The 144,179-nt window shown below is 37.6% G+C and overlaps 1 protein-coding gene across 4 annotated transcripts; it reads left to right on the forward strand.

Annotated features, from left to right (window-relative positions):
• Positions 1-46,406: 46,406 nt before the first annotated feature.
• wnt4.L (Wnt family member 4 L homeolog) lies at positions 46,407-89,937 on the forward strand. 4 transcript variants are annotated; one of them, XM_041568386.1, is made up of 5 exons: positions 46,407-46,924; positions 68,333-68,568; positions 80,856-80,987; positions 84,944-85,086; positions 88,446-89,937. In XM_041568386.1, the coding sequence occupies exons 1-5, from the start codon at positions 46,902-46,904 to the stop codon at positions 88,911-88,913; spliced, it is 1,002 nt and encodes a 333-aa protein (XP_041424320.1). In that variant the 5' UTR covers positions 46,407-46,901; the 3' UTR covers positions 88,914-89,937.
• Positions 89,938-144,179: the final 54,242 nt, after the last annotated feature.

Genomic DNA, 144,179 nt, shown 5'->3' on the forward strand with positions numbered 1-144,179 from the left:
TCCAAATAATCAAAAATTTTTAAAATGATTTCCTTTTTCTCTGTTATTAAACAGAACCTTGTACTTGAGACAAACTAAGATATAATGGGGTAAATTTATCAAAGAGTGAAGTTCCGCCACTAGAATGAAATTTCGCAGCTCTCCATTAATTTCTATGGGATTTTTAAAGGCGTATTTATCAATGGGTGAAAGTGAAATTTCACCCTTTGATAAATACGCCTTTAAAACCCCTTAGAAATGAATGGGAAGTGGCGGAATTTCACTCTAGTGGCGGAACTTCACTATTAACTTCACTCTTTGATAAATATACCCCAATGAATCCTTATTGGAAGCAAAACCAGCCTATTGGGTTTATTTCATGTTTACATGATTTTCTATTAGATGTAAGGTATGAAGATCCATATCACTGAAAGCTCCGTTATCCAGAAGCAAGCATTCTGGATAACAGGTCCCATACATGTACTAAATTCTTATTTTGGTACAGTTGTCAGCTAACACCCTGATCACAAGCACAAATAGCAGAGATGGACACAAACCTGAGCGTGCATTGATATCATTCTTAAAGGGTAATTGCAACCATATATGCTCCTTGTATTTGAGGGGAGAACCACAGCACCTGTCCTGCCTGCTCTGATAAACAGTGGGCAAGCATTCTCACTGATGAAGGGAGTCTTGGAATTACTGCTAGACATGAAGCTAGTTTCAGGGTTATACTAGCAGGTGGTGTCAATAGACACTACTGATTTGCACCAAGGAAATAATACATTAATTACATTAACATTGTGTGCCAGAAATAACCCCCATCTCCACTCTGTGTAGCCTTGAAAAAAACACGTGGGTCTATTTAGTGCATGTTTTGCAGATAATGCACAGTGATGATTGGTGGAGTGTAGCATGTTCCTGCAAATTTGCTGCAGGTAATTTGCACAAATTTGCTCAAATATTGCACTTTACACTATGTGCTATGTTCATAAATGAGCCTGTCTGTTTACATTCTACCATTGCCTTCCACATCAACCAATGGCATGGAAGCCGTCCCCTGTCTATCTAAGAAGTTGTCCAGGCACCATGTTTGGAAGAAATTGCCAAAATGGGAGCCTCTTTTCTATGAAGAACACTTGTAGCATAGTGTAAAGGAGCTTTTCTAACAAGGTAGGGCAATATACAGTATATGTTGTTGCAGAGCAAATATAACTTAACCAGAAGTTATATTTGCAGCTTTACAGAATTTTTAAAGGTTTTGAACTTTTACATGAATTGTAAAAGCCACATGCTTGCACATTACTATTAAGAAATTAAAAGGCAACTTTATTTAACATTGAAGCTGTGCCAGTATAGAACACGCTCCTTAGCTACAAGAGCTGGATATTCAACATATAAATGTTTTGTTAAGCTCACCACGGATCTGACTGTGAGTGTGATTTCTGATCTGTGGTGTTCCAAGGGTAGGGAATGATCCTGTTACACAGAATATGATTTGTTCAAAGCTTTGGCTAGTAGGCACATTCACCTCAACATGTAAAACACAGATATTCCAGTCTCTCACATACTAAAGAGCAGAAAGCCCACTCTATAGGGCTCACTTACCATTGGGCAAAGTTGTGACCCTTAGGGTCCATGCATGAACAGTTGCACCCACCCATGTGTGGAGCAAAGTGCAGCACTGTGCCATTTTTCTGCATTTTGCTCCATGCTTAATAAATAAGCCCTGATGTTAGATCTGTAAAGATGAGCTTAATTTTTTTAAGTCTTATGTCAGGGACATAAGAGCTGGATTACTACTTTTGGTTTTGGGTTAAAGGGATACTGTCATTGGAAAAAATGACAGAATTCTGCACTGAAATCCATTTCCCAAAAGAGCAAACAGATTTTTTTATATTCAATTTTGAAATCTGACATGGGGCTAGACATATTGTCAATTTCCCAGCTGCCCCAAGTCATGTGACCTGTGCTCTGATAAACTTCAATCACTCTTTACTGCTGTACTGCAAGTTGGCGTGATATCACCCCCCTTCCTTTCCCCCCCCAGCAGCCAAACAAAAGAACAATGGGAAGGTAACCAGATAGCAGCTCCCTAACACAAGATAACAGCTGCCTGGCAGATCTAAGAACAACACTCAATAGTAAAAACCCATGTCTCACTGAGACACATTCAGTTACATTGAGAAGGAAAAACAGCAGCCTGCCAGAAAGCATTTCTCTCCTAAAGTGCAGGCACAAGTCACATGACCAGGGGCAGCTGGGAAATTGACAAAATGTCTAGCCCCATGTCAGATTTCAAAATTGAATATAAAGAAAATCTGTTTGCTCTTTTGAGAAATGGATTTCAGTGCAGAATTCTGCTGGAGTAGCACTATTAACTCATGCGTTTTGAAAAAAACATGTTTTCCGATGACAGGATCCCTTTAATATTCCCATCTTCATCAGGACAAAAGCAATTCAAGCACCTGGGTGAGCCAATAAGAGGAGATTTACAATAAAGATTTTGTTGTACAACTGATTCAGGCTCATGTAGCAGCTACAGCACGTACAGCAGCTACTGCAGCCCAGTCCTACTATAACACAGTGTAAGTAAAAACACTTTTAATCAGCTGGCTTCTGCTGCGCTGTATTTAGGAGAGAACCAGCAATACAGAAAAAAGAAAGAGACCGAGGGGTATATTTATCAAAAAGTGAAGTAAGAGATCGCCACAGTCCTCTAGAGTGAAATTCCTCCACTCTCCATTAATTTCTATGGGATTTTTAAAAGAATATTTAGCAAAGGGTAAAAGTGAAAGTTCATTCTTTGATAAATACGCCTTTAAAAATCCCATAGAAATGAATGAGAGTGGCAGAATTTCACTCTAGAGGACTGTGGCCATCTCTAACTTCACTCTTTGATAAATATACCCCAGAGAAAGAACCCAAAATGGATAATCAAACACTGCTTTTTAGCTGCTATTACATTTACAAATAACTTTAAAAAACACTGAGAATATTGCTTCGAATCAGGGTTGGACTGGGCTGGCGGGACACCAGGAAAAAAACAGGTCCTCGTGTTTGCATGAATTTTCTACCTCCTGTATGCTGCACAATCAGATAATCATCAGATAATAATCATTTATATATTTTCTCAAAGTACTAAAACGAAATCAGAGTTATGCAAAAACAAGACAGTTTGATCTACACCTATAACCGACAGGAACGAATGAACTACACCAGTAAAATTAAATCGCTGAGCTTTTAGTTATAGTGTCTCTGAAAGGGAACTGTTAGGATTTGTGCTGAGTGCATGTTATATTTTGAAACCACAGGGATTGTTCAGTGCAAACATAACAGATCGTCCATAACTGATTTTGTTGACAAAAATCACTTAGCAGAGTCATTGTATGCCAGGCATATTTGCTACTGCTTTTGTTTTTATGAGTTAATGCTCTATAGGTTAAGAATCTACAGCTAAGTGATAAATGCTTAGGTAAATGGTGCATATGCAATAAACCAGTCGAAAAACATATGAAATGTGGCATTTTATTCCAGTTAGTCTTGGCAAATTTTAAGCTTAGTTTGGTCACTTTGATTTGTAGTATTTCCTCTCATAAAGCATGATGAATGCGGCCTACAAACCTCATTACTTTGCAGATAACATGATTTTCTATGCATATATTGGGCTCTGGTGAATTCATCTTGCAACACAGTATGGTTTTATTTAATATGGAAACATTCAGGATCCTTAAAATTCAAATTACTGAGAGTCCCTTTAGGAGAGCGTGCTTGACTGTCAAGATATGTCCCCATAACTCAAATGTCCTACTACATAGGGGGTTATTTATCAAAATCCAAATTTTTCAGATTTTTTAAATAAAAAAAAAAGTCCGACCAAACTAGAATTTACCCTTATTGATCAATAAAAACCCTAAAAAATTGGATTGACAAAAACTGTGACTTTTTTGGATTGTCGTGCGAAATTTAATTTGACCCCAAAAAGTCAGAATTTTTCGTGAAATTGATGGAAAAGCCAGAATGTTCGTATTATTGTATGAAAGCCAGTGCAGACAATAATATCTTCAATTGCAAATAGGACCTCTGCCATTGACTTCTCCGGGACCTCGACAGGTTGAAGATCAAGTATTTTTAGATTCTGACTTTTTGCAGCCTCGGGTATATTAATCTTTTTTAAACTAAAAATTCGGATTTTATAGTAATAAAACTCAAATTTTTTGAGTCTAGCATTTGGACTTTAATAAATAGCCCCCTTAAAGGGCCTTATACAATAGTTTTAAACTTCTCTTTAAAGGAGTGGTTCACCTTCAAGTAAACTTTCAGCATGTTATAGAATGGCAAATTCTAAGCAACTTTTCAGTTGGTCTTCATTATTTTTTCATAGTTTTTGTAATAATTTGCCTTCTTCCTCTGACTTTCCAGATTTCAGATGGGGGTGACAAATGCTCTGTAGTCTCCTATTGTTATTGCTACATTTTATTACTCATGTTTCTGTTCAGACCCTCTCATATTCATATTCCAGTCTCTTCTTCAAATCAATGCATGGTTTCAAGGTAATTTGGACCCTAGCAACCAGACTGCTGGTATTGCAAACTGGAGAGCTCTGGGATATAAAGCTAAATAACTCAAAAACCACAAATAATAAAAAATGAATATCACTCTCTATATCATACTAAAAGTTAACTCAAATGTGAACAACCCCTTTAAAATTTTATGCAAGGATTTCCTCACAATCTTTCTTTCCCCATCACTGGGATATGGATGTGTGGGTATTGATTTTAAATACAATTAGGACCTTTATTTTACCCCTATATATTTAGAGAATAGAGTTGCTTGTGCATCTCCTACCACCTATGCCACTGCTGATAGTGTGTGTAAGTTGGGAGAAAAAAGAATAATGAAGCTTTCTAATTACAACCAATTGCAAGAGTTGTTATAAAACAACCTAGCACACTGGACTAATTTATGAAGTGAAGCAATCTATTGGTTATTGGAAATGCATAGCAACATCTTATGAACACCATTCGACTATAAAATATCAATACAACTTCCAATTGTGTGTGTCATTCCATTTGTGGAGAAAGGAGTCTACTCAAGCTTCGCTTGTTTAAGATTACAGGGTGATAAAGCCAACTTAATCTGAGTAATGAGAGAGTAATGCAGGTTTTTTGCACACAGATATCTGCACAACAGGACACTTTATTAATGAGGAGATGAATTATTCTGATCATGAATTGGACAGTGTGCTCTTTTAGACCCTCTGATAGAGGAAGATAGAGAAGATAGAGGCTAGTAGAAGAGTGAACACAAATGAATTATGAATGACAATTTATTGTAAATATGTTACTTGTCCAACCATAACAATCAATTTTGAAATAAACCATTCTCACTGCCCCACTGTCAAAACACAGTATATGCCATAGTCCAGTAGAATCTCACTAAACCCCAGCTTAGAAAGAAGCAATTAATGGTAAAATTTCCAACTTGCTTAAATAGGTTTCCAAATCAGAGAATATGTGTTGTAGAGAGCATTCAAGTCCACACAAAATACATCATGATTGCAGGACGTAAACTAAGTGGTAGACTGAGATTCTGTGTAGATAAATGCATAAAGGTTTTGCTAATTTGCAAACCTCAACTTGTCTATGGGGTCTACTAAACTTTCTGATAGCTAATCTTCAGCTCACATGAAAGTCTAAATAGCAAACATAAATGTGTGTTCTCAAAACACAACTTCTGTGATCTCTTTGAAAAATTATAAATTGTAGCCTCTACAGTATAGTTTATAAAATGTCTTGATTTTTCTTAATTGCTTTTGGGCAGCAACTTTTACTCTATGTCTGTTTATATATTGTATATTATCAGGAGCCTAAATAAGTGGACAGGACTGTAGCACAGCTCACAGGAGCCAAGCCAAGGACCATATTACGGTTAATCACAAAACAAATGAATGCATTTCTGAAGCTTGCACAAATTACTCTGCATTAAATATTGCAAAAATCAATGTTATTCAATCCCCTTTCAAGAAGAAAGTGCAGCTAAAATGCCTGTTTTCTTTTACATTTCTGCCTCATTTACTTTTATATACATGTGGCAAAAAAGGCATGAAAATGACAGGAATAGAGTTTTTGTAACATGACAAAATCTGCTGGTTCTCAGCCATTCTTTCACAAGTTTCTCAGCAGTTCTTAAAGGATGAAGGCATCATCAAACATCATGTATTTGTTTGAGATTGCTGCATTCATTTATCTGTCTCTGTGGACAGATCTGTTTTTATTAAGTTGAGGTTAAGGGGATACAATGATCATATTGCTTAAGAACATATAATCACCCCTTTGCATTTTTCAAATATTTCAGAATATTTGCCGTGAACAATAGGAATGTGAAAACTTTTGAAAATCTCAATAATGTGGTTTGATTACAGAATTATGTTTCTCATAGACTTTTTGCTTTTTAAAGTACATAGAGATAATGTAATAGCAAAGTTTCCCCCAGGTTTAGTAATCCACAGAAACCAGGAAGGATTAACTAGGCCCCCTGTTTCAAAGCAAACATCTTATTCTTTATTATGGGTTACTTTATCTAGGGCCAATATAATTGACTCCTTTATGGTATAAAATACAGGAAAGGGACCTGATCCAAAATTGTTCGGAATCGGAGGTTTTCCGGATGACGGATCTTTTTGTAATTTGTATCTTCCGGAAGTCTACTAGAAAATCATGTAAACATGAAATAAACCCAATAGACTGGTTTTGCTTCCAATAAGGAATAATTATACCTTAGTTTGGATCAAGTACAAGGTACTGTTATATTATTACAGAGAAAAAGGAAATACATTTTTTAAAATTGGATTATTTGGATAAAATTGACTCTATGGGAGGCGGCCTTTCTGTAATTGTGAGCTTTCTGGATAACGGGTTTCTGAATAACAGCTCCCATACCTGTACTGAAACGAACAACAATTTTTTTTTTCACTAAAGTTGTTCTATCAGTCAGGGGCGATCCTGGCCCCTCTGCCGCCTGAGGCAGCAGCAGTTGCTGCTGCCCCCCCCCCTCCCCCGGAAATTCACTCTTAAAGTACCAGGAGCAGCATTTCTGCTGCCCCTGGTACCTAGTGGGGTGCTGCCGCCTGAGGCGACAGCCTCAACTCGCCTCATTGGCGAAGCACCCCTGCTATCAGTACTATAAAGAAAGTGATGGAAAACAAATTCAGTTATTTTCTACAGTTCCAGGGCCCGTTTGTTTATTGGGCAAGTTCACAGTTTTGGGGGTATTTGCAGTTTTACATTTGCGGGCCAATGACTAGCTGTGAGACTGGAAATTTGTTAAGGAACATGTCAGCTTATTATTACTATCTTTTCTTTCAGATAATATTTACTTTGACTTTACTTTAATCATTGATTGAAAATATAGTTAAATGAGTTTCATTCGCTCTTATGTCAAGCCAGGTATTAGGTGAAAGCTAGTGATGGGCGAATTTATTAGCTAGGCGCGAATGTCCAAAAAACAGACGCCAGCGCTGTTTCGCGTATTTTTCGCCGTTTCGCAAATTTTGCGGGAAATTCGCGAATTTTTCAGCAATGAGAAACGGCCTAAATTACTAGTGAAAGCACCCTTGAGCAGATTGGTTTTCCTACGGGCTAGGAAGTTTTATGGTATGTTACCAGTTATATATATAATAAAATATAGTATATATAATAACAATTTTAGCCATTGTTATTTCTTCTAAAAGGGGATTATACATTCTACTTCCTTGTACTAGAAGGAGGCATGTCTATCAGTATGAACCTCAATGCCCCACGTCAACAGAGGCTTATGGTTACTTCTTATCATTGTACCAAATGTCTGACAGCCAAACAGCAAAGAGTTTAGACTGCTATACTAACAAATATTTTAGCATTGCTAAATCTCATAAGAAGAAGACTGATTTGTGTTTCCTGAAAGAACAATGAAAGCCAAGTTCAATTGTGGAATGCCAATATGTTAGGCATCAAACCCCCCTTAGTGAATCCAATAACTATGTTTTTTCATCTTGGGCTGGTGCTCCTTCTAGGAATAGAATGCACTAGCCTGGGGAAAACAGAGCGCCAAACCACCATTTCCCGTAACTTTTACAGTACTCAATTATACTTGTACATTCACTGTAGAGTAATGTACAAGTAATGCTCATGCACAAGCCCTAGAACAGTGATCCCCAACCAGTAGCTCGTGAGCAACATGTTGCTCTCCAACCCCTTGGATGTTGCTCCCAGTGGCCTCAAAGCAGGTGATTATTTTTGAATTCCAGACTTGGAGGCAAATTTTGGTTGTATAAAAAACAGGCGTACTGCCAAACAAAGCCTCAATGTAGGTGTAGGGGCTACCAAATGGCCAATCACAGCCCTTATTTGGCACCCCAAGAACATTTATCATGCTTGTGTTGCTCCCCAACTCATTTTACTTCTGAATGTTGCTCACGGCTTTCAAAGGTTGGGGATCCCTGCCCTAGAACCTGTAAAAAAGCATGTGAGATAAGAAAAATGGTGGTATGGTGCTCCCTGATTCCCTTGACAGGTGCTCCTTTTCAAAAGAAGCTTGCCACCCAGGGAAAAACTGAACAAGCTGAAGGAGAAGGAAAGGTACAATTACTGGGGGTCCCAAATGTTTGCAACCCCCCACCGTGATTATAATTGTACCATGTCGTGATTTCCTTCTGTTCTTCTTCTCTTCGGCTCCAGGCAAGAGTGCAAGTGCATGTTTTTTTGCTCTACTGCACACCTGACTGGGACCGATGAGAAGAAAAGAATTGGAGAAGATGGTGATGTGGTCCTCTTATACAAGTACCCTGAGCAGGTGCAGTTTTCAGCAAACAGAAGCACTGGCCCCATGTATCAGGTAAGTGATTAAAAACACTAGGGGGTAGGGCCCTAACATTTTGGCACAACCCTTTTGATTATTTAATTTACTAAGGTGCCTAGCATTTTGCCACACATTTTGAAATACACTTCAAACCACCAGATACACTAATGTATCCTTTAACATTATACAGCCTACAGGCAGTACTGAAATGTGTCCATTGCAATGCAAAGCCAGTTATTTTAAAAGAAAAGTTTAACTCTGTTGTATTTGTGAGTAATAAGAGCGTGGCTGAAAAGTGTTTATGTCTTAATACAAAAAATAATTTTTTCTCTCATGGAAAATCAGAATAAGTAACAAAAAAATATCACAGCTAGGAAGAAAAAGTGTAAAAATGCAAATACAAGAGGCCTCATTGCATGACATCGATGGAAGTAATCAAATTTTCCGCTACATACAGGCCAAACTTTTAAAAAGACAATAAAAATGAAAAATTCCAGATAAAGAAAGGAATAGTTTTTATTAACAGCAAATAAAACTGATGTCCTGCTCAATTTTACAGAGTAGATATTTTGCCATAAAGTTATAGAAATTGACAGCACATTAAAGGGCATGGATAGGAAGGTGTTCAAACTATTTTTACACCAGAAAAACAGTGTAGAAGTTGGTGTGAAATAAATGTTGACCTTATAACGTAATTCAGCACAAGCAGGGTAAGTATTGATGTGAAATGAATGGCATATTCTAAAGCTCTGTTATTACCCTTACCCATGAATGAATGCCATGAATTTCCATCACAGAAATAATGCATGTAATAGTATTTGGAAGGGTTTGTGGTAACGTGAAATGCTGTGTAGAAAATGGCAGCACTAAACTTCTTTTTATGCCTGAATCCTAAACTCTTATGCACATTCACATACAATCATATGCAACTTAATAAACATACACTGCTTTTTGGTACTGCTTACCATGACTTTAATTGCGGTGCTTCATGTATTTTAATTCTGTTTTCTACACACCTATAAATTTGCCCCATAGTCTTTATGGCCTTGCCAAAAAGAGATGTAGATCATGTAGTCTCATACTCTGTATACATAAACCATTATGAATCATAGCTCTCTGTCTGAAAAGAAGGCATGGAAATATCAATATATTAAGGCAAATTTTGCATACAGCTACTGAAAAATATGGCTAATTTATTCATATAATTAAATATATTCAAGCTGCACAACTACTTGAAAGTAATTCCTGGGCTGGCCTTTGAAATAGTAAGCCAGGGTATGGCATAGTTCATGGCTTTAGGCACATCTATATCTTAGGGTGTTTTTTATCAAAGTGCGACCGATTCTCCCGCATGATGGGCACTAACCCGGAGGACGATCCAAGGACACAGTCGTTATGCAATTAAACGGCTTTATTTTAACACACACAGTGGGAATTATCTTCCCACTGTGTGTGTTAAAATAAAGCCATTTAATTTAACGACTGCGTCCTTGTATCGTCCTCCGGGTTAGCACCCATCATGCGCGAGAATCAGTCACACAAGGAATATACAGGCAAGGTGTAGCCGGCGTCTCGCAAGGGCAGCAACAGAGAAGGCACAGCTTATTGGGTGAGCTCTGATGCGACCCGCATCATTTTCGTTTACTTTTTTATCAAAGGTTGAGCTGTTTTTTTCCAGAAAAATTCAAGTTTTCGGGTTAAGAAAAAACTCAAATGTTTCAAGATTTATTATGACCAAAGCTGGAAATAGGTTGAATCCAAAAATACTCCAGCCAAAACCTGTCGGGGTCATGTAGAAGTCAGTGGCAGAAGTCCCTTGAACCATCTGTGTATGGGGCTGCCTGATGGGGTTCAAAGGGATACTGTGAAACTCACAGACATTTGAGGGTGCCAGCAATAGACAAAGACAGAGACGGTAGACATTCCTTTATATTTTGCAAAGCTATCTGTTTTTTACAACACACACTTTCACTGCTGCCACTGGCTATTTTTTGATACCTAAAATTTCATCCCTTCGTTGCTGGCTAAAAATATCTGTCCATGTATCTGTTTGGTTCAGTGGTTTTTACTGCTGCCTTGCATTGCTCATTACTGGGTTTAATTCAGACCTATAAGAAAGGAGTTTACAGGCCTCGTTAGTGAAGCAAAATGCAGTGTGCAAAGTGCAAAAAAGGCTACTCCATTCAGCTGTCTACAAATAGCTGCACTTTTACCCCTCTTAATGCTCTTGCACTTATGCCCCCTAAGGTCAAGAATGAACCCTTTAATTTGCTTCTGTTAAAAATGAACACTTGGGGGCAGATTTACTAAGCTCGAGTGAATAATAAGAATGGAAAAATATTCGAATTTCTAAGTATTTTTTTGGGTACTTCGACCATCGAATTGTTCGACTATTCGACCATTCGATAATCAAAGTACTGTCTCTTTAAAAAATACTTTGACTTCATACTTCGCCACTTTAAACCTACCAAGGTGCAATGTTAGCCTATGGGGACCTTCCCCAGTACTTTTTTTTTTTGATTGAATAAAAATCGCTCGATCGATTGATTAAAATCGTTCGATAGTTTGATTCAAACGATGAAATCGTTCAATCGAATGATTTTTATTCGATCGTTCGATCTAAACTTTTGCAAAAATTTTTACTTCCAGGGTCGAATTCTAGGGTTTTTTAACCCTCGAAATTCGACCCTTGATAAATCTGCCCCTAGGTGATAGGGACTATAAGGACAAGTACTGATGTTAATGATAAACAATCCCTGCAAAGTGCTGGGCAAATGTGTGAACTCTATATAGAGAATAATAATAATGTTCAAACTCAGAGCACTAACACTTCTGGACATTTTTGTTCAAAAATTAACTTACGTTACCCATCATTTAATCAAGGTTATGTCATAAGCTTATCATATGTAAAGTAAAAATGCACTTTAAAAAAAACAGCCATCAACCAACGATAGTCTTTAATAAAGAAACACAAAACTAGTGTGACCTTGGCTGTCCTGTATGAGTTTTATTGCACATACAAATCCATTTCTCAGAAATGCACCTAAGTGGTTTCTAACCAATTGCTTTATAGCCCTAGAAAGAAGCTAAAGAAGCTAAGAAATTACATGAAAAACAACAGATTCCATTGCCATAAACACATTGTTGTAATGTAATGTAGAGGCAATGAATCAAATAAAACCATTTAAAGACATAGTACCATTTAGAAAATTAATTCATGCACTAAACCTTTTATAAAGCTACAGTTTGGTGAATATTTGAAATTACTGAAGTAGTATGGAAGACAAAGTCACGAAGAAGAGGTTAAATGTGATACAGTAACGTTATATGGATCAGTAATCCATACTGGCTTTATCTTTGCAAACTTTATCTTTGCATAGCTTATGGTTAACTGCCACATTGTTGCTATGTATGTGTATCTCCACTGATGTCTATAACCACAAAATTTCAAATATAACTGGAGTATAAAGGGAATGAAAATTATTTTTTTTTGACAGAATAGCTCAAAAACTTTTCAGATAGTTCTGGGCTGATTTATCAGCATTCAAATTAAAGTGTTTACTGTGAATCGAGTTTTTTTTATTGAAAACACACAAATTTGAATTATAGTTTAAAAAAAAAAAGTCAATTTTAAAAAATCTGGCATTTAAAAGCTGGCAACTTCATGTAGAAGTCAATGGGAGTTGTCCTGGAATTTTTTTCACTTCAAAGTTTTTGAAATTATTTGAGAGATGGTAGACCCATTGAAAATTATGAGCTAAATACTAATTCTCTGCATTCAATGTTTTTTTTTACAGATTTTTATTTAATCTCGTTTTTTGTATTCAAGTTTTTCCACAACGAAGCACACATTCGAGTTCGGCAAGTTTTTAACTTTATTCGAATTATAGAAAACTCTAATATTCACAAATTCCAAAATAGTTCTAGCACTGCACCAAAATGCTATTCATGCCATTTCAATAATAACATAATGGCCATATTCCATATGAAAAACTCATGCTTATCTTTCATGTAAACTGTTTTTGCAGTAAAAAAAATGCAAAGGAATGTTTTCTGCAAACAATATACTATTCCTACTTTATTTAGGATTATGATGAAATATAATACTTTAGATAACTTTCTCTAATACCTTTAGAGTATATTTATTTCTGTTGACTGTTTTTTGCCACCAACATGATACGAAATATGTTCAGATTAATCTTAGACATTTTTCAATTTTCCTCAAGTTCTAAATGATGGTTTAAAATAAGCTGGAATTAGCATCTTAATTCTTTTTTAACTTTCTTACTATTGAAACATCTGTCTAATTACAACCATCAATTCATACAGGAGGTTTTCAGATATTATTAGATGCACTTTCTGGCCTTGACCTCTAAATACAAATCACATTATAGTACTGTGGTTTATATTTTACTGCCTTGCATTTACAGTTTTCTTTTGGTAAAGAAAAATGCATCCTTCTATGGAACATCAAACTAATTACATTTTTAAAGTAAACTAAGATATCTTTTTCCTTCTGAGTAGTCAGTGACTCATCCTGAATTAAATGCCTCTGGCTCATATGCTTGATGGCTGACCTACCAGCCAAGCAGTCATAAAAATCCAACAACTGGATGTGAAAAACATGAATAACATAATAGTTTTCTATTCTCAAAGACTCCTCATCTGCTCACATGTCCCACAGGATATACTACGCTGATGTGTCCCTCTTCAAACTTGAAGAGCAAAAATTATTTATGTAACACATTAGACACTTTATTCTTGGAAAGCGTTTACACCAAATTTCAATTGCACCGAATTGCAGGTAAAGTTGCTGTACCGTGTTAGCCAGTAAAAATGTTATAGGGAAACCCTTTTTAAATAAAAAACAACAAAAGTGGTATAAAGGTGATACCTTTATTGGCTAACTAATATATTCATAGCAAGCTTTTTGAAGATGATTACCAGCTGATTCAGCTTGAAAAAGGAACTAAAATGTTCTGAAAGCTTGCTATGATTACATTAGTGAACAACCACGCATTTGATTTGAATGAGAGACTGGAATATGAATAGGAGAGGTCCTGATAGAAAGAGAGCAATAAAAAGAAGCAATAACAATATATTAGTAGCCTTACAGAGTATTTGTTTTTAAGATGGGGTCTGTCATCCCCTTTGAAATCTGGAAAGATTCAGAAGAAAAAGACAAATAATTCAAAAAAATGAAAGCAAGTTAAAAAGTTTCTTAGAATTAGCCATTCAATGAAATATTAGAAATTAATTTAAAGGTGAACCACCCCTTTAAGATGGATGTTTGATGGATGCTAATAAGCTATGGGCTATATATATAAATATATATATATATATATAAATATATAAAATACACAAAAGCAATCCATATCTTGTAAATTATATCCTTATAAACGGTGAGTTCTGATGTCATCAGTTATAAACAGTGATGTCATTTCTGTCACATGACTCACTGAAACTTGTGTATTATAATAAATAAAGTACCCGCAGTTGCAAAATATGAGGATATTAGAAGTAACCTTGGAGTTCCATGACCTGTATAAAAACATGGTCATGAAACTCCTTGGTAATTTATAATATCCTTATATTTTACAAGAGGGGGTACTTTATTCACTATATATTTCATAGATAACATATGGTAATAAAGTTGTAGAATTTAAAAAAAAAATCTGAATCAGTATTGGGATGATATGATTTATTGTGTCTTACCATACTGGCAAGTACTTCTTCTCATGAACATCCTGACAGCCCACACAGCTCATCACAGCCCACACCTCATCAAGCATCACTATGCTCCTAATTGTTGCTACAACACCAATGCAGAGTTTTCTTCACTATATTTACATGGCTAAAAATGAGGCATAGTTAACATTCTTTCCAGTCATATTCACGTGTCAGCTTTAATTTTTTTTTTACATTTCTGGAAATAATGTCATGGGCTTCAGCAGTGATGAATATGAGCTTCATGATAGTATTTTTCTACAAGGGCTCTCCATACATTTGATTAAGAAACAATAGTGGCGGCTTATAATGTCAACTAATTTTACCAGATAGATATTTTTGCATTCCTTTCAGTGTACAGACATGCAAAGTTACACCCATGTTATCTTTATCATCCACAGATTTTAATGCCTTAAGAATGGAGTGCAAATAAGAATTTTGGAAAAGCAGCTCAGAAATCTCCAGGTCTGAAGATGAAAAACTGCACAGCAAACAGGATTAATGTTAAGATCCTGTCTGAGAACAATATGTCAGTGTTATGCATATATGGGCACTCTTTAGGTTAGACCAAAATATTTAGAGGATCTCATGGCAATTTGTCCAGAATTACATCTTTCATGTTCTGCACAGATTGCCCATGAAATTATTGTAATTTAATGGGGGAATGCAATATGTTTCGCTAGTGTAAAAAAACCTGTGTAAAGATGCCTGTGAACGTCAGCAATCATGTTTGCCTCTTTTTTGACTGGTTACAGACCTCAATGACTTCATCACAAAGTTTGGCACCAAATGGCCAATGGCGAACATTCGCAACGTATGTAATAACATTTCACAATCGTAAAGCGTTTTTTGTGACATTATGGGGCAAATGCATCAAGGGTGGAATATCGAGGGTTAATTAACCCTCGATATTCGACTGGGGAATGAAAATCCTTCGACTTTGAATATTGAAAGGATTTCAATCCAACGATCGAAGGATTATCCTTCGACCAAAAAAGTTAGGCAAGCCTATGGGGACCTTCCCCATAGGCTAACATTGAGTTCGGTAGCTTTTAGGTGGCGAACTATGGGGTCGAAGTTTTTTCTTAAAGAGACAGTACTTCGACTATCGAATGGTCAAATGATTTTTAGTTTGAATCGTTCGATTCGAAGTCGAAGTAGCCAAAAACACACTTCAAAGTTTTTTTTCTTCTATTCCTTCACTCGAACTTAATGAATGGGCCCCTAAATGTCGCAAAATACAGTAGAACCCCCATTTTACATCCCCTGGTTTTAAGTTTTCCCTTATTTAACATTGTTGTTTTGTGGCCCCACCTATATATTATGCATAATACATTTCCCTGATTTTTACATTTTCCTGGATTTGACACCATTTTTTTCTCGACCCCTGAAAAACTTAAAATGGGGATTCTACTGTATGCAGAAACTCCAGAGCAGGTGTTAACTCTAAGGGGGTCATTTATTAAAATCTGAATGTTAAAATCTCGTTTTTCACTAGAAAACTCAAATTTTTAGAGGAAAGAAAAACTCAAATTTTTCAAGATTTATTATACCCCGATGCTGCAAGAAGCCAGAATCCAAAAATCCAACATCTAAGACCTGTTTATTTTGCCTTGTGAGCCTTTGTCACTTTTTGCATGTGGAAATGTTGACCCTGTTCTCTAGTTACCTGTGCATGACATGGCTGCCAAATTACTAAATGATCAATAGTAATATTGTTCAGATGGCCAATAAAGGGCCTGTAACTCCTGCTTTGCATGTGGCAAGTGGTATTTCTTGCCTTTATTCTGCAACAAGCAGGTGGCAGAGGTTCTGGTTTAACTCCTTTTGCTCAGTAAACTAAAGTAAATTTGAACTTATTGGTATTTGGGAAAACAGGGCATGTTGCCAAATGATTTTGGTGCAGCAATGCCCCTGGTGCCAAAAACAGCATTGGTATGCGATTTCAACCATGAATACATGCTTTCCCCAGCTATTTGCAAGTTCCCAATATGCAGGGTCAGACAGGGGTGGCAGGACACCGGGAAAAAACCCAGTGGGCCCCTATCGGCCCAAGCCTGCTCCCCCAATCTGCCATACCCAGTTAAGAAGAACTTGAGATTGATGTAATGCAATGTGATGCAGTGCGCGCATGTGCGGTGTGGGGGGGAATTGGACGTTTAGTGGGTCACTGGTGGCTGCCCGGAGAGGCCTTTATGTCGCAACTCTGGCAGGCCCCCAATGTGCCAGTCCGACACTGCCAATCTGAAGTACAAACTTTCACTTCTACCATTGGACTGTGGGCAACCATTTTGTTCTTACTCACTGCTGTTTAAATTCTGTTCTCTATATAAGACATTTAATAACAACTGTACATTGGTTATCATTTACAAAAAATGTATATTATTAATATGCTGCACTACAAAAAAAACTGTATAATGTTCTCATTTCAGTGATTCACAGATATGAAGGCCAAGATCATTATGTTTCAAGTTCCAGAAAGGCAAATTTTCTGACTACATTTGCTTAGCCCATGGCAGTCATGTCAACCTTTAAAACAAGAAGAATAAATTATATGTTGCTTGCATACTTTTAAGAAATGTGGTATTCTTTGCATTCACTTTGTGACTTGGGGGGAAAAAGACTAAAGCGTTACCAGATATATAATGAAGCATAGTTTGCTAAAATCTCTATGCCACACAATTCTTTGCTGTCAGTAAAAATCTTCATTTTCAATTAGATATAATTCAACAGACTAGAGATGTTCAGTGTGATCTGATATCTTCCCAGGAAATGTTATATCTGGCTCTTAAACAGATGATCATTTTGACAGAAAATAATACCATACATATTTTTTTCCTACCAAGGAGGGTAATGGCTTCTCATAGAATGGGCTAACATTGTTTTGTGTTTCATACTTGAAATAATGGGAGACACAAGCTTATATCAAGAAAAACACAGGAATGGTAGCAAAAGAGATCAAATCCAGGTTCCAACTACTGATTTTGAGCTTGAGCTATTATAAATATGACTTGCCTGTAGGAATATGACTGAGTTCAACCTAGCTGCCACTTGTGCTGCTTTAGTGCTACAAATAATAGCCTGAAAAAATGAGATGCAATGAAGACTGGGTATCCATTAAAGTCTATATACTGTAAGGGACAATTAGTACAGAAAAAGAGAAAAGTTGACTCTTTAAAAACAGCTACAGGCCAAATATGTAAAAGTAATAAAGGGAGCAGTAGTACCAATGTAGAGTAAGTAAAATGCAAACAACACACACATTATCTCTAACACTGAGATGAACAATCTTAATAATAAACAGTATACGATTCTAGCTAGAAAAGTGCATCCACCACTATATGTAGGATATGAATAATAAAATTGGGTCAGCTTACCATAATAAAATATATGAAACATTATACCAATATACCAGAGGTGTTTATCCATGCTGAATAGCTATTTGCCATAAAGCATAAAAGATCAGGACAGGCATCTTATGAAGGGAACCTCAATGAAAGAGACAGGAAATTGTTTAAAAATTTAAGTCTGGAAACTCTAGGTCCCTTCGACCCTACTTCCTATTTCATGAAATGAATAAGTCATCCCAAAACCAGTATGGACACTCTACGCCAGTGATTTTCAGACCTTTTCAGTTGAAACCCCACTTGCAGGTCCAACCTTTGGCCAGGGCTCCCCTTCCAATACTGGGATACACAAGAGAGCTGCTCAGATCCAAGTTGTCAACTTGCGCAGTACTGGGCAAATGCACCCACCAAGGGTGGCACAGGGGCTACCTGATGGCAGGCAAGAACTTGGTGCAGATGCAGTTAGGAGTTGATGGTAACAGGTCAGGGATTATAGTCACTTGCAGGTGTGTAACAAATTGTGGTAATTTTATAGTTTACCTTCTTTTAAGTAAAAAAAAAGTGCAGGGCTAGTATGGAATATGTGTGCGTTCAGCAGTCATCACTAATAATCACTGAAATTGTCCACATTCCATACAGAAAAATTCATGCCATACAATGCCGCCTTCAGGAATGTTTAGGTTTGGAGACTCTGGGGTTTTTTTTTCTATGGGATTTCATTTCTGAAAAATGAGCATGTTGTTACAGCTACTCTGTCATTTCAATTAATTGTGCCTACATCTCAGTGGGATCAGCAAGTTATTTGCTTAGTAACAAGAAGCCACAGGATAGAGTAAAATGTATTCTATCACTAATTTGTATGATAGGTTACATCTTTTCCAAAAAGAGTCACTGGACTCTGCACTACAGTTATTCACTTATAGCAAAAGGGATTAATACAATTTCAGAGTAAGACATTAGGCAAATTAAACAAAAATAAAGGGGTTTAGCAAAAAAGTGATTTGTTTCTCAAATTTCAATATAAGCCAGTGTCATCATGAAAGTGTAAATGACAGTGACAGGCTTAAAAAAGCCACTCAAGTTAATTTTTTTCTGACCTGCCTCTAGAGTTTGCTGTTAAATTGCCACTTTAAAAATCAGGGTCCTCTTAAATTCTTGAACTATAGTTAACAAATGGGAAATAAGCCTACAAATACATTGTTATGTAACAACCTATGAACCTTGAATAACTCTTTTAAGAGTAACATTTGGGTCACAAGACTAAAGAAGGGCTAATAAGAAGTCGACGAATTTTAAAATCTCAGTCCAAAAAAAAATAGTCCCTTTGTACAAATCTATAAAACCAGGCCTGGTCCCCACTGCTGTTGTACTTAGCATGAATATTAGTAATCTGAGGGTTTGACCAAGAATAAGGCTTGTAGGTTGCGTAGGTTTGGGTTAAAAACTGGTTTAGAGTGGATAGCAATGCAGATTGCCGGCAGAGTAAAGTGGACTCATAATGCAAATCCTGATCCTTTGAAATTAATGCGTTGGACTCACCTCATTTGGATCTGACTCTGGTCATAAAAACCGACAAAGTACTTTGGGTGCCAAAATGAGAACTGGGAAAGGTTGATGACCCTTCACAACCTGTTCATCATTAAATAACACGTTTTTTTCACTGGCTGCAAGACTCCAGTGTTTTAGGAGACAATGTAGACAAAATAAAAATACAATGTTGGGAACATATTCTCCTATGCATGCAACACAGAAAGATGCAGGAAAATGCAGCACCATATTCCAGGAATTCATGCACACAGGTTATATAACTTTCCTGGGCCTGCACGTGATATCTGTTTACAGTGCAAGCAAGCAGAGTAGAATGCAGCACAGGTCACTTTCATGTAAACAAAGTTCTTTGCACATAGCCTAATTCAGATGTCACCATCTTCCTTTTTTATGTTTATACAGAAAAAGTTTAAAATATAAATGAAGTTTAAAAAAAAAGTATACAAACTTGGTAAACGCAGTCAAAACTCTGAGAACAACAAGTTGCAGCTGCTGCAGAAAATCCTTAAAATATAGCATGCAGTCACTTTTCTGTTTCTTGGTATCACCTTTTCCCAGGAGAATCTCCGTCCCTGCAGGGCTTCAGTTTCTGGCTTTTCAAATAAGTCAGAGTCAATGAAAGCTCAAGCCTGGAGGGCATTTTAAATAAAGGAACATTCTTCCTTGATTCTGGCATATTCTGTTACTTCTGATGTCTGAAGGGGCTACAAGGTACAGAAATATTTTTTTCATTCCTAATAGAAAATGAAAAGGTTAAAAAAACTGAACCCATTTTCACATGTAGAAGTTGACTTTATGAGTTGCTTCTCAGGTGAAGGAGCATAATACATGGCCCCTAAATGGACACTTGGTGCAACCTTTACCGTAATTTCTTGTCCCATGACAGTTATTGCTTGAGTACATATGAGCACGGTCACATTAATACTTTCCTAAAAATAACAGGCAGTTAAGAACGTGTGCAATCAGTCAGGACTGTGAAATGAAATGGACAATAAGTCTGGCTTTTTTACAGCAGGCTTACAAACACGTTTTGTTTTGTTTATTTAAAATTAGAACTTGCAAAATACCTATTTAAAATGTGCTTTTTATGACTATATCATTGAGTATAACTGTGGTTGGGATGGGGAGTCCCCTAAACCCTATGTTATTACAATCTTGAAAGTAGCTGCTTTAGCCAGTCACAGCTATGACCATAAAATGTCAAATTCTTGTTTAACTGCAAGATAATGATTCAATTGTTTTCATGCTCAAATGGCATTCAACCATAACACAGCTAGACAGGTATCCCCGCATTATCTGTTTGCTGTCACTTGTGCTCAACAGTTAAAGTGAATGATTGTTAATCAACCAGAGTAGGGGATCTCCTTGTTTTTGCAAATGGAAAGTAGGACAGCCTTGCAGACTGTAAAGGTGAAAAACATTGTTAGCTCTAAGTGGAGTTGGACCTTCCATATTTCCACCTGAACTAGCTGGCGGGTTCTGAAGGAGTCACTAGCAGTGCGCGCAATAAATTTCAGCATATCATAGTACAGTGTAGTGACTTCCACTAATTCACTAAGATAGAGGACTGCATGGGCCCCGCAGGGTTGCTCACAATGCTTATACCATTGCATGAAAACCAAGTGCATTCAAATACAGAACAAACTGAAGGCATGAGAAGATGAGCAGAAGTGCACAAAAGGACCACTGAACATCATGTGCATTAGAAAAATCCAATTGTTCAGAGAATTAAGAATTTTGTCCAGAAAGAGGCAGGAACAGTTGCCTCAAGACCTGACAGAGGGCCTAATGCAGAATCTAAACTTCCCCAGCTGCCTATGAAGAAAAATGACTGACAAGTGTGGTATTGCTAACAGCATATATTAAATATACAGCTATCATACTACAAACTCTGTGGAATTCCACTAAAGCATACGTTTCAAGGGTATCCCTTGAGCTTGCTAGAAAACAGCATTAATCTGCAGCATGTAGAGGGTGTAGTTAGAATCATGAAGATATTCATTAAATTCCTCCCATTATACAGCTCATACATGTGGAGGCCTATTTATCAAAGGTACGATTTTAGTGGTTATAGAGGTTTTTGAAACCACAACTAAACTCACAAACTAAAACTAAGAATGGCATGACATTTATTACAAAATAGGAATAAAAAAAGTATGAACAGAAAATTATGATGAACGATGCACTAAAAAACATGAATACCTCTACAACCTCTAAAGGTTTGAGTTTTTCGAACAATCCCTAGCTTAAAAAAAATCCAAAAACTTCTAATTGATTTAAAGCAGTTAAATTGTGCCATTTCCATAAATTCTAAAACATATTGAACCTTGCGTAAAATGTACATACTGTAAAGTAAAAGTAACAAAGAAACAGATAATAAATAAATATAATTAAAAAATTGCCTTTGAAATGCATACTAGCACCAATTTACCGGTTCAGCCTGCCCTGATAAATTGCACACACAGGGCAAAGTGCAGAGTGGAGGGATGCAATGGAGCCCTTGAACTGACACCTCTCAAGGGCTCCTTTAGTGTGTCGCATTTACGCAATCAACTGCCTTGAAACTACTGAATTGTGAAGTAACACAAGTTCCGGAGTAATACCCATTGATGTGCTAGGCATTATTCCACACTGACTAAGAAAAATGGCACAACAATTGGCTCAACTGTGCACAAATTGTCACACACTCCTTAGAAGGCATCCACAATGACACTGCAATTCTAAGGAATATTCTGCAATGTGGGTGAAAAGCTTTGCATATATTTTTTGCACCTTACACCAGGCAGTTGTGTTTACACATGAGCCCTAAGGTGTATTACATTAACTCCTGTATAGATACTTGTCACAGCACTCGAGAAAATGTTTTCTCTTATAGTTGATGTTTACGTACAGTGAAATAATCTGTTATTTGTATGCCATTTCTGTTTTCATTTAGAGGCTTTGTGAGCTCTTGTATTGTTTTTGCCAGTGTGTATATTTCTTCTATCATTTTTTACACTTGTTTTGCTTTCTCTAGAATGTTTTCTCTGGTGTGTATAGCTCAGCCTTCTGTGTGTGTTTTTGTTTCAAATGAAACTAATGTTCAGAGCTGTTGAGAACTAAGCAGTTTCAAATTTGTGAGAACTGCCAAATAGCCTCTACTTCATGCAGGCAGATAAAGTATAGACAAATGTTAGCCAAACTCCTGCCCTTGTGTATTCCATTTTTTCATCAGAATCTTTTCAGAACTCAGGTGACTCCTGAAATGTTAGTGATCTGTTTGACTGATGATCTTGTTGATGAGCATACAGTGCACTATAGTGCACTACACGCAAGGCTCCGTACTTGGTCCGCTGTTGTTCTCCCTGTTCACTCTGTCTTTGGGAGATCTCATCCATTCATTTGGCTTTAATTATCATCTGTATGCTGATGATACCCAAATATATTTATCCACCCCTTCATTAACAGCTGAAACAGAGGCTCAGATCTCTCCTGGCTATCTCAAATTGGATGAACCAGCGCCACCTAACAAAAACTGAACTTATCATCTTTCCACCTAAGCCTGGTCCTACTCCCCTATTTACTGTCTCTATTGATGGCATGCTCATTAATCCTGTCAACTCAGCACGCTGTCTGGGGGTAATCTTTGACTCCTCTCTCTCCTTCTCTGATCATATTAACACCACTGTCAAAACCTGTCACTTCTTCTTACGCAATATTGCCAAAATCCGTCCCTTCCTTTCACCTGATACATCCAAGACGCTCATGCATGCTCTCATCCTATCCAGACTAGATTACTGTAACCTTCTACTAACTGGCCTCCCTAACTCCCATCTCTCCCCTCTACAGTCTGTATTAAACACTGCTGCAAGAATTATCCTCCTCTCATCCAAAAGGGTACAGGCCCCTCCGCTGCTGAAGTCCTTCCCATAAAACAAAGAATAACTTATAAACTCCTCCTCATAACCTTCAAAGCCCTTCATTCCTCTGCACCTAACTACATCTCATCTCTTGTCTCTCTATACAGTATGTTCCTGCCCGAAACCTCCGCTCCTCTCAGAGCAACCGCTTGGTTGTACCCCCCACTACTACTGCTGTTTCCTGTATCAAACCCTTCTCTCTTGCGACTCCTTATATTTGGAATGCCATTCCTGAATCTCTCAGGAGAGAATCCTCCCTCAATGTTTTCAAAACAAAACTCAAAGACTACCTCTGGGAGCACCTGGATAACACCTGAACTGGCACTTATATAACAGTGTAACAAACTGTAACCTACAGCACCTTAATACCCCTCTGAATTGTGTCTGTATGTTACCCTCCCATTTAGACTGTAAGCCCTACGGGGTAGGGTCCTCTAACCTTTTGTTTCCTTGACACTGAGCACTTAATCTGCATTGTAATTATATTTTATATTTTTGTGAATTGTATTCTAATAATGTACTTATTGTTACTTTTTATTCCAATGACCCCTTGTTTGTTACTACTAATTTATTGTTTTGTTGTACAGTGCTTTGCCCTCAAGGAGCGCTTTACAAATAAAAATATACATACATACATACATAAAGTGTATGTAGTGCAGTGTGCAATTTTTACCTAAATGCAACACTGAAATGCAGATTTAGTCCAGAATACTCAAAAGGGACATTACTGAAATACAGAAAGTCCAGACTCGAGAGACTTAGGTAATGAAAGATATAATTTATTAGTAGCATTATTATCATTAACATGTATTTATTAATCGCCAACATATTCCACACCATTGTAAAATAACACTGAACATACAGATTACATACCAAAACCAACAACTAACACAAATAAAGAGGACCCAACCCAAAAGAGCTTATGATCAGTTATGAAAAAGCCTGGCCAAGTTGGACTTTTTTATACAGTCATGGGACCTGTTTTCCAGAATGCTCAGGAACTGAGATTTTGGGATAAGGAGTCTTTCCATAATGTGGATCTTCATACCATAAGTCCATACATACTATAGTGTATAACTATATAACAATAAAATCATTTAAACACTAATTAAAAGCAATAGAATTGCTTTGCCTCCAGTAAGGACTTTTTATATCTTAGTCTGGATCAAGTACAAGGTACTGTTTTATTTAAAGCAAATAATTTTTAAAGAATGTCATTATTTGAATATAATGGAGTCTATGGGAAATAGCCTTGTGGAATTCTCTCCCAGAAGCAGTTTTACTCATAAATACAGTAGATCTTAGTGAACAAACAGCAGCAGAGAGCTTACAACCAAATGCTTTCTAGCAATATACTGTATTGATTTAATATATTCACTTGGCATTCATTATTATGTTTCATTCCTTTGAATATTCTTACCATAGATAGAAGGGAACACTTTAAACTTTAAATGGTTTTACTATATTTAACAATCACATTACACAAACACATGCTCCATGGTGCACTGCACATGTATTATGTGTGGAGAAAATTGCAAATGCTAAAATAAGATAAGCTGCTCAAGGTAATTGATAAAAACCATATATTTTGAGAACCATTCACTAATGCTTTAAAACAGGCTATGAAAAGAGAGACTTAAGAGTGCACATATATAAGCCTCAGCAATTACTTCTTTAGAGTTAAGATAGAGACGGTGGCTCACAAGCACCATGCAAAGTTCCCTGCACTTCACTGTCTGTAAATTTGTAAGCCATGCTTGTAGAAAAGGGACCACTGCAAATATTGTTGATCTAGCATTTCTGGTTGAATGGCTATGACTAGACTTCTCTAGAGGCTGTTTACCTAGAGTTGTAATTTATTTTACCTGTGAATGTTCATGCCAGTTCCATCCAAGAGGTTTACACGTAATTTGAAAATGTTTCACTCCAGGTTCTGTACTCAAAGCTTAGTCCAATATTTATATTGCATGTTATTACAATTTACACTGCATGAACAGGCAACAGATGTGACAAGAATATATGTCACAATTTACATCACTACATATTTCTGTTTTACTTTGAAATTATGACGCAGTTACTTTCATAACTCCTAGTCATTGGCCCATAACAGAAATATGTCAGAAGTATCTCTCGTGATAGGTTAGAAAAACTGTGCGTTAAAAACATACCTGTGACATAGCTGATTTCAGACTACTTTAAAGAGATCTGCTTTACCTATTTTATATGTGACCAAGCAAGTGTAATTTGCATCAATTGCAGGGTCAAATGTAGAATAGATAAGAGGTTTCTGACTCTCTTTTGTGAAGCTGATCAGCGTTTTTAGAACCCGAGAAGAATCTCAGGACTATGCCAGCAAATAATATGTATTACTTATGTGCACATAGTTGCAAAAAATGAGTAAATAATTGTATTCTTTTTGAAATAATAAAATTGAAAGTAATAACTGTCACTTTCTTTGAGTAATGCAAACACCCAGTGACCTTTGTTTACATTAAAAAAAATATGCATAGACAAATTAAAGCATGTAATTTGGGTTGATCAGGCCAACAACTGGATCACATGGGGGAAGTCTCATACAGAGTAGTCAACTGAATCAATGGCTCTCATTCACATTTCCCACATTATTACTATAAACTTTTGTCCAGACTGAACAATCTTGTACGGTCATGCGAATAACTCTTAAGCTCATGTGCTCTGAGTTGAATCTGATTGTTATTCACTTTAATATATGGTTGTTGGACACTTTGCATTAAAGAGGATATTTACTTTAAATTGGCATATCACTTTGAAACTAAATTGTGCTCTAGACATTTTGTTCTGCAGCTCACCAGTTTGAAATTTGGAGGATAGTTTGGTTGAATGTGGTCTGAATGACAGACTGGAAGAAGAAGATAAACAGAATAAAAAAAAAAAGAAACATGCTACTGTGCATTTTAAGGGGTTATATCTGCTGTAATTCACTCTAAAAGGACTCATCTACTTACAGGTCAGATCTGATATGCAATTTGTCATACCACAAAGCAGTTTTTTTTGCGACTTCCAGCACAACTGAAAGTTATTGCAAGATTTTCTGACAGATATTGCTTTGACTATAAAGTTCAGCCCTAGCACCATATATGTCCTACCTCTTTATACTATGATATATAGCCTAAACTCCTCAGTTTATTTCCTCGGTTTTGTCTTCATTCCTTAAATTAACGTCAGAGCTTACATACCCAACATTGCCAGAATTCGACCTTGCATCACCCAAGATACCACCAAGATAGTTATTTACTTCCTTCTTCTGGCATTTGTTGATGGTTTCAGCCCAATAATTGCCCTTCCCCTCCAGACAATGTCTGCATTCCAATCTATAAATGCTGTCAAGCAGATCTACCTCACAAGCCTCACCAGCCCTTCTGGTTTCAACTTCAGAATTAAAATGAAATTTAAAATATCACTAACCTGCAAAGTCATCTGCATCACACTTAAATGCACCTTAACCATTATACTGCTCCAAATTTTCTCAAAATCACCCCTTGGATATTGCCAATCATCTACATTCTTCTTTATTTCTAATTTGTGTTACTTGAATGAGCAATTTTTAAAAGAATATATTAACAAAACAGAAACTCAAGGTGCATACAATATTTAAACTCGATAACTTGTTTGCGCCACTTTATACACCCCTGTGGGACATAATAACAATTTGGGCTATAAAATAGGAGAGAATTCTTGAGTTTTCCCCAAATTGTGCAATATCCCCACTCAAACAGTACCATAGCCTGATGACCTATTTGACTGACATAACTGTGATTTGAGTGTCCAAGATGCTACCTAACCTATGTCAGGATTAGTGATATATTAAATCTGCAGTATGCAAAAGGCTGTGTTGTTTCCAGTATATTTAGACATACATGGAATATAAAACAGTGATTACCATGACCATTCTGCCTTTAGTTGCTGTAGCATATTTGGTGATTCTGAGTGACAACAATTTTTGGACCTCAAGTTGGTTGTAAACAGAAACAGAGAGCAGTATCACTCCAGAAATATTACAAAATATATAACTGATAAACATATTTTTGGAATGTATGGATACACTCCTCGCTGAAAGTAGCTTGTTGTTTGTTAATGGTTTTCTTGTCATAACAAGCTTAGCAGTCTACATGAACCTCTTAATTAAATGCAATTAAGCATAGCTGACATGCCTACCTAATACTTTAATAATGTGGAAATTTGAAGAGAATTAATTATATGTGTTAAATAATGTAATTACCTTGGGGAGTTTCCTCTTCACTTCAAACTTTATACTTTGGCATGTGTAATCCAATAATGAATCAGTCGTGGATTCTGGCTACAGTTTTTCAAACCTTCCCATGCCTTGATCTAGTTTAAAAAAAATATTGTGTCAAAAGTGATTTTTTCCAATATAATGCTGTGTTTATTTTGTAAAATAATTGCTTATCAAAATTTCCTTATGTAAAGAATAGATAGACTCACAGACAAGCAGACAGATAGAGATGATAGATCCGTAGACAGGCAGACAAGGTACAGAGATAAATAGAATAGAAAGACATAGTAGTAGACATATACGGGTTCTACATTATAACTGAAACACATAATGTTTAGTGGATAGTGGTTTGTTTTTTTAAAAGAAAAGCTTCTAAACTTTTGAGAGAAGTGGATAATTTTCAATTATTTTGTCTGCTTCTTGTGGATAGATAGACAGACAAAATGATGGATAGATGATAGATAGACTGAGAAAAAGAAACAGGAAAATAGATAGATAAATAGATCGATAGATAATATGTTTGTATTGAATATTTATGCCTAATCATTGATGCCTGTACACACCTTGGGATGAGGCCCCTGGCTTTTCCCCTACTGTGAAATGTTCAAAAAAAAAACAATTGTGTGATGTTATCTAACTGAGAAGGCAATCGTGCATGCATACATGTTTATTCCCTGAACACCCCCCATATTTAAAACCAACAAACAATATAATATAAACATAATGATTGGATTACCTTAACTTGTCTTGAGATCCACCCAACTAATAAGGGTCTTGAGAAACTTCCAAAGCAAACATTAACTTCACACTTGACATTTCAGTCAACACTTGCAAAATTTGTCACGTAACTTGGGGTCTGGACTATCTTGACAAAGGTTAAGAGTATCAGGTGAAATGACAATTGGAGAATAGAGATTGACGTTTTTCCCCAAGCTGTGACTTTTGCTGCATCTTTATTATTTAGAATATTATTCCAGTAGCAAACATTACAGTTTTAATCACATTACCCCCAGTACCATCTTTATACTATGTAAAAATAAAAAAATCTCCCTCTTAAAACTCCAGAACAAATAAACGGAGACACCTCTGGGATAATTTGAACACAAGCCATATACTCATATCTTGTATTTACCACAATAAGAGCATGGTTTAAGCCATTGCCTCTAGTTTCTAGGTACTGTATTGAGTTTATTGTTATCCTAAACAGATGTCTTCATGAATGGATGCTTGCCTGCGTATTAACTTGTAATGCAGTAATAATGAATAATATGAAGTAGTTTAAAAGAACATAGGTCATATTTATGGACAGTTTGCAATATTCCCTTACACAAAGAAAACACCTCAAGAGTTTGAATATTTGTAAGTACGGCTTTGGAATAATCATGAAATAAGCTTAAAACTCCTTGTGTTTCGACCAAGTGAAATCTTGAACTTCAGTGCAAGTATGCTGGGAGGAGAGCTTTGCCGTTCTCAAGTCTACCTCAAAATTCAGAGGCAACGTCCTGATCTCCACAATATGACAAGCTTACAGCTCTAAAAATACTTCCCAGCTGAGCCATAAACACTTTCATGACACACTTAGCCATAAAATTACTCCCAAACCACATCAGAAACTCTAATGATAGTGTCATATTCCTTCTTTCTTTAATTGAGCTTTGCAGAGTTTGCCATTTATTCTAGACGTGAAGATTTTGCTGATCTCAGGAAAATCACAACATTTCAGCCAACTGCTTGGCTTTAAAAAGTGAAAAGCATCTCTGCTTGTCTATAAAACCTATAAAAAATAAGTTTAGCTATAAGCTTGGCCAAATATTTCTCTGTAGTACTATAAAATAAGCCTTATGTTTCCTGTATGGTTATTATTATACAGGACAATATCTGACCACAGACTAGTGGCAGAATTTGCCATTTCGCTTTCTTATTAAATCTTCATGAGAAACATCATTAACGCTGCTATAAAAATCCTTCCACAAATGTTCTGTCTGACATTAACTTTTGGTTAAAAGAAGCAACTGAGTGAAAAGTCCTTTTGAATGCATACATTATTTGAATACATTTTTATAGTGAGTGTAGTTAGCACCTATCTGCAAATCTAGGCTACACAGTGCCCTAAAGAATGGTGATATAAATTGGTTTCCTTTCACAAAAAGCATATTTATAGCCAAAAATACTCTAGGGGGTAATCAGAAGCCAAAATCTATTGCAGCAATAGTAGGCCTATTTATCAAAAACAACTCAATTTCTAAAAAACATTTTACTGCAAAGGGCAGGTCCCATTGACTTCTACATGACCCCACCAGCTTATAGAAGTTTTGAAGAAGTTTTGTATTACAATTTTTGCATGATTATGACACTTAATAAAAAATCATTTTTTGTCGTTTAGAGCAATTAGCTACATTCAAGGTTTCTTTGTGCCATGGACTACTTGCTTAGCAAACAAATTAGCTATACCAGCTGGCAAGCTGCCTGTTTGTAAATGACCACAGGAACATTAATAGATGTAGCTGCTACAGTATGTGAGATTTGTGCACAATGGGTATCCATCTTCACACAGAGACCAATAACTGCTAAAGGGTCTATGGGCTTTATTACAGAAACAATTAGGATACAAGGATAAAAAGTGCTTATCCTTCATGCTCCCCAATTGTCTTAAATAAATCCTTGCATGTATGTCCTCTTTTCAGACAAATCAGTTTTCGAACATATGTACCGTTTCTGCCCACACATTCTTATTAGGGAACAATAAGAACTATTTAAGCTTTAAGTAGAACTGATGGAAATGTGCTTCTGTACAGTAATTTTGATGTCACTTGATTTATTGCAGAGAAGTAAAGAATCTGTAAATGGAGCATGTATTAAAAACATAAGTAAATCTATTTTATATATGTTTTATATACAATGCACAATAAAATGCACAATTCATTTTGGTCGAGTTAAAGTTATTCGGTAACTGAAGCAATGACAAATAAATACATGGTTTGAACCTGTATGTTATGTTTTTTTTAATAAAAGCATCTGTTAGAATGGCTATCAATCAAAATGCACAAAAGGTAAGGTCAAATATTTTCTATGTACATAAGGGCTACATGCAGTAGTGTATCTTGAATATTTGCTGAGGTGGATCATATATTGGAGCTCCAGGTTATTTTTTTAACATCGTTTTATATTAAATATAAATTTAATTAATTTATGTTGGCAGTTGCAAATATCAAGACTCCTACCTTAATTTACAAATATTGTTCTTATCTTCTATTGGCTCAGAAGTTCTTCTATCAGTATCTACCAACTCTGCTGACTTGTGTTTCAGAAGCAATGAAACAATGGTAAAAAGTTATCCTCTAACTTAAATCTTAGGTGGTATTCATGTGCCTCACATGTGGATTTGTAACTGCTTCCTGCAGCTGACTACTAAATGCTTCCTGTGTGGCAAACATTGACTGGCATTTACTACTGGAAATAAGTAGCATATATATAGCATGTATAACCCATATCCATTGTCATTACAGTTTATCACTTTCCAAAGTAATTACAATAATTTTAAAGAGCGAGAGACTATCTAGCAATCCACTATGTTCTTTGTCAACTAGGAGTTCCACCAGCCATATTAATCAGTGCTATAGGGACAAGAAAGGGACAATTATCTTGTGTGTGGACAGCTTTAAACAGTGAAAATGAAAAAGATGACATTTTACATGGCACTGCTCACAATGTAAAATTATTTTCCTGGCAAAAATGACATGAACATTATCGCTAAGCAAAGGTTTAGCGTTAACACCTGCTCTGGAGTTTCATTAAAGGGGACCCGTCGCCCAAAAAAGTTAGTCAAGCAAAATGAACTTTAAATTACACTGTATCAATTATTTGAATCTTGTTTCCATCATTCATCAAAACTCATAATTATATCAAGCAGGCGGGAGCCATTTTGTGGACACTGTTATTAAGGCAAGCCTTCCATCATTTCAGAATGGGGAACCTGATGTCCATCCCCATGCACTGGCTACACAATGAAATGGTGTGGGGGAATGTGGGGAGTGCAGTGACATATAGGAAGTGCTGAATGGAAAGTGAAAGTAATTGCTTGCCCTGCCTCTATGCCTTAGGGGCAGGCAATATTTGATTGACAGCTGAGAGTTTACAAAAGCTATGAATGCTTTAATAAAAAAAAAGAATTTGGATTTTATTTGAAAATGAATTTTTTTATACCGCTTTTTATGTCTGGGTGACAGGTCCACTTTTGTTGCAAAATATGCTTTTTATTACACTGCGAATGTTCGCAAAAGCCATTTGAGCCATTTGAGATGACGTCAGTGAGGTCTGCAATCAGTCAAAGATGACGTAAACATAATCGCTTATATTTGCAAGCGTCTTTGCGCAGTTTTTTTGCCCTAGTGAAACATTACATTTACATAATATGTAAATATGTAAATGATTACATTATATTGATTTGCTGACAGCTGTAGCTCCTCACTTCACTACTAGACTGATTAGATTCTCTCTGAAGAGAAGTGCAGGATCTTGAGTTTGTCTTTTTTATGGTTTTATAAAATGAGAAAACATTTTCTTTTGTTAGAAAAGGGAAGATTGCTTCAGTATCCTGAAGCCACAGCAGTAAATTTTTTATCTTTCAGGGTCATTTGCTGTTGTGCTATCTGTGAATCCCATTTGCCTTCCCTCTTTTAGACAATTCAACTGTGGGATAAAATGCAAGGAAATGCAGTGACATGGCAAACCACTTTTTAATGTGTAATCCAAATAGTATAACCACAAATCATTGTTAGTGATTGCTTTTATTTAACTTGGTGGTGTCAACAATCCTTACTCATTAACTCTGGGGTAGGCTTGGAGCCAGCTGACTGGAAAGCAAATACATTTCAGACCTGGGAACTGTAGAGTTTTTTGTTAAGAAAATGGCTCTAACAAAAAGAAATTTGTTTTATAGACAATGAGCAGATAGTCTCATAAGAATTAAAAGGCAAAAGGACAGTAGGAAATATTGTGAGCATAATTGATCTCACCTACCTGGTGACATTAAAAAAATATGAGTAGATACCGGCCTAAATGAATGGAGTAAAAAAAAAAATGTGGGCATTGAGGGAATGCTCCACCTTGTGTTATTTATATCTAAATATATATATATATATATATATATATATATATATATATATATATATATATATATATATTTCAAAAACGGACAGCACTCACAACTTGATGCAAAAGAGTTATATTGTGAAAAATGTATACATCACCATACAGGCACACATTCAGTAGCGACATTTCGAGCCAAATGTGACTCTTTTTCAAGCCATGTGGGCAGTGATGGCTTGATGAGACATCATTGCCCACATGGCTTGAAAAAGAGCCACATTTGGCTCGAAACGTCGCTACTGAATGTGTGCCTGTATGGTGATGTATACATTTTTCACAATATAACTCTTTTGCATCAAGTTGTGAGTGCTGGCAGTTTTTGAATTCTAAACTATTTAGTTGTTTTGCACACACTTTACCTACACACTGGCATGCTTTAGTTTTGCTTTGTGTTCCACTGGGCTGATGAAAATAATGCAAAATGTCTTTACAGCAAGCTGAAATATGTAGGTTCTATAAAAAGAACAATAACTATATAATACACGAGCCATGAATTTACCTGTAAATGATATCCTTTTAAACAGTGCATAGTGATGTGATATAGTGATATATTGGTTATAATCGGAGCTCAGCGTTGTCATTTATGTCACATGACTCACTGAAACTTGTCTATTATAATAAATAAAGTACCCCCTGTTGGAAATATGAGGAAATTAGAAGTCACCTTGGGGTCCCATGATGTTTGTTTGATTAGTGGTTTTAGAGGTTTTTGGAAATTTTGGATTTTGTGCGACAATACAGAACAATCCCGTTCGTGCTTTTTCAGTTCAGATTTTTTAATAAATTTCATGGCATTTCTGGTTTGAAGAAAGTGAGTTTAGTCGTGATTTCAGTTTCAAAAACCTTAAATAAATAGGCCTCCATGTGGGTAAATTATTCTTATCTATCCATATTTTATATATAATATAACTTTTGATTGGAGCCCAGAAACACTATTTCTCCATTGCATTGCATACACTTATACATACACAAATATCTATTCTATTATATAGAAATCATTTACCCAAAATGTGGGAATATAATTTGCCATAGAGTCCATTTTAATCATTTTATTTTTTTCTGTAAAGGCCATAAAATATTGTATCCAATGTACAGAAAGACCTCTTTTCCATGTTGCAAACATTCCAGATAACAGATCCTATAACTGTATTAACATAAATGCTTTAACAACAATACATTTAACTCACTTCTAATTCTTTTTGAAAAAGTCAGAGCAAACAAAATCGTATTATCGGATGAAAACTCAGACTTTATCGGATTATCCAGCTCAGATCAAAATGTCAAGAAACAACTTCAGGGACATCTGCCATTGACCTCTACGTGTATTTTTTTTGATTGTTAGTAGCTTTGGGGTATAATAAATTTCTAAAAAAATAACGTTTTTTTTTCATATAAAAATTTTAGTTTTTCCCTTCAAAAACTCGACCAGAACAATTTGAGGTTTAATAAATGTGCCCATAAGTATAATGTAATTTGGCTGTTCAAACCCCTTGAAGAATACAAGGGTGTGAACAGCCAAAATGTTTTGCACAACATTCCAATAAGCAGAATAAAATCTGCATGTTGAGGTAAATTGGATGATGAAATCCAACAGTCTGCACGCTCAAACACACATAGGTAAAATTCAGTAGAAAGTGGAAAATCTCGTTTTTGCAAGAGGAATGTGTTGCAATGAAAATAATTGTATGGGGGTTTTCCAGCATCAGACTGGAAAACGAGGGCAAGACACAACATGAAAGAGCATACCAAGGATCATGCTTGACACATGAGGAGACAAGAGCTGTTGTAAGACCCTTTAGGGAACTTGGATATGTTAATATTGTTTCTGCTAAAAAACAGAGCATGATAAGGAAAAGTAGTAAAAAATAAGGTTAGTGAACTAAACAACTTGTAGATTGCAGTTGTCTACATTACAATGAAGTCACTGGCTTTTCCTGATAAGTAACATTTTTCTATATGCTGTAATGTTGCTGTAAGGTTGATAAGTGCTAAGTTTCAAAAACCTATGTTAATGCAGTCAGATAGCTATCTTTTTTACTGCTTTTCCTGATTTCAGTATGAGTGGGGCAAGAACCTTTATCTCTCTAAATACACTGTACATTAAAAATATTGTTAAACAGTGGTATCAAGATATTCCATAATGAACCCATGCAATGACAGTACAATAAGCTCTCAATAACTGAGCCTCCATCTTACAGTGCATTATGTTAACACACAATTTGCAAGAAAACCAGGCATATTCATTTAATTCTTTAATGATTTGTTTTGGTGTATCTGCTACTACAAAAGAACACAATACTGGCATGTGTTTTACAACAAGCATATTACAGTAGACATAGTGACATAGCAGAGCACTGTTGCAGAAGTTTCTACTTGGTCCAGTTTCCTTGTCTTCTACATGGTGTGCCACAAGTAGGTTGGCACGACTGAGAAACAATTTAGACTGCTTGGTTGGTGGGATTCTATTAGATTGTTTGGAAAACAATGAATAAGCTTAGATCTAAGTCATCCATAAATCCTTTGCCTGAAACAGAGAATATCCATGTATTGTATCCTTTTGTAGCAATATCCTTCTTTTTAGGAGATTGTTATCAATTAAAGCAATTAATAAACAAACACTATGAATTCATAAATGAAGCAGCGCTAAAGTTCTACAAAACACAGAGCAATATGTTTTGTTTATTGTTTGAAATTTTAAATAATCTTTGTGTGTGGATACCTTGGAGTTCAATTTGTACAGACTATTCTAGGATCCCATTGGGTTGGTCAACCCACAAATTACCTGGGTCATAGCTACTGCACCTGTCTCCTCCTTATGCACAAATGTGTACCTTCTAATAGTCCAATGCTATTTTGATTTGCAACTATCTTATTTCAGTTCAGTGCTGGTTTGTCAGGCAGGAGGCACTTTTGTGTTTAAACAGCAGTAGATTTTCTTTAACATTTAGGCCAGATTTTATGTTTGTAGGAAACACCTAAGAGAAAATATAGTTACCTTGTATATTAGTGCATATATGCATATTTTTTTCTAAGCAACTTTCCAATGTATGTTAATAAGGAAGTGCAGTGATTTAAATGTTATTTCTATTAAAAGCAGCATCTACCTCTTCTTTTCTATTCATGTACAACTACATGCTACATGTACAAATAAAGTTATGTAGCACAAGAAAGACGCTGTGGGAATTGGTGGGATGGGAGATGTCTCATGCCACTTTTTTATTTTCAAAGATACATGTAGTCAGACCCAGGAGGGCAAGGGACACTAGGTACTAAGGTGGGTGAAAAAGGCATGTCATATTTTAAGACATACAGTACACACAACTCTTACGGATAGACACTTTTAACAGTGACCAGTCTTCAAGCAAGTGCACCACTAAAATTTTGGCTAGGTCATGCCTACTCATTCTACCACCTCTCCTACTTCTGACTCCACATCAAATAAAACTTCATTCATGCTCACTCCTGTCTGCAAATAGTAACTCTCAGCAAACTCCAGCATTAGCCGCAGCATTTCATGACACTGTGGGCCCAGCAACATATGTCACAGTTGCCCAAACAGTGGCTTCAGAATTTCTAAACACAGCATTTCCGTTAAAAAAAAGGAGAGAGTGATATAGCTGCATCTCGCCTCACTTCAGCCTCTGGCTATCGTTACTGCTTTTAACAGCAATTACATTTGCAAATAACTTTAAAAGCATTTAAAATTGTAGTTGGTTTATATTGAAAGGTTGCTTAGAATTCAATTTGCTTTCATTAAGCAAATTTTTAATTTACTACCCCTTTAAGGGTAATGGCACACGGGCCACAGTCTATGACCTTGTCTATAAATCAATGCACAGGTAATGAGGGAGGTATTTTGGGGGTTTGGTGTCAGTGTGCCATTAGCCTACGGTTTTGTCTTCAGTTTAAGTGTGGTTGTAGACGTGGCTACTGGAGGAGATTAGTCGCCCACTGACAAAATGGCTCTTCTTCGGGTGACTAATCTACCCTACATTCCTTCCCACCAACTAGAATGTAAATCGCCGGCGGGATGGCAATCGGATCCCTTCGGCTTTCCGAAGTCGGCTGAAGTTTCCTCGTGAGGCAACTTCGGGCGACTTCGGAAAACAAAGAGTTCCAAGTGCCATCCTGCAGGCAATTTACATTCTAGATGGTGGGAAGGCATTTAGGGGAAATTAGTCGCCTGAAGAACAGGCGATTTGTCGCTGGGCGACTAATCTCCCCCAGTAGCCTCGTCTGCCACCACCCTTATAAGCACTGAGGAATCATATCATGAAGAGCACTTTACATTAAAAGGAAAGCCTTACCTACTACCTCAGGGTGGTGCTCCTCTTCTTATAAAAACACACCAGCCGAGGGTACCTTTGCCAGGTACAACCATCTTTTTATGGCCTTCCAGACATCCACTCTCAATTCTTTGGGGAGTACAGAATTTTGGGGAGTACAGAACTCAAAACAGAACTTTTTCTAAGATTCCTGTATTGTGCATGTGTCGCCACAGAATTTGTGCAAGGGAGACCTGGGCAGATGAACAGAGATTTTTCAGTGGAAAAAAACATAAAAATTACCTAAAAGTAATTTAAGTGGTTGTGCGCACTGAGGAATTTTTCAGATGGAGAAGCACCTTCAAGTTATTCAGAGGAGCTTCATTGCTTCCAAACACCAGGCATGCAGTAAAAGTTGTTTCTATTTTTCAGGTAAATAGTAGACATGAATACTTACAGTCCCCCCCCCCCAACCTAGGGGAAGCATATCAAATAAAATCCAAATATAGTCCAAACACAGTACAATATGATTCCTCATATAAAAGCAATTAAGACAGCAGGAGCAGCACCTATAGTGTAGTTATTTTGTTACTATCATTTAAATTATAATACAATATTTCACTTACATACACAGATGTCTGAGCACATTGAAAAGTCACTCCTAGAGATGAGGTTTAGTAGGGGGTGCAGGGAAAAGTCCTGTGCTGCAAAGTAATGAAATTGCCGGCAATGCACTCAGACATCTGTGTTTGAACTGTTGGGAATCATTTAGGATTCTCCAGTTCAAATGAAAGAAAATCTCCTTCACATAATGCATGCACCATATAAGCATTTTTCTCTGCCCTGGAATGGCCTGTCGAGTGAAGCAAATGAAACTCCTAAAGAATACCATCTATTGGCTTAACGTGGCATTACAAGGAACATACAATATACAGTCTCTGTGACTTTCTGACCGAGTGAAAGGTTTCAGACACCTGCAACACTACCCCTCCCCAAAACTCTAGCCTGTTCTGATAGTGTTAGGAGTTTTAGTTTGCAGCAGCTGTAGGGATAATTTTAGATATGTAATTTTGTGTGCAGCTTTTTCTAGCAGACTGGTGGAGCGAGCCTCTCTTCCTGATCATGGGACAGCAATCTACTATGAAAGGGTAGGTTAAATGGTGCTCCCTGGTAACATATGTAATACCAATCATCCCAAACTACTACAGTATCATAATATTTGTATATAAAGAGTACATGCTATAAAAAGTGTATGTAATAGTTCAGTAGATAGATTAAGTGCTTGGACAACAGTTTCATGTTTACTGTATAGGAGATGTTCCTCAGAAGATGAATTCAGTATAAAAGCTGCGATGGTGGATGTTCACTTTTAAGTTAACTTTTAGTATATTAAAGAATGGCAAATGCTAATCAACATTTTAATTGGTATTCATTATTTATTTTTAGTTTTTTTTAATTATTTCTTCATCTTTCCAGCTTTCAACTGAAAGTCACTGACCCCATCTAAAAAAAACATGTTCTGTAAGCCTTCAAATGCATTGTTATTGCTACTTTTTATTACTCATCTTTCTATTCAGGCCCTCTCCTATTCATATTCCAGTCTTTTATTGTAAATCAGTGCAAGATTGCAGGAGAGTTGCTGAATAAAAAGCTAAATAAGTCAAAAACCACAAATAATAATACACAAATTGCATATTGTCTAAGTATGTCACTCTTTGCATCATTCTAAAAGGTAACTAAAATATGAACAACCCCAGTGATGAATCTATTACTGGGCCCCACAGTAAATTCTTTTTCAGGCCTACAAAATGTTTAGAAGTGGACTGGTTTTATTTTTTGAAACTGTAAATTAATTAGGGCCTCATTGAGCCCCTTTAACTCCTGGGCCCCCCTGCAGTCGCAGGGTCTGCTTCCTCTATAGTTACACCCCTGCCTTTATTAATATTAATAATAATAATAATATTGACAATGAAGTAAAAATAAGTTAATAATAGCTAAAGTAAACAAACAAATTAGGGACTATCCTGCCCTCTGCTCCACAACCCTTCATTTTATCCCAGTAGCAACATTGCGTTTCTGTCAAGCCAAAGCCAGCATAGTTTAAAAGAGCACATGAAGCACGGTTTGTGTATTTTAGAAATCAAACATTGGGAATCTTTTCCATCATGCCCCATTTAAATTAGACAATGAACTAAACTGTTAAAAGTTACAGGATCAGACTTTGGATGAAATGCACAAAGGCCCTATAATACTGCTTTAATTGAGGGGGTTTCACATATATCCACACAGTTACAGTCCAGAGCTGCCTCTATGCAACACTGTAACTTTTTATTCTATCAAACTAGAATGTACAATGCAACTGCTACTGAACTATATATATCCCCCTCGGTGTGTAGAGAGCCCTTTCTCCAAACTAAAAGAGAGCATGGCCAGTATGTCTCCATTATGCTTTATATGAAACTTATCAATAGTCAGGGAGGTGTAACTGCCTAAAAGGAAAACCAGCTGCCATACATTCATATATTATTATAAATTATCAAACGGAAAGCCATCTGTTTGTAGCCATTTAATGTCATACTGGACCTCATATGGCCAACCAGGGATCCTTACCCCCAGGGCCTGTGGTCACAAGAATAGCCTGTAGGTAGCACTAAATATTATACGTATACGCTAATAGTGGAAACAAGAAAGAACTAATAGGGTTTGTTCATGTCTGAGGTCCACCAGGAGATCTTTCAGTACTTGAGAATAGGTGTTTGATTTGGCATGGGGATCACAATGGAATGCAATCATTTGTTGTGTATCTTAACGCACTTTCAAATCCAGTTTAATAAACATTTTTGGCCAATGAAAATTCTAGAAATTTTATGCATGTTGTTTCATAGTCAATGTGGTTAGGGCACTACTCTCAAGTATGAAAAAAAGTGAAAGAAGTTTCCAAAGCTGCTATTGTGTCACTTGAGACTGAATTCCAAGTTGAGAGACACCATGAAGGATACATTGATTTTGTGTCTAATTAGATGTTCATTGGTAAACATATGGGTGACACTATAAGGGGCAATAGGCCTATAACCAAAATGTATTCTAACTTACTTTAACACCTCCGATATGTGCTTTTTTTGGAAAGGTAAATCTTTAAGAGACTTCTTGGTTACTACACAAGCAGGTGACAAGATTAGTCACCAGCGATAAATCTCCTCTTCTGTGGGCCAGTAATCTCCTTCAAATACTTTTGTAAACCACCAGTGGGAAAACAAAGGCGGCAATTCGTTTTTTTGCAGTCACCTGAAATTGCCTCGGTAAGGAACTCACTGATTCTTCAGACAGCTGTTTTCTATCTGTGATGTAAGGATGTTTTAAAGGTACGGGATGCATACCTTTTTCACATTCTCATTATGGTAATAGGATTAACATTGGACATTCACTGACTTGTTTGTCAGACTATGTTAAATACTTTATTGTCTGCCCATGGACATTGTACTACCACATTCAGATTGAAGATGAGCAATCACAGGTCCATTAAATGGTTTGTTCCAGCAGGTGGAAAATTGTATACACCATTTGCAAGGCAACGTGTAGAAAAGGGATACAGTCTTACCTCTTTATGTTGTATGTTGATAGTTCCCCACTTTGAGAAGAGGAAGGAATAAGGGGAATACAGGAGAGCTTTTGCTGCAATGAGAAGCAAGATAGATATAGAATTAGCATAGCATGGCTCCTCACAGTCTTAATGGATTGTAATCTTTGACTTATTTAATTTAGTGGTTTCTTTAATGTATTACATTTGAATTAATGCTACACCATTTTAAATAAATGTTATCTTTATATTTATCACAGTTAAAGTCTTGTATGCTGCAAGTGCTCTTTCTAACCTTTGCGAATCTGCTTCTTTCTGTCTTGTCGAATGTCTTTGCATTCCCTTTGTATTTGGATTGTGCAAAGACCTGTGTTGGTTGTGTATAGACGTAATTTAAAATTTACGATTACATGATATGATATGGAGAACTAGAATGCTCAGATAAATATTAATCATTTTTGCTTTAATGTACGGACATCGGCATGGTACGGGTATGGGACCTGTTATCCAGAATGCTCGGGACCTGGGGTTTTCCGGATATTTTTTTTCTGAAATTTGGATCTTCATACCTTAAGTCTACTAGAAAATAATTTAAACCTTAAAGGGAATTTAAAGGGAAACAAAATAAAATCCCATTTTTACTTTAATGAAAAAGAAACCTATCTTCAATATACTTTAATTAAAAAATGTGTACCTTTTTTTTAAGAAACCTGACTGTATGCAGTGAAATTCTCCCTTTATTTACTGCTGTGGATAGGAATAGTTAGACAACCCCTAACTGCTCAGCAGGGAAACAATCATACTTATGAACAGCAGGGGGAGCCCCCACCTTACTTCCCAGCCATGCAGAACTCAAGCAGCTTTGTTTTTTCCCTGTAGAGCAGACGGCGACTGTGTAGAGCTTTGTATTGGATTTTATTTTTGCCTTTACATCCTTTACTGTTTCCAACTCCAGCTGCAGGGACAAAGAACATGGAGCCAGATTTAAACAGATAAATTGGGATTCTATTTGCAGGATTATTTTGCTGCAGCAAAAAAGATTGTGAACCTAACTCTTATAAGATGATAAAGAGATTGATTCATTATTGCTTGTTACAGCCTTGCTGAACACAAGAATGATTCAGTATAACTAGATTTGAGTGATTTTAAAAACTTCATATGAACTATACATGATACAAGCCACCTTGAGCAATTTATGTGTGAATTGGTTAAAAGAAGAATCAACTAACCAAAAGTTTTTAAGCAATTCATGTGTGAATCACTCATCTTTAATCCATTATGCAATGACCATCCATAAGCTTTGGCATAGCCATCTGTCATTATTTGTTGTTGTGTGTGTTTGTTTGTTTTTCCTTATGTCATCAACTGTTAACCCTAGGTTTGTTTTGGATTCCTTACAAGAAATATAGATGCATTAGCATTGATTAAGCATATTTTTTTTAAGAAAGAAATTCTAAATCACTGGGGGTGCCAGTCTACTGCACATGCGCACCTCTTTTCACTGTAAACTCCACCTAGTGGCAAAATCCAAAATATTACAATTTTTGCAATTTCCTTAATCATGTGACCCAAAGTCATGTATTTATACGAGTTCTGATATGTTTTGGCCAGGTGCATGGGTTCGACTATATCCGAATCCTTTTGCCCAGATTTGGCCAATCCTAAATCTAATACAAGATTTGGTGCATCTCTAATTACTAGTAAAACTTAGCATCTAATAACCACTTAGATTTGCTAGAACCCCTTTTTGGCTGTATAGTGTATAACCTTAAAGTATAGGTATGGGATCCATTATCCAGAAAAACCCACAGACTCTAGTTTATCCACATAATCCAAATTTTGAAAAATGATTTCCTTTTTCACTGTAATAATTAAACATTACCTTGTACTTGATCCCAACTAAGATATAGTTAATCGTTATTGGAAGCAAAACCAGCATATTGGGTTTATTTAATGTTTACATGATTTTCTAGTGGATTTAAAGTGTGACTATTAAAATTATGGAAAGATCCATTATCCGGAAAACCTCAGGTCCCATACCTTTACCCCCAAACACTGATTTGTATAGCCCACAAAAGATTTTATCTGCAATGAATGTAGTTTACGTTATTTTGGAAATAGTAGTACCATAAAGTCACTTCTGACACCTGATGTTATCTAAAATTCTAAGATTAGATTCAGTGACAGCCATACCCTTACTTTCTGCTAATAATATGATTTCCAACATCCCCTAAGCTCAGATTCTCAATAGCAGCACCGAGTCCTCTAAGCACAATAGATGGTCTAATGCTGTGACAAAGTTTGATGGCATGGAACTGTACTGTTGTAGGGCTGCTGAAAGTCTGGACATGGTACAGTAGGTTGAGCATATAAAATATGACATTTCTAGCCATATTTTTTCAATTATTTTTATCAAGTGAAGGCTGCAATGCTGTGACATTCCAGTAAGGGTTACTAGAGGACTTAAAAATTCAGGCCTAATAAATAGATGTTGCAGAGCTGCACTGACTGCAGGCCCGGACTGGCAATCTGTGGGTTCTGGCAAATGAAATAGGGGCTGCCATAAGATGCCATAGAAAGTCACTATTTAGTGGGCTGGTGGGGAGCTGATTCTGTATTGGGAATGCCAGAGCCTGATCTGACTGTATTTAAATGAAATTACAATCAGTACAGCTTTCCTAGCTGGATTGAATTTTCATGTTATCTGGTAGCCCTAATTGTAGTGTACAGTGGTGGGATTTGAAACCTTTGACTCCCCTGCTGTTATAGATCTACAGCTTTCAGCATCATAAGGAAGTATCTGGTGAAAAGGGACAATAGAAGTACAATGAATCACTTGTGATCAGTGGGTTGTTCTGTAACTAACTAACTAACTAACATCACAAGAAGAAAGGCATGGGGGCAACAGTTTAGTTTCCAAATACTACATCCAGGGAGCCACTAGTTTGCTATGCTTACAGCAGAAAGAGGCAAGTACCTAGATTGACTTGGTCTTTCTATTTATACATTGGCAATGCCCACTGCCAAAGTACAAGGCCCAAGGTCCTTCTGTAATATAGACCATTTGATACCAGTCAGTAACTAATGTATAAGCCATCATACCAGACATCTGCAAGTGTGTTTTTGCAATAGATTATATGTTTTGAGAGATACACAAAACAACCAAGAGCAAAATATTATTGAGGAGTGCAAGCAACTGCTCCTCTCAACAACACAAGTTCATCTAAAGAATTCTTTCTGGTTTTGCCAGGGAATTCCTGTGAGCATGAAGTGGGGCATTGTTGGCAGATGGGTCTGTAAGAAATTTAGGAGAATAAAATTAAGCTACCCCTTCTGGTACCAAATAACAGGACAATATAATGAGGGCAGTTCAGCCTGCATTGTGCAATGGATGAAATGGGACAGGCCTGAACCAATTATTACAACAATGCTACACAGAGAGGGTAGCCCTGAAACCCCAATGATCTGAGTGTGTGTGTTTAATGGAGCAGGGCCAAGGGCTGGGTAGCTGGACTTAAATAAAAGGTGTTCCCTCGACAATTCTTCTACCAGGGATGCTGGTAACGGGCCCTGAGCAGGAGCAGCTACTACATGTGTAGAGCAGTGATCCCCAACCAGTAGCTAGTGAGCAACATTTTTCTCCCTTGGATGTTGTTCTCAGTGGCTTCAATGCAGGTGATTATTTTTGGATTCCAGGCTTGGAGGCACGTTTTGGTGGCATAAAAACCATGTGCATTGCCCAACAGACCCACATGTAGGGTTGCCACCTTTGGCGGCCGCTAAACACGAACAAAGGGGGCAGGGTAGATAGCATTTTGGGTGAGGCAGTGATGATCAGGTGGGCATGATGACATCAGAGGAGGCACAATGATGTCAGTTGAGTTGTGACACAGGAGTGGGGTAATTGCACCCCTCAAGGCCCCCATACACGGGCCGATATGGCAACAGACCGAGACGGCAGCTTATTGGCCCGTGTATGGGGCTTCCCCGGTCGATATCTGGCCGAAAGTCAGCCAGATGTCGATCGGGGAGGGTAAAAAATCCCGTCGGATCGCGGCTGCATCTGTTCGTTGATGTGATCCGACCGATCCATTTTTCATTCATTGGCCACATTACTGTTCGGGTTTCACAAGGCTGAAGACCAAACAGAAAGTCGAGACCTGAACAGGCCTTAGAAAAACTGTACGGCACAAAATGGAACAGGTGGCAACCCTACCCACATGTAATCTACCAGTCAGCATAGGGGCTACCAGGGCCGCCATCAGGGGGGGACAAGTGTCCCAGGCCCGGGCATGAAGGGGGGCCCAGCAGTGCTGCAGTTTAGAAAGAGCCGGCCCCCCTTGCCAGAGCCCAAGATTTGCGGCCATCCCGAACAGCCTAAAATGCGGAAGTGCGGAAAAGCTGAACAGCCGAACTCCCGAAGTGGTGAAAAGACCCGAAGCCACAGAAATAGCCAAAGTGGCGAAAAGATCCAAAGACACAAAAGGAGGCAAAGTTGAAGTCCTGAGTTCAATTCTACTGAACACCAATTTGTGTTTTTTGTTAATCTCCTGGCCACCAATGTATTATTTTATTATTCTATAGGCCCCTGCCACCAATGTTTTTTTTTAAAAATATTTTTTTAACTTGTAAGGGGGGGGGCCCTGGCGCCAATGTTTTTTTTTTTTAAATATTTTTTTGGGGCCCTATTTTTTTTTACTTGTAAGGGGGGGCCCTGGCACCAATGCTTTTTTAAAAAAAAACTTTTATGGGCGACCCTGATGCCAACGTTTGTTTTTTTTAAACTTATAAGGGGGCCCTGACCATCAATAGCTGTTTATAACTTGTGTGTGGGGTTACTTTTTTAGCGCTGATGTCTGTGTAGTTTTTTAACTGTGGAGTGGGTGGAGTCTGGGGCGGGGCTTGGGCGCCAGGGTGGGTGATGCCTGGGGCCCCGAAAATGTTGTTGTACGGCGCAGGCCCAGACTGGCAATCTGTGGGTTCTGGCAAATGCCAGAGGGGCTGCTGTATGGTTCCATAGAAAGTTACCATATAGTGGGCTGGTAGGGGGCTGTTTGGGCCTCTGTGTGGCAGGGCCTATTGTAACTCCCAGTTCAAGCCTGTGTACGGGGCACAGTGATTTCTAATGGCGGCCCTGGGGGCTACTAATAGTCAATCACAACCCTTATTTGGCACCACCCAGGAACATTCTTCGTGCTTGTGTTGCTCCCCAACTCTTTTTACCTCAGAATGTTGCTCACAGATGAAAAAGTTTGGGGACACCTGGTATAGAGGGTTTCCATGGCGTCACTGAATCTCCACACACAGACACACACACACACACACACACACACACACACACAGACACACACACACACAGACACACACACACAGACACACACACACACACACAGACACACACACACACACACACAGACACACACACACAGGTGCACTGGCAGCGGCCTCGCAACAAGTGACTCACGCTACACGCGAGCAACCGAAGAGCGGGTTTTACTGCGTTTGGCGCAAACAGTTTTTAAACTCTGCATGGTCCCCCTGGAAATGAAACTGTACCGCGGGCGTGTGCCTTCCCTGCTATTCCTACGCTACTGTTCCCAGTAACCTTGACTGCATTGGAGAATTTAAAACCCGTAGTACTCGGCGACAACACTCGTAGCTTCTTCCAGCTAAAGCAATGAATGAAAACAGCGCGCGGCTTATAAATGGGACGAGCTCATCTCCCGCCCCGGGGGTGTCCGTGCTGTATAACTCCGCCTGGGTAACAGCATCCAGGACATGCCCTTTCCTCCGCCCCCTCCCCTTTCCCCTTGTTGCTCCATCTCGGGATTCCTTCAGCCCTAGCTGACATTCTCGGTGTGAGGCAGGCAGGAGGCGCACTCAGCGGCCACTGTGTAACGCTCTCATAGCCAACGTGCGACCAGACTCTCTGCGCTGCGCTTGTTCCCTGCTGAGGTCGCTGTGCAGACTTGAAGCACCTGCGAGGCATCCCCACAAATAGCACCAAATGGGACTCCTTCTCCTGTGCAGCTTCGGGCTGAGAGAGTGAACACCTGAGCCCACTGGACTTGCCCCCAACTAATTCATTGGCATTGCCTCCCTGTGCTCCTTGTGCGCTGCCAGTCTGGATTGTGAGAGGACAATAATCGCAAGAAACTAGGCTGATCTGAAGAGCTTGCAATTCATGGGATGTGTTACAGTGTCACAGAGTAACGGGACCTTGGGAGACACCAGACGTAATCAGTGAGCTACTCGTTTACATTGGCTCATATTGGGACCCCTAGCGACCCCAGCAGCAGGATGACCCCAGAGTACTTCTTGAGGTCTCTGTTGATGATGATTTTAGCTGTGTTCTCCGCTAATGCTAGCAACTGGCTGTAAGTGGGATCTGTGTGTGTTACCCTGTGTCTCTATGTGCTCATCATACCACTACATGGCACACGCCGCAGCTGCCGCAGAACCCCTTGGCAAGCAGACTCCTTCTGTCCTATGGAATGTCAGGCGGCTGCGCTCCCAAAGAGAGGTTCTGCAGCAGCCGCGGTCTGTGCCTTTCGCCTTAAGGTGCGAGTCTCAGTCAGTCGCCGTAATGTCATATCCAAATGTCATATCCAAATGGCGTGTGTCCGGCGGGAGGGCTGTGTGTTCAGAACACGGCGGGACAGAGAGTGGGTTGGAAAAGCAGCTCGGGGAAGTCGGGCTATTTCTGAGCAGTCTCGGGACCCGGGCACAGGAATAGTGATCCACTGGGGGGGGGTTCAGCTGTGCTTGCGCTAGTGCCAGTTCCCCGCTGGTGTCACGCTGCAGCACATTCACGTTCAGTGCCCGCTGTGGGTGCAGGGGTGGATCGTGCTGCCTGTCCCCGGCACAACAGGTGCTCCGTTCCCTGCCCATAACCAGCGGAGCCTCCCTCTCTTTCCTCTCATTATGTGTGGGCCGCGCCGGGAGCTACTGTAGCACTCATGTGCGCTCTCAGGCGCAGTCCACTCACCCAAACCCTCCCACCCAGCAAGTGCCATAGATAGAGGGGCCCCAGCAGCTCTGTAACCGGCTCATTGAGACCTTCTCAGTATATTCATGTATTCACATTCTCATACCAGCCTAACATTAGAGACTTATATTTACAGTTTGCCACTGCTTGGTTTCTTTAATATTCTTGGGGTTCATTAAAAAATCTATCGTCTCAACTATCTATATGTCTGTTCTATCAACTATATATGTACCTGTCATCTATCTATCTCTCTCTCTGTCATCTATCTATCTATCTATCTATCTATCTATCTATCTATCTATCATCTATCTATATCTATTTATCATCTCTCTCTCTCTCTCCTCTCTCTCTCTCTCTCTCTCTGTCTCTCTCTCTCTGTCTCTCTCTCTCTCTCTCTCTCTCTCTCTATCTATCATCTATCTATCTATCTATCTATCTATCTATCTATCTATCTATCTATCTATCTATCTATCATCTCTCTCTCTCTCTCTCTCTCTCTCTCTCTCTCTCTCTCTCTCTCTCTCTCTCTCTCTCTCTCTCTCTTTCTGTCATCAATCTCTCTATCACTTATCTATCTATATCTATTTATCATCTATCTATCTATCTATCCATCCATCTATCACGTATCTTTCACTTATCTATCTATATCTATTTACCATCTATCTATCATCTAACTATTTATCACTTCTATCTATCTATCTATCTATCTATCTATCTATCTATCTCTTATCTATCTATCAATCTTTCTATCTATCTTTATCACTCTTTCTCTGGATTCCTGTCTTAAGTTTGGGGATCAGCCTGGCCACCCACAAACTAGTCAGTTTGTGCTAGTCAGTTACTTACTTTATATCATTACTATTGTCTTTTATAGGAAGTACTTTCACTTTTTAAAGAGGTTCCATCATATCCACAGTAAGCAGCATGGGACCCATTTTTGGGTGCCAAGCCACAAGTTAAGGTTCCTTAATCATTCTTCAACCATATATCTCATGAATCTGTCTGCCTATCTGTGTATCATGTCTATCTGTATACCACAGTACACTCTGCCTGTTTTCTCTAAAAAAAAAAAAACCCAAGCACCTCATATAAATTTTAGTGCATGGTTTTGCAGTGTTTCCATGCCGTCTGTGTACAAGCCAATGATCAGCATGAGTTTGTCAAGGATACAATTGCAGCCTTTATTTCAAATTTCACTCATAACAGGTCTGTTTTGAAAGCAAATTACTGGTAATGATTGAGAGACCCAATACCAGTTTAATCCAGGAGAGGAAAAAAGTCTTGAGCGATAATCTTTGGTTATTAGATAGAATTACGAGGAGTGACATACTTTCAGCATGGAGTAAAATACAGCATAGGATGATTATGTGAATTTGGCTCTATGCAAAGTGTTCTTTTAACAGTTTCTTTATATTATCTTGGTGTAAAATAATTGCATTGAGAAATGTCTGGGGAAATGACCCCTAGTGGCAACAAAGGGGACACTTCATGGAATTATCTAACTTGATGTGAGTTTTTCAGTTATAGACTCCAATGCAACTCATATTTTCTATTTAAAAAAACCTTAGATAAGGGGTAATGTTATATTTGAAAAATGTTTGAAAAATACATGGCTTCTCATTTTTACCCCCTCATCTTTAAATATTAATTAGCACTTTATTATCTTATCGCAAATTCTTCTGGTGGTTGTTTTTTTTTTTTTTAATGGAGAAGTCCACTAAATCCAGAAATGTCATGTACATATTATAGAAAAACTCAATAAGAAACTGGATATATTTCTATCTCTGGTGGTAAGGTCATTGCTCCGTCCTGTGGGTGGGAGATTAACTGTAGTGCAAGAGAAGCCTGTTACATGAGAGCTAGAATAGGGAACTTGCTGGAAATTTAGCTGTCAGTAATCTGATCTTTAATATAAATTTCATGGAGCTAAAATAAGAGTCACTGATAATTCCAGCTTATTAGTGGCTTTTCCATATAATTGCCTAAAATTCCAAGAGATTTCCAATGTGTTCAAATTTTACATGCAGGATCTGTTAGAAATAAGCCGAAAAGGGTAGACATTGTATAAGTGCAAATATTTGCAATCATGTAATATTAATGTTACAAAGTTACCAAACTTGCATTGTTGCTGCCTGACTGTTGCTATCTATCTATCTGTCTGTCTATACTATCGGCCTGTTACCTATTATCAGTTTACCTGTCTATAGGTGTCTATCTATTTATCTATCTGTCTGGCTGTCCCGATTTTTCCTCAGATATTCACTTTATTCGTCCCTAGACAAGACTACTAAGTAGATGTGTTTGTAATTGTTAGTTAGTAAATAAGTAGGGCAGAGGTGATGTTTGGTGTGTAGGCAGATATAAAGTACTACCTATTGAGACTACTTGAATATCTTTTTCTGACAAATTATAAAGTGGTTGAAGAATGGATCAAGCAATATAAGGCTGAGAGCCATTGCTGCATTACATAGATATGTTAGATTGCTGGGAATCAGCAGTGCTTGTTATTTGTTTTAGGCATTTCCCACCTTTTATCTTGATTCATTGTAGGGGGGGGGGTTTGTTTGCATTACAGTCTGAAACCAACAAACTAAATATCCAGGTAGAGCTAAATCATTTTTATTTTTTTGCAGAAATATTAAATGACAATTTGTACTCAAGAAATCAGCAAAATAAAAATAGGGCTTTATGATTTGCAATGCAACAACATGCTGCATTCATTCAGTGGTAATGTCTGTGAGGTATTGCAATTTTGATGCGGAGAACTTGTATTAGGATGCAAACATGCCACCCAAGAAAGAATTGCATCCCCACCTTCCTTACATATTATCCCCTTGTTATAAGGGCCCTTTCAGAGATCCAAGTATTATATGCTTTTATCATGTTACCAAATATTAGAATGAAGAATATTTATCCTTTTGCAAATTTTTTGTCACACTTCTGGTTCTGCAGTGGTTATATTTTGACAGAGTTGCAGTTGCAGCAGAACTAATCGTCTGTGCTATTCACAGCATAGTGCCTCAGCAGCCTGTTCCTTATGTTACGAATGTCTAACGGTACTGAGCAACAATTCCTATTGTCCCCTGCCAACCATGGCAGCTAAGAGCCACAGGTATCCTATTAATTCTTCAATATAACTCAGCAATACAATGCATTACTATAATTAATAACACAGGCATACCCCGACTTTATGGACCATATTCTGGGCTTTCTGAATGTATAAAAACATATTAAAAATAAGCTATTTAACATGTTGGTTTTATCTGTCTGAAGGACACTATTATTATAAAAACAGTGTTTTTCCAAATCTATATACATTTTGAAGTAGTTTATACCTGCTTTTCAGTTTACATATTTCATATGTAAAACATATTTCATATGTAAAGAGCTCAAGCAAGTAATTGTCACTTGGAGCATTTAACAGAAGTAGTGGGGGTGCAGTTTCAGGCCATGTGGAGCCACCTCCTGAATTATTCCTGTGTGCCGTTGCCGTAAAATTTATGGTCTATGATGATCTAAAACCCCTTTGTTTTAGATCATAACCCTAGAGCCCAATGATTTGTTAACACACAAGAAAGTGATAAAGAAAGACAATTATATGACTGGAGTATCCCTTTATCTTTTATTTACATTTATAGCAATTATTAGTGATTTAGTTAATGACCATTGTATGTATGCATGCTTATCTTAAAAGCGTCACATGTATACACAGCACTATACATTTATACAAAACAGTAAAAGTAGAAACATGGAAGATAAGCATTGCTATAAATATGCAGAGTTACAAAGATAAAGTACCATGTGCTAATAGACAAAGGAGGGAGGAAGTCGTAGCCCACAGAGCTTACAATCTAATTTCTATATGCTTACTTGTTATACTGCCAGTTAGAATTCCATTCCAGTTTTATAACCCCTTACCGTGTCATCCGCAGTGATAGCCAAATCAGCCACTCCCTGTGATTTGCACCCAAACATAATTTAAACCATTGCCATTAAAAGCAGTAGAAAACCACTTGAAAACGCTCACTACAGGAAGCTTTAATCAAAGCAGGGAGCACAATTGTGACTACTATCTATACATGTGTTGATTCTCATATTTGACAGCATTCAACTGGTTTCATCATTATATTTTGGGCCACACTATTAGATATCAGAGTAGGCACCTAGCTTACAGTATCTAATACCAGGCAGGCAGGGTGATGACATCACGTGGCAGAGACTGTGAGATAGACATGTGGATGGACGTGGGGGCATAAATCGGTATATCAGGGTCATTGATGTGTAGCGAGGACATGGAATTTCAAATTTACCAGCAATTAGGTTTGCTGGCTGGGCTGGAGAGATGGCAGTCCTTCCCAATATACAAGTATATCTATATACTAGGGATGCAATTAATCCACTTTTCTGATTGAGCTAATTATGGAATCTGCCACGAGGATTTGGCCATATCCCCAACTGAATTTAAATCCTAATTTGCATATGCAGATTAGAGAAACATGGGGAAAAAATCCACATGTAAAGGTCATGTGATTGACAGCCTGAGCCAAATCTGTGATTTGGTGCATCTCTACCATATACATTATCCAGAACTAATGCAATTAAATAGTAGACATTGCTTGCATAATCATATTTAAGGTGTGAAGTTTTAATTTTGTAATTATTACTCTGATGACTTAACTTTGGTACATTTGCTAAGCTATAATACTAGCCATAGTCCTTTTTTGTCCTTAAGGGTTTATGTGAGTTGTAGTTGAAGCAACTGCTATGGTGACAAAGATTAACCATCCATGAACTAGTCACATTCTGAACCTAACTCACTTTTAGTGAATAACTCCTTCCCCCAAAACTCTGGGAATTATTAACATATTCCATGCAGCTCAAAGTCTGTCCTTATTGCCAGTCCTATGGTGGTCTTGTCACTGTTAAACTGCACAAAGCACTTTACTTATCATTTGCATGCTCATATTGTATATTGGGGGTGGGTTGCTCTTTTTAATAGGATCATGTGTTTTTTCTAGCTGGAACCTAAACTGTGCTGTCAGCTAAATAAATCCTTATTAAATCACTGAGAGAGTTTAAAATATCTATTATTATAAACAGAGATTGTTGCAATATCAATGAAGCAGATCGCCTTGGAGTTACATAGCCAAAACTGGCAAACAGTTTTATGTTAGAACAAAGGTCAGCACTCAGCTGTTTTTGTTAATAATTTTTTTAAAAAAAAAAAACCTTAGAGCAGCATAAATAAAAATCAAATGGGGCCAGTGCCACATATAGTAGTTAAAAAATTCATCTTGGTGTATGTTCACATAGATTACATGTTATTTCCCTGCCATCAAGAATAGGGACCTTTCCCAAAGCTGGTAAGGGATTGTGGGAGTTGTAGTTCCAGCTGTAGAACCTAAGGTTACATATTCACAAGGCTGGCATTAGAGATTCCAGTGCATATTAGAAACCTAATGGCTCTTAGATTGAAATAAAAATTATACTTAAATTGGTTTGCTGATCTGTGTTGCTCTAGCAGCATACATTCAAGCTTCTAGTATCTTCCCAGACATTTTTTATCTAATTACGAAAATTCTAATCACATTTTATTCAGGATATTAACCTATCAAGATCTGATTCACTTAAACAGACCATGTACTAAAACCAATACATTAATAGATAACCTGTGCTAACCTCACAATTAGATTTTTCCTTCCCTACATTCTCCCTTACTGTAGTACAGGGTATCACTCACTGACTCAGTGCCTCTCCTCTATGTACCCAGATTTCATATCAGGCATGGAGGTTGAGGTAGACCGTTTCAGTAACTATCTAGTTTACCCTATCAACTAGGCAATGACAAACTGGCAGATGAATAGGTGTGGGCCCGATTATAAAGATATGATATTAAAAGTAACATTGCCAATCAAATTGTAGCATCACCGCAATAGTTTTCTGGCTGCTGGGGTCAGTGACCCCCCATTTGAAAGCTGGAAAGAGGTTGTAGAGGAAGGCAAATCACTTAAAACTATAGGAAATCAAGACAAATGAGTAACAAATTTGTACTAAGTTAATTAAAGATGGGCTATCTTTAGAATACACTTTAAACACTTTAGTAAACAGATACCATAGATGCCAACTTGCACCGGTGCAGTTGCTCATTAACAATTCATTTTAGTTAGTCCAATTTACGTTAGAAAATGTACACAAAGATCTGACCTGCACTAGTTAATTAGCCTCCCAGAGCCCCATAAAGAGTCACAGGTTTACACAATATCTCCTTATTCTCTGCTTATTTGTATTAATTTTTTACAAATTTTCACCATTCTCCCCACCTCCCTCACTATTGTTAATACTTAACTACCGGTAAGTATGTTTTAGGGGTAAATGGAATGTGCTTAATAGCCTTTTATTGTGCATTTGAATTGATTAGGGAAAATACAAGTTTTGTAAAATGAGCAAAAATGTTACATTTTTTGTAAGGTTATTGCTCTTGCCAGTGATCTAATGTTTTGTGCAGAATTATGTATAAAACTTAAAAGAACTGCTGGGTTTTTATATTTTTGCACTTTATGTAATCTCTTTTGTGAGTTTGCCAACATAGAATCTGGTCTGTGGCCATTTTTTAAACTACAAGCCCCAGTTTAAAACTGTACAAAAGGCTCATAGGAGAAGCTGGGAATTGTAGTTTAACAACATTTGGACGGTAGGAATTTGCTCATCTGTGCCTAAAACAGAGCAAAAATATTGTTAGTTGAACTGAATCTGAACTGAATAAAAAGATAGTCACTAATTGCAGGGGTACAGATGTCAGGCTTTTGGCCTTCCAACATTTACCTGCTTAGGAAACTGGGAGTATTTGATATAAACATAATCTCTTGCAGTCTATACATTACTAAAGCTAAACATGATATTGAATTAATTCATTTTTAGCAAATGCCTGATTATTAGGTATGTATTTCACAGAGCCTAAACAATTCCTCAATTTAGGAGATGGGTGTTTAGTTCATAGCAATGTGGTGTAATGCAGTAATAAGCACATCTGCCCACAAGGTGCAAAACTTCTTTGCTTACCTGGTGACACTTAAGACCTTGTTTAAAAGTGCCATGTGCAAAGTGCTATTTTTACCCACAATTCCAACATAATTGCGGCTGCAAGGTTTGCAGTTGCATGTGCTCCAATGAGAAATAGACGCCACTGCAGGGACATTTTGTTGTTGTCAGGATGTCATCATTTCTAGCATTTAGAATAAAATGACACCTGGGCATGATTCTTTAGGAATAAGTTCATTGCATATATTGATGCAGGCTGGTGTGGGAACCCTGAAGCTAACCTCAACTATAGAAGGGTTCCCCAAACTTTTTGTTTCACTGTGAGCCACATTCAAATGTAAAAGGGTTGAGTAGCAACACAAGCATGAAAAAGTACCAAAAGTTCCTGAGGTGCCAAATATGCCCTGTAATTGGCTATTCAGTATTCCCTTTGTGACTGCACCCTACGAGAGGCTCTATTTGGCAGTACATCTGGTTTTATGCAACCAAATCTTGTCTCCAAGCCAGAAATTCAAAAATAAGCATCTGCTTTGAGGCCACTGGGAGCAACATCCAAGGGGTTTGTGAGCAACATGTTGCTTGTGAGCCATTGGTTGGGGATCACTGTTTTAGAGGCATCTCCAGGATTTTGGAGCAACTGAACAAGTGCTCAGTGCAACTATGTGGCAGTGAAGGGGGCACCTTTAGAATCAAATAGGGGTGATTTATGACAGCTTAAACTAGTTGCTGCCATGCAACGTGTCTGCAGTCTTGTGTGGAAAAATTGGTATTCATTATTGGTACTTCTGTCTAAAGCCACTCCTTGCATTATCACATAGTTGCGTTGAGTCTGTTAAGTTGTTCCAAAAATCATGTATGAGTGCCCCTATTGACCTAGCATAACACTGGAGCTACCTCAGAATTTGGTGGTAGCTCCAGGGTTGCAATAGTGAACTTTGTCAATGAATGCAACAAACCTGCAGTCCTTGGGTGAGAATCAACCACTGTGCAGAATCCTATGCTTTCCAAAAAAAAACCCTTGTCAGAACACAACAAACTTACACCTAAAGAATCATGTGCAAATGTAATTTTGATGGCTAACGCTGGAAATTTTCTCTGTCAATCAGTGGCTTTCAGAACAAGTTACCTTTGTGGTTCAATATTTACCATGGCTCCATAACAAGGATAGAGGAAGCATTGACATATCAATTACTGCTTTGGTTCCACAAATATGTACTATAGCAAATAAGCACTCACCTTAAATATTTCCCTGATTGGCTTTAAGCTGTGAGCCCTTAGCTCAGAAAATGGTTATGGTCTTCACCATGGGAATGTTCATACAAGTCATGAACTGCAGAGTGTTTCTGTTGGTTTGTGATTTTGAGCAAGAGAGTATTAACTGAATAATAAACTATTGTGTTATAATTGACAGGTCTGTCAATCATCTGTAGCCTGCACTGTAGCCTTCTATCAGCAAGTGTTGCTGGGAAATGATAGAGAGCAAGGTGAAGGAGTGAGAGTTTCAGGTGACACTCACCCATTAATCCTACCCAGTTTAGCAGCAGTTGATTGTGGTGTCTGTGGAATTTTAACAGCAACCCTATACAGCTTAACATCTGGGTTGTCATAATATATCCCACACCCAGACTGAATATAGGACTGTATTTTGATTGAGGAAAGCTCCCCACCGTTTTGTTTGCAAACATTTAGCTGGAATATTTTTGTTTCTAAGCATCTGCTTGGCAATGAATGATGCTGTGAATGGAAAACAACATCTATGCAGACTGACTGTTAAGATTTCTGTGCTGGTATGGGCACTTTAGCATATGCTGGAGGACCAGGCTTCCTGTAATGAACAGGGGAAAGAATCAACATGAAATATTACAATGCCATACTCACTCAGAAACATTCTAGCCTGCTTGTGGTCATTCAACACAGAATAGCTGCAAGAATTTGTAGCTATGTATTTGATGTTATTGGGCCCTGGATCATATTCAGAGCAAGGCTTCTTCGCATTTATAATTGGAACCTAGACCCAGTGAGTGTCTTGCAGGTAAATGTGAAGTCACACAAAAGATTTTTAGGTGTTAAAAACTCCCAGAAATCATGTATACATCAATAACAATGTCAAGCATTAGAAAATTCTCAAGAACCCTGTGGTGCTGATTCTTGAATGATAAACTTGGCATAGGCAAGTGATTACTGCGATTTTGCTGCCAGTTTTGGCCCTCAAGGGCACTTTTTTTGGTTCAGCAATTCATGACCACATATTGTAACTGCTTGGCCGTAAGGAAGTCAATGATTAACTTACATGTGCTTATGAGGGATATATCTTTACATACTAGTATGTGGGTTTCCATTTACCTTGAGTGTTTGAGCCTGGCACTCATATAATTATGCACTAAGAAGCAGCACATTCCCCCACCCCACCATATAATATTCTTCTCCCTGTACTGTAAACTGAACATAGCAGTTAATTCACATATCTGATAACCATGAACATTAGGATAGTTTTCAAGGACAGATGTCAATTAGCAACTAAAATTCACCTCCCTAATGTACCATTTGCACCTGTTCCTATCCATCTGTTTTATATTTTTCTGACCCTGAGCCTCTTTTTCAGTATTTAATAAACAAATACCACTACTATTAATATTGAATCTAAATCTGTTCGCATAGCCTTTTCTTCAAATATCTTCTTCTTTCCCCAAAAGTAGAGCAGGATAGGATCTTTAGATTACAATGTACAGTACAGTTGTATAGTCATTTATGGTTCTGGTGACTGTAATAAGTACTTAACCTTTGATCTAGTGGTTTTTACGTCACCAAAACCACTCAAATGGAGAGTTGTTATGCATAGCTGGGGAAACTATATCATACATGCAAACCACTGTGGTTTACAAGGCCATTATACTTCAGAAACATAAATTTCAGAGTTCCGATTACAGAGGTAGATATAGAGCACAGATGTGTAGTGAGTGTCAGATTCAGCTTAGTTTACGTATTGCGACAAAAGTCTATAAAAACGTTGTGTTTGGTTTCCAGACATAAATAAATTCAGTTATTAAGTGCATGGACACCAGTAAGATTTCCTAAGAATTAATAATAATAGAAACAATGAAAAAGAAAATTAATTTCTTAAAAATAATATCCCATACACATTGATTACCTCCAGTCTAAGAACAGAATATTTGAAAACAGCCGGGCTTTCAACAGTGTGACAATAAAAATGATGTACCATTTCATGATGTTCTAAAAGTAGACCAAGCATGTCACCTGCGCTTAAATGCTCAGTTGTCTAAATACCATTGCATGACATTGCTTTGTTACGACTTTCCCTTTTCCAGCAGGCAACTGGATTAGTGATTCAACTCAGGATTTTAATAAGGCATCAAATTTTCCATAGCTTATTTTAAAACATGTTGAAACTCGTGTAGTAAGAGCCTATATTGAATCGCTGTGGCATTTTTGTCCTGCCTAAGTAGTCTTAATCATATGAAAAAATGCTTGTTATAGAGTTAAGTGGGTACATAATACCATAAATAAAAAATGTACACAATAAGCAAGCATCTTAAGAAAATGACTCATTTAACATGCCTTTATTTATAATTCTTTATAAAAATGTATGATGCATGTTAATTGGAATGTCAAAGTTGACTTAATATATAAGTAATGACAAAATCCTGTTAAAATCCAGAAAGCTCAGAATTACAGATAAAAACAGTACCTTGTACTTGATCCAAATTAAGATATAATTAACATTTATTGGAAGTAAAACCAGCCTGTTGGGTTTATTTAATTTTCTTATTCATGCCATATGGAACTAACAACCTTTATTAGAAGTGATTGAGGATTTCTATGACCATATAATGGAATGACGACCACATGATAATTTTTACATAAAGGTTCTTGACGTACAGTCCAGGTACTGTTCTATATTACTACAAATTGAAAGGTAGGTTTGCCACCTTTTCTAGAAAAAAATACCGGTATTCATATATTTTTGTCTTTCTTCCCTATTAAAAACATTGGCATTAAGCATAATTTTTACAGGCCAGTAAAATACCAGTGAGGTGGCAACCCTATCTGCAGGTAGGAGCACCCTTATTGTTTAGCACCTACCCTTCATGGAACACCAAGGTGTATATTTATCAATGAGTGAAGTTAGAGGTCGACACAGTCCGCTAGCGTAAAATACCACCACTCTCCTTTAATTTCTATGGGATTTTTAAAGGCATATTCACCTTTCACCCTTTGATAAATACACCTTTAAAAAACCCATAGAAATGAAAGGAGAGTGGTGGTAGTTTACGGCTAGCGGACTGTGACGACCTCTAACTTCACTCATTGATAAATATACACCTTGGCGTGGAGAAGGGCTGCATTTCACTCAGATTGTGGTGGTCTCTCACTTTACTCTTTGATAAATATACCCCCATTTCTGCTTATAAGCTAAATATTTAGTGAAATAAGACAACCACAGGGAGATCCTAGTGTTGCAGTTCAACTACAGTTACAAGGCCACAGGAAGGATGTCCATCCACCATAGAATTCCAATGACATTTATGAAAGCATGAGATCACAGGCGGTCAGGTTGCCAAAAATGACTTGTAAAAAAGGTCCACGTGTTATGACTAAGACAGCCAGCATAGATTTCAAAGGACCATGTGCACAGCATATTACTCATAAATGGTTTATGTCCAGTGTCTAAAACTGCCATTTATATATTAGTAGAGATCATGTACTCTTTACTGAAAATTCTACGCAATTTGGCAGTTCTGTCTTTATTGTGCCGCACAAAAGTTCCACTCCTATGTCAGCTCTTTTGGCCAATTGCATAACTCTACTGCAACTTAATGCTCCAGTTTAAAAGTCACCTACAGGAACAAAAAATATATTGCTCAGAAAATAAGCCTTAACAAAAAGTTACATTCAGTAATCTTGAAATTCTGCCTCTTTCTATTCACTTAGCTACTAACGTCCTTACTAGGCCATTGGCAGAACCCTTTTCTAGTGACTGGATAATCTGAACTCCTCAATACCCTTATTCAGGGTTGAACTCGAGCCTTGGGGGCCCACCAAAGCTGCAAAGAAGGGTGCTCTTTGCAGTCCCCGAGGGCTCCCTCCCAACCTCCAATTTCTAGGCCCAGCACTCACATCCGTAAACACGCTGAGTGCGAGCAGCGCAGCCGCAAGTTCAGCTCTTTAAGGGGCAGCGGAGGTATGAGGGCCAGGGCCCACCAGGTTTTTTACCGGTGTTTTTTACCCAGTCCAGCCCTGCCCTTATTTATGAAGAAGCTTCAAAATACACTAAACAACTCTAGTACACCATATCAAATCACACATACCGTATATACTCGAGTATAAGCCGAGTTTTTCAGCCCCCAAAATATGCTGAAAAACTCTACCTCGGCTTATATTCGGGTCAAGCGCAAAAACGGTCGCCGGCGCCTAAGAATAGTCGCCCGCGCCTAAGAATAGTCGCCCGCGCCTAAGAATAGTCTCCAAGAATATTCGCCGGCGTCCAAGAATGGTCGCCGGCATCTCCAATGGGAGCAGAAAACCTCAATTTTTTGATTGAAACGTACCAGAAGCTGCTGCATTTCTCACCCTAGGCTTATAGTCGAGTTAATAAGCTTTCCCAGTTTTTGGAGGTAAAATTAGGTACCTCGGCTTATACTCGGGACGGCTTATACTCGAGTATATACGGTAAGCTGTGTAATGATTTTGTTCTAAAACTGTTAGTTCTAAGCTCCTTAAAAAATGGGTGCTGCAGCTATTTGCACAGCACTTTACACCACCTTTTATGAATTCTTGGTTGCTTGAATTTGTCTCTTAAAATTAAATGGGCTCCAGCCAGTCTAGAGTGGTGTAAAACAATGGTGTGAAACATACACCTTTATAAATACGCCAGTTAGCTCTCTGTAATGTATTTTATCCATGATTGCCATGCATGGTGTTCATTCACGTGTATGGGCAACAACACCAGTTTATAAATACGCCATTTATTGTACACCAGCTTTTACACTTTTTTTTTGTGGAAAATGTTTTACACACCTTTATAAATATGCCTCTTTCAGGGGGAGCTGTCAGCAGCTCCTTCCAAACAGCTGATTTGACAGCAACGTATCTGTCAGCTGCATTACATTTATGCACAGCACAGAGCTATGTAGCCTTCCCGTGGCAGCTGTTTAGTGGCTTCTCGGACTGGCAGCCACCAACCTGTTATCACACTGTGAATCAGGCCAGTGATATCTGAAATGATTTGTATAATATTTGCATGCTTTTCTGTTGATCGTTCCTTTCCTCAATTTAGACTCTGACCAACTGTTTTACATCCAGGGAGCTAGTGCAATTGCTGTACAGTACCTGACTGTTCCAGTAATATCCTACTGTAATCTGAGAAAGCAATTATAATTCTTCATAAACACACACTATTTCTCTGTCCTTTCAGATATTTGCTGTGCTGCTTTGACTTTGTTATTCACAGAGTGCTGGGAGTTTATGTCCATATTGGCTATAAACAGCAGTTATCATTACATGTCATATTTACAATATACAAAGGCAAACAGACTATTGTGATCAGTTCATTTTATTATTAGAGAGTGAAATATTAGTACAATAAAGGCTAATATAGCTTCTTGTTCTGTGCTTTAGCCTGCTGGAAATATAAGATCAATATATCCTTCTTTATTTGACCACTGGCTCATCTTGAATAATGTAAGGGCATGTATACACTGTGCATTTGCATGCTGTCTATGCATTCCTAGCTCATAGGTTAGCTTAATCTAAATGGCACTGTACCATGGACACAGGCGCATTGGGAAGCATGTGATCAGTCAACGCTTGCTTGAATAGATAGAATAACCATCATTTGTTAAAAAATACACAACTGCTGTCTGCATGAAGACTAAAGACTGAAAACATGGAATGGACAGCTTGAGACATAAGAACAGCTGCAGCTCCTCTTTATTTCATCTATCAACACACCACACATTGGCTGATATGGTGCATGAGCAGATTAGATTTTTATATATGCCTTACCCTCAACCCAAGCCCAATGCAGAATGATAATTTTCCTGCATAGTGGCCCTATAAGAAAAAGTAGTTAGCTGTTCAAAAGACTTGGTGGGTTTGGGATGAAAACCGTGCCTTATGTACTAGCTTTGGGATGTGGTAGCCATCACCCTTTCCTGTTTAAAAGGGGTTGGGTATTCATCATCACAATTCCTGATTGGGTGCAGTTTATAAATTGTGGGTTAGGTTTGCGTGTGGGTGAAAAATCTTCCCGACCCACACATCACAGGGTTGTGGGTTTATATGTCTCATATGAGGTACCAGTCTGTTTTTTTAAAGCATTATGACGGAAACAGAATTATAAGGGTGCCATCTAATTTTTGATGGGAAATTCCATTAATAATTACAAATAATAATACTGTTGTAAAAAATTCAGTAGAAATTATAGAAATTCAGTATGTACTTTTGAGGGCACATCTGTGCCACTTAAGTGTCTTGGTCCAGTCTGGGCTTAGTAACCAGTAACTTTATCAATAATCTTGTTTTAGCCAGCAGAGAATCTCCTGAGCCAGAGCTCAGACTTGAAGGAGGTAACTTGATCAATTATATCAGGTGGGTAGAGCAGCCTTATTTGGGTTACTTTAGCAGGTGGTGAACCAATAACTGGGTGTCAATAGCAGGAAATGCCTATAATCTAAGTGTTAGCGCAGGGGAATCTCAGCGATATCAAGAAGATAAATTGGGTTTCTCGATAGCTGTGGAAAGGAAGTTTAAATATTTGAGGGCTCTAAGTCTTTTGTGGGCATGTCTGAAATGTTCAGGAATCTTTTCCTTGAGCACTACACTTTCATTACTTGAGCTGGGTGTTTTGTGAGAGCTGAACTTGTAGGGGTTTTGACTATAATGCCAGTACAAGAATTTCAGCAGCTTAGCACATAATTTATAGTTCAGCTGTGCCAGAAAAAATGAATTATGGGAACATATAGAACCTTACATTTATTTGGTGGGTAGGATAGCTCCAAGCCCTGCTTATATTTCAACCGCAAGGCAAGGAAAGAACTACAGTCGGAAATGAGATGTATGTATTATTCTTCCTTTATGCAACTGACACAAGATGTTATCGTGCACTCGGAAAAAAAAAGAAAATTGATCTTGCTCATTTTCTTTTTAAAAATGTGCCTGTGACAGATGAGAAGGAGAGGAAGATTGTTTGCTGGGGATTTATACTTTAGAAAATTTTGTTTGAATTTTAGCATGGCTGATCATTTGCAGTGGGAAAGTACTGTATAATGATGATCATTATGGAAGATTGCTGAAACCATCGCCAGTTTAGTGTCGATAAATTTAAGATTTTTTAGTTTAAAAGATTTTAAATCACAAATGTTGGTGGCATCAACAAGCCATGGATATTAGAACATATTTATAAAGGTGAGTAAAAACAATTGCGGTTGAACCCTTTGCAAATCAGAAGCAAGTTAGTGGGTTTTTACACAAGTACCTTTAATAAATAGGGTTTTTATATAACTTGTTTTTTATTGCAAACGAAAAAGAATAATCACATTGAGTATTTATACATAAGTCTTTAAAGCAGAGAGCATATCAGGTGTGTGCAACTGAATGCGGGGAAATTTGATTCATTGACTTCAGTGGGCAGTGGAAGGTCTAAAGTGCTTTGAAATAATGGGATCAGGTTAGGTGTGCACCTTTATAAATACACCAATTAGCTCTTTGGAATTTACATGACCATGATGCCTGGCTTTATTTTGTACAACAACAAATACTTTATAAATACATTATTTACTATGCACCAAATTTTACCCTCTATGTTTGCAGTAAAATCAGGGCACCTCCTGCGGCTGTGTTAAGGCAGTTAGTAAGGGCGGCAAAAAAGCCACTCCCCAGTATATTAAGAGCAAAAAAATCTATTTTTCTAGCTGCAAATTCAGATCTTTTTGTGCATAAAGAATGAATTCACTCTCTGCTATATTGACGCACCCGTCTTTGCCCCCATGGGAACACAGAAAAAGTTATTGCATGGGGGGAAGCAAAGAATCAGTAACCCCATAAGCTGATTTGTATAAAGTAACTGCACAAAATTCTATGCAGTTCTTGTAAAGCCATCCAGTCCCAAATGCAAACATGTATACTTAAACTCCATATTTATTTAGAAAGTATTTTAATGCTTGCTACTAACTGTATAACACATTTTATTCTACTACTACTATTTCAAACTAAGGGTGCTATTTATTTTCATTTGTTTTCAAACTAGTAAAACTATTTCACCCTACCTCCATTTGTAACAGACTGGAAGGTCTGTTATCTACTTGGTTGTCTACGTCCCATAATATAAATTCAGCCACCTCTTGCTGGGTCAGCCATCTTTATTTAAGTATAAGCAATTTAGACTTTAGATAAATTAGTCACCATCGAGCATGGTATTTCATCATTCCAGCTTTCACCAAAGGCAGCTTCTGCAAACACTCTGACATCTCATCAACCCTTAATTTCTCTGCAACAGGTAACCACAATCATTCCCCCATCTGTAGTGACTTTTTCCCCAGTTCTGTTCCATCACTTTCATCTCAAAAAAGTGTTTGTTTGATCTCACTCACGAAAGTCACATTCCTGTCTTCCTCTAAAACTCTTGTTTTATCGGGTATTTATAGAGAAATACATTTTTTTCACCACGTTTTATGCCATGGAGCACTGTGTAAAAGGTTGTATATTCATGAAGCTGATGATAATTTATTGTCCCAAACATTGGTCCCACCATTTCAGTAGACTTTGCCAAGTGCCTATCATTAAATTCCCACATAATTCTGGTGTATACACTTCTATAACTAGGTGAATAGAGTCTTTTATGTACAAAATTTGTATGCAATGAAGTTGTGAACTATCCCCCCAATGTAAGAGCTAGAAAGGGCTGAAAATAATATAAGATAAAAAAATCAGATTTTAGATAGAAACCACTCAAATGCTCATGGCCACAAACTCACAGTCGGCACAGGGCTAATGTCTTGCATCCTCTGGTGTCTTGCATCCAATTAAAGAAAGTAAATCAGGGAACTAATACCACAAAGTTCAGGAATACTGCCTCAAAAAGCCTTAATTCACTACCACAACATGTTTAGAGCTTCAAAGGCTCTTTTTTTCTGGCATTCCATAATGTGCAGCATTGCCTAGTATTTCTTGCACATTGCACTACGTTACATGGCATTATCTATATTGTGTAAAAAATATTTCCATATGATACCTCATGTATGATTTTTCTTAAAAAAACAAAACAGAAACCTAATAATCAATTATCTTGTACTGAATCTTGCATATTACACTGATGTCCTGTTCCAGCTCAGGCTCAGCTTGGTTAGGGTTGAGAGGTTTTCCCAGCATTGCATTTTCATTTGGTCCCTTTATTTCAATTTGTCATAATTAAAACCGTTTAGACAATGGAGGTTATTTATCAACGTCCAAAAATGTCACACAAACATTGCATGTATTTCCATAAATTAATGCAGTATGTGACATTGTAGACTGCAGTTTTCTGTAAAATAACAAAGCTTTAAATGATACCATTCTCTAGATCCTCTTGTACAATAACAATGTAAAAGTCAACAAGATCAATTGTTATTATCGTTCTAATACATTTCTCCCTGATGCCTGGCCAAAAAATTGTCTGAAAATAAATAGAGTAATTGTCAGAAGTCTGTGGCATGGGTGTGTTACAGCACATACTCACCACACTGACACTGCGGTACAAAACCATGTGTGTGTTATAATTTTGAGAGAATCGCCAGTATTATTTCTATTATATATCATATATCTTTACTATTCTAATTAAATATACACTGGGGTGTCCAAGTTTATTCTTTCTAGGTCACTTTAAAAAGGACAAGTCAACCCCAAAATAAAAATTTGCCTAATAATTCTAAGCAACTTTCCAGTATTTTCAGTGCATTTAGGGTAAGGCCACACTGGGTGTTTTGGGGATATTTGATCGTCTGGCAACTAATCACCTAGTCTTCGCGGCGACCAATCTACCCTGCACCGGCTGAAAAATGTCGGCGCTAATCATATGCGGCAATTCGTTTTCCGAAGTCGCCCGAAGTTTCCTCGTGAGGCAACTCTGGGCTACTTCGAAAAACGAACCGCCACGTGTGATTAGCACCGGCGGTTTTTTTTTTTCATTTTAGCCAGCGCCGAGTGAGGGAAGGCGTTTGGGGAGATTGGTCGCCGCAAAGACAAGTCGATTAGTCGCCAGGAGACCAAATCTCGCCAAAACGCCCAGTGTGGCCTTACCCTTAAGGTTATTTGTAAAAATTGCTAAGGAAAGCATTTGCTTAACTTCTGGTTGTTACTTTTTAAACAATGTTGCAAAAGTCTTAGTTCCCCATTAAAGTCAGGTCTGTTAGTCAGCTGCCTTGTCTTACATTGAATGTATATTGTAAGGTTGCTTAGAATTATGTTTTCTTTTATTAGGCAAAAAAAGATATTTTTTGGGTTGACATTCACTTTAAGTTAAAGACAACAAATTTTGCTTTTATACTTTATTTAACTGAAGGTGGCGATTTATAAGGCCAACAAAGAAATACATTTTGCCTCATATGACCACTTAAATTTGCCTGGTGCCAGGCAGATGGAGTGACCAGTACAAACCCATTAGGAGATGACTGCATTCACGGCGCGGCATGGTCCTTATACTTCAGGGTTTCCGGCTTCCCCAATCGATATCTGACAGATCGGGTCAGTGATAAGAACAAAGTAGAATGTGAGTGAGTGGTGTGGCAGCTGGGAATTGGCACACACAGCTATTTTCTGCTTATTTTGGCTGACTCCAGAGACCTCTGGCTTTTCCTAGTAGTACTTGGATACAGCAGTAATGAGGATTTCTGACAAGATAGATTCTGAGCATGGAATGCACATCTCTTTAGTATCAGTCAGAAGGAAGAAAGTTGCCGAGTTGTAAGCATAAGGGCGTATCATAGCCCAAACTTCCTGCAAGATATGTCAGTAGGAAGACGATTGATCACTGAGAGGGAGACAGATGGACTGTCAGACAGCCAAGATTACATTTTCAGAGGGAAGTGTTTCCAGCAAGGAAGAACAGTTGGATTGTCAGCCTCCCTGCCTGCAGGTCTTTCAGATATACGCCTTCTCCATGAAAGCCTGGTCAGCATTTATTTCTCCGTGCTTGTATATTTCAGATTGTATGTACACTGAAAAACAAGCAAGTCATTTTAATGGCCTGAACATGCAGATGAAATTAATTTATGCACGTATTTATTAACACATTCTGCAAGTCAAAAGAGAAGATATTGAAATAGTCTGTCATCAGACATCTAACCAAGATGGTAGCTGATTCCAGACATGTAACCTCATACATGTGGAGGCACATTTATCAAGGGTCTAATGTGAGTTTTTTTAAACTCCGATAAACTCCCATTTTTTCCATTCTATTTGAATTATGAAAACTTGTTTCGAATTTAAAAAAACTCGAGTTTTTTTCTCTCAGAAAAAACTTGAATGTCAGGAAGGCTGTAAACATCACCAAATTGATCATTGGACCTCTCCCAATGACTTATACAGTAATTAGGCAGGTTTTAGGTGGCAAATAGTCGAATTTGAGTTCTTAAAGGGCCAGAGTATGATAAATCTCGGAATTCGAATTAAAACTTGAATCGAGTTTGGATAATTCACAATTAGAATGTGAACATTTGAATTTTCACTTCGACCCATAATAAATCTGCCCCTTGGTAAATACAGCAGAATTGATTTCTGGACAATGTTTCAAATCAGAGTTTCGGTTTTAATTTAATATAGTGTTTGATATTTGCTTTTCATTTTGTTTGGGTTTTTGCAGGCCCCGATTTGTAGCAAGGCCACAAAGGCCCAGCCTTGGATGGCATTGGAATTGGTTACCAGCACTGGATACAGCAGAGATTTACAAGCCAGATTTGTAAAACCGGGTCTGGGTTTTTGTTATATATATTGGGGATCAGTTATTTCTAAATTATTATTATATATTATCTCCCCATACATAGAAAAATATATCTGTTATTTCTAAACTATTGTTATAAATTATTTCCCCTTCATGGACACTATCGCAATATCTCCCCCTAGTGTTTCATTTTGTGGTGTTGCTGTCTGTGGTGAATAATTGCAGTTGCAGTAAAAAGAAAGCAGCAACACTGAAAAACATTTTGGAAGATTGATAGTTCTCCATGGATATAAGAATAAATAGGGAATAGCGAGTTTAATAGAATTTTACCTAATTGGCAACTTGTACAGAAGTACTTTGTGTCTAAAATGTAGTTTTTTTTGGTACTATAGTACCAGTGCAGAGCTGCTTTTGCACACAGTAGGGGTAATGTAATAAATAATTCTACAGAAAACACACGTTTGCTGTCAAACAGGTGATCATTCAATTACTACCTGCAAATTGGTTACTATCGGTTACTAGATCTGATGAATATTGTTACTGTGCATCAGTTAACTCCCCTAATAGGACCTGGGTCCCTGTCAGCCGTTCATCCTATCACTTTCTTCCTTTATGCACCTAAGCCATGTCCAATTTTCAAACAGGGAGCTAATATGTAATAGCACAGCTTTTATCACATTGGGGTAATTATGAAATACATTATCCACAAGGCTAAAGATAAAATGAACACTTTTTTTTTTTATACTCATGCAATAAAACATTATTATTTTATAGGTACCTGGCAAAACTGTCTTCAGTGGGCAGCATATCTGAGGAAGAGACGTGCGAAAAGCTAAAGGGACTAATTCAGCGTCAGGTGCAAATGTGCAAGAGGAACCTTGAGGTGATGGATTCAGTCCGTCGAGGTGCTCAGTTGGCCATAGAGGAATGTCAGTATCAGTTTAGGAACCGAAGGTGGAACTGCTCAACTCTGGATACGCTACCAGTATTTGGGAAAGTGGTCACACAAGGTAAGCTAGCAGTGTCAGAAACTCCACTTTGATCCTGTCTGGTATATGTGTGTGTATATGTGTATATATATATATACATACAGTATATGTGTGTGTGTGTGTATATATATATATATACGTATATATATATATATATATATATATATATATATATATATATATATATATATATATATATATATATATATATATAAACGCTAGGTCAGTGCACCCAGAACACAAAATGAATGCCTAGGTGCTGGGACTTTTACATCAATAATAGCAAGGCAACAAATGGTCCGCACGCGTAGGTCTTGAATGAAAAGAATGAGTGTAATTTATTCCACTTAAATAAATTACACTTATTACACTTTATTACACTTATTCTTTTCATTCAAGACCTACGCGTGCGGACCATTTGTTGCCTTGATAAATATATATGGATAAGAGGTCTCATGTATGTGTGTATATATATGTATATATATATATATATACATGAGACCTCTTATCCAGAATGCTCAGGACCTGGGGGTTTCCAGATAATGGGTTTTTCCATAATTTGGATCTTCATACCTTAAGTCTACTCGAAAATGATGTAAACATAATAGGCTGGTTTTGCTTCCAATAAGGATTAATTATATCTTGTTTTGGATCAAGTACAAGGTACTGTTTTATTATTACAGAGAAAAAGGAAATCATGGTGATTTTACAGAAGGAGATGAGCTCTGCCGAAAGTATATCTCATCTGAACCTGCGGCCAAGGCTTTTTTCCCTCAAATTCCCATAGCCTCAATGTAAACCTTAAGAGGGTTTTAGGCAGGACTGTGCACCAATTATGTATAGCAATTTATAGAAACCCACAGCGAAAAAGTGGAGCACCATGCATTCTGAATACAGCAGTAGTGAGTGGCTGGCAAATAAATTGTATAATCATGTCATAAATCAACACTATACGTAGTTGCCATTAAGATAGCAACTGGCATAATTTAAAGGCACATTTACCATTGGCATTCCTGTTGTATTTGTGAAGCAGAATTGAATATCAAGAGTAATATTTGCCATGGCATAGCCTATCCAGATATTTTTTTCATCTTTTTTTCTGAGTGGGTGATTATTTACATTCATTTGTGTTGCCATTTGCTGTTATCCCTCTGTCTGCAGCTTTAGGAAAGATGTGTGTTACAATGTAAATAGCACATTAAGGTAAGAGAGAGAGAGGATGTTATTTATAAATAAAGTGCATAAACAGATGGTGACAGAAATATAGCAGTGTATCTATCATTTGTGCAGGAAAACTGCTAATGTAGACTGGGGATATTATTAGCAGGGGAGTATTAGCTGCCACTTTGCTCTCACTGTGTCTGGGGGAAAAAACAAAAAGATCTACATGCTTTTGGGCAATATTAGTACTGTGCCCTTAAGTGCATTAGCCCATCTGCTCCTGTTTGGATACGACCCATCCAAATACATTAAGTCTATAGGGAAATGCTTTGGATTTTGGTTCTTTGAACCAGAGTTTCTTAAACCAAAATTTTTTTATTATAATGGAAAAAAATATATTTTCCATTATACTTCCATTTCAGTTGGTTACAGTAAATGTAATTGCTATTGGAAGCAGCATCTGTTTATCCCTTTGTGTCATATGCAAAGGTATTAGTTAGTATTATATTTTTACTATTGTTCCAATACAGTTTTAGGGTGCACATTGCCTTTAACCATTTTCTCTGGGATCTCAGATTAGGTTTGGGAGTCAGGTTTGTGACCCAACTATGATTTAGAATAAATTCTGTTCCCGGTTTTAATTACTGTTGTGTATTATAGAATGACATTTCTTTGTATTAGAGATGATTATGGAGGCCCAAAGGTTAAGAACCCCTTGGAGCAGCGCCGTGAGAAGCCACACGAAATGACCAGGGATATTATTTAGAGTATATAATTTTGCATAATGATAATGAAGAACTTGTTTACCACCAACTTTAAAGCAGCATTAGCTCTAGGGTTTCCAGTTCAGGCTGCATTAATAGACACCGCAGACTTGCACGTAAATAATCGTTTGCAGACAATATTTTGATACTGTGCAAAGGAAACAATCACAATCCCTGCATCCAATTAGTGTCATCAGCATTGTACTTGTGCTTATAAATGACCCCTTCTATAGTTCATAGACAAGGAACAATTTCATGGTCCTAAAGTTTTTTCTTGAATACCATGGATTTGTTGGATTTAATGATATCTGCTCAGCTGAAGTTTATGCCACTAACACAAGTCAGCAGAAACCCAGTTCAATAAAGGTGCCACTGACTTTAACAATTTATGGCCCAAAGGCAGGTATGTTTGGCTTGTGGCCAGATATTGTGGAACCATATCTGCTAGGAACGATAGGTGAAGGCTTCATACAATGTTCAGTCTTTGGTCTCAGCTCTCTAATACGGCAGGGACATAGAAGTGGACTAACTTCTCATTATTAGCAACCTTTAACCCAAGCTGACATTTAGTCAATACTGCCTATTGCTAAAGAATCTAAGGCTTCCACTGATGCACTGACCCTTTAACATGTCAGTTCTTCTTGTGACATCCACTTCTGCTTGGCCTATCACTTAATGGATTTTGTCCTGTCCCATTGCCAGCTAAACCTACCAGTAACAGATCAGTCTAATGTTTCATTTTCCTGCCTGCTAATGACAGTACATCTCATCACCATACTTATACAGGAATACACATGATCTCTTTGGTTTCTACCATACTAAGCAAGCCAGCACCTTCGCTGCTGTTTTCTTTCACCCCCAAACCAGGGATAGACACATTCTTGAGCTAGTGTTCCCAAACATGAGAAGATGTTTTGCTTACAATAAAATCACCAACATTCTACATTATGCCAACTGGCTTCTGACCTTTTTTTAAATTTGTGCAACCCTAATCCTGGATTGTTTCATGATCATAAGCATATTCTGTTGTCAGCTTTCCTGTCTAGAAATTTCTTCTACTACTGACATTCCTTTGCTAAGCAGATTGCATTTGTCATTGATGCTTCCTTCAGCCCCACCTCCTTATCCTATGCTAAACTTGCCATTCTCAGGCCATCATACTCCCTTTACAGGGCTTTCATAAAAATATGCCTGGGGTTGCTCTACATGGAAATTCACATAAACTTATACTATACCAAGCAATTCAGAGATTGTAGCGATCTTCAATCCATTTAGTTTGTCTGCACCCTTTTGTAATAATGCTTTAGAGGCCTTGGGAAAACCAAAGTGAAAACCAATGCATACACTTATACCCTATAATGCAGATATTGGACCCTGTATCTGGAAGCCCATTATCCAGAAAACTCCAAATGATTGGAAGACCATCTCCCATAAAACAATTTGAAGCAAATAATTCTAATTTTTAAAAATAATTTCCCTTTTCTCTGAAATAATAAAACATTACCTTGTACTTGACCTTAACTAAGCTGCATGGATCCATATTGATGGCAAACAGTCCTAATTGGTTTATTTAATGTTTTTAGCAGACTTCAGGTAGGTGATCCAAAGTGCAGAAAGATCCCTTATCCAGAAAACCCTTCCAGATAATAGATACCATTCTTGTTTTTATAATTTAGGTACAAGTCAGCTAAGCAGAGGGGATTTGATAAGTAGTACCTTAATACCCCACCAAGGAATGTTTCTTTGCTCTTAATTCATTGCAGCTGAAAACTCAGCGTCCATTGACTTTCCGTGCATACAATGGCACGATATAGATATTTGAAATAGGAATATGCCAATAAATAAGTCAATGACGTTTTTATGTGAGGAACTAGAATCTTTCTTAATCTTTCATCCTTAGGTAGTTTTTTTTTTTCTCCAGCTGACAAGCCAAACACAAACATTTGTCTTTAGTTATAAAAGTGTTGTTTTAGTATTTATTACAGCAGTTTTTAAACACTATTTCTATAATGTAAAATAAATGATTTTAAGTCAAATAATATTTTTTCTGCCCTGCTTATCAAGCACATACTTAAAATCTGAAATGGAAACCAGGTGCCAAATCTAATAATAAAATATAAGCTATTTACAGTTATGCGCACGTTGGCTGAGGGTCAATAATGTAAATAGTCAACATAGTGATATGCGGACCCTGGACAATCCAGGCAGAATCCCAATTTCTTGTTTCATACTGGAATGGCCTTGTATTTATTCGCAGGCACGCAAGGGTGATTGACACTGATATATCGTTATCATTAAACTCAACATATTACTCATAGAAATAAGGTTTTCTCATAAACTACATTTATTGCTTTATTTCGATTAGATACAGAACATTTTTTTAAAGCCTAACACGGGGTTGTGTGATTTTTAAGAATTGACCATTTAGAGCAGTGATCCCCAACAACTGGCTTGCGAGCAACATGTTATTCACAACCCCTTGGATGTTGCTCCCGGTGGCCTCAAAGCAGGTGCTAATTTTTGAATTCCTAATTTGGAGTCAAGTTTGGTTGCATGAATACCATGTGCTTTGCCAACAGAGCCTCCTGTAGGCTGACAGGCCACACAGGGGCTACCAAATAGCCAATCACAGCCCTTATTTGGCATCCCCAGGGACTTTTTCATGCTTGTGTTGCACCCAACTCTTTTTATATTTGAATGTTGCTTTTTATTTGAATGATAACTCATTCACTGCAGCTAGATGCATGTTTATATCAGTGATTGCTTCCTTTTAATATGTCTTTGGCTGAACTGATTCTTTATTTAGAAATTGTTTAATTAAACCGTTTATTTAGATGAAGAAATTTCAGTTTGTTGGCAAAGCCCAGGAGCTTAAGGATTTATAATCACATGTATATGGTGTCTAAATGCTTTTATTTTTTCATTTATTTTAGGAAAGACTCTCTGTAGATAGATTGCAATAGGGTTACTGAATAGCAATGTAAGACTCTGCAAATTATAGTCATTTAGTCATTATATCATTCTTTTTATATTTTTATAGTGTTAGAATTGAGTTGGAACTGGCGGCAGAATCTGGAATGGAGAGAGGGCTTTAATACCCAAAGCTTTGAAGACATGTTTTGTTATTAATAGATAAATGGTATATCGTAGAATTTTAATCCCCAATTAAGTTCATCTAAGTTCACTTACTATACCATTTCTTGGCAGTGCCAGATGCATTAAAACAGCATTCATATTGTAAAGTACACCTTCCCTCTAGTATAATTGCTCTTCTGTGGGTACAGACCCCTAGGGGCGGCAAATCAATTAGCACTTATGTTGCCCTGCACTGGAACACACACAAATCCAAATAAGTGCAAACACAAACAAAAACACCATTGTGTGAGGGGCCCGTAGTCGTTGACTAAATATTTTGCTGCCATTTAGAGAAACCGTTTATATGAGCTATTTTTATACTGCCCTAGATATGTCCATCATGTATCTATTCTCTAATGGAAACAAACATTAAATGGTGCTTTCTCATCAATGCATTTCCATGACCTTTATTACATTTCTCCACTGTATTATTATCTAGACAACTGGTTTAAAAAATCAAAAGTTGTTCTTTCAAAGTGTATTGATGAGCAAAGCTACAATACAGTCACATACCATGTTGAGGCAAGACACAGGGCTGCAGGGTTCATTTTCTGAGTACTTATGCACACATTTGTGTCCAATATGGGATAATAGCCTCACAAGCAAGCACATGATCTGCATTAATTAGATACCTAATAGATTGGGCATCTCTGAGCATAAGTGGGCTAGGAGGCAGTTGTGTTTTGTAGGTTAAAATATTTTATATTATGTATTCAACATTGTTATTATATTTTTTAAATAGCCAAAAGTTTTATAGTTTATCATGGCCATATGGCTAAAAGCATTTTGATTTGTTGTGATCTATTCTGCATAGATTTTGTTGTCCTCCTCCCTAATCAGCGTGTATTTTTATATGATATCCTATGTAGAGTGCATTTTAGCTTGTGCTAAGAGTAGTAGAACAGATGTACCACTTTAACACTGCTATTTTGCAGATGAGACATGAAACCTCAGCCCAGCATACTTGTTGGACATTAAATATCCTCTGGTAAAAGTGTCCTGGACTCTGTTTCCGTTCGGTTTTGCTGACTCACCCTACTCTACTGTTGACTGTTTTTTCAGTGGTTGTGTAAAGGATCCAGTGGGATAAAGTGCAATTTATGGTGAAATGGTTATTTCCTCTCATATTCAAAACTGTACGTCACTCTTTGATATTTTTTTTTTTTAGTATAAGACATTAAATCAGAAATCACTTATGTCTCTTATCGCCATGAACTGAATTACAGTTCCTAGCTATACGTTTATTAAATAAATTTAATTATCATAGACCAAGACAATTGTTGTTATGGATGTGGGGCAACAATGGTCTTTCATTTGTTGTTTAAAAATACATTACGTAGGATGAAATATACGCTGGTCAGGGTTTAAAAGATGGACCTGCTCCTTTACTAAGCTTGGACAGGCTTGTGGGATTGTGGTCAGAAGCTATACCTATATTTATCTATACAACCCATGTATGATATTTTAGGGAAATATCCTTACTCTTTTTACTGGAGGTCTTCACTTCGGTGTCAAGTGTATCAGCTTTGCATTCTTTGCCAAAGTTTTGCTACCGTAAATTAGAGCGAGTATTTCATAGCGAAGTTTTGCTAACGTTTATTTCTGCCTAGCGAAACTTCGTCAGTACACTAACACTTATGTCATTTTGAATAGGGTCGGGTATATATAGGTCATATATATGTTTTTATTAGTGATTTGCAAATGCTTGAAGTGGCCACTTATTATTACAAATGTCCAGAGAAGAAAAATAAAGACAAAAGAGATCCTCTAATGCCCTAGACATGAGCCCAACCTAAAACAAATGTGGCATGCCTCTCAAATGGTAAAAATATTAAAACAAAAATATTTAACAGTTACAACTTTTAAACACAATCCCACTTTAAAATATGGAGAAACGCCAGGTTTTTTTTTTTCTTCTTATAGACCTTTTTGGCATACAGGATATGATGTCCATGACATAAGATTGAGGAGGATATAGATTGATCTTTATCAGTTCACCAGGTTTAACCGGTAATGTAATGGAAAATTCTTACATAGTGAATTTGCAAAGTAATGATCGTTCGCCTGATCGAAAATTTGCCTGGCAAAAGGGTGTGAAACTTGGTTAGTGATGAACTCTTATGGTAGCAAATTGTCTTCTACGCCTGTTAGTAAATTGACGATGTCCCTGTGGATTAAATTTCTGGCAATTTTTGCTAGCTTCAGCCACTTCGCCCTTTAGTGAATTTGCCCACAGATGTACCTCTAAGGAGAACTTTTTGTTGTAAAAACAATATTAATATAATGTAGTTTTTACATCTAAAACAGCCTTGCAGCCATATTCTTTTAGGCTTAGTTAAAATAAGCTGCTCCATTCTAATTGCTGGGTCAAACCTCATTATATAATGCCATTTTTTTAATGTTTACAAAATGCTTCATGGTTTTTAGTAGAGCTGTTGATATAAGAAGTTCCTTTGAACAGTACTTGTCATTGAGGGTCAGAGCTATCACGTCTTTTTTTTTATTCTGTGTTGGCCAAATACAACTCAGTTTGTGGTATAAAAATCCAGGTCTAAACTCAGCAACTGTAAAACACTAGGCTTAGACATATGCCTTGCCTCTTTTATTTGACTATGGGTGTTTTTGGGGTTGCTTAAAAAGGGGAAAGACTTGTGGTAGTTTAGATTCCGGTGTGGAAATACCAACAATACCAGAAAATAAGGCCTTTCTTTTTAGGCAACCACAGAGCAAGCTGACCCACACGAGCCTGCTGTTAACCTCAGCTGACTTGGAAGGGATTCAGTCCCAACACTAGCTCAGCCCTGACTTGCTGTACCTGGTTGTTTGCACTGTGGACTATCCACCAGAGCCAGCTACGACCACCAGGGTAGTCCCACTTGGGATGACAAGCTGTATTCTGGAGAGGTGAGAAACACCATCGGAACATAATATAAATGAATTCAGTCCTCAGTCCTTCCCAGTACAGTATTTTCTTACAGAAGCTATGTATGTGCTCAACATGTGGAGAATAATACCGAAATAGGTGTCGAATCATATCATCAATAGAAGTCCACATCCCCTAAATGTATTCAGAGTTTCAAAAAATAAAATAAAAAGGGGCTATTTTGCTTTGTGGAGTTTTTCTTGGTATGAATTAACATGTATAATGCTTAGTGACGCCTTGAGATAATGTGCAAGCGTCTCAGTCTGTGTCCGCATTCAGGTTCCACACACTTATTACACAAGGACGCTCTAAGAAAACAAACAGAAGTCTTTTGTCTTCACCAACGTATACATTTTAATATTTTCAGGCCATGACCTAACTAAATACACCTGCAGCAAACCATATGAATATCTGGAATACCTTAAAGGGATAGCATGTACCTATGTTCGTCATATATAGTATTCACCGCTCATGATTTTCTTGTTTAATTAATATTATAATGTGTGGGTTAGGGTTGGGTGTGAGTTATATAACCGGCTGACGTGCTTACCACTAACACTCCCTGGCCCCGTTAGAACTTGTAAATCCTTTTTTTAACCAGTACATAGGTGTATATTTCATTTTTTTACAGAGACCCTTGGTCATTTTGACAGTTCTTTTGTGTTCAGTACAGCAGTACTGGTAGAGGAGATGGTTAAAATATTACTGAGGATTCAGTTAACAAGTGTTTTTCAGTAGGTATGAGGGATAATGTTATTTTTAGAGTTATGCCGTTTTGTACAAAGGTGTAAGGTATTATGCTCGGTTTTATTTTCTGCTGGGTTTGAACATGTGACTTAGTACTTCTGCCTTTACCTGTACAGTGTGCTGCACCTTGGGCTATTTCCTACTTGCTAACCTGTCTATTAACCCTGCTTGTGCCAGTGACTAACTTGCACTTTGCCTGCCTGGCATTGTTAACCCTGCCTGTTTTCCTGTGTGCCATGCATCTGTCCTGCATGTGTCCCTGCCAGATTCCTCCTTGGTCCCTTCTCCAAACACTAATACCAATGGCCCCCAAGACCACGCTGTAGACCCTGTTGGTCTCAACTGTACTATATTTACAATTTTTATTGTTACTTGCCAATTCAGTGATTCAGCCCTTCATAAAGTCCTGTCTAACTCTGCACCAAGTCTTACTTGTCCTGTTATTTTTCTCCATATTTGTTCTGCCATAGAACAGTATGTAGATTTATCATTCAAATTTACTCTTTCTTCTAAAGACCTTCCATTATTTAAAGTAGAACTACAGGTTAGGCTAGAAATTCTACATTGTACATTTTTGGGGGGTCTGTAGCAGCCACCGAAGACCTTCAAAGACAAGGAAAGTGCTATTCGTTGGATTGCCAATTTGGATAAAATCACAAACTTTGGGATGTGGACTGGTTCTCCTCTTCATTGGAAAGTACACAGGGCTGGTATACATTAATATACACAGGAAAAGGTGTAACCTGTAACTACCCACATTGTCGGGCGTCCATAGGCCCACTGCTGCTCATTGCCCCGTCCACCGTCCAGAGCACTGAAGACGCATGGGAAATTTGAAGAACTATCAAATATCCACTCTTTCCCCAGTGCTTAGGAACCATTGTGGGTGCAGCCACCCTTAAAAGGCCTCCATCCTGGGCCTTTGTGGCCTTCCCACAAATCCGGGCCTGACTTTCATTTTCTTTATAGTGACTCATAGCATATGCTTTGGGCTGCTGTTAGTTACATGAGCCTAATTCACAATATGCAGTGTATATATATATATATATATATATATATATATATATATATATATATCCAATTAGCAAAGCGCCAGCACTCTCGAATAAAGTGTTCGTTTGCCTGGGTACACGATCAATATAATATCTCCATCCATCCAAAGAAGATCAGCACTCTACAGGGCTTAAAAATATGAAAAAGGTTTTATTGAAAATAACACAGCATAGGACTAACGTTTTCGGCCCAGTATATATATACAATATAAAGTTCACAATATAATCCTGGTTAGTAATGAATTCACAGTTGCATCACATGGCAACATAGAAACCAGTGTATTCAGTACCCGTTATCCAGGAAGCTGTGCATTACGGACAGGCCATCTCCCATAGACTCTATGTTATCCAAATAATCCAAGTTTGTAAAAATGATTTCCGTTTTCTCTGTAATAATAAAACAGTCTAAAATATAATTAATCCATAAATTAATCCATAAACATTTCATGTTTACATAATTTCTAAAAGTATGAAACATTAATAAGAGCATTCTGGATAATTTCTGTAAATGCTTTGATGCATTTCAACAAGCACACTGAGCATAAACTGTACCTTTAGCAAGATCTTGGGATGGGGTGCCCATTTGAAGTCATGGTTCATTGCTGTTTAGTAAATCAAATGTAGTATTTTTAGCCTTTTTTTAACTGTAGTTCCACTTTAAGTGGATACCCTCCCAACCTATACACATACAGGAGCCCATCTGTCAGACAAACATGTTTGGCTACATTTACTAGTAAAATAAAATTATTGTAAAATTGCCTTAATGTTTGAACAAAGTCTTCCAAATGTAGTGAATATTATAATCATCATGTCCTTTAAAAACATTACCTGCCTGGGCTGGTTTTCTTATTTCTCTGAGCTACAAGACACAAACATTGTGACCCACCAAGTTGACTGTTAGAGCAAATTACTAAATGTTAGTGGAAGTTGGAAACACACCCTTGAAATTAAGGATCTGTTCCATAAACTAGGCAATATAAACAAGCAGAATGAACCAAATTCTACCCAAGGAACAGCTGCTTTAAGATGCTTTGTGGAAAAGAAATGTTTAGTTGTATTTGGCAGGCGTATCAGTATGCAGCAAAGTGGTGTCGTCTTTTCTTGGGAAAATAGAGACGGAAAGCAATATTTTCCTCTGGAAGGTTGCATTTTATAGGGAGGACTAGAGTAAATCTTTAAAGCTTTTATGCATTTGTATAACTGAGAGATAGAAAGGTTTATTTATTTATTTTTTTTCAAACCTTGATAATGCAAATAGATATAGGGATTTCTAATAATTTCATAAAAGCTAAACAACACACTACATCTATGTCCTCTGCAAGAGTTTTTGTTTCCCATTATTGGATTCAACATGTGTTTCTGCATTATCATAGTGGCCCTTTATGGAAGAGAACCACATGATAACAGTTATTTTATATTTCTGATGTTAAATAGTCCATTGGTATAATAATTAGGGATGTAGCGAACTGTTCGCCCGCGAACTAGTTCGCGCGAACTTCGACCGTTCGCGTCCGCGGAATGTTCGCGAACGTTTGGGAACGTTCGCAGTTTGAGTTCGCGTTCGATCGTTCGACCATTCGACCATTCGAATTCCTTCGACCGCTAAAAATCGAACGATTTCCATTAGTTCGAACGATTGTAAGCATTGGATCCAATGAAAAGCATTCGATCGAATGGCTTCGATTGTTTGATTCGAATGAAAATCCTTCGATCGAACGATTAAAATCCTTCGATCGTTCAAATCGAACGATTTTAGCGGTGTTCGAAGTTCGCGAACTGTTCGCGAACGTTCGCATTTTTTTCCGGTGTTCGCGAACGGCGTTCGCGAACACCAAATCGGCAGTTCGCTACATCCCTAATAATAATACATGTACTGGTTCTCCACCAGAGCATTTCATTCAGAAGGGAATCTCCCCCATATATTCTGTAATCTACATGAATGGAAACCACCTGTCACTGCTCACAAACTCTCAAATTTGCATTTTGGGGCAGAAAACCAGCTTTCATAAGTTGTGACAGATGGTTTCTGTTTATGTCACTGCTCGGGGTTAACAAGCATTTTTCTGATGACTGGGATACACTGGTAGAGAAATGCTACATGTGCCTGTAGAATCCAGGCATGTCCGGCAATATAAAATGCAGTCATACACCGACACCTTAATATTTCTTTTAGCTAAATACAAAGAGAGAAAATGTTCTTTTAGGTGCTTAAGGAAACATTCAGCAATTTGACATACAGACATGTATGTAACTTAGTTGCATAGTAACTAACATGACTGGTTTCTATGATCAACGCAGGCCAAATGTTTGTATATGTTTTTTACATTTTGCATGAGACTCTTTTTATAAGGTTGATGATATCATATGTCTATAGGCCTTTTCAGTTTAGAAATATGCCATATAGGCCTCCAGTTATTGATATTTCCCTTACTGAGAGGTGAGTTTGCACCAATGCCAGATGAACCAAAGCATTGCATTTTAATCATCATAAACATAATAGTACAAAAATCTTTTTTTGTTTTTCAGGAACAAGGGAGGCAGCATTTGTGTATGCCATATCTTCTGCTGGTGTTGCCTTTGCTGTTACAAGAGCTTGCAGTAGTGGTGATCTTGAGAAATGTGGCTGTGATAGGACTGTGCATGGTGTCAGCCCGCAAGGTAGGTACATACATTAGTTAAAGGCCGAACCATATCAGTAATTACAAGGCACAGAAAAATTATTCTTCCACTTTTACTCAAAGGGGTTTATTTACTAAACCACCACCAAACTCCCATGCCCAATTTGACCTTATTTATTAATTAAAAAAACAGAATTAATCGGATCTGGCAAAACCCCATTAAAATTGAGCGGAAATTCGAATTGTCCGTTTTTTTCTGGAGTTTTTTCCAGAATCGCCCAGGGCAAACCACGATAACTTCAAATTGAGATTCGTGCCTCTCCTATTGACTTATAAAGCACCTCGACAGGTCTGAGATGGCAGATTTTCAGATTCCGGCTTTTTGCATCATCGGGGAATAATACATTTTGAAAAATTTTAGGTTTTTCTGACCAGTCAGTCAGTAGTAGGAAAATGCTTACATGGGGTGTGTTCCCTTTGACATCCTGTGATAGACCTGACTTGCTTTTGGAGCCTTTTTGGTTGTGTATAATTTGAATCTGTATATTGAATCCGAGTATAAGGAGAGTATAACAGTGCTTTATTAGCAGGCTCTCATGCAGCCATTACACAACAGTCATTTTCACTTTCACCTTTAAGTTGTCAGGAAGTATGCACAGTATAAGTCTGGGCACAGTGACATCTACAGGCCATTTGTATAAACACCACATATTCCCCCTATAGTAGGAGAGCATTTGGGCAAATGTAATAAACAACAACAATGCATCTTCAAGCAAAAATATACTGTACATTATTCACATCACATATTCCTGGGTCCATGCAGGTAGTTTTCTGATTCTTTCAGTATGCCTGATAGGTTCACTTTCTTCAGGCCTATTGCAGTTGACATCAGGAGTAGGAAAATGTCCTTCATCAAATGGAGCTTCTCCAAAGTCATATCTAACAGGAGCAAGACGACTTGCATTCCATATGCGTCCATCAGACAGTTCATATGTGTATGGTCCTCGCTGGCCTCTCACTTCAAATGGTGTAGTAAATTTAGATTGTCCTTGTTTCAATATTCCTGGTTTCTTAATTCTGACTAAAGATCCAGGCTGAAAGTGCACTTCTCTTGCACCACGTTTTCTGTCAGTATAAGCCTTGCATTTGGCTTGTTGACGTTTCACAAGCTTTTCACAAGCTTGAAAAAAGGCTCTGTGTAGCCTGGAACGTCGCTTATCCAGGTCCTGCCAAATGTTCTAATAAAGGCATTTTTATCTACAAAAATCTTCCTGTTTTGGTGCTGTACGTCAATCAAATACTTTGAAAAGGATTGGAAGGTGGCCAGTCAGGGTACATGCACCAGGCTCTATAGATTGACAAAGTTTGGGAGCTGATTCTACTATACAAGCAAGACGTTTCACAATGTCAGCAGTAGATGATTTTGTAGGCACAGTATTTTGTGGAAGTTTGATGTCTGCAACATCTAACTTAGTGCGCATCTGTCATGCCATGTAATAATTCAGCAGGAGATGATTGGGTTTTTGCATGGCACGTTGCTCTGTTGTTATGTAGGAACTCTGTTGTAAATACTTTCCAAAATTTCCCAGTAAGATTTGCTCTCTGTAGTGCTTCTTTCAGACTTCTGTTGAATCGCTCGATTTCTCCATTTGCTTGTGGGTAATACACTGAAGATTTCCTATGCACAATATTCCTCTCTCTCAGAAAGGATTCAAACTCATAGGAGACAAACTGTGGTCAATTGTCTGATATTAACTCCTTTGGATTACCTTCTCTGCTGAAGACTGTAGCCAGAGATGTTATTACTGTAGCTGATGTTATATGAGAAACAAATGCAATTTCAGGCCATTTACTGTAATAGTCTATCAAGGTTACAGCAAATCTACAGTCTATAGGAGCATCTGTAAAAGGACCGACAATATCAATAGCAAGTTTTTCCCATGCTGAATCAGAAAATGGTACTGGTTTTACATCTGGTCTCAACTTAACTTTGTGTACAAATTTTTTTGCACAGCCCAGTGAAGTGTTGCTTTGTGGTGAAATTTTAGACACTGGCTGTGTGGCAGGCACTGGTGCTGTATTAATGAGACCATCAACTAATTGTAGGTTTAATGCAGCAAAGAGATCCCTTCCAGGTATAGCAGTACCTTTATTCACAATGTAAAAGTCACATTTTGCAGTATTTGATTCAAATTGTACAGTCACTGGCAAGCAAACAAGCACAGGGATTGGATCCTTTAAGTAACTGACCGTTTCAGGGCAGGTGCAACAAGTGGATCTTTTGCAAAGTATTTCAAGAAAATATCCTTTGGTAGTATAGAAACAGCTGAACCTGTATCAAGCATCAGGTTAATGGAGTGTCCCTTGTCAGCAGAAGCAGTACTGACACTGACACTGACATATAAACTTGTCTGGAATAAATGTACCAGCTTTATCCACACTTAATACTGTGACATTTGTAGTAGTGACTTCATGAACATCTTTAGCAGAACTACGGCAGATCTTAGCAAAATGTCCTACTTTTGTGCATTTGCAGCAACGTTTAGCTTTTGCAGGACATGTAACATAATTTGCAGTGCGTTGTATTGAACCACAGCGAAAACAGTATTTTCAATTTGTATTTGCTGCACAGTATTGCAGTGTAGGTGAATCCCTTTCCTTAGCACTGTATTTTGCCTGTGCCTGTGTGTTATTAGGCCACAGTGTTGAATTCAAAATCTGTACATTCCCAGCAGTTCCCTGACTGAGTTTTAGCCTCTGCCACTGCTGTTTCAATTTGGCTAGCAACTGTAATAGCCTTTGCAAGGGTTAAATCCTGCTCTAGGAGCAGTCTCTCTCTAATGCGAGGTGAGTTTGTTTTTTCCACTATTTGGTCTCTTAGCATTTCATCTGTTGGGTACCAAAACTCACAGGTAACAACCAGCTCTCTCAAAGCTGCTACAAATTGTTCTGTGGATTCGCCATTACGTTGTCCACGTTTGCGGAATTTATATCTTTCAGCAACCACATTTACTCTTGGCACGAAAAAGTTCTTTATAGCAGTAAGTGCAGTTTCATAAGTATCATCAGGTAATGGTAATGTATAGAATATACGCTGTCCCTCTGCTCCCAGGCAGTGAATAAGTAAAGCACGCTTTCTAGCAGCAGAAATTTCCCCTTGGTCAGCAGCAACAATGTAATTTTCAAACATATGGATCCAAGCAGTAAAAGGTATGGTAGGCTCCCCAGGGTTTGAAAGAAAAGGTGCAGGCTGCTGCAGAGGTAGAAGAGCCATCTCGTCATCGGTCTGTTATGTTTTGGGTAGCAGAGGATGAGGAGAGTATAACAGTGCTTTATTAGCAGGCTCTCATGCAGCCATTACACAACAGTCACATTCACTTTCACCTTTAAGTTGTCAGAAGTATGCACAGTATAAGTCTGGGCACAGTGACATCTACAGGCCATTCGTATAAACACCACAATTTGGAATTATTATTATGAGTGAAAGGTGCCATGCTCCTTGATTTGACAAGTAAATGTATGAATTATCATCCTAAATTATAATATTGTTTGAAAAAAACATTTCCTGGTTGCTGAAACAATTATTTCTCCAAACCAAAACCTTTGCTTTTACAGTATCTCCCAAAAAAGTGTTGTGTAATTTGCCAGGATAACATCTATCTTAAAAAACAGAAATCTTTATAATCGAGTAATATAGTTTCTTACAATAGAGAATTTCACACCTGCACACCTCTTCCAACTTAAATTAAACTAAATAAACGCCAGTGGTTAAATCATCAGACGTGAATTTTAGTGACCTTTCAGGACCAGCAGAAGTAGTAAATAACTTGAGAAAAAACATTATCTTGTTCTTATTGAAATGAGTATTTTGCAACAATTATCATTATCTTGATACCCGGTGTATATGTATCTTATATCATATCTGTGCCTTGTTACTAATGGTTGTTTTATCATGAAAGATCAGAATTTATATTCTTTTGTGTTATGTATGTGTAGGGTTCCAGTGGTCTGGCTGCTCAGATAACATTTTATATGGAGTCGCCTTTTCCCAGTCATTTGTGGATGTCAGAGAGAGAAGTAAAGGAGGCTCCTCTAGTCGTGCTCTAATGAACCTCCATAATAATGAAGCTGGTCGCAAGGTAATTAAATATTGTGTCATGCTTTATTTTTTTGTGATTAAAAGTTTGTGTAACAAACAGTATCAATAACGGCCTTTATCTAACATATTATGCTCTGTGTACAAAAGTATACAATAAGCCGAGAGTAGGCTTAGGAAAGAAAGATGCTAGATATAAAACAAAGGTTGGCTGACATCACTCTGATGTTTTTATCTATAAATGTGTAATGCTAAATCATACGGTGATGTATAATATGTTTATGTAAGTTATGCCTTTGTCTAAGCGTGGATGTTGCAGTTGGGAAATTGTGGCTTTCCTGAGAAACTGTTTCAAACATAAGACAGTGTTGGTATCAGAATTAATTCTCAGACTTAAATCAAATGGTAGTTTCCCATGTTCTCAAAAATATGACTGTTTTCTGGGCTGGATTTTTTTTAGAGGATATTGGAGAGCGAGTACTGTACTGTTGCTTAGCCCTTTCCAGACTTAGAGAGTGAGCTGTGTGTTTTTCTAAACAGTTTAGGATCTTTCCTAGAGTAGCAGTTTTTATTCCATATTATAGATTTGGATCATATGGGAAAGTTATATGAATTTTCTGTCTGTCCTTGGTCATGCCTGGGAACTATTCACTCCCAGTTAATATCCGTAAAACTGGCATAGTAGTATTTACTAAAATACCTAGATTTCTTTAGAGATGGGTCGAGATGAAGTTATAGGCAGGGTTTTGAAGGTCTTTGAGAACTACTGATGGGGCTGCTACAAATAATTTTTCAAGTTAAGATAAGAGTTTGGGAAAATACATATTAATAGCTGATATTTTTTAGAACCACTGTTTATTATTATTGTATTAAGATACTGTAGTTTTGAGCATATAGCAGGGAAAGAGGGGGGGGGGGTTATGTGGATTCTAAGGTAGGCAGTATAATCTGTTTTTTATTTATAGAGGAACTCAAAGTGATATTGACACTAAAAATTTTCTTTTCAAAATATTAATCTACATTAAAAGTTACCTGTAGGTCATGTTGAACATTTTTCGCTGATAGTTCTCCTTTTGTAAGTAATTGTTACTTGAAGTTCCTAAACCTGACTGTTTTGCCAACCTGACTGTCCCTTCCCAACCTCTCAGTTAGAGATTCTAATGCTAACGGACTTCTGCTGCACAAATATGGCAACCCCCTCATAGAGGAACAGGGTAGTAAGAAAGGTAATGTGAAAGCATCAGACAAATACTTTTATGGCATAATTATAAATAGCATTCAAAGACAATATTATGATAGATAATAAAAAAGGTTATTTTCTGATGTCAGTATCTCTTTAACCCTTAATCCTTATAGCATTTGGTCTGGCATGTGAAGCGGAAGAGCTTCTGTTTTACTAATGTATATTTTATAATTTCAGACAGTGTCACATTCCTCCAGAGTTGTATGTATATTAAGTATTGAAACATGGGCATTTCTCATAATAAAAAAGGAAAAATTGTTTGTTGTTTGCGAATGTTTGTCATTTCTGCTAATGGTTCTATACTAAAGTCATAGCTGCAACATGGCAGGGGACAGCCCTGCCTGGTACAATTTATTTTCATAAAATTCCTTTTGCTTTGTGATAGTATTTTTTTAATTAAGAAGAATGGGCCTGAGAAATGTATTCATCATGGTAATGCAAACATATTAGTTCAGTCTTGGTAAGCAAATGCTTTTTTTTTGTCTAGATTCAGAACTAATTGAGTTTTTTTCCTTCTATTTATTTCAATTGTCTTTTGCTTTTACACGTGCTGCCTCCGCCCTGTCACCCATGTATACAACCAAATCAAGACGGTCATGATTGTATTTGAACTTCAAGAATTTAACCTTAGGGCTTAAATTAATAGTAAAGTTTTTGTACTGATATTCTGCAGTGGGGGTTGATTAGGTGGGAGGCTTCTGGTGACCTTTTCCCTCTCCCTGTGGTTGTAGAAGCATCATGTTAAAGGAATACTAGCTTGTCCATTAGGTAATTAGTGGATGCTGTGAACAATCAGTTTAAATGGGTACCCCCCAAATAGGGTATTTTGTGCTCTTTGTTAATTCTACAGGGCAACAGTCTGTGTACATCTGTGCTTTTTGGACTCAATGTATTACTTTGTTGGTATTTGGGAGAGTATTACCTTTTTTGCTTTCAGCATAATGGTGGTATGTAACAATTTGTGCTTGCATCGGTTTCTTGGAATCCCTAAATTCTCAGATTCTGTCAGTTAGATCATCACAAAGACCTGCCTCCTCTCTCTTATGCAGCATTTTTATCTTCCAGTACCAAATATCTCTGGGCTCTTCCATCAGTTAATGTCTTTATTTTATTTGTGCCAAAGTGCCGAGGTCATCTTGAGGATCTTTACTTTCTAGCCACCTTCATGGAGAATGCATTGCTTTATGGTGCTGTGCCAGCCACTGCTGTATTATTTGTGCCATTATTGGGGTATTATCTGTAGTCAATAATATATTAGTGGATGGGTAGTAGGACTGACCAGTGTGTTGTGAAAATGGTTCAGTGAAGATGGAGAGCAAGAGGTCACCCTGCTGAGTGTCTGGGACCAATTTGGGACTCCAAGGAACCAGTATAGGAACGATTCATGGAGTAACATTGATGCAACAATCTTTGTCATACTTTCTTTATTAAAGGGATACTGTCATGGGAAAACATGTTTTTTTCAAAACGCATCAGTTATTAGTGCTACTCCAGCGGACTTCAGCACTGAAATCCAATTCTCAAAATATTTTTTTACATTCCGTTTTGAAATCTGACATGTGGCTAGACATATTGTCAGTTTCCCAGCTGCCCCAGTCATGTGATGTTTTCCCATGACAGTGTCCCTTTAACATTAATTAAGTTATTTTATTCCCATTTGGCGGTGCTTCAGTGGAAAATCATTCAAGTCAATTTAGGTATACACCTTTGGTTTATTGTTAAGCCTGTCTATTAGGACATGAGATCTGTTTACTTAGGTATGAGTTGTATCAATTCCATTACGCTTAGTCTGATGATAACTTTTAGCAAAGTCTTGCTCTGATAGTGACCTTGCACAACTTTGTTATTTTTATCTCATTATTGTTCTTTGATCCATACAAATATTTCAGTCTATCCAAGGGCTGTCAGAGACAGAACCCTCTAGCTGTTATTAAAGATCCATCTTCCATATAGCTTTGGATGATATGATTTATTTTGTATTATTTTGAATAAAGTGCTTCTTGAAGCCTGGCTTTGGTTACAAAAGACAATAGTTACGAAAGCCTGCAATATAGAGGTCCAGCTGTAAAATATAGTTTGCTTTACTGCCAGCCTGAAATATAGATGTAGATTGAAAAATGTCATGGTTTATAAAATATTTATCTCTAATTTCTTCCCAGGCCATTTTGAACAATATGAGAGTGGAATGCAAGTGTCATGGTGTATCGGGATCCTGCGAAGTAAAGACATGCTGGAAAGCCATGCCTACTTTTCGCAAAGTTGGAAATGTCCTTAAGGAGAAATTTGATGGGGCTACGGAAGTAGAGCAGAAAAAAATTGGTTCTACAAAAGTGCTGGTTCCAAAGAATTCGCAGTTTAAACCTCACACAGATGAAGACCTTGTCTACTTGGATTCCAGCCCAGATTTCTGTGATCATGACCTAAAGAATGGGGTCTTAGGTACAACTGGTCGGCAGTGTAACAAGACTTCCAAAGCTATAGATGGCTGTGAGCTCATGTGCTGTGGAAGAGGATTTCACACGGAAGAGGTTGAGATAGTAGAGAGGTGTAGTTGCAAATTCCACTGGTGCTGCTTCGTCAAATGTAAACAGTGCCATAAAGTGGTTGAAATGCACACATGCCGGTGATCCCAGCAGGAGGAGGAACTTATTTCCCCTTTAAAGACAATGTGTCTCTCTACAGAGCACCAGTCTCATTCCTTCTACTAGGACTGGTGAAGCTCCAGTAACTGCAAAATCCTATAGAGGGGCATTTTTTGTTGTTATATATATATATATATATATATATATATATATATATATATATAGATATATAGATATATATATATATATATATATAGATATGTGTGTGTGTGTCTTTGTTTTTTATTTATTGCTGGCAAACAATGATAATGTGGGTCAGTATTTCCCATCAACAAATGGTGGATTTTTTTTACTTGTTGCTGCTTCTACAAGGACTGAGAACTGACCCATTAAACTGCTGAAGGTTTGGAACTTTATTATGCAAGAAGAAAATGGACAAAAAAAACTGATAAAGGATGACCCACTATCCAGTTTCTTATTCCAGTGACATTTAACTAACTTCCACCAAAATGACCAAATTAACTAATGGAAAAACTTCATTTTATTTTTAAATGAAAACAAAACATGGTAGCCTAGGCATTTTATATCTATATCAATGTATATAAAAATATATATATATTCACATTTTGTATTGCAAATATTTCTGGACAAGAAATTGAGGCCGTATATGAGGTCTACAAACAGATTTTGTGCTATTTTCTCATTCCTTGATGGAGAACAGATGATGGACGTAGCTGCACGCTGGTCTCTGCATGGTAACCTGAACCAGCTACTGACCTTTCCGTGTGTTTCCTGCTGAATCCTGTTGGGTTATACCAGGCAAAAGTATTTGGCACTGGGAAACCAGCAGCCTTTGTACTGAGGTTTCAATGTTGGGAAGGGTGTAATCTGTATTTTTTTGCATTTTTATTTTATTTTCTTCCTGTTTGTTTTGTTTCTTTTCCTGCAGTAAATAGTAGGGTCCAATTAAGGAATGAAAAAACAAACTTGAATAGACAATTTTCTGGTTCTGAGCCAGAGTGGATATTCCAATGCACAACTTAAGATATAAATATCAGCTCAAATATCAGTGCAGAATACAGTGTCATATTTAATTGGTTCTAACACATGGTTCCCTTGCCCCTTGTGTAAACGCAAAATGCCTTCATTCTTACAAATACAGTGGGGGGAAGGAATACAGGCAAGATATCTCATTTTTATGCTATTGATAAAGCACACAAATATAACGTTAGAGATATTTAATGATCTACAACCGCTAGGCGTGGAAGAAGGGAGGAAGCTTTGAACGTACAGCATAAGAAATCAGATATGTGAGTATCTCAAAAATGCTTAATGATTCACTGGGAGTTTCAGATTTATGACCCACAGAATTTTCTGGTTTACATTCAAGATTCAGGCCCTCTAGAATATAGCCTTATTATTTTGCAATATATTTTAGATTTCCAACAATTTATTTTTGATTAGGGTTCTGATAAATCATGGGCAGAATGGAAAATGATCAGGTACATTAGCAATAATGTGCTTCATTGCTAAATTAAATCCAGTCTACCACTCTGTTAGTAAGTAATATGTAAAAAGAGAGTCATGTTATACAGTCCCACCTATTTAATATTGACTAAAAAGACAATTGTGCTCAGTTGTGTTAAGTGGCACAAGTACACTTGCCTATAGCAACCACTAGCTTTGATCAGTTTACTACCAGCAAGAAATGAAAGTAAAGATGAGTTTGGTTACAGTACTGCACTGTTTCAATTTAACACCTGTCTTCATAAATTATGTTCAGTGTCTTTGGGGCAAATTTCTCAAAGTGTGAAATTAGAGCTCACCACAGAAAAATTCACCTGCTTTCCATTCATTCCTATGAGATTTTTAGAAGCATATTTATCAAATGGTGACCTTTCACCCACTGATATGTATGAAATATTCTTCTAAATATCCCATAGGCTAAAAAAATAAACACTTACAATAAAAAAACAAACACAGAATACAATTCTTTAAAGGAGAAAGGAACCAATCAGCAACTAGCAGGACCTGATAGGGAACTGAAGCCTGTCTGTGCTTGTGTGACTGCAGGGCTGTGATAGGCTGTACTCCTCCTACTGTGCTTCTAGCAGGGACCATTAGCACACGCCCACCCCTCATTTGAACCACAGACGGGGACCAGAGAACATCTATAGGAAGCTCCAATAAAGGGGCGATTTTTAAAGATAATTTTACTTAATTGCCTACAAAATTAGGGGTTTTTCATTTATCCTGTATGTCTCCTTTAACTTACAAATTAAAACTAATGGCAGGTTAAATTAGCTTTGTAACATTTGACTTGTAATACCCACCACCACCATTCCTCCCCATTCCACCCAAACAAGGACAGTCAACTGTCAAAGTCCACCCCTTTGTCCATATTATCCACCTCCCCTCACCAATCCCACCAACACTCAATGGGTGGCCAGTTTCAAAGTCCTGTCTCTGTCCAAATTGGCTTCCATTTGCCTCCACCAAACCAAAATGTACACAGTCCATACCATAACCCCTTCCTCCACCCAAAAGAAGAAGACCCAAGCCAAAACCCAGACAAAAAGGAAAGGCATCAGTCATAACGAAGACAGAGGCTTGATATCGCTGGAAAGCAGCCACCAAAAATCTGGCTAGTAAATAGGGTGCAAGCATTATGAGGGATTTAATGTCTCTACCTATACTGTAGAGATGTTTTACAATCTTGTCCTGCTCAATGGGAAACATAGAATAAGCTCACCCAGGCTTCTGACATTACACTTGTACATTCAATGCTCGTTATTATGCCATGATCGGGAGTGCCACCATCCCAATTAATACCATTCCCAACTGTAGCTCACATTCAGAATATATATAGAGGAAAGTTACACCCTAATGGTAGATGGTGGCCCCATCTACTGAAACATTTGAGAGGGGTCCTGTTATTATGTAGCTTATTACCCCATGATGACACCACGCTCAAATACTAGAAAAAGAACAACCCAATTAATGACAAGATGGATAGAACAAGTAACAATGTAAAGCCCTTTAGATCTAGCACTGGTTCTGCGGTAACAAGTGTGATAGAGATGTGTAAATTCACTAAAGCTGACCACAAACAAACTTGCTGTCAATGCCTCTACAAAGCAATTTGATCCATGGATTTAGACCTTTTAGAATGGAAAAGTGTATGAATTGATGGGCAAAATTACTATAAACAAAAGGATATTAGCTGACTTGAAAACTAATGGTCATACACCTCTGAATAGTGATCTGATCCATAGGTGTGGCAATACTGAGTAAATATCCAGCTAAAAAGCAAACTAATTGAATGTGCATGCCTTATAAGCATAAATAATTCACTATCTCTGAAACATTAATTTATTTGCAATGAAAGTGAACATTACCATTTTGTAATATTGCATTTGGTGCTAACAATTGTAAAAATACTGTTTGTATACTTTTTCTTCCAACCCTTGGTGCCTTGAGTTGAACTTGTGACTGTACATATTGATACAGGGAAACCCTGGAGCTACCAACACTTCCTGAGCAGGGGGGGTTCCCTTTATGCTCAGCATCAATAGTCATAGGTCAATTGTTACTAAAGAATCAGAGTCACTGGAACACCGGAAATGACTGCAGATGGACTTCCACACAATTGTGTCCAATTTCTGGTGCAGTTGCATACAATTTTTAAAATCAGATGGAACTGCAGTATGCACAGTGCAATTGCACCAAACACCTTGCCCCTTTGCAACCTCAATACACTGAAATTCTTGGGAATAAACAGCAATTGTGCTGAAATTGCACTTTGCTTACTACACTTGTAGATGTAAATGATCCCTAGTGTCTCTGATACACAATAAACTTGAGGAAGCTACTCCAGCAATCTATTATTATGCAGCATACAGAGTAAGATAGAAGGAACTTAACCACTGGACCTGCTTTAATTATCTTTATCACCAAACAAACATTAGCAGAAGGTTCCTATGGCTTGCCTTAAATATATAAAGCCAACCTAGCTTGCTCCTACTTTGTAGAAACTAATTAGAAGGGTGTTCATGGTGTGGTAGTGGTTTCAGCCATCTTCTGAACAATATGGCCTGCTTGCACACCCTGGCCTTCGAAAGTAGAAGCCTGATGCTCGGTGTTGGAGGGATCGACACCCTCCCCAAGAGTCAATTGTACAAATACACTGGCACTCACAGCAAGTTCAAGCAGGGAGGTCCCTTGCGTCATTATTTGCAGAAAAGCAACTTTTCGGGGCTATACCCCCAGCCATCTTCTGCCAAACATTGCATTGTCCACAAAAGCTTTAAAAAATTGCATCAACCATCAGCGGACATTAAAGAGATGCAAAGACTTGTAATCAAACAAAAGCGGGATAGACTTACTGTTGGTAGAAAAAGGAGCCCAGATCATATAAATAAATAGAAAATCTTTATTAGGACATATTTAAGCCAGCCTATGAGTAAGAGCCCACCCTTGGCACAAACCCGTCAGGCTTGAATATGTCCTAATAAAGATTTTCTATTTATTTATATCATCTGGGCTCTTTTTTCTACCAACAGTAAATCTATCCCGCTTTTGTTTTTTGTTTCATTACATTTAATTACATGGCCCTTGGACTGGGGCTCTGTCTGGGATTAGACTACTGTGAATGATTTTGATTTAATGCAATGAGAATTTTTTGGAATCTACATTGAATTTTTGGACTATGCTCTATTAGAAGAGGTACACATCACAGCTATACATACCACCCAAAATTTTGGAAATTAAAAAAAAGGACAACATTTTTTGACCATGCCCATTTTTGCGGCCACACCCCCTAATTACCATGTTCATTTTACAAAATTTGCCAGGTTATTAAAGTTTGAACATATTTCTGTGGTTTTTTTCCCAGTTATTACAGTTTTGCTTATGAAAGTGAATTGCCCTCTAAGCTGTGAGTCTAACTTCTCCCAAGGGACCCGTTATATTATATTGTTACAATTACTTATTTGCTTATCTCAAAATTGTTACAGAAGTATCTTATCTGAACCTCGTGGCTGTTCTGGGCTCTCTGCCAAAAGCCAATTAAGTTAGAAACATTGTTTCTTTTTTTAGCTGTTCCGTGCAGTGAAAATTGTGACTTTCCAGTGCAAACACGGGTCTTCGGTTGAGCTGTCAAAAGCGGGACTGTCCCTCTGAAAATGGGACAGTTGGGAGGTATGGCTATAGAGTTCATTTATGCAGAGACTTGTAGCTCAAAACACATGGGGGCAAATTTACTAAAGGGCAAAGTAACTACACAAATTCACTAAGATGCTGATTATACTGAACGTAACCTCTTCACCACCTCAGACCAGGCGAAGTGCAATAGAGTAGATAGGACTTCCTCAAAAATAGTTTTTTGGGGGGACCTACATTTGCTAACATATGGCACATAAACTATACACTGGGCTCATGTGTAGGGCATTATAACAACTTTATTTTATTTTATTAAGGTTCCCTGGCCTTGTGAAGTGTAATGTATTTGCTGCAACATATACGTCCATTGTACTTTAACCTTTAGCCGTATGCAAACGCTAGTGTAACTTCCCTTCGCTTGGCACAGTAACACTAGCGCAACAACGCCAGCGTTCAGCGCCCTGGAAGCAACTTCGGATTTTATTGAATTTGCGTTTTCCTGGCAAATCTACGCCTGGCGAAGTGTTGCATTGTGAGCGAATCCATCGCTGGCAAATTTTCTGAAGGTTAGTAAATTTGCCCCATGGAGAGGTATTCAGTGGTGATGGCCAAAGTGGAGCAGCACTTGATTTAGAGACAACATTACAAAGCTTAGAACTATTTTCACTCAGAATTAGAGTGTATGTGATACGACTCTCTTTGAAAAATATTTTGCTTTAACTCTCAGCAGCTACATTTTTGTTCTGTGTGGAGCTGTGATAACTGTAATGGGTAAAGGCAGGCCCAGAGCAGTTAGTTCTGTAACGATCTTCTTTGTAAACCCCTTGCTGAAAGACTGGTAGAACTGCCTATAATTTCTAGGGATGCACCAAATCCACTATTTTGGATTCGGCCGAACCCCCGAATCCTTCTTGAAAGATTCGGCTGAATACCGAACCGAATCCGAACCCTAATTTGCATATTTTAGGGTTGCTTTGTGACAAAATTCACGAATTCAGATTCAGTTTGGCCCGATTCCTGCTTAAAAATGCCGGATCTTGGCCGAATCCCAACCAAATCCTGGATTCGGTGCATCCCTAATAATTTCCCAGTGACTGGCAGGCAGTGCCAATAAGTCCAGCTGACATTATGTTGGCCATAAACAAGTCTTATTTGTGATTATTAATAAACATTAGCCCAAGTCACGGTTTAAACTCCCCTTATCTGTATAAAATCTAGGACTGCAAAGCTTGCTGGGAGATTTTAATGCAGTGATCCTTGCTGCTAAAATTAATATTCTTCACCTTAAATGACAAGCCAGTCATTGCAAACCAATGCTAATAAAAATGTTTTCTTTGGAACCAGAGCCCTATTATAAAGTGTTTGCTTATTTCCTGTACTGAACACAGGCATCTTAATGTGTTGTATACAGAAAAATGTATGTATTTAGCCTCAGATTGTTTTAAAGAAAACAGATATTGATCTGAAGCAAAATAATATTGTATTTTCTTGCAATGTTGCAGAACTAGTGTAGACATCCCCCCATGTAGTAAACAATGCTAGAGGCAAAATATTCACAATATGAAATATGAATCATTTTTCCTTTTAAGATATTCTTTGCAAGCACCCTATGACTCAAATAACAACATCATTTGGTTTGATGTTTATGACAGAGTGGACTTAAGGGTGGAAATAATGCAATAATGTGGCTTAATGAAGATTTTTTTGCATTATAACCTTCTTAAAATTGGTCTTAAAATTGCACAACACAATTCAGATACATCCCTCACCCTTCAAATAAAATGCTAGTTTCTTTACAAAAGATTATAGAAGACCAGGGTCATTTACTATGACCCTAGGCAGTACAAGTTCACACCCCTCAGGGCTCATACTGAGAGCACTTCTGCCCAGGGTCTGGCTGCATTCTGGTGTAGAGCACAACATTGGCAGACACAATTGCAACTTGTGTCTCCAGGCAGTACCTAACCTGAGAGCTTAATGAAGGGCAAATTCAGAGGCGGAATGGGGGACATCTACGTGCCTCACTCCATCTGCTCCTTATGAATACAGGAGGCAACCCTGTATTCATGGGAATGGCAAATATGAATAATGTTTTAATGGGTGTCATTTTGCTGACCATTTTGGAGCAGATTTATCAGCATTTGAATTTTCAAGTTTTTTTTAAACTTGAAAATCTCTAACATGTACTTATTTAAGGAAATATGGTTTAAGCAAAATGTAAAAATCTCCTAGACTTTTTCTAGCGTCATTTCTAGCCATTTTTACGAATCTGACAAGTTTCAAATGAACTTGAATGTAGAAATAGATTGATATTTAAACATACAACTGTTTCTCTTTACACAAACTTGTCAGACAAATTTTATTTAGAATTCTCGAATTCTAGTTTCTTAAATTCTGACTCAAATTCACAGTTTTGGTTAATAAGCCCTTATGTAAGCCCTTATGTAAAGCCCTTGTGTAAAGTTCATGTAGATGTTCTGCAATTGGATGGATAACAATATAAGAAAACTCTATCTAAGCAGTCTCACTGAGATGGTTGCCCCAATTGCACAGGTAAATAACTATCAACACCCCTTCTATATGCTGTGCTTCAGGAGCATAATAAGACTATGGGGCCAATTCATAAAAGTTTGTAGAACATTTGTTTCTCCGAACAGATTTTTTCATACAGTTACTTAATCCACAATTTGTTCATATTTTATCAAATGTAAAAACCATAAAAACCATAAAATAAAATCTACAAATACAAAAGTACGGCAAGTAAAAGCTGTCCAAGTCATGTAGAAGTCAATGGAAGTTCCCTTTCTTTTCTTGCAAAGATCAGTCTTTCTTTCATATTCATAATATTCATTGTTGTACAAATTTCTCTTTCCTTCTCAAAAAAGTTTTCGTATTTTTTCAACAGCTATTTTTGTTTGTATTTTTTATTTGGATCTTTAAAGAACTTTCATGGCATTCATGATTTAAGAGAAAAAGAGTTCAATCATGGTTTCAAAATGCTTTAATATACCCTACTGGGCTGGCGGGACACCCGCCACGTGATGTTCCTATGGTGCGCACATCCGTATTTTACGTGCCCATCGTGATGAAGTCATTGCGCTTTGGCGTGAGATTTAAACTATGTAAAGGGGATTAGGTCTATAAAATTTTGCCCATTGTTAGGTCTAACCTGTTAGTATCCTGGGTGCGATTTCTGTGTTGCTTGATTCCGGTTTTGATTCTTGCCTGCCTGACTATTCTGAACTTTGCCAATCCTGACCCTTGCCTGCCTGACTATTCTAAACACTACCAATATTGACCCTGTTTGATCTCTGCCTGTACCGACCACTGCCTGTCTGATGAAAATTGAAGTCAGGCAGGCCGGGCTCGGTGCATGCTGAGTTCAAGCAGGGTCAGACAGGCAGTGGTCGGTACAGGCGGAGATCAAACAGGGTCAATATTGGTAGACTCTACTCCCTGAACTGTTGCGTTTGTTCAAAACCTTGGAAACGCACGTGCCCCTTTGCTCGTTCAGACCATCTGCTTTGCTCCTCTCAAGTTAAGACCTGGCGGCATTTGAGTAGCTGAGGGCTCCTCCCGAGGCCAAATGCAGCTGCTACAGGCAGAAGATTGAGCCATGACCAGGGAGCTTAGCACTTGTTCTGAATTTAGAGAGCCGTAAGTGACAAATACCACTAAAATACGACCTTTAGTAAATGGGCCTCTATACCAGTTGCTTGGCTGCACAATACCACTGGTGTCTGTAATAATACTCTTCTTGGTTTTTTTCATAGGTGTATGAACATTAATCTTACAAACAAAGATTTATTACCTGGTGCTGAACATCCCACAGCTATCCGTAAAAAAAATCCCACCCTTCCGACTATGTATATGCTGTGCTCTCCAAACACTGTCATCTTCTGCAAAGTTATTAACAATTGTTTTGAAAATTACATAACGGCCTTAACTTTCAGCCATTTACTGATTAATCAACTTCATGAATCACTGTCAGAAAGCTATGAATAAAATCTGCAGTCTTAGTTCAACAATACGAGTCATGCAACTCTGTCAATGGGGGTCCTGATCCAGTACCTTCCATGTATAAATACAGGGCAACTAGAAGCTAAGAGCATAGCATTGCACGCATTATACTGTACATATTGTGTGCCAGTTCAGCGGCGTTCTTTCGAAGTAATATTTGAAAGAAAGATCTCCCACATATTGTGACATGTATATTCAGAGAGGTTTCTCTTATAATAATGGCAGCTCGAGTGGAGGACATTATCTTCACTGAATCACAAAAGCAGGCAAAAAAAGACAAATAATATGTTTAAACAGTTTTCATTCAGAGTTCGACAGCTGTCTTCCCTGTTTATTGTGCATATTAAGCTAGGTTTATTAAACTCTGAAAAAATTTGATGCTGATGCATATTTCTTTCTAAGGTAACAAGGTGCTTTTTCTTTATGATGTTCGAAGTGCAACTGAAACACAAATTCGGTGAAATTATTCGATGTACTAATTACAATGAGGTTTTACATTACATTCAAGATTGCACAGTGCTATATATAAATTATTCCCAGACGCTCTCTCTAAACTTCTGGTTTAATGACTGAAAACGCTATTTATCATTTATCAAAGTCCGAATTTATCTCAGTATTTTCTGCTACAAACTGCGATCAAATCCGCTCGGGTTTTTAACGCTTATTTATTATTACATTTTCCCAAAAATTTGCTTTGGGGGAAAAAATCTGATTTTTCCATCCGATTTTCACGAATTTCACAATTTTTTGTAATTTTCACCTGAAACCCAGCGCACATTAAAAAATCATTGGGACTTCTCCCATTGACTTCTCGACAGGTCTGAGATGCCGGATTTTCAGATTCTGACTTTTCCATCCTCGGGGTTTAATAGATTTGAAAAAATTCGTGATTTTTGAAAAGTCTGATTTTATATAAAAAAAATCACAAATTTTTCATGATTTTTGCATTTGGAGTTTAGTAAATTACCCCCTAAAAGTTGCAAGGAGCGGCTTTTTGTCACCCCTGGTAACTCCGGAGCTGCTGCCACCTGAGACAACTCACCTATTGCAGCAGTACGCCTGTTTCTGAGGTCTAAAACTTCAAACCTGCATCATCAAATCAATCCCCAGTATTGTTTTTCCTTTAGGTTAAAGGAGAAGGAACAGCAATAATCACTGGGAGGGGTTGCCAAAAGTTAGGCACATATCTTAGTAGAAAACTGTCGCAGCTCATGATTCTTCTCAGTGAGGGCCAAAGAGCGATTCTCTGCTTCCACATCTTCTTTCTTCAAAATTCCGAGACCGGTGCGTGTGCAGTAAAGTGAAAAAGCCGGCTTTTCTATTAAAGTCAGCGTTTCACTTTACTGTGAATGCGGGAAGAAAGAAGAAGCAGGAAGAGGATCGCTCCATTGTGTTCACTGGAAGAACCCCGGCCTGGGCCCGTTTTCTGCTGATTGGATCACCTACTGATTCTGCTGATGCAATCAGTGGGGGTGCTTAACTTTTGGCTCCCCCCAGTGATTGTTGCAGTTTCTTCCCCTTTAACCCAAAGAAAAAAGCAATACTGGGAATGGATTTGATGATGAAAGGTTGAAGTTTTGGACCTCAGAAATCAACATTGTTTGGATATAAATAAATGATGATGATGATAACGATGATGACAATGAAGAGCTGCAGTAGCGGATTTTTAAAGTAGAAACAATATCAAGTTCAATCCTGTTTGTTACTTCTATTTTTTTAATTTGTCATTTTGCAATCTTCTTGGGCAAAGTGTCTTTAGAAGGTAAAGTTGTTCCTCCAGGTGGATCCTGTGTTCCAGCTGGGACTTTACATGGAAGGAGAGAGATCTTTAGTAACAACATCTATTATTAAACGGTATAAGGCCTCCAATGATTGGGCAATAGGGGAGCAGTATGAAGTCGAATAAATGGTGATACAAGGCAGTTGTGGGAGTCAAACATCAACAGCTAGGAAAGAAAATAAATGGTGCCTTTATGAATTGGGGTGCTTAATGTTTGAAAATGCACCCCAATACCTGTAGATGTTATGAGGCGACTGCGGAAGCAGAGCAAACAGCTTCTTAAATGCACAAAATAAATGCTATAAATAAATGTTAAGTGGACTGCTAGTTATTATGTCAGGCAAATTTGTATACAACATCCCCCACGTATAGACTTCAGGATATTATATGATTTGAAGGGAAATAGCAGGAGTTCCCAACCTTTTTTACCCCCTGAGCCACATTCAATGTAAAAAGAGTTGGGGAGCAGCACAAGCATGAAAAAATCCCTTGGGGTGCCAAATAAGGGCTGTGATTGGCTATTTGTTAGCCCCTATGTGGACCCAGGGGCGGAACAACCGGGGGAGCCAGGGCCCGCACCCCCTCAGGGCTCCCCAGCACTCCGCCCGCCGCCAGTTCCGGGTTTACGGAGGGGGGTGGGGGCCCTGCTGCGCGTCCTGCGCCAGGGCCCGTCCCCTCTAGTTCCGTTTTTGTGTGGACCTGCAGTGTGGTGAATGAGGCACTTATTAAAATGTTTTTAAACGGTGTATCTCTCTTCTTCCAGTTATTTTTAAATAGATAATAATTGCCATGTGTTTTAATTTATGAACTGTATCTTTAGTTCTTATTAGTAACAGAAGCAAAAGTAAGTATAGGATCTATTAACTGGAATGCTTTGGACATGGGGTTTTCTAGATAAAGAATCTTTCTGTAATTTGGATCTCCATACCTTAAGTCTGCTAAAAATCCTTTAAACACTATCCAGTTTTGCCACCAATATGGATTCATGCAGCTTAGTTAGGATAGAGTACACGGTACTTATGTATTATTACAGAGAAATCATTCTTAAACATTTTGAATTATTTGCTTTAAATTGACACTATGGGAGATGGCTTTCCTGTAATTCAGAGATTTCTGGACAATGGCTTTCCAGATAAGGGAGCCCATACCTGTATATCAGCTAGGAAGTATTTTATGTATACAATGGGTTAATGGTATTTCCCTTTAAATGAAATGTCTGTTTCTCCATTAGGAGAAGGAGTGGGTGGGGGTGATGCAAGTGCCCCTTACACAATTGCAAGAACATGCAGAAAGAAGTGTCTGAGCACAGGTACATGCCACAAAGAGCGTGGCACACTTCCCAGTGTTACATTTTCACAATTAATGAGATCCATCAAAAGTGAAGGATGACAAGTCTAGGCAACCTGGAGAGAGAGCGCGGAGCTTGTTTTCTGCTTAATACTCATTTCAGGCAAGTTTCTGGATTGTTAGACACAGACATATCATGGAACTCCCAATTGTCATTCACAAAGCATTATCCAAATAAGTTCTACTTGTTTAGATTCTTGCTGATCAATCCTCTGTAATGTGCGCAAAAAACAATCTTAAACCTTTCATCCAAACCTCCAGGTCATTTCTGTACATACCTCACCTGTATGAACAGATCATTCCAGATTTATCATGCTGACAGAGCATTAACATTTAATTCGGATTTTTCATCACTTGAACTCACCCTGTCTAGCAGAATTTGTTTAGCTAGCCTACTGAGAAAAATATTTCTGGATTTGTCTCAATTATCAGTGTTTCTCCTCATTAATCCCAATGTCTTCTGCTCCCAGAATATTAAGTGTAATCTATACAATTATGCACCCATATTTATTGGTATTACCCTTTAAAATCTAAGACACAAAGCTTTTTTACCATTATTATTATTATTAACATGTATTTTTAGAGTGTCAACATATTCCGCAGTGCTGTACAATAAATGGTTTATACAAAGAACATACAGCGTTACATACATAGCAACCGGTAATCGACACAAAAGGTGAAGTGGTCCCTGCCCACAAGAGCAGCTATTGCAGCTGTATTTAACGGGGTTGTTCACCTTTGTGTTAACTTTTAGTATGATGTAGAGTGTAATATTTTGATTAAATTTTTATTATTTGTGTTTTTTTACTTATATTTTTTATTCAGCAGCTCTCGAGTTTGTAATTTCAGCAATCTGGTTGCTAGGGTCCAAATTACCCTAGCAACCATGATTTGAACAAGAGACTGGAATATGAATAGGAGAGGGGGGCCTGAATAGAAAGATGAGTAATAAAAAGTAACAATAACAATGCATTTGTAGCCTTACAGAGCATTTGTTTTTCTTTTTTTAAAACTGAAAGCGTTAAAGAGTCAGAAGAAAAGGCAAATCATAAAAACTATAAAGAAAAAAAAGTTGCTTAGAATTAGCAATTCAATTACATACTAAAAGTTAATGTAAAGGCGAACCACCTCTTTAAAATGCAAATATTCAGTTTCATTTATAAAACATACAGTATTTCCAATGTTTATCTAAAGGGAATAAAGTCATAATCATGAAAATTCACCAAATTAATGTTTGTATATAGTATAGTATTTATTGCACAGCCTATATATTTTCCCTGGTGCAACCAAGTGACTGACAAGGGCGGTCACTAATAAACAGCATGAGCCAGTTGGTACAGCCTAGACAGCTTATGTATGGCAAAACAATTTCACATTGTTAGGATGAGTCCTTGCTTAGCATCTATCAAAAAATAGAAGATTTTCAGCCGATTTCCACAAAATGTTTTTTTATTTCTCTAGAACTCAATAAATTATATTTATTGTGTAAAAAACATGAAAAAATTTCAAAGACAGGTAAACCTGTTATCCAGAAAACTCAGAATTATGGAAAAGTCACCTCCCATAGACTCAATTTTATCCAAATAATATTTTTTTTTAAAATGATTCCCTTTTTCTTTGTAATGATAAAAAAGTACCTTGTACTTGCTCCCAACTAAGATGGAACTACTCCTTATTGGAGGCAAAACCAGCCTATTGGGTTTATTTAATGTTTACATGATTGTCTAGTAGACTTAAGGCAGTGATTCCCAACCAGTGGCGAATGAGCAACATGTCCAACCCCTTGGATTCTGCTCCCAATGGCCTCAAAGCAGGTGCTTATTTTTGAATTTCTGGTTTGGAGACAAGATTTGGTTTTATAAAAACCAGATGTACTGCCAAACAGAGCCTCCTGTAGGCTGCCATATTACATAAGGGCTACCACACAGCCAATCACAGCCCTTGTTTGGCACCCCAGAGACTTATTGTGCTTGTGTTGCTCCCCAACTCTTTTTACATTTAACTGTGGCTCACAGGTAAAAATAGTTTGGGGACCCCCTGAAGTTCCAAATTACATAAAGATCCATTATCCAGAAAACCCTAGATCCTGAGCATTCTGGATTACAGGTCCTAAACTTGTACAAAACATTGAGTTAAAGCAGTCAATGTCACATAGAAGTCAATGGGAGCTGAGCTGATCCTATATTATCCTACATTTTTTAATCATTTCAACTTTTAGAGGTTTTCAGATTTTTTTTCACTTGTAATAGTACAAAAAACTCAACACTCAGGTTTTAGAGATATTTGTATCTTTTTTTGGATCATTCAGCATTTTTTTTTTTATTCGTGCTTTTTATATTCAGATTTTTTAATATCTTTCATGGCAGTCGGGAAATAGAGTTTAATCGTGGTTTCAGAAAGCTCTATCACCACTAAAATTCAACCTTCGATAAATGGGTCACATCATTTAAAGACAGCTATTAAATCACTGTCAGCGTAGAAAAAGAAAGTGGCCCGATTCATTTGGTTTGCCTCAAAGTACAATAAAATTGAAAGCAAACTAAACAACTGTATGAATATCCGCTGTGGGATTCATTTTTTGGTAGTTACAGGGATTTCTGTAAATGTTTCTCATACTTACATCATAGTCTTGACTGACAAACTACAAGGAAAACCTTGTATTTGTTCTTTGCAATTCCACATCATTTTTCTAATGCACATAACCAAGCTAACACATCTCCAAGAACACATTCATATTCTACAGTTTCACTCCAAACACTTTCTCAGTTTCAGACATTCCAAACAAATCACCTGATTCCCATTTCTATGACATCAGTTTTGTGTTTCAGCATGATAAACATATTGTACAGAACATTTTATTTTTCTGCATTCTGTAGAGATATCCCCCTAAACATGACCAGCTCTTGTTTGAACTGACATATCTTAAATCGAATCTAACCAAATCTGAATGTTCATGGGTCAACATTACCAACATTACCAACATCCCTTAGGGGGTTATTTACAAATATAATATAAATAAAAAAAAGCTTGACCAAACTTACATGCCTAATTTTAGCTTATTAATTAATAAAAAAACTTGATTCAATTGTATCATGAAAAAACTCGATGAAATCGAGTGAATACCCATATTTTTGGGGGTTTTGCCTGAAAACCCCGAAAAGCTCAGACCATGATAGGTGCCCCTCTTATTAACTTATACAGGATCTCGACTCAGGTCTGAGATGGCGGATTCTTGGATTCCGATTTTTTGCAGAATCGGGGTATAGTAAATCTCGAAGCATACAAATTTTTTTTTCAACGAAAAAATCTAGTTTTTGCCCCTTAAACAGTTTGTCTTGATACAGGTAGGGTGGATTATTGGATTTCTGGAAGGCATTAAAGCAGATAGCCATGCACAAAACAAGAGAAAATAATCTGTCTCAGATTTTCAGCAGATTTGCAGCAGATTTTCCTAACGACTTTGGACATTGTGAGGGCATAATTCATCTGCACCATACATGAATAAGGCAACAGTATTTAGGCATCAGTTCAGCAGCGGACTTAGCTATACTATGTTTCCCTTATTGGAGGCAAAAACAGCCTATTGGGTGTATTTAATGTTCACATGATTCTCTAGTAGACTTAAGACATGAAGTATCCATTATCTGGAAATCCCAGGCCCTGAGCATTCTCGATTACAGGTCCCATACCTGTACTCAATGTATGTCATAGTAGAGGGGGTTATTGCGACACTAGTATAGCTGTTTTGGGTCTCTGTAGGCAATAAAAGGTTCAATCTTGAGATGGAACATCCTCTTGCAAGTACTGGGGCAGTTATGAGTCATGAAGTCGGTTGTTCCCAGAACTTGTAAAATGATGCAGTACTAGTGTGACCATCAACCCCCTCTACTAATCATATCTTAATATAATATATAGTGCATGCTACCCACATGTCAATCTAAACCTTTTTCCGGGAATGTTTAGGCCACACCCATTATGTCTCACTCACACACCAATGTGCCGATGAGCAGGCCCCTGGTTCTGCTCAACTCAGGGCTTTATCTGCCTTTTCAATCGAGGGATTAATATTAAATTGGGGGCAAAACCATTTGACTTTGTAAAATGTGGAAGAGTTGACGTATTCACAGCTACAGTCAGGTGATCCCAGTGGTGACCAACAAAAAGGGGAATGAAGCAGTAGAATTCGTAATGAATCAGATGGAAGATGAGTGTAGGACAGGGATGACTTTGATGTCTGGTATATATTGCAATATATGGACAAAGAATCCTTTTTTTAAAAAAAGAAGAGAGGAGTAGCTCGATGCACAAAATGTTTCAATTTCCTTAGTTCAGTGAAACCTCAATTTTGCATCCCCTGATTTTAATTTTTCCTTATTTTACATTGTTGTTTTGTGGTCCCACCTATATATTATGAAGAATACATTTCCCTGATTTTACATTTTCCTGGATTTTACACCATTTTTTTCTGGTCCTCTGAAATATGTAAAATGGGGGTTCTACTGTATATTGGTTATCCGTGAGTGCAGAGGATCTAATCTTTATCTGTATAGGTTTTGTGGTCACAGCCACATTGCTCACCCGCCTAATGGTTTAAAAAGTAGTGGTGAGCACAGCTTTTTAGAAAATAATGATTTTATAGAATGTGAAAAATATTTGTCGTATAACACTCAGGACAGTTTTTACATTCTCTGAGGTGTTCCTAAAATCCAGCTTAGTTTTTCTAGAAAATACCCGGATATAGATAGTTATTCATGTCTAACTGTGATTTTATAGCTAAAATAGGCAATGGATTGTAGATGTTTCAGGTCTTGTACTCCTACCAACTAATCAGAATCAACCAACATAATTTACTGGTTTTGGTGGTGGTTGAAAAGAAGCATTTGATAAGACCCATGATATAACTGGAGCACTTCCTGTCATAGTGGATGTGGACAACCACCCACCCCCCACTTAATTTCTGGAGAACTTCAAACAAAGGGCTCTCAAAAATGTAACATGCCTGGTCTTGAAACCCCTTATTCCGTGCTGTTATTTTATTGTAGTGCTACCCTGAAACTAAAGGGAATTAAGTGAAACTCCACATAGAAACGTTAGAGTGATACTCTTTACCTCATATACTACTACTACTACTACTACTACTGATACAGAAACTAGTGTGGCCAACATTCAGGCAAGATCATTCTGGGGATCTGCTTGTTTAATGTTGCAATAAACCATTATCCTTGTAAATCGCTGCACATGCTATCTGTGCATTGATTGGTATAGAAAAAGACAACATAAGCACAAGATTAATTATGTACTTCCTAACCAACCAGTATAGAATGAACCAGTTCCAGACTGAGATTCAAACAACATTTCAAGTACTCAGAGGCCCAAACAGCCCTACACAGACCCAATAATAGTCACTCTCTGTGGCCTCTTATAGCAGCTCCTCTGGCAGTCACCAGGATCAATTGATTTCCAGTCCAGGCCTGGGTTAGCAATCTGCAAGATACTTACTGATTACCTTAATATAAATAAATGGGTTACCAGTAACTAGCTCACTAGCAGCCAATCATCCAACCTGCTACTAATTACTGACTTACCCATGGCTAAATCATAACAATCAGCTGTCAGTACTGGCATTAAATTATTTCTTTAAAACCCTAGCAAAACTATTAAATAATACACATGAGTCACCTTTGGGGTGTTTATGGGGCTACTCAGAACACAAATGTCATCTTCCTTCGATATAAACACTCATATTACAACAATTATAAAAAAAGAGGGTATTATATGTTAGTCTGAAGAGGGTAAACTCCTGTTAAATGTAGCACAAACCATTATTTACCCTGAGCCCTTCCTTGAACGCACATCGCACAGCATATACAGGTATGGGATCTGTTACGGAAACAGCTCTGAATTACAGAAAGGCCGTCTCCCATAGACTCCATTTCATCCAAATAATACAAACTTAAAAGAAAAAAATGTCAATTTTCTCTGTAATAATAAAACAGTATCTTGTACTTGATCCAAACTAAGATATAATTAATCCTTATCAGAAGCAAAACCATCTTATTGGGTTTATTTTATGTTTACATGATTTTCTAGTAGATAAGGTATGAAGATCCAAATTACGGGAAGATCTATTATCTGGAAAACTCCAGGTCCACAGCATTCTGGATAACAGGTCCCATACGTGTATCTGTAATAGCACACAAAGGGTTAAGTCATCCATGCGAATTTACCTCTTGTACAGGTGACAAAGTGCTTGGCAATTCCTTTAAATCAAAAAAAACTGCATACACCTTATCATTGTCAGTAGAATCACACATAATTGTGCTTCCTTTGTTAGGGCAAAAACAACATTAGCCCTGTTCTTTGGGGTACAAATTCTATATATACAGTAAGCTGAAACAGCATATTATACTGTACAATTTCATTGGAATCAAGGGATTCTGGTACTTGTAGTTTAAAGGAGAAGGAAAGCTACCGAAACAGTTTATTGCCAATACATTAGCCACAATAGTGCAAGCTATATCACTATATTTATTCTGTAGAAAGCTTTACCATACCTAAGTAAACAGATCTGGAAGCTCTCTGTTTGTTCAGGATAGCAGCTGCCATATTAGCTTGATGTAACATCACTTCCTTCCGAGTCTCTCCCTGCTCACTCATAGCCCTGGGCTCAGATTACAGCAGAGAAGGGAGGGGAGGAGGGAGAGAGGAGCACACTGAGCATGCTCAAGCCCTAGCCCTGGAGGTTTATGCTGAAAACAGGAAGTCTGATACAGAAGCCCATGTGTACACAATAGAAGGAAAGAAATGCAGCTCCTCAGATGGGGCCCTAGTCTTTCGTCTGTAACACAGGCCCCCTAATGCTGCAGATTTATACATTTAATTTTGTGATTTTTATACTTTCCGTATAAATGCATGGGTCCTGTTATCCAGAAAGCTCGGGACCTGGAGTTTTCCCAAAAATGGGCTTTCTGTAATTTGGATCCCCATACCTTTAGTCTACTTAATTTAAACATTAATAAATAAACCCAATGTGATTGTTTTGCCTCCAATAAGGATTAATTATATCTTAGTTAGGATCAAGTACAAGCTTCTGTTTTATTATTACAGAGAAAACACAATCATCATTTTTTAAAACGTGAATGTGAAAAATTTCTGGATCCCCTACCTGTAAATGTTTTTTCTTTGTCAAGCTTACATACTTACACTGATACCATGACAATTGATGGGAAGTTGTAAGGAAATATATTCAAACCTTAAACACCTTAAACAATGATTTAATTCAGTGTCAGGTGATCTTTTTGAGGGGGTGGGCAAGAATTTCATTAATAAAAAACAAGGACAAATTCACAGAACAAAGGCATTTCAGTTTGCTACTGCAAAAGTCAATAATAAATTATTCCAACTTGTATGGCGGCTTAGTTTTCCTTAAGAACGCTTGGAATTCAGTATAGAAAGTCAAAGGCATGTCCAGGCTAGGACTGTGAAAAAAATAAACAAGAAATTAGGAATTTTAGCTATCATCATATTCTGTCAAAAACAGCGAGGCTTCTATAATAGAGCGTGCTTCTCACAAACACCAGGCAAATAGATATTGTCATTTATAGATACACTTCTGGGTAATAAATATAATGGATCCATTTCTGAACAGATAAAGCCTCACTATAAACTCCTTAATAACCTACGGTCTGTTGTGGAGTATACACACAATTATTATGGCTTTAGCCTCTGCCTGTCCTCTGCTCCTACTGTTGTTTTAAACTACATGTATGGCATATAAAGAAACTGCGAGCATTTTGATTTAAAAATGTTCAAACTAATATTGGAAAGATTGGAATTCAAATCAAGTTCTGGGAGTGATCTGAAACAGATTTGTATGGCCTTATGCAATATGCTTCTATTAAACCTTAAAGGGAAACTTTTGCGAAAATGAAAATTTAATATAAGCTTCAGCATACTGAAATAAGAAACTTTCTAAATGCAATTAATTAAAAAAGTCTGCATTATTTCTGAAATAATCAAGTTCATCTTCACTATCCCTCTCTCAGCATCTGTTGCTTTCTCTCTCATTCTCTCTTCATTCAGGAGTTAGGTGTCAGATATTCATTGACAGTTAGATCCAGTATATCTTATAGGGGGGATTCTTTTGCTTAGAAGATGTATTAGAGCTCACTCTATTAAAATCACCAGAAATCCTGTCTCTCTACATGCAGAATTTGTGCCATAGGCAGGTATTTTGTTAAATTATGTTTGTACTGGAATCAATTATTTGAGTGAGCTCTAATACATCTGCCAAGAAGATGTGTTAGAGCTCACTCTATTAAAATCACCAGAAATCCTGTCTCTCTACATGCAGAATTTGTGTCAAAGGCAAGTATTTTGTTAGATCATGTTAGTACTGGAGTCAGTTATTTGAGTGAGCTCTAATACATCTGCTAAGAAAGGAAGACCCCCCCTATAAAATGTATTGGATCTAATTGTCAATGACTATCTGACACCCAATTGCTGCATGAAGACAGAATGATAAGAAACAGAGAGAGGAATAGTGAAGATAAACTTGATTATTTCAGAAACAATGCAGAATATCTAATTGCTTGTATTAAGAAAGTTTCTTATTTCAGTATGCTGAAGATTATATTAAATTTTTATTTTCGCTGGGCAATGATTTTGGACCATGCAGTGCATATATTAGTAGGTGCAGCAGATGGATCATATTTTGTTTTCATTCTCTTTAAACAAGGTGCCAGTTTTATTTTTGGCACCTGCTCCCCACTAACGGTATGGTTGGGGACACATACTATAGCAGTGTCTATTCCTTCTTCTTCCCCATGGGGTATATGACTTCTGCCAGCTGATAGAGGTTAGAGGCAACTGCAGTCCCCATAATATAATAAATAATGTTATTTTTGTTTGTTTGTTTTACTGTTGTTCTTATTGGCAATGGTAGTTTTTATGCACCAAAATGCAATACAGGTATATGATCTGTTATCCAGAAACCTGTTGTCCAGAAGCTTCTGAATTACAGGAAGGCCATCTCCCATAGACTTCATTGTAATCAAATAATCCATCTTTTTAAAAACAATTTCCTGTTTCACTGTAATAATAAAACAGTCGCTTGTACTTGATCCAAACTAAGATATAATTAATCCTTATTGGAGGCAAAACAATCATATTGAGTTTATTTAGGGGGGTTATTTATCAAAGGTCGAGTTTTTTATACCTCGAATGAACTTGAATGGTTTCTTGATTCTGTGAGTTCGAGTTGCGACACCCAAAAACTTGAATTGATAGGGTTTTCATCAGGAAAAAACGCAAATCGATCAATCATTCGAGTTTTCGGGCCAATCCCTCAAACATCATGAAGGCTATTAAAATCTTCAAATGGTTCAAGGGACCTACAGGACCTCGTCAGGTTTTAGATGGTGTATTTTTGGATTCAAGCTATTTAAAAAACTCACATTTTTGTGGAAAACATAACTCGAACCTTAATAAGTAACCCCCTTAATGTTTAAATTATTTTTTAATAGGCCAAGTATGGAGATCCAAATTATAGAAAGATCCGTTATCCAGAAAACCCCAGGTCCCAAGCATTTTGGATAACAGGTCCCATATAGATAGGCTCTTACTATATATTTTAACACGCCTATAAAAGCACTACACTCCCATAGAGGAAATAAATAAATCTTGCTTGCCGAAGTCAATCCCTGGTTCTACGTATACAGTAAATCTACAATGATAACTATTAGAGCAAAGCATGTTTTATAAAACAGCCATTTGAATTGTCAGCAGAAAGGTGCATGCTACATTCAAACTCTACAGCAAAACACTGGTATTTAAATCATCTATTCAGAAGTGGTCGTTCCCAAGACTCCCGAGAATCTTCTGTGCTCCTTCCCAAATAATTCAGTGTGGGCCACTGACCTCAGGATTGTGGCCAAGTTTTCTGCTCTTTGTCCATCTCGGATGAAGGCCAATTGTGCCTAAGAAGATCCAGATGAAAGGGCAAAAAATATATGTTTGAGATACTTAGAAAAATGTGGACGAGGCCTGATGTGTGTTAATGTCTTCCTGAGATCAAACGACAGCAGCTTTCTGGTTGTTCTCATAATCTGATGCTCAGAAGCAGAAAACTGTTTATGTATTTACTCTCAATCTGTTAAATACTATTGCAGCTCCTATAACAAACACTGTTAACCCTTCCTTGCCTATTTTTTTTACATACTGACTTCTAGAAAATATTACCAGCTCCCAGCTTAGGATCTCACACTGTATTTGCATCTTAGTTTGAAAATGAAAATTAGATGTTCTTTAACTTGGATGAAATATTTCATTTATATTAAAGGGTTGGTTCACCGTTAAGTTAACTTTTAGTTACCTTTTAGTATGTTATAGAATGGCCAATTCAACGCAACTGTTCAATTGGTCTTCATTATTTATTTTTATAGTTTTCAATTATTTGCCTTTTTTTTCTGTTTCCAGCTTTCAAAAGGGGGTCACTGACCCCATCTAAAAACAAATGCTCTGTAAAGCTGAAAATTTATGGATATTGCTATTTTATATTTCTCATCTTTCTATTCAGACAATTTCCTATTCAAATCTCAGTCTCTTATTCAAATCAATGCATGGTTAGAGAGATGATAGATAGATAGATAGATAGATAGATAGATAGATAGATAGATAGATAGATAGATAGATAGACAATAGATAGATATACTGTAGATTATAGATAGATGATAGATAGATAGATAGATAGATAGATAGATAGATAGATAGATAGATAGATAGATAGATAGATAGATAGATAGATAGATAGATAGATAGATAGATAGATAGATAACAGGTACATATATAGTTGATAAAACAGACATATAGATAGCTGAGATGATAGATAGATTTTTTTAATGACCCCAAACATATTAAAATATTAAAGAAACAAAGCAGTGGCTAACTGGAAATATAAGATAGATAGATAGATAGAAAGAAAGAAAGAAAGAAAGAAAGAAAGAAAGAAAGAAAGAAAGAAAGAAAGAAAGAAAGAAAGAAAGAAAGAAAGAAAAGATGAAAGTCACCCAAAAGGTGGAAAGATAGGTCAAAAGTTGAGACAAAAAACACTTCAGTAATGACATGTCTGTTTTACCATTTCTTTTACACTGTATGAAATAAAAAGTACTACAACTGTGTATTTAAATTTGCTAGGAAAACAGCTGGATACAGGTAGCTTAAAGCACAATTTGTCCACTTTGTAGAAAGAGCCAGTATGTGTATGGCAGGTGTGGAAGGAGACTTGGCACCACTCTTTGAAACCTCTGCCACTGAGATCTGCAGTCATCAAGAGGAAAGACAGATGTCTGTTGGCGCAACTTCATAGCTGTAATAGTTGAGTGGGTTAACTGCCAGCATATGTATTTCAGTACGGGCAGCTGGGAATCAGCTGGATGACAAGGAGAAGGCATGAGATGAATGCAAAGAAAGGGTACACTGGGTCTACAAGCTTTTTGGGAGGATGTTGTAGTTTTGGTATGTAAATATAAACTTGGCACAGCGCAGCTGCTTTGTGGATTTTTCTCTTAAGTACAAAAAGAAAACCATCTGAGAATCAGAATCGTTCCAACAGATTCAACCACGGAGGGATATCTTGAATTATAGGACAAATGCTACAGTTCATGTATAACCAATCTGACCATTTTAACATGACTATAAGAGATCGGTTGCTTTGGGTTGTGGAGGATGATGGGAATTGTAGTTTAACAACAGCTGCAGGATATCCCTCCGTGGTTGAATCTGTTGGAACGATTCTTAACAGTAGGCATTTCTGGTCTAACACATTAGCAAAGGAAATATATTCAAGCCTTTGCTTTGTTTTTATATTGGTTTTGAGAATAATTTAAGCAAATATATCATTATTGTACAAATAGTAAAAATGCTTTGAATAAAGGGGAACTAAACACAATCCCAGTTACGTCAATGCTAGTGCCAAAAACTCAACAGAGGGGTTGGCAGCTGCCATATCTGTCCATGTCCCCAGTTCTGTGGCAGCGATCACCGTCCAGCAACATGAAGCCAATTGGTAATCCTGGCCTAATCACTGCCATCAACCTCATAAAGCCCTGCACTTCAGCACCAGCTACTTGGTATCAAATTTTCCGCCAGTGGAGATTATGCAGATGGAGATAGAAAGGCCTGACCAAGGGACAACCAGGTAAAAAAAACAATATGATACTGTATACTAAAAAATGTAATTCTATTTCTTTTTCCCCAATTTCTGTGAATAAATATAGACACAGTCTAGTAAAAGGGAACACTTGTCAAAACAATCCTGTTAACTGCAGTGGATGTTCAATATTATTTCTAATTTTTTTCTTATAGTTTTGTATATATTTAGCAATGTGTTCCTCAACCTAACACTTATTTTACACTCTTGCTCTAAGTCACTGGCAGATTTTTTCTGCCCTAACTGCCTGAATTTAGCATGAGACAGCAATTCGCATTGCTCTACTGACACACAGGACGGTTGTTCTTTGCAGTAGAGGACAATGTTGTATTGAAGAAGCACACTAACAAAACATAAAAGCAGTTCATAGTTTATCCCCACCTAGTCTTGTACATTCCTAACTAATCCTTAATAGTGCCACCGAGGGAATGGCAGAATAGCATTATCCTTAGAAAAGTGACATGCACTGCTTGGTATGAATGGGAGAAGGCACAACAGGTATTATAATGTTGAATATAGACAAATACAACGAAGCAGTATGCACAAAATGTCTCAATGTCTTAAATATATTGATAATGAGTTGAGTGTATTTGTCTATATGTATTTTGTGGTCACAGCCTCATTGCATCCCTGCCTAATGGTTTTAAAAATAAGTGGTGAGCACAACTTTCCCTTGTTTGTTATAGTTTATACAGGAGCAGTGACCAGCTCCATGTTGCATCTCCCACCCTTCCCAGCTGTAGTCAGGTGATCCCACTGGTGGCTAATAAAAGGGCAGCCAAGTTTGGGAGTTTTACTTTGGGACCACAGGGAGCTCTGCAGTGTCAAACTGGGGGATCCAGGGCCTGCAGCTGGATCTGACCATGGAGCTCTGCATTCAGTTATTTACGTGACCATGTTCTGGGGTCCAATTTGAAGAGCTTTTAGACCATTGAGGCTGAAACATTGCAAACTAAAACACCCAGTACAATAACAGTTGCATTAGGTCTTTTATACTTATGGACCATTGGAGAATTAGAGAGTATACAGTATATGGAAAATGCTCTATTATTACTTCAAGCCTTTTGTGTAGGAAGTTAAAGGGATACTGTCATGGGAAAAAAAATTTTTTTCAAAATGAATCAGTTAATAGTGCTGCTCCAGCAGAATTCTGCACTGAAATCCATTTCTCAAAAGAGCAAACAGATTTTTTTATATTCAATTTTGAAATCTAACATGGGGCTAGACATTTTGTTAATTTCCCAGCTGCCCCTGGTCATGTGACTTGTGCTTGCACTTTAGGAGAGAAATGCTTTTTGGCAGGCTACTGTTTTTCCTTCTCAATGTAACTGAATGTGTCTCAGTGGGACATGGGTTTTTACTATTGAGTGTTGTTCTTAGATCTACCAGGCAGCTGTTATCTTGTGTTAGGGAGCTGCTATCTGTTTATCTTCCCATTGTTCTTTTGTTTGGCTGCTGGGGGGAAAAAGGGAGGGGTGATATCACTCCAAATTGCAGTACAGCAGTAAAGAGTGATTGAAGTTTATCAGAGCACAAGTCACATGACTTGGGGCAGCTGGGAAATTGACAATATGTCTAGCCCCATGTCAGATTTCAAAATTGAATATAAAAAAATCTGTTTGCTCTTTTGAGAAATGGATTTCAGTGCAGAATTCTGCTGGAGCAGCACTATCAACTGATTCATTTTGAAAAAAATTTTTTTTCCCATGACAGTATCCCTTTAAACAGCCAAAGACATGTGCTACTTTTTACTCTCTTTTCATCCTCGCAGACCAGGAGGTGTAATGACCATGGCAGGCTTGAGAAAGGACAGCAGCACAAAACATTGCCTAGTCTTTGGCACAAATTATTTCCGATTTTTACCATTTCGGAGTGGTGCAGTGTGAATTTTTATATGAATAATTGATTCCTTTTGGCAGTGGAAAATCAGCGTGCACCCAAAGCTACAAAAAGCGCAAGTATAGTTGTAGCAACTTGTCTATAATTGAGTGACCATGGCAGACATATTTATACTCCGTTATATCCATGTGTTTTCAACTACAGCCATTTTATTTATAGCAAATGACACAGCAGGAAATGTTTTTTTGCCGTATAAATACAATACAACTGACCTCAATTTCTCTTGGGGTAAGGATAAGACTATGGAAGTACCAAAAATCCCTCCAAGTCCAAAGTTATCCTGTGGAGGCTATTTATCAGACAATATTTTCTAGACATTTTGATAAAGTGCCTTAATAAATCCGTTCTATTGCGGGTCCATTAAACTTTAATCTTTGTGTCTTCAGAAAATACACCAAATAAATAAAACATTCAGTCTCTTTCCCCATTCTTGAAACCTCCTTATCCTATATATTAAATATAGATGTGGACGTTATCGTGCCCAAGCACGTCTGTTTCATAAACATGCCCCCAAGCAACATTAACCAGAATGATTGGGAAACACAAGCAGATAACAAAGAACTGAGTCTGGCAGTACACTAAAATATGTTTCCATAGGAAAAGCCTTCTCTTAAATATATTGCATAAAATAAGTGAAGTAGTAACCATCTGACAGTTACTGCTCTGCTGAGATCCATCAACCTTTTATGCACTGAAGTGTTTCAGGGAGATAAACATGTCATCCCAACCAAGAATCCCCACTCCCACTTTTAAGGGAGCAATCTGCAAACTGAGAAGATTTGTTTTATATTTGAAACAGTATAGACTAGAGGCAACCTATGTCAGCTCCATTATTTTATTACATTATTGCTCTTCGTGAAATAAAAATATATTCATATAGTCAAACGTTTATTCTGCTTCAAAAGTCTTTTTTTATCTCAATAGGGTAAGTAGCGTACAGCCAATCAGATCCATCCGCCAAAAAAATCTTCAGAGAAGCCCAGCACTCACCCTCAACTGGTAAGGAGGTTTATTATACAGCAAACCCTATGGTCTGGACAAACCCTGGAAAAATATTAAAGAAAACATGGAGACATAGTTCAGCTGTTTATGGCTTAAATACTACATAAAATAAACAGTTTAAAAGAAAAGTAAAGCAAAGCTTCAAGGAGCTTGCACATCTAATCATTAACACTGTGATATTCACAAAAAACCCTCTGCCAGGTAACCCAAAAACCCATCAGTTGATGTCCGTTCTGCCACCACCAACAATAAGTGACTGTCTGACTCAGAATAACTGCTCATTACTCATTAAACTATTTGTACTTCTCCAATGTGTGGGGACAGAAAGTGCCATTGTTTGCATAGTGCCTATATGGAGTCATATGTCATCATGTCCATGGAGAACCCCTGATGTACACTCCAAATTCCTCTTCTCCCTCTCCCCCAATCACAAAATGAACTATACAGACTCTTGAAACAGTTATGGTGCAGGACTTCCTTTGCAACCCCTTTTTTTTTTTTTTGCTTCTGAAGGTGCACCTCTTAGTGTTCTTAGGATTGCAGTGCTGTCATTCTAAAGAGGGAACAGTGTGGGTCACATGGGCATCACCTTGGAAGATCCTAGCTTGAGCATTATCTAGAGCTAAGGTGTAACAGATGATATGCAAGATAAAGGAAAGCCTATGAAAGATGTTAAATGCTCTGTGGTTGTGTCTTAAGGGGGACTCCTCAATGACTTATCATATATGTAATACAACAGGGGGTACATTATTTACTATATAACACATATCAAAAGATCTTGAGATGTTGCCCTGCTTAGAGAAACTTCAGACGTGTCCTCTTTTCTCTGAATATTTAAATGTTTCAGAATATAGGTTACACTGGATTCTAACTGTGTACTTTTAAAAGTTGGAAGAGGTACATTCCCCACCTCCCACAGAGAATGAGCAGAACTAGTGTATCTGTAACCCTTTCCTGGTGCTATCTTCTAAGGCAGGATTAAATTCCAGGGCACCTAACTGGTTGTGATCACACAAACCTGGAAACTCTTAGTGGTACTGGTGGGAGAGACTGGGAAGTCAATTTAAATTTTTCTTTTGTAATATAATGTTGAATGTTAAGGTTCAAAAACGTTTTTTTTCTGATAATCTAGGGTTAGGTTTAGATTGATGAATGGTAAAGAAAAATCAAGAGTTCTCCACAACGCTTCACTAGTTAATAGACTTTAATGCAGACAAATGCTGACTGGTCCAATTTCTTTGAATGAATCTCAGCATCACAAATGCATTAGGCAAAGGTGCAGTATTTTAACTGTGTCCACTACTGTATGTGCTCATTCTCCATCGGCCTTATTAATGGGCTATAGTGGTTGATTAATAAATAGCACATTTTGGCAGAAACTATTCTGTACAACATCTATTACCAGCATATTTGTGTTTATTCATATGACTAGGAACAGCCAGCCATGTTATGTCTGGTTAACAATATCTTTATAACTTACCACATTCTCACACACCCCCTTCAAATCCCTAACCCTGTTACATGCCCTCACTGCTCCTTATATGATCTCTAGTGATGGGCAAAATTATTGCCATGAATTAATGCAGCATCAAAACAACCATAGACCCCAATGTACTGTGCTTGAAAAAAATCTATAGACCAATGTATTCATAAAGTTACATCAACAAAGTTGCCACAGGAAAAGTTGCAATGAATAAATGCCCATAGGCTTTAATGTATTTTGCAGCCAAAAAAAAAAACAACAAATGCAATTTGCTAATTTTTCCATTGTGAAATGGGGCAGATTCACTCATCACTATTGATCTTTACATGCTCTCCTTATATTCAAGGATTGTTTCAATTCTATACTGTTTCATATTGGTTTCAGCAATAATTTCACTATATAAATCACAAAAGTACCACATGATTAGGATTAGCACAACAAAAATAATGACATTTCTTTTTGTGATTTTTATTATATTTTTCAGTGACACCCAGACATTTGATTTTGTAAAAGGAGTGTTCCCCAATGGACACATATATTTATAGATAAAAAGTATAAATGCATTATTTTTTTTACATAATGCTGAAGCAGCTACGTAGCGATGAAAATGTTTGCTTAGTCAGTTTGCACACTAGCTGAAGATGTCCTTTAATTATAAGGTAGAGCTTGGTTCCTACGTCTGTTTGGTATTCTTACATCAATGTAACCTTTGAAAATATGCCTTGCATCTCCTTAGCTAAACCACATCCACTGTAGGTTAGTAAGTACTCGCACTGGTTCCGTTAGAATGTGAGAAATATATATATCTCAGATATCTACATATGTAGACAGTTATCCGGTACTGGGCCTATTTCATATTTGGGAGATGGACAGTAATGGAACAAAAAGCGTGCTGGCCCGGACCCTCCAGACGCGCTAGACATGTGGTTTACTTACCGGCGCGATCTCCGGTGGGCCCCAAGGGAGACTGGCCCCTGGTGCAATTGCACCCTCTACTCCCCCGGTAGTTACACACTTGAGATGGAGTGTTCCCTGGTAGTTCTGTAATTGGCCAGGGAATGTTTAAGTAACAAAGTCGGTTAGGTTGAAAAAAGACACACGTCCATCAAGTTCAAACTTTTAAGTCTGTATAAAACCTGCCTAACTGCTAGTTGATCCAGATGACGGCAAAAAACACCATCTGAAGCCTCTCCAATTTGCCTCAAAAGGGGGGGAAATTACTTCCTGACTCCAAAATGGCAATCGGACCAGTCTCTGGATCAACTTGGACTATGAGCTATCTTCCATAACCCTGTATTCCCTCACTTGCTAAAAAGCCATCCAACCCTTTCTTAAAGCTATCTAATTTATCAACCAGTACAATTGATTCAGGGAGAGAATCAACATTAGTGATGGGCGAATTTGGGCGAAATTCGCGAAACGGCGAAAAATTCGCGAAATGGCGCCGGCGTCTCGTTTTTTGCGCCGGCGAATTTTTGCGGGCGTTTCGCGAATTTATTTGCTGGCGGCGAAACGCGCAAATTCACCGCGAATTCGCCCATCACTAATCAACATCTTCACAGCTCTCACTGTAAAAAAACACTTCCGAATATGTCCATATGTCAGCTAGAAGGACCTACTGGTAAATAAAGCATTAGAGCCATTATTATTTATTTATACATAGTTATCACATCACCCCTAAGGGCCTCTTCTCCAGCGTGAACAAATCCAATTTGGCCAGTCTTTCCTCATAGCTGAAATTTTCCATAGCTTTTATCAGCTTAATTGTCCTTCTCTGTACCCTCTCTAATAATATCCTATTTGTGTGCTGGAGACCAAAACTGATAGGTGTATTCTAGATGGGAAAGGTTTTCTTTCCCTTTAAAATGGGAGTAACTATGTGACCCCACTTGCTGGAGTGGGTGGTTGATGCTGGAGAGCCTAAGGTAGAGGTAGGCCTCAGAAGAAAAAGTGTTAAGATCTCTAATAGCTCACTCTAGGAGCTATAAACCAATAAAAATATACAAAGACATATTTTTAATCAAGAATGAAAACAAAATCAAGTTTGTGCATAAACATTATTAAATTATTACAAAGTACAAGGTATATTCTGTAACTGTAAACGTGTTCTGTCTCTCAAACTGTATTTTGTCTCTCGAATGTATAACCTCGAATGTGGAAAATCTCGAATATGTAAAATTACTTACAGAATGAATTGTAAAAAAAACTTGAACAAAATGTATAATCCCAAATGACTGAAATGACTCAAACTACAGAATATCTAACTCTAATGTGCTAGATTTAGATAATTAGAAATGCATGTTTATAACAGAATGAAAGATTACATATCATAGAATTCATTGTGGTTGTTGCGCTGTTTATACAAATGGCCTGTAGATGTCACTGTGCTCAAGACTTATACTGTGCATACTTCCTGGACAGCTTAAAAGTGAAAGTTACTGTTGTGTAATGGCTGCATGAGAGCCTGCTAATAAAGCAGTTATACTCTACTCATCCTCGGCTACCCAAGACATAACAGATTGGCGACAAGGATGGCTCTTCTACCTCTGCAGCAGCCTGCACCTTTTCATCCAAACCCTGGTGAGCCTACCATACCTTTTACTGCATGGCTGCTGCTGACCAAGGGCAGATTTCTGCTGCTAGAAAGAGTGCTTTATTTATTCACTGCCTGGGAGCAGAGGGACAGCGTATTTTCTATACATTACCATTACCTGATGATACTTATGAAACTGCTCTTACTATTATAAAGAACTTTTTCATGCTAAGAGTAAATGTGGTGGCTGAAAGATATAAATTCCGCCAACGTGGACAACGTAATGGCGAATCCACAGAACAATTTGTAGCAACTTTGAGAGAGCTGGTTGTTACCTGTGACTTTGGGAATCTAACAGATGAAATGCTAAGAGACCAAATAGTGGAAAAAACAAACTCACCTCGCATTAGAGAGAGACTGCTCCTAGAGCAGGATTTAACCCTTACATAGGCTATTACAGTTGCTAGCCAAATTGAAACAGCAGTGGCAGAGGCTAAAACTCTCAGTCAGGGAACTGCTGGGAATGTACAGATTGTGAATTCAACACTGTGGCCTAATAATGCACAGTCACGTGTGACATACAGTGCTAAGGAAAGGGATTCACCTACACTGCAAAACCATACAGCAAATACAAATAGAAAATACTGCTTTTGCTGTGGTTCAACACGACACACTGCAAACCATGTTACATGTCCTGCAAAAGCTAAACGGTGCCGCAAATGCACAAAAGTAGGACATTTTGCTAAGATCTGCTGTAGTTCTGCTAAAGATGTTCATGAAGTCACTACTACAAATGTCACAGTATTAAGTGTGGATAAAGCTGGTACATTTATTCCAGACAAGTTTATATGTGTCAGTACTGCTTCTGCTGACAAGGGACACTCCCATTAACCTGATGCTTGATACAGGTTCAGCTGTTTCTATACAACCAAAGGATATTTTCTTGAAATACTTTGCAAAAGATCCGCTTGTTGCACCTGCCCTGAAATTGGTCAGTTACTTAAAAGATCAAATCCCTGTGCTTGTTTGCTTGCCAGTGACTGTACAATTTGAATCAAATACTGCAAAATGTGACTTTTACATTGTGAATAAGGGTACTGCTATACCTGGAAGGGATCTCTTTGCTGCATTAAACCTACAATTAGTTGATGGTCTCATTACTACAGCACCAGTGCCTGCCACACAGCCAGTGTCTAAAATTTCACCACAAAGCAACACTTCACTGGGCTGTGCAAAGAACTTTGTACGCAAAGTTAAGTTGAGACCAGATGTAAAACCAGTACCATTCCCTGATTCAGCATGGGAAAAACGTTACTATTGATATTGTCGGTCCTTTTACAGATGCTCCTATAGATTATAGATTTGCTATAACCTTGATGGACTATTACAGTAAATGGCTTGAAATTGCATTTGTTTCTCATATAACATCAGCTACAGTAATACAGTTTTTGTCTACAGTCTTCAACAGAGAAGGTAATCCAAAGGAGTTAATATCAGACAACGGACCATAGTTTGTCTCATATGAGTTTGAATCCTTTCTGAGACAGAGGAATATTCTGCATAGGAAATCTTGGAAAGTATTTACAACAGAGTTCCTACATAACTACAGATAGGGATGTCGCGGACTGTTCGCCCGCGAACTAATTCGCGCGAACATCGACTATTCGCGTTCGGCGAATGTTCGCGAACGTCGCGCGACGTTCGCCAATTTGGGTTCGCCTTAGCTGGCGCTTATTTTTGCCCTCTCACCCCAGACCAGCAGATACATGGCAGCCAATCAGGAAGCTCTCCCTCCTGGACCACCCCCACACCCCCTGGACCACTCCCCTTCCATATATAAACTGAAGCCCTGCAGCGTTTTTTCATTCTGCCTGTGTGTGCTTGGAAGAGCTAGTGTAGGGAGAGAGCTGTTAGTGATTTGAGGGACAGTTGATAGTAACTTTGCTGGCTAGTAATCTACTTGATACTGCTCTGTATTGTAGGGACAGAACTCTGCAGGGATTTGAGGGACATTTTAGGTTAGGTAGCTTTGCTGGCTAGTAATCTACCTTCTACTACAGTGCTCTGTATGTAGCTGCTGTGGGCAGCTGTCCTGCTGCTGATCTCTCATCTGCATCTGTTCTTCAAACAACTGCCACCTAGCTGTCTAAATATCAATAATAATACCGTCTCCAGAAACACCTCCCGAGTGACGTTTTTCAAGCAGCAATAATATATTCCGTATCCAACGGCTGTAGTGTATACGTTGACCTTGCAGGCATTATTTGCCCAGTCTTTAACCAAGTGCCACCTAGCTGTGTGAGCTTTTTCACATTCCGTGTCCAGAAACATCACCTGAGTGACGTAGTGTGATTTCTGCCCTTTACAGCACAAAACGCAGCGCTGTGTCAACAATGGATTTTTCAGATACATTTTTGCCCTTGATCCCCCTCTGGCATGCCACTGTCCAGGTCGTTGCACCCTTTAAACAACTTTAAAATCATTTTTCTGGCCAGAAATGTCTTTTCTAGCTTTTAAAATTCGCCTTCCCATTGAAGTCTATGGGGTTCGCGACGTTCGCGAACTATTCGCATGTTTTGTCGCAAGTTCGCGAATATGTTCGCGAACATTTTTTCCGCCGTTCGCTACATCCCTAACTACAGAGCAGCGCGCCATGCAACAATCCAATTATTACATGGCAGATAGATGCGCACTAAGTTACATGTTGCAAACATCAAACTTTCACAAAATACTGTGCCTACAAAATCATCTACTGCTGACAATGTGAAACGTCAACATGCCAAATGTAAGGCTTATACTGACAGAAAACGTGGTGCAAGAGAAGTGCACTTTCAGCCTGGATCTTTAGTCAGAATAAGGAAACCAGGAATCCTGAAACAAGGACAATCTAAATTTACTACACCACTTGAAGTGAGATGCCAGCGTGGACCATACACAAATGGCAGAAGGCCTAGAGGTGCGCACTTTGTAAGTCTGTTCTATGTATGTGTTGGGGCAATTGTTCGCATTGCAGCTTGCACCATGCTGTGGGGAAGCCACCTGGGCCTGCCGTTTTGCATTGGGGAAGCAAGGAAATCGAGTCCCTCACTTCTTGTAGAGTAATTGGGGTGTCAATGAGGGAGGCTTCCTCCTGGGACAGGTGTGGAAAGTCAATGTGGTCAAGGAAATTGTCGAGTTGAGAATAAGTATTTTTATAAGTATGATTCGCGAGCTATATAAGGTCCTCTAAAAGGCAACAAATGTGTTGGTGCATTCCTATTTTTTACCCCTTTAATCAATTATGTTCAGTTTAACTAACCCCATCCACTAGTTCTACACAGTTATTGTCTGTCCCCTGCAGCAGCATTTTATCTTTGGTTCACCTGTGGGTTAACTAGTATGATGTAGAGACTGATATTCTGAGACAATTTGCAATTGGTTTTCATTTTTTATTATTTGCGGTTCTCGAGTTATGTAGCTTTTTATTCAGCAGCTCTCCAGTTTGCAATATCAGCAATCTGGTCGCTAGGGTCCAAATTACCCTAGCAACCACGCATTGTTCTGAATAAGAGACTAGTGTATGAATAGAAGAGGCCTAAATAGAAAGGTAAGTTAAAAAAAGTAGAAATGACAATACATTTGTAACCTTACAGAGTATTTGTAAAAAATAAAAAAGCTGGAAATTATCAGAAGAAGAAGGCAGATAATTAAAAAAACTTTAAAAAAAAAAAAAAAAGCATTGAAGGCCAACTGAACAGTTTCTTAGCCATTCTACAATATACCAAAAGTTAACTTGAAGGCGAACCACCCCTTTAACCTACGTCAACAAATAAGATTCTGTCTGGTAGACAATGCATTACGCTGGCCATAATGAGTCCGACATGCGTACTGTACACCAACTCTCAGGTTTAATCCCACAATGTTCCTGGAGAATTGCCTGATGACAGATGTTAATAGCTTATTATTATTTTATTACAAGATTGCACATAGCGATTCAGAACACGGTGCATCATATTCATCCTGGCGTGTGAGCTGCGACGCAGTCCCTAGCGTGTTTTCAAATCTAACAACATTTCCTCTTTGCCTCATTCTGGACTTCTCCCATAAATATGTTCTAGGGAAAACACTGCTGCAAAAGTTCTTCCATGAAGTTTCCGTTACAGGCTCTCTGTGGATTTTCTATGTATGTAAATATTTTATTCCGTGTTTAAAAAAAAAAAAATGTTACTTTCAAATATTTATTTTATGACAACCATAAAATTCTGTATATAGAATTCCTAAATAAACTGTTATCCAATATTATATTGTATGATAAGTGTAGTGTAGTTGCTCGCTAGTCCTATAAAAAGCAGTGTAGGGGTAAATGATAATATGTTCCTTTCCTTGGATAATTACACAATCCTGAGCACACGCTTTTTCACTCCTCATGTGATAACAGTCATAGATCTTGCGTTCGCGTGGCAAACCATCAACTAACCAATGTTAAAAATGCATTTTATAAGACATTAACAACACCTTTACAGAATGCCAGAATGCATGCAGCTATTTCTCTTATTAGACATGTTATTAGCTAGTCGAATACATTTAAAAGAAACGTACCAGTGATCACCAGAGAAGAGCATTCACAGAACAGTTCATAGACACATTCCATGCTGTACTGATATAAGGATAGCACAAACATATGAAAATGTAAGAGCTCATTCACAATATCACACAGTGTGCAAAGTGCAATAAAATGGGGACATTGTGCAAATAGCTGCATGCTTCTGTGCTTCATTACAGACTGCACCTGGGGGCAAATTTACTAAAGGGGAAGTGATTAATGCGGGCGAAAATTCCGATTTACTAACAGTCGCTAGTGTAACTTTGCTAGTGAAGGAGATAGACTCTAGCGGTACTTCGCTCCCTAACGCCGGGTGGATTTGTGCTCTGGCGAAGGAACGTAACTACGCAAATTCACTAAGATGCGGATTTTGTGAACGTTACCGCTTGTGCCAGACTTACCTTCGCCACCTCAGACCAGGCGAAATGCAATAGATTAGATAAAAATATTAAATGAGATCCTGTGCGCTTCCTACAATAAAGTTTTACCAAAATGTTTTTGAGTCTCTCCCACTCCACCGGGTTACGTGTCTCTTATCAGTTCAGATGTATCTTTTGTTTTGTAGTGTTTTTCCGGTATTGGTCTCAAAATTCCACCGTCACACCTCTCCGCTCCCCTCCAAAACAAAATGTAATAAAGAGACAATTGTGCGTAACCGTGACACAAAGAAAAAGCTCCTGTATGGTTAGTACTTCTGGCCTAGCGCGTTTCGTGATACACTCACTTCATCAGAGGACTCCCGATGAAGTCAGTGTATCACGAAACGTGTTAGGCCGGAATTCCCAATTTTTAATGTAAGTATATATTTTGTCTATGTGCAATAAAGCTTAACGAAACTTTTGAGCCATCTCTTTGTCGCCCGGAACGTTTTCCCGACCTGCCAATTTGATCCATTTGGGTATCCTTAGAGGAAGGAAGCGAACCAGGAAGTAAACAGCAAATGCGGGTGAGAGGAACGAGTAGCGACAATGGAACCACGAGTAGGACTGTGCAGACAGCAAGTAACACACTCGCGACTGTGACCAGAAGGATCGTCACACTTCACCAGGCGTAGAATCAGCCTGTATGCAACTTCGAATTTTAGTGAATTCGCGTTGTCCTGGCGAATCTACCCCTTGCAAAGTGTGGCAATGTGAGCGAAGCCATCGCTGACAAATTTTCGGAGGTTAGTAAATTTGCCCCCTAGAATTGATGATGTCTGCAATTGACATGGCTCGATTCAAATGAGGAGGGCAAGGGGAGGCATGTAGGTGTCCATCCCTTCCTACATCTGAAGACGCAGCATACATTGGTACCTATCCTTACCTGGGATGTCTTTGTACAGAATGCCTAATCAAAAAGCTCTTGTGCCCCTTAGTGTTCTTCGAACCGAGGAGGTTATGATGAATTACCCCTATAATCAAGGTCATCATCAGAAATCAAAGGCCTGTATGACAACATTTTCTTGGCCAATGGATTATTATTAGTATCCCTACAAAAAAAACATTGATGACAGGCCCCCCCCACCACAAGTTATAAAAAGCCATCGGTGGGCAGAGGCCCCCCTACAAGTTAAGAATAAACATTGGTGGCCATCCCCCACCCCACAACTTAAACAAAAACATTGGTGGCCAGGGTCCCCCATACAAGTTTAAAAAAAAAAAACATTGATGGCCAGGATTTTAAAGAAAAAAAAAAGACCATTGTGTTTAGTGGAACTTACCTAAGTTTGGCAGGTGGTCTTCTTCATTTTCCTCTTCTTCTGCTCTATTCGGCTAATCCAGGACGTGAAGAACAGCCGGGCCCCTCTTAATATTAGTAAGTGACTGTCCCCCTGTGCCCCCCTGATGGTGGCCCTGACTATAATCCAACAATTTCATGATTACAATCAAAGATTGCATTTGCCAGACCACAATATATAAATAACCCATTAAGGATCAAAACAAATAAAATGTAATTACCTTTTGTATAGCACATAAAAAATATAGTTTGGTAATTAAACCAATATAATAATGTAAATGTAAATAATAAATGAGAGGAGCAGCACTCGTATATCATATGGGGCAGCAATGATCATTTCTGTAGGTTTGTAAAATGTTCACTTTAAATGTAAATAAAATACATTAAAACTTTAAAATGTAATAAAACCGCAAATGGAACCACTATTGTCTTGTTTCAGTTTCTTTGAGCAGTGTTTGTCAAACTGTCATGCTAGTCTGTGAAGGCTTCTGGTACGTGACAGTAACTGCTGACATTTCAATCAAATTGTTGCATTATTTGTTCTACCTGTAGCTAGCCAATTACTGATTGCTATGGGTAACTGCCCACAGGGAAATTTGCCCAGTGTTGATTAATGAGTTGAATGTAATTTTAAAAGCAGTGGTGTAATAGCAGTTGCCAGGCCCATTCAGTGTCTCATGTGGGTGCTGCGGCAGGTGCGCTTATTTTAAACTTAAAAATGTAACTGGTAGGGGGAATTTTGGAGAAGCAGACTCTATGGTCTCGGCCCCACTGACTTCCAGGCTCCCCTGCGACCTCTATTGTTATGTGTCTATTTAAAAGTCTTTCTCTGAGCTACTCATTTTATGACCTGGTATACAAACACCATTGTTATTGCTTTTGGTTTTGTTTTGTAGGTGGTGTGAATGGGTTGCATTCATTTACATGATTTCAAATGTTAATGCAATTCTTTCTTTTAATTCTTTTAGCCAGATTTAATTATTGTAAAAGAAATATATCATAGGTAGTACCTTGGCATGGCTTCCCTGTTTTAATCTGTCAACTATGGAATAGGTAATACCTTGGCGTGGCTTCCCTGTAATAATCTGTCATTATTTTACAGTCAGGTAAACTTGTAATCTTATCTGTTTGATTGATTTTTGCCTGCTATAAGTAGGTGAAAGCAGAGAACAAATATTATTAGAATCAACCAAAGTGGATATTTATAAAACTGCACCAAAAAAGAAGCGACTGAGTAAGCATTTATGATCAATTTCATTAAAATTGCTTTCAGTAAAAGGCAAACATGCACGTATGGTTTGGGTCTGCAACACAGGTTTTGCCTTTGTCAAGACTTTGCCAGATTAACATTTCTGGGTTTGTGTTTTGGCACCAAACAACAAGTTCAGTTTCCAAGTCAGTAGGATTAAGAGTCTTGTCGGAGCCAAGCGAAAGATACAATAGATAAGCAAGATAAATAGTTTCTCCCTACTGTGTACAAGGGCAGCACCTGCGGCAGGCTTAGCACCTGTGAGAGGCAATGATCAGCACTGTAATATTATTTGGAGAATTCACAGAAGTATTTGGGGAATTGTTCAAAAAGAATTGGAATGAGGCTAGTTATTTGGGAAGAATATATATAAATAGGGGTGTGGAAGCACTCTAAAGGCTAAGTAATAGTATATTTAAGTATAAAGGAAGTGCTAGTTTTAATGCACATTCCCTGGGCCCCTGTCTCAAAAGTAAGTTTACAAAACAGGGGTTTTTAGTTACAAAGTTATGATCATAAAGTTGAAAAGCCACCATACCACGTCAAGAATATATAATATCCTACTAAAGGCCTCCTGTGTAAATATAAAGAGGCATGATCAGGAGCACCTAGTAGTTTAGTCATTTCCTGTCTAGGGATTTAAAAATTTGTAAATATAATGATCGTGATTAATTGCCTACGATTATGTGTTTGTACGAAACTTGTCAGGAGCTCTATCTTCTAAACCTTCTGATATGTAATAAAGACATTTTTATAATTATTCCTGCTTCATCAATGGCATTTACACTGAAATAAGACATTTTCCAAATACAGGTATGGGACCTGTAACCCAGAATGCTTGGGACCTGGGGTTTTCCAGATAACGGATCTTTCCGCAATTTGGATCTTCATACCTTAAGCCTACTAGAAAAAAGTGTAAACATTAAATAAACCCAATAACCTGATTTTTCTTCCAATAAGCATTCATTATATCTTAGTTGGGATCAAGTACAAGGTACTGTTTTATTATTACAGAGAAAAAGGAAATCATTTTTAAAAATGTGGATTATTTGGATAAAATGGAGTATATGGGAGATGGCCTTTCCATAATTCAGAGCTTTCTAGATAACGGGTTTCCGGATAACTGATCCCATACCTGTATAATCAATTAAAAATGCACATCTCTAAAATACTCTGAAAAATTACTGTCCCCTCTAGACCAATCGGTCTCTCACTCTCTCTCTCTCTGATAACAGCTAGTTATTCACTGGACATCTGAATGTGCCTCTTTTTCTACAATACAGACAGATGAAAGCTAGAACATAGACAGGCACACAAGTATAATGAGATATATGTTCACTTATTCGATTAACAAAAAGTAGATACAAAATAAAACTTTTTCACAGTTTGTGTATAGCATATTTCCTACAATAATCCAAACAAATACATTGTACACATTTGCTTTCAAGCGTAAATAAAACAATTGAGGAAAAAAACTATAAATAATTGCAAAGACACAAAATCGTTTAGAAATAAAATTCAGTTTTTAGCATTTTTTTTTCAGTTCCTCATTCAGAACACTGGATTTTGTGCTGCAGTTTTGCCTGAGAAAAGGAACTCAACACCTCAATGTTTAGTTTACAAGTTCTGAAATGTTTGAGCAATAACATGATTGTTTGCTCACTTTCCTGCCAACACCTTGCCCATATACCCATCAAGTTACTGCCAGTTATAGAGGCCAAGAATTGTGTGGTTCTTCTATTAGAAAGGCATTCTTCTGTTAAACGGCAAGTAGCTGGTCAGTAATCTGATGAAAGTGTTCTCACAAAATTATAATGTAACTGTGCACATTTTAGTTTTCATGTATTGTGGCAATGAATGAGCAGACATTGTGTAAGATTACGATATATTGATAACAATATAACTCACCCCTCTTACTAGTGTATATTTAAGTCATTATATGGTATAATAAATCAATGGATTGTTGCACATAGATGATTACAATTAACCCAACACAGTATTTGCAATATTTACAGTTCCAAATGTTTTATATAGTCTACATTGTTACCACCATGTCCATCATAGTTTCTTTCTGGTCATCTGATGGCTCATCTACACAGACTTCCCAGTCTGTTTCTGTCTTCATCTCTCTCCCCAGACTGCTGTCCAGTGTTCTTTTATCCTGGTTTGTGATATCTGCCCCCACAGCTCCCAACTGATAAGATGGGGTGATAAAACCCCCAACTTGCCCAATTCCAGTTGAGCAATTTTCTCACATTCAGAAATGAGTTATATGGCTCTTGAGCAACATACAGTCCCATTGCCATCCCCGAGAAACTCTTTAATGTATAATTTGGGTAAGGGTGTGATTGGAATGTAAGTTTCCTGGACAAATGGTTCCCTATTAAGGATTAATTACCATATATATTCTGGGCAAAACACAATTGCTGTGACCACATGAATATATACAAGAAAATATATGGCCAAATTCTCTGTGAATGAGTCCAAAGTGATTTCTTACCCAATACAAATCTCACCATAATTTAATCTAGCAAGGCTGAAAATCCCAACAGTTGAGGAATGTATATGGCTGCAAAGGTTAACCCCAGTCAGCACTCTGAATGGATGAGCCCGGTGTTTGGGTAACTATATCAAGCAAACAAATCATTATAGTGACTGGATTGGGAATAAATATTGGCTATGTAAAATAACACATTTATGCAAATAGCAAAAAAGATAATATAGTAACTTTTCGTTAATTGAAGAATGCATTTTTTTTTCGTATGACAAATCAAAAAGTTGCGGTTTTCATGACTTTTCTGCAAATTTTTCCCATTCAAGCTTTTTCAGTTTGGATCTTTTGATAAATGACTGGCATTCGTGGAAATTCATTTATTCGTGGTTTCAAAAAGCTCTAATACCACTAAAATGAAACATTTATTAAATGGGCCTCCCAGTGTCTTAAAGGGATGTTGACCTCTGTAAGCCTATGGGAGGAGATAACAAAGGTTGTGGCCAGAGGAAGAGAACAGTAGAGTCAAAGGTAAAATTGCAGTTGTTCCAATCATATGACCACGGAAGCTAGGCTAAGCTGATGAACATATGAATATATTATTATTAGCTAAATGCATTATCTTCATAAACAGTAAATTATGTTTTAATACATCCGTGATTTACAAACTGTGAGAAGTGCAAACTTACAAATCAACATGAGCACCATGGCATCCAAAGTAAAATACAAGAAAGAGGCAATAAGAAATATATAATATATACAGGTATTTCAGTTTGTGTATGCGTAAAACCAAAAATACATAACCGATTTGTTATGACTAGCTTTCCATAATCAAGGAATGTAAAAACAGTGCTCCATATGAATACCCAGCCCATTTTCAAATCTAAGGGATTTGTACTAATTTAATTGAACTATGCAGTTCACTTCCTTAACACCACAAAATACATTAAGAAATATTGTTCTGCTGAGCTGAATCAACACACGCTGTATCACATACACCTACGCAAACTATGCTTTCACTGTAAGAAACCCTTGAGTCAGGTTTAGCCTTTAAATTCCGTAAAAGGGAACTAAATAGAAAAGAGAGTTAAACTCTCAACCTAAAACTTGGAGCAAGCCAACTTAATTTCCTGTCGGAGAGCAACCACCAACCTGAAAAACAGGAGAGCTTATGTTTGCTTCAGTACCTGCATATTCATAATTTGGTTGTTCTATTAAAATGCCAGAAGGCATTCATACCATAACTGTAATCTGTTATTAGCTATTGTGCAAGGATTCAAGCTCAGCGTTGGCAGAGCAAGAAAATCCTTCCTTCTGTTATTTCATCTTGTACTTTAGTTTGTAGAAATTATACATTTATGGTCTCAGCCTTTATCAAGAAAAAAAGGGAGCAATTGCTGCAAACATTACAGGTTTGTGTTCAGTCATAAATAGAACTGTAAATTCCTCCCTTTCTTGTTCACTAAAAGGCCGGTTTCTTCATTAAAGGGCAAGTCAACCCAAAAATATTATTTTTGCATAGTAAAAAAACATAATTCTAAGATATTTCGCAATTTACATTAATTACAAATTCTCTATGGTTTTTAAGTTATTTGTATACTGTAGGTTTCGCTATTGAAAGCAGTGTTTGTCTCCCACATTCAGATGTAAAAAGAGTTGGGGAGCAACGCAAGCATAAAACATGTTCCTATAAGCTGCAAAATAAGAGCTGTGTTTGGCCATTTGGTAGCCCCTATGTGGGCTGGCAGCATACAGTAGGCTCTGTTTGGCATTACATCTAGTTTTAGCAGCCAAAACTTGCCTCCAAGCCAGGAATTCAAAAATAAGCACCTGCTTTGAGGCCTCTGGGGGCAACATCCAACTGGTTGGTGAGCAACATATCGCCCAAGAGCCACTGGTTGGGGACTACTGTACTAGCTATTGGTGCTCAACCTGAGTTACAGCTAGTGTTGCCATCTGGCCACCAGCCAATGCCTGGGCCGGTATTACGGCAATGTAGCTGCCAGTAAATTTGTAATACATCAAACAAATGCCCGTGGCTTGCACCCAGCCTAGTAAAAACTAACCTTTTTGCTGCTGGCTTGAGTCCAAACTTGCGCTGTGGCCCTGCCCCCTTTGACGTCACGACCGGCCCAGCAAATTACGCGCCATGGATCCACCCCCTTAATTGTCGCAACCCGCCCCTTTGCAGCCTGGGCCCGCCCTTTTATTCCCGCCCCCTCCACCAGCCGGTAGAGATTTTTTTAAAAGGTGGCAACCCTAGTTACAGCGGGGGGGGCTGTGAATTCAGAGGTTGAAGTATTAGTCCTTCTTTTAGGACACCGAACTGTTACATAGCAGATGAGGTGGGATGGAGAAACAGACACATGTTCAGCCATGAAGCTGTATGCGTTTTGAGTGGAAAATAAGTATTTCCCGAATCCAAAACAGCAATTCAATTAGTCCTGTAAAAAATATTTTGCACCCTGGGATGGAATCTCTTTTACTCCTCTCTCAAATGATGTCCATGTTTCCCCCTGGGCAGATCTAGTAATATAATCAGAGTTGATTATTTGGTCCCTCTCTCTGGTAATTTAATCGTATAAGGGCAATGGCACATGGGGAGATGTCAAATTGTGCATTTGACTATCCGTGAACTGGGATATCCCACCCATCCATTTTGAATGGTAATTAAATGAGAGCGGTGGTGCACAGTGCACTCACTATGAAAAGTGACAAAATATAAAAAAAAAAAAATGTCCCAAGGGCTAATATTGTACACAGTTGGATTAGAAAGAGGCTCAGACTGGTGCAGAATTTTCTGTTATAAGAAGTTATATAGCATTTTTACCAAGAGAACTGCTGGTTGTTGAGAGAATGGAAGACCAAAAACCATATTTTTTAAATACTCCTCTGTGGCTACAGGAGGGAGTCTGGAAAATCCATACTAGAACCCACTTTATAGGGGGGTCCTTTACATTGCTGTGCACAAGGGTTCTGCTTATTGTATTTGCCCATGTATAAAGAGACTTCTGAATTTGAAATTAATGACTGCTAAGAAACCAGTACATGCAGCCAGTTATGAAGAAAATATTCAGGATGTGACTTATTGGAAGAGAGCCAGCCAGGTAGAAAATGGCCTTCCATTTTGTTTTTAGCACTTCTGTGAGTTCTAATTGGTCACTGCCAACATTTCTCATCCAGTGTTTTATTCTCTGTCCTTAAATGTGATGTTTTCCATATTCTGCCAATTTTAACAGCCAATAAAAATACACAGCCAGTAACATCTTCAAGCAACAGTTTCATTTACTAGGGAAAATTAATAGGAAGAGAGTTTGTTTGTGTTGAAGAATAACTTCCTGATCCTGCGCTAAATTGGCTCACACGGTGGGTGCGTTTCCTATAATAACTGCCAATCCAGATAAATTGTCTGTTGGCCTCCAGAAACAGAGGCATTTAATTAATAATCCTATAGTGACAGCACCTGAATGGCAAAACACAATTCTCATCTGTACTTTTCTGGAACTGAGGAGGCCCCTTGCTGTCACTCCTCACCCAGAAGGTGGACAACCTTCTTCTTCTTCTTCCGTGTTGCACTATAATATATATTTATATATATATTAATTATAAGAAAGAAGAGAAGCTTACTATTTTCCTTACTCAGACTTACAAGAGCCCAAAGTATAACTTTGTGTGATCCTGACACATTTATTTATACTGCACCCCTATGCTTCTCCAGCAGGTCTTCTTTCATTGTTAATAAAAATGTAACATCAGACTTCCTTTTGGGTCAAAGACCTCATTGCTTGGACCATTTTTAATGTCTATATAAAAGTCACAGAGGTATCTTTGACTGAGACTGCCTATAATATATTGCATAGAAATAATTGAGTAAATTAGCAGTTGTTTGACTTCTGCTATTCAACCAGCAAGCCAAAGGATAATTGCTTTGATCATTGGTACATATGTGTACTTAACAGTTACCTCAAGTGGCTAATGGATTTAATCTCTGATTTAACAAGCCAAAGCACTCCAGCAAGTAAGTTAAATTCTGATAAATCTTAAAAATTCAGACATTATTTTAGGGAAAACTTAAGCAGTTTCTTTTTTCAAAGAAGTCATTTGCAGTAGATAGCTATTCGGTGGCTTGTGCACTGGGTTTTCCCACAACATTGATCTGGATAAATTTGACCACCATGAAAGCTTCTTTGTAGTCACAATGAATCATAGTGCCATAACTGGGCCTTGTACAACACAGATATATACATACCACCAAGTTACAAGATCAAGGCAAAAAGGGACAAACCACAGGGAGCAGATACACTTGCCAATGATGAGAATACCCCAATGTTTAGGCACTATTCCCCTTGACAAAGGCTATAGTGCCAAAATGTTGGGGTATTCTCATCATTGGCAAGTATATCTGCTCCCTGTGGTTTGTCCCTTTTTGCCTTGATCTTGTAACTTGGTGGTATGTATATATCAGTGTTAATACTGTTTTGTATAATATACCAGTTTATCTAATGTATATTTGTTTGCTATACACTATATAAATGAACATTTTTAAATACCACTTTTGCTTACCAAGTATTTTTTTTATTGAGTATGCATCCCCTTTCTATTTGTGTAAATGGTTTCGGGTAACTGACTGTAGGGTTATCCCGGGATTATTTGCACCTCATATTTCTTAAAAAAGAGCAATTTTCTTTCCCCCTTTCTAATACTGGGAGTGCCCTCCATTAACTTATATTTGCCTTGTTGTACAACATTACTTTGATTACCATAGCTTGCAATTTGCACCTTACCCTGCTGTAGAAAATATATCCTAAATTCTCTTATAAAGAGGGGGTGATTTATCAAAGTTCAAAACATTTTTTGTTATGATTTGAATTTTTTTCACAAATTCAAATGATATTTTCCAAAACTTGAAAGTTTGGTATTCATGAAGCACAAAAAACACGAAAAAAGCGTTGTGGCACACATGCAGATTCCGGGTGTAGTTTAGTCGCCCAGTGACAAATCTCCTCTTCAATCTACCTGAAATGCCTTGCTGCCAGCAAGAATGTGAATCGCCAGTGGGATGGCATTCGGATCACTTTGTTTTCCAAAGTCGCCCAAAGTTGCCTCGCGAGGAAACTTCGAAGACTTCGGAAAACCAAAGTGATCCATATGCCATCCCGCTGGCGATTCACATTCTTGCTGGCAGCAAGGCATTTTGTGGAAATTAGTTATCATTATTATTATTATTATTAACATGTATTTATATAGCGCCAACATATTGTGTAGCACTGTAAAGTAAATGTGATATACAACTACATCACATGATTGCCTGAAGAAGAGGAGATTTGTCGCCGGCAACTAATCTACACCCGAAATCTGCAAGTGTGCCACCACCCTAAAGCTTGCGAGTTCGTGTAGATTTCAATTGAAGTTGTCCTAGGCATAATTCAAGGCATTTTTTTATTTGAGATTTCCAAGTTTTTTTTAGTTTTTATTGATCTTCTAAACTCACAAATTTGAGGAATTTAAGTTTTTTCCCATGATTGTATTCCCATGATTGTGAGTTTATTCAAAGTAGAAAAAAACACACAATTTCAATCTTTGATAAATAAGCCCATACAAATGACTCTGCCTACTGAACGTCTTAATTCTGTGCTCACAATTTTCATTTGCTTGATTTCTTTAGCACTGATTATGCTTATTGATTCACGCCTATATTTTGCACGATAAGGGGGGATTTACTAAAAATAGAGTTTTTCTCATTTTTAATTTTTAAGAAACCATGAATAAACTAATTTCAACAAACGTCCATCATTTAGCAAAATATCTGAACTGAAAAAGGACAAATGGAAAAAAGTCACAGAAAAGTCGTGCAAATGCTGGATTTTTCTACTTGTTGCGTGATAACTAGGACTTTTTAGTCAAAAACACCTGAAAACTTCAAAAAGCACAAAGCAATTAAAGCACAGTTGCATAAGGGACATCTGCCATTGACTTCTATATGATTTTGACATGTTTTAACTGGAGTATTTTCGAATTTATCTCAGTTTTGTCACAACTTTTTAGAGTTTTTGGTGACAAAAGCTTGACCCGAAAAGTCATGATTTAGTAAATTGGCCCCAAAGAGTAGGCACAGGTGATCTAGACTTTGAAGGTATGTATGTTCCTGATTCTGTACGTGAACATGAAAGCCAAGTGGACATAGTAACCATTCATTCTTCTTGCATCAGAGGGGGAAAAATTTCCTTCCTTACTCCAATATGGCAATCGGACTAGTCCCTGGATCAACTTGTACTATGAGCTATCTTCCATAACCCTGTATATATCTCTTAACAAGCCCACCACAGATGTCAAACTAACTGGTCTATAATTGCCAGGCTAAGATCGTGATCCCTTTTAAAATATAGGAATTACATCAGCTTTCATGGATAGGGTTTGATGAAACTTTTTTCAATTGTCTATTTGCAAATTGTTTCAGTGTTAACAAATGACAAGATTTTAAAACACAGTCAATCATTTCTACAAAGGAGAATTTCTTTTTTTTAAATAAATATGTCACAGAGCTTAATTTCTATTTCAGTAACTGTTTTAAATGTAACCTTCCTATTGCACAAGCTTAAAAAATGATCAATACACCTGACTAAAGGAATGGGCTGTACATTGTGACCTGTTCCCAGAGTAAACATAAGTCTTATCTGCCTCAAGACTATTGCAGCCAAGCTTGTCATTCCTTGGTAAAAACACTGAAACACTGTATAGTACACATTCCACAATAGACGGCCAAAAATGTTTTGTGCACGATTAGGAATAAACAGTTTCCATTGCTGAAAAACAGGTATTTGGGGCCTAGTTCATTCCCTTCTGGACTCCGAGGGAGAGCATGGCGGTGAAGCAGAATTTTATGTACTGGAGGTCATTTCTGTCTTTAGTCGCAGTGTGCTGTGTGGCTAGTATGCATTTCTAATGATGTAATAAAACAGCTGAAAAATGGAACAAATTGAGCCGTGATAGTAAAAGTGCCATTATTCACTTAATCTTACCAGAGGTTGAAGTGAGCCATACCATTTTGGCACTGCTGTAAAATTAAGAACTAATTTAAGCTTTTTGAGCTGCAGCTAAAGGCTACCTAAACTACAATTAGTGATGGGTGAATTTGGGGCGTTTAGCTTCACCAAAAAATTTGCAAATTTCCTGTGAAATTTGCTATACCCTGAAATTTGCAAAACGGCACCGGACTCAATTTTTTTTTGACACGGGCGAATTTTCGCGGCAGTTTCGCGAATTTATTCGCCGGTGGCGAATTGTGGGAATGCGCCGCGAATCCGCGCCTGCCGAATAAATTCGCCCATCACTAACTACAATCACTCAAGTGCTTGTGATTGATTAAGCAACAGAAATGGAACACAGATGTCCATCCAAAGCCAAAAGAATCAGTGCTTAACAACATAATATTTTCTATAGTAATTACAAAAACAGGAAATGCAGTAGCACAGACAATTGACAAGTAAAAATAATTTCCTTTTTGAGCAACAGAAACCAAGGTCTAAATTATATCAGCCAGGGATGTCATTGCCTAGCCAGTCAGAAAGCAGTTTGGGGAGAGCTTTCTATAAAGTTAACATGTTTGGCTTCACATGTTTTAACGTTCTGTTTTTAAACTTTTAGCTAAACCGCAGTGCCCATTAAATGGGTCTTTCACCTTTAAGTTAACTTTTAGTATGTTTCCGGCTTTCAAACTGGGGTCACTGACCCCATCTAAAATGTTCTTTAATCCTACACATTAAGGGGCACATTTACTATGGGTCGAATATCGAGGGTTAATTAACCCTCGATATTTGACCGTCAAAATAAAATCCTTTGACTTCGAAGTCGAAGTATTTACCGCAAATAGTTCGATCGAACGATCGAAGGATATGATCGAATGATTCGAAGGATTTTAATCCATCGATCGAACGAAATTCCTTAGAACAAAAAAACCTAGGAAAGCCTATGGGGACCTTCCCCATAAGCTAACATTGATGCGCGGTAGGTTTTAGGTGGCGAAGTAGGGGGTCGAAGTTTTTTTTAAAGAGACAGTACTTTGACTATCGAATGGTCGAATATTCGAACGATTTTTAGTTTGAATCATTCGAAGTCGTAGTCGAAGGTCGAAGTAGCCAATTCGATGGTCGAAGTAGCCAAAAAAACACTTCAAAATTCGAAGTATTTTTCATTCTATTCCTTCACTCGAGCTAAGTAAATTCATTCAGACCCTTTCCTATTCATATTACAGTCTCTTATGCAAAGCAATGCATGGTCGCTAGGTTAATTTGGACCCTAGCAACCAGACTGCTGAAACTGCAAACTGGAGAGCTGCTGAATAAAAAGTAGCTGAATAAAAAATGAAAAACAGTTGCAAATTGTATCAGAATATTATGCTCTAGATCATAAGAACAGTGAAAAAATTGCCATAAAACCACAATTCTAACAAAATATGTCTAAAGGCACACGTTTACCTGAGTGTGGAATAAGAATGTCCAAAAAGCAATGGAATTGGGAGAACTAGAGGTAGATCTGCAGCAGCCATAGCACTTTCAGATAAACAGCCTGTGTTTATATTTCCGTCCTATTTCACTATGCAACCAAGTTTCAAATACAACTTCAAAGCAGAAAAGAAATAAACTAACTAACGTTGCTTAAGCAATTTGGCCAAAAATAGACAGTGTGCCTTGATATTTCTGTGAGATACCATTTTATCCCTTCTTTTATTTATTAGTCATTTAGAAAACCTAATGTATGCATATGCTTATTTATATAGCACATTCTAAATAACGCTAGCAAATCCAAGGAATAAATAATGACAGCACAGAAAGACTAACTATAGGTGCAGTGGTAAGAAACATACGATGGAAATCTCTGCTCTTAAAATAACAGTAACCAGGCAGCTTGCATTCACACAAACTTATTAGCATCCCTTATAATTGTTTAGAATTTATTAGCTAACTTGCACCACTACAGTATAGTCTGGCTGTAAGAAGATAAGTATATACTGTATATATATATATATATATATATATATATATATATATATATATATATATATATATATATATATATATATATATATATATATATATATATATATATATATATATATACTGAACTAAACAAATTAACCCAGCACTATCATTATACAACTTTAAGGAACAATTGGATTAAAGAGAACTTATCTGAATTTGGCAAAAAGAGACACTTTTGGTTACATGGTTTGTACAAAGTATGCATAAGCTGATGCGCCCCGCCAAGGCAGTGTCCATGCATCAGTCCTACCTAAGTGAAAAAGGGTATTTTCTTTGGGAAGAGAAAGACCATACCTGCTTCTCTCTTTATTTGGCATGACCTCTTATAAAGATGATATATTATATATGATATATATATATATATCATATATAATATATAAAAAAAATTATATAATATATATATAAATAAAATAAAACAGAGCACAGCACTCATCATCTTTAAATATATATATATACAGTATATATATATATATATATATATATATATATATATATATATATATATATATATATATATACATACTGTACATATTGCACCTCATTTCATGCAATGCTCAATAATGGAGGCTCAGGAAAACACCAAAACCCCTGATTCATTTTTCTGAATTAAGAAAGGCAACTCCCGTATGATTTTGGTGCCAACGCATGTATTTTGGCAGCAAAATCCGCTCTGTGTACCTGCACTCAGGCCAATGCAATGGTTCTGGGTACAGACACATCAGGAGCTGATTCTTGGCCTGCATTTACGTCGGGCCTGAGAATCCTTTTGGAGTTAGCCTTATACAGTGTCGGACTGGCCCACAGGGATACCAGGAAAACTCCCGGTGGGCCAAGGTGTCAGTGGTCCCTTGTGCTGCTAAACATTTGGTCTATTTCAAGGCCATTCCCTATTTCTATGAGAACAAAGAGGCTAAATAGATGGAATAATAGATTATAGTATGTAAAACTATAAATAGAGGTTGAGCTAGGAGATGAAGAATAATAGTACTGACAGAGGGCCCCTGGTCTAAATTTTCTTGGTGGGCCCCTGGTCTAAGGTTTTTGGGTGGGCCCCTGGTATCCCAGTCCGACACTGGCCTTATATTTGTGGGGCTCATCAACGGAATCTGCTAGCTGAATTTCAAACGAATACAAAGCATACTTCAAGAATTGTGAAGTAGAGAAGATCTCAGATCTGTCAAAGTCAATATGAAAGCAGTTTCTGAAAAATTATATGAAATAATATGATTTCAGGTGAATATTGAGTAAAGGGCAAATGTCCATTTCACTTTGCCTAAAAATAAGGATTTGGCAAGGACACAAAAATCTAGATTGTGCAGGAAAAAGCAGACGATGATCAGTTTCCTGGTCACTGGTTAAAATAAATCCGCTTAAACCGCATAGCATTCGTTAAATGATAACTTAGCTTTTCCTCTGTACAGTGAATTATGTGCAAATTATGCCATACACTTTGCATAGCGTGTTATTAGTAGTCTAAAAATGGCTGTTCCAAAACGCTATAATATCTCTGCATGTCAATGTTTCTTGCACTCTTTTAAATTATTGCTTGTGAAACACAATGTGGTTACCTAGTAATAAGAGCAAATTTTTTGCCCCGAGTATTTTAACCCGTAGAAACCAACCACATGTTTGGTTTTATTATTCCACCCTCGCTAGACCTGTACAAGTGCAATGGTATGGTATACTCACATACATGAGGATGTTAGAAGCAGTGTGGCAGTTTCCACTCATGTTCTTGATATGATAACATCATGCCACACATATCAACCGGCACATGTTCCGTATGAAGAGTAACATGACATGATATGTTAGTCTCATAGCAAAAGGGCTGGTTGTTAGGCTTGCAAAGAGGCAATGGTAAGTTTTATTCAGCAAGTTCTGGAGGGCCACTTTGATATGAAAGGCATTTTTCTTGCTGGTTGACTTAGCCTGTTGACCACAAGGCCAGCCCAGACATAGACACTAGACAAAGTTAATATGTTTTTCTTTAGATATAGATTTTTGCCATCACTTACCATGCAAAACAATGACCTATAATGATATAGACATGCACATTGTATTCCTTTGTCACTGGAATGGATGACTATCTTCACTGGTTCATCAAACACATCTGAAATTTTGCCCAATAATATAACCTAAAACCTGAATTATCAAATATGGCTTTATAATACAGACAAAATGATTCTGTTTTTCACATTCATTCTTTTACTGCCAAAAGATGTTCCATTGAATTACAACATCATTCTTATCCCTGGCACTGGCTACAACATAGTTTGGAATCCAGCATGACTTCTTGGAAGACACCGCTAGATTTTCGGATGGATTGCCAGTGAGATTCCACACGGTTACCGTTCCCATAGAGTCACTCTTGTCTCCTTCATGAAGGTCTCTGCTCGGTAAGGCACTGATAATTTCATTAAACATTTAGCAACAATTTGCCCAAAGGAGCTGTGGAAATAGCAGTATAACCAGTGACAGATTCATTGAATGTTTCCAGATAATAAATACAGGAGGAGTGCAAGGGTATAAGGAAGCTGCACGGGAAGGTATTTTAGCATAAACTCCTTGGGTTCTTATTGGGGTAACCTGAAAAGAGCCATTGTAAACTGGAGAGCTTTTGTAAGCCTCTGGTTCCTGGAAACAGTCAAAATTACTTTTCCAAGCTTGGATGGAAAGATTGGATTCACTTTTTTTTTTTTTTAAAAAAATGTAGAATTTTCATGGTAATGTGACTGTAGGCTTTTCAGCAGATTCTTGCTCATTCTAAATACTTGAAGGTCTTCTAAAGGCCCAGTTTACAAGGTGCTGAACAGTAAAGATTAAAAATGTTTTGCTTTCATATCTTGGCATGATAGCATGATAGTTTTTTTCTATCTATTCTACACCATATTATTATACATTTTAATGACTTGACATCATCTAAATTTAAATGTGCTCATGAGTTTTGTCCTGGTGAAATATTATTTCCTAAGGATAAAGAATTTCTTTTTGGCAAAATGAGAGAGCAAGCCACAGATTTTTTTCTAACTGTTTTGTTTGGAGTTGAAATGCTATTGAAATTTTGGTATTGTAGTAGCTGCATACTATTCTGAGTAACTTTCCATTACTACATTGACAACAGCTTCATCTCTCTGTCTGTATGAAACTAAAGCTTTATTAATCGTCTGTTCTAACATTTCAGAAAATGGGTTGAATTAGTGAAATTTTTCACTAGGGATTCACCAAATCCAGGATTCGGTCAGGATTCAGCCAGGATTTCGCTTTTCTCAGCAGGATTTGGCAAAATCCAAGTGCGTGGCCAAACCGAACCCAAATCCTTAAAATCGTGAGACTTTTAGTCACACAAACAAGAAGTAAATAAATGTTTAACCGAGTGCACCCCTTCCTTGCCTTAATTTGCATATGTAAATTATGCTCCAGATTCAGTTCGGTATTTGCCTGAATCTTTCATGAAGGATTCGGGATTTGGACAAATCCCAGAATTGTGGCTTTGGTGCATCCCTACGTTCTACTTATATGCCTTGCAGAAAGTGCCCTAAATGGGTCTGAAATAAAGACGTTTTAACTAGTAGCTAATTTTACATGATAATAAGACTGAATAGAAATCATCTATCACACTTTTTATAAGAAAGGTGAAATAAATCTTATTTATATTCTCCCTAATTTAAATCCTATGTTTTAACCACTAAATAATATCCCTCTTTCCAAGTGCCTAAAAAGGCAATAATTTGGTGCATGTCTCATTCCATTACCCTACTGAGTAGCTGCAAAGCTGGTAATTGTGATGTCATGGAGTGTTTATCTGGTTACCCCCAAAGGGCCAGGATTACCTTCAAGAGCAGTGGCTACAGTTTCAGGGATCTCAGTGCAGACTGATGTCTTAAAAGAAGCAGAGGAGAGCCTTGATCCATGTTTATTTGCATATATTATATTTAATTCTTCTTTTACAACTCAGTGTTTACAGACAATTTGAAAGAGAAAATGGTGAGCATAAAAAGAAAGAAGTTGAAAAAAATTGGGGTGATGCAACAGATATTCAAATATTTATTCATATTCCTATAATGCTTTACAACCAATTTAAATGTGGATTTTTCTATGTGACTATGAATACTGATTCCTTTTTTAAGTTAATGGTTAATGGAGGGTGCTGCATTTATATGTTAGTAGCTGCTATTCTAACAGTCCAGTCATTGCAGCAACTGCAAACTCTATTGGCAGAGAAGAACTGACAGTCATATGTGATATTAAATCAGGTGTGTTCTGCATGTAGTCACGCTGGGTGTCATTTATAAACACCGGCAAATTTCGGCAGTAACCTATGGCAACCAACCAGATGATTGCTTTCACTGGTTAACCTGCAGCTGGCTGAAAAAAAAGCTAATCACTGATTGGTGGCTATTGGTTGCCCCAGGTGCAAATGTGCCCAGTGTTTATGAATGAGGCCATTGAGTGTCCAACACACCTGATTTGTGCAGTGCAGCCCTCACCTCCTATGGACAGGTGCCAAATCATATTAAGGGTGTTTGGTGTTTGAATATGAAAACACTCAAATGTGTCCTTTTTTTATACTAGTAGCAATGCATGCATCCATTTAGGGGAGACTAGAGGAAAGAATTAGTAAGGTAAATGGCTAAAATATTTCCCAGTGATAGTAAACAGTGTTAGTAAACAGTGTTAGTGGATCTATATTCACAGGAATGAGGATTAATGTGGAACACTATAAAAAGGAAGGTTTATTGCATTCTACACTGACCTCCGTTCCCTTAGATGACAAATACTTAATAAAAAAACTAAAGAAGT

The sequence above is a fragment of the Xenopus laevis genome, chromosome 7L (assembly GCF_017654675.1).
Source record: "Xenopus laevis strain J_2021 chromosome 7L, Xenopus_laevis_v10.1, whole genome shotgun sequence".
Classification (NCBI taxonomy): Eukaryota; Metazoa; Chordata; class Amphibia; order Anura; family Pipidae; genus Xenopus; species Xenopus laevis.

Excerpts from the sequence above, each read along its gene's own strand:
- wnt4.L (XM_041568386.1), top strand. The coding sequence starts at position 46,902 with ATGACCCCAGAGTACTTCTTGAG. Across the intron at positions 46,925-68,332 it reads ACCCCAGAGTACTTCTTGAG|GTACCTGGCAAAACTGTCTT; the intron begins GTCTCTGTTGAT and ends ATTATTTTATAG. Across the intron at positions 80,988-84,943 it reads GCATGGTGTCAGCCCGCAAG|GGTTCCAGTGGTCTGGCTGC; the intron begins GTAGGTACATAC and ends ATGTATGTGTAG.